This window comes from Mesocricetus auratus, unplaced genomic scaffold (assembly GCF_017639785.1).
Source record: "Mesocricetus auratus isolate SY011 unplaced genomic scaffold, BCM_Maur_2.0 Super-Scaffold_100676, whole genome shotgun sequence".
Lineage (NCBI taxonomy): Eukaryota > Metazoa > Chordata > Mammalia > Rodentia > Cricetidae > Mesocricetus > Mesocricetus auratus.
In genome coordinates this window covers 24,841,405-24,947,616 of record NW_024429266.1, presented here as the reverse complement: position 1 = coordinate 24,947,616, position 106,212 = coordinate 24,841,405, and the positions used below count along the sequence as shown (strand labels likewise).

The 106,212-nt window shown below is 43.2% G+C and overlaps 2 protein-coding genes and 1 long non-coding RNA gene across 5 annotated transcripts; 2 read left to right on the top strand and 1 right to left on the bottom strand.

The window, feature by feature from the left end:
- Window positions 1-18,569: 18,569 nt before the first annotated feature.
- On the top strand, window positions 18,570-43,931 carry Aldh9a1 (aldehyde dehydrogenase 9 family member A1). 3 transcript variants are annotated; one of them, XR_005873881.1, is made up of 11 exons: window positions 18,570-18,829; window positions 19,878-20,023; window positions 21,967-22,096; window positions 23,164-23,298; window positions 24,008-24,204; window positions 24,842-24,982; window positions 37,451-37,639; window positions 37,852-37,939; window positions 40,495-40,636; window positions 40,765-41,003; window positions 42,635-42,747. XR_005873881.1 is itself a non-coding variant. In XM_005071412.4 (11 exons), exons 1-11 carry the CDS (start codon window positions 18,649-18,651, stop codon window positions 43,351-43,353), a joined length of 1,566 nt encoding a protein of 521 aa, XP_005071469.1. In that variant the 5' UTR covers window positions 18,576-18,648; the 3' UTR covers window positions 43,354-43,931. The 3 variants fall into 3 exon arrangements, 2 of the variants coding, with proteins under 2 accessions (XP_040593828.1, XP_005071469.1); XM_005071412.4 differs by lacking the exon at window positions 40,765-41,003 and adding an exon at window positions 43,250-43,931 and having other exon boundaries at window positions 18,576-18,829; XM_040737894.1 differs by lacking the exons at window positions 40,495-40,636; window positions 40,765-41,003 and adding an exon at window positions 43,250-43,931 and having other exon boundaries at window positions 18,572-18,829.
- An 11,532-nt stretch (window positions 43,932-55,463) lies between these two features.
- Mgst3 (microsomal glutathione S-transferase 3) lies at window positions 55,464-74,382 on the bottom strand. The gene is made up of 6 exons (XM_005071413.4): window positions 74,240-74,382; window positions 60,654-60,777; window positions 59,592-59,665; window positions 58,232-58,289; window positions 56,651-56,723; window positions 55,464-55,712 (listed from the first exon to the last, which is right to left on the bottom strand). The coding sequence occupies exons 2-6, from the start codon at window positions 60,768-60,770 to the stop codon at window positions 55,576-55,578; spliced, it is 459 nt and encodes a 152-aa protein (XP_005071470.1). The 5' UTR covers window positions 60,771-60,777; window positions 74,240-74,382; the 3' UTR covers window positions 55,464-55,575.
- Window positions 74,383-74,627: 245 nt separating this feature from the next.
- LOC121136867 lies at window positions 74,628-86,365 on the top strand. Its single transcript, XR_005874042.1, has 3 exons — window positions 74,628-74,922; window positions 86,090-86,178; window positions 86,288-86,365. It is a non-coding gene; the product is annotated as an uncharacterized LOC121136867 (long non-coding RNA).
- Window positions 86,366-106,212: the final 19,847 nt, after the last annotated feature.

Here is a 106,212-nt window from a genome sequence, read left to right as displayed (position 1 = left end):
CATTGTCTGTGTCTATTCTGCTAAAATATCTCCCTGTTCCTGTATCACTATTTGAATAGTTCATATTAAGAAGCCCTCTTTAATCATAAATTAAAGCTTTCTTTAGCTTGTTACCACATGGGTGAGGAGAGGATAAGTGGAAGGCTAGTAAGAGTTGATATTCAAATGGCTGGCTTTTGCAGGTGGGAGCGAAATACATTTTTAAATGCAGAAATATTTGACTCGGGTTCATTTGCTGCTGAAGAAATTATTCAATATAATCAAAGGCCTTTTGTCCCCCTTCAGCACAAAAGCAATTTTCAGGTTTATAATTATTCTAACCATTCTGAATATTCTGAATAGCCAAATTGATCTTCACAGATTTCTTTTTTTTTTTTTTTTTTTTTTTTTTTGGTTTTTTGAGACAGGGTTTCTTGGTATTGTCTTGGAAGCTGTCCTGGAACTCACTTTGTAGACCAGGCTGGCCTGGAACTCATAGAGATCCACCCATCTCTGCCTCCCGAGTGCTGGGATTAAAGGCGTGCGCCACCAACGCCCGGCCTTCACAGATTTCTTATGAAGTTAGAAACTCTGAAACTGCTTGACCTGGTAGTAGAGAGTATTCCATGCAAGAAAAATAAACATTTTTAAGCAAGACTGTGCAATAAATGCTTCAATGCAGTGGTTTTCTGTTTTTTTTTTTTAATTTTTTTATTAAAAACTACAACCCAGGGCAAAGGAATTTATTTACTATCACAATCTAAATACAGAAGTTTTGTGAAATAATATTTCCATCTTTTATGCATTCTGAATAGTTTCATTTTTCAAAAATGCAGTCATAACCCACAAATTTTAGCATATAAGTTCTGACTGCACTAGACAAGAAAAAGAAAACCCCATTCTAAACCAAGGAATTAAGAGTTTGCTTTCTCTGTGGACTTGAAGTATTATTAGAAGAACTGGGAAAAGAATGTGGTGAGTTATCCATTCCTGTAGTCCTGGCTTCTGAGACTGAAAGGGGAGGGTCACACGAATTCATGAGTCAGACACACCCCATCAATTTGTTGTCTTGTTGTTAAGTCTTGGGGCACTGGAGAACATGGCTCACCTCAGTTGGGGTAGTGCTATTTAATTAATGCTTTGAATGTGTTAATGGATAACTAGGTGAAAAGGGTCAAGCCAAAACAACCAGTTTCCTAGAAAGGCATTATCCAGGAGTCTGTCTTCTTTCCTTGAAGATGCAGTGTCTGCTTTCTGGCAGCCTCTGCCGCTGGTCGGCATCAAGGGATGATTGCATGTATTCGTTCTTTGAATGCATGGGCATCTGACACATCTGTGCAAGTGAACTGTGTAGGAATCTGCTTTGAAATTTCACAACTAGTTGCTGCTGTGAGAAGAGGACAAGGGTTCAAAGTGATCAGAATACTCAGACAAAAAACGAGTTGTGTGTCGTCTCTGCTGTCATAGTGGGTATCATTGACTCAGTACTTCGTGGCTTTTCATAAGACTTTTGAATCACAGAGTCAATCACACCTTTCCTGGAAGGGTTTAGGTGAAATTAGTAATAAAAGCAGACATATCTCCAAGAAGAGGCTCTACAGGAGAACCAAGTTGGTTCTCTGGGAATTGTACATGACATAACAAAGTATCACATAACAATGTGTCTATGCTAAGTTACTGTATCAAGCTGCATATCTGCACTCCCTGGAGGTGGACATATTTAATATGTTCTTTCTTTCCTTTCTTTAATCTGCACTAGTGGCTTGGTCCAATGATAAATATGTGCAACATTTTGGAGGAAACAAAAACAACCCAAGTTAGATATGGATTATAGTCAATTGTTCTACCATAGAGCCAACTCCCAGAGATATAGTTTGTTCAGTCTCTTTGTTTAAAAGCCTTACTCAGTAAATCTTTTTGATGAAGTGCTAGGCTTGTAAGTGTACACATTTCATTTCTTTCTGGCTTAGCTGCACTCCATGTTCACTAGATAATTTAAGACACACCATTTAATTAAAAATCTTATCTTCTTCTCCAACGATAAATAAGACCAATCCCTTATTTATCTCAGTAGAGAAGATTTACTGATGCACAATAAAGATTAAAACACCTAGAAGACTCAAAATAACAACTACTGCATCTTCTCTAGAAAAAGTTCATGGCTGCAGATCATCTCCATGACTCTTTCCTCAGCTACAACTCAGTCCTCACGTGTACTTGCATGCGAATATCACTTCTCTATGGTGATATTTCACCCTTGTCAGAGCAACTCAGCAACCATTAATAACATGCAGTGTACTGACGGGAGGGAGAGAAGGAGTAATGCTGGCAAACGTTCTGCCATGGAGGTAAGTCCATAGAGAAGGAAGCCACTGGCTCTCCTCAGGAAGTCTGTGCCAGTGCAAGTCAGTAGAAGCGTACCTTTAATCCCAGCACTCAGGAGACAGAGGCAGGCAGATCTCTTTAGAGGCTAGCCTGGTCTACAAAGTGAATTTCAGGACAGCCAGGGCTACACAGGGAAACCCTATTTCAAAAAAAAAAAACAATAAACAAAACAAAAGCTGCCTAGGAGGAGGAAAGGGATCTGTGAGGGGAGGAAGAGGGACAGGAGTAGACAAAGCAGATGGGAATGATCAATGTACGGCGACACATGTGTATGAAATGCTGTAACAAAACGCTTTATTTGTATGCTTACTAAAATGGTACAACATAACATTACAGCCAGTCTTGTGGCACAGACCTGTACTTTCAGCTCCTCAAAAGGCTAAGACAAGAAGTAAAAGATGGAAGAGTGTTTGCCTATTCCTGCTGTCCTTGGCTGTCCATCAGTTTCCTTTAGGGAACTATTGGACTTCTACATTGCCATGGCCAAAACCTGGGAGAACTTGAAAGAAGGAGAGACTCATTTGGTCTCATTTTCAGGGCACAGACACTTGGCCTCTTCTGCCTCAGCCTTGATGAGGGTTACATCATGGTAGAAGAATATGGAAGAGCAGAGGTATTCACATCATAGTGGCCAGGAAGAGAGAAGGGCAAGATGCCTCCTCAGGACACGCCCCTGGTGACTTCTCTTTCTGCTTTCACCACCTCCCAATGATGTCACCATATTATGAATCTATCAGGGAATCAATCTATTGATAACGTAGGAGCTACCCACGAGCCATTTGCTGCCCAAAGGCTTGTGTTGTGTACCATGAGTTCTCTTTAGTCTTAATAAAAACACAGAGTCAGATATTGGGGGAGGGGTAGGGAGTGGAAAGATCAGAGAAGCAAAGCAGTCAGCCACTAGCTCTTTTTTTTCCTTTTCAAAAATTTAAATCAGAAACAAGCTTGCTTCACATGTCAATCCCATCTCCCTCTCCCTCCCCTCCTCACGCCCCCCCCAGGCCCCCCAGCCCCCCAACCAGTCCCCACTCAGGGAGGGTGAGGCCCTCCATGGGGAATCTCCAGAGTCTGTCATTTCATTCAGGGCACGGCCTAGGCCCTCCCCCCAAGAGTCCAGGCTGGGAGAGCATCCCTCACTGTGGGATGCAGCCACTAGCTCAAACCTCTACCTCAGACTGAAGGGGCAACCCTGTCTTCAGACTGCATCCTCAGACTGACCACTGTTCCCGCCTTATATTCCTCCCTCTGCCTAGCCATATCCCTTTCTGTCTCTACCTCTTTAGTGCTGGGATCACCTTTGTGTGAACTTTGTTTTTCTTTAGACTGGATCAATTTTGTGTAGCCCAGGGTGGCCTTAAACTAACAGAGATCCATCTGCCTCTTGCCTCCCAAGTGCTGGGATTAAAGGTGTGTACCACCACTACCTGGCCTCTATGTCTAACTAGTGAGGCTAACTTTGCACTCTGATCTTCAGGCAAGCTTTATTTGTTAGATCATAAACAAAATATTAGCACACTGTTGCCAACACTTGACCCTGTGAGGACATTTGACATTCAAACTATGGCAGGAACCTTAACCTCCCCTACTTCATATGACCCTGGAGGGCTGTGACAGTTAATATTGTCTATCAATTTGACAGGATCTAGAATCATGTATAAGACAAGCCTCCAGGCATGTTTTTGAGAGATGTCTAGTCTAGTTTAGTTAAATGAGGTGGGAGGACTCACTGTTATCACTGAACTCAACACAAAGGCGAAGGGGAAATAATTGGGTTTTGGCTTTCACAGTTCTCTGCTTCCCGGATGCAAGGGCAATGAGACCAGGGTCTTCAAGATCCTGCTGCATCATTGATGGGGAAGTCCTGTGTATATGTCAATAAAGAACTGTTGGCCAATAGGGAAGCAAGTTAGGTGGGACTAGCAGTCCAGGAGGACTCTGGGTAGGAGAAACACAGGGAGTCACGGTGTAGGCCGCCAGAGAAGTAAGATGTCTGGAACTTTTCTCTGGTAAGAGAAATACTTAGATTAACAATTATGGGATAAATACTTAAGTCAGAGCTAGCCAGTAAGAAACAAGCAAGGCCAATAATTAATACAGCATCCTGTGTGTTATTTGGGGGCTGCAACGTGGCAGAGCCCAGGTGACTGGTGGGGAAAAACCAAAGCGGCTGGCAAGGAAATGGCTTCACTCTACACATCACTCCTCTGCCGTAACAGCCAACACCCTTGGACGTTAAACAAAACAAACCCTACCTTCATTAAGTTGCTTTTGCCAGTGTTTTACTGAAGCAACAGTTGGGTAACCAATACAAAGGCCATCTAAGTTCCTTTGTCCAGAAAGGTGGCTATGTAATCAGGGTACCAATCTTGTTCCCAGTGGCTGGGTTCTAGGATGGAAGGAAAAAGAATGAAGGTCCTTGATGTTTTATCTGGGTGTGTGTATATGTTACTAGGGGTTGAACCTCTTAAACACATTAGGCAGGTGTTGTGTCATTGATCTATATTCCCAGATCTTTGATTTTATGAGTTTAAATTTTCTTTTCCTAGAAGATGCTCAATCTTTACTACTCCTTGGCTGTTTACTAGGAGAGGTTAAATGTTATATACACACAAACACACACACACACACACACACACACACACACACACACACACACACACCTCACTCCAAATGCTGTCAGAGGTGATGGATATTTCTTAGCTTGGCTGTGGTGATTCCATCACTATCTCTGTGCATTCTACTTTACACCTTACACAAAACCAATTTAAACAAAAAGATGTATGTTGTGTGTATTTTGCCTGCATGTATGTCTGTGTATTGCCAAAAGAGACTGTTGGATCCCCTGTAACTGGAGTTATAGACAACCGTGAGCCACCATGCAGGTGATGGGAATTGAACCTGGAGTAACCAGTGCTTTTTAACAGCTGGGCCGTCTCTCCAGAGGCCCAAAACAATTTAAAGCTACAGGTGTAAAAGTGGAGGAAATTCTACAACTCTCCCAAACTCTCTTTATAAAGCTCTCTCCTTTCTGATACTGACTCACAAAGACCACCAACCCTTACCTTCCTGACCTCTGAGCTAAGTCTCCCTAATTCAGGAAAACAGCCAGGCTCTGTAGGCATTTATCCTTTTTTTTATTTCTTTTTTTCAGACTGATCACTTTATTTTCTCCCTCTATAGAGCTATCTGCAAATACTTTTTTCCTGTTTTTTTTTTCCCCCCGACTCTCCCAGCCTGTAAAATGGAACAATAAACCGGCCTTAGCTTTCTACAGTAGCTGGAACCTGAAGTCTGCTGCTGCTGAGGGCAGGTGAGGACATGGAGCACAGTCGATCAGAGAGCTCCACCCAGTGGCTGGGGCGGGAACTTTGCATTGCCTGGGTTCTCAAAGATCTTCACACACTCCTCTAGCAACCTTCCAGTCAGCCTGGAGGCCTAATCACATGGAGAATTTTTTTCTTTGCCATTCTTTTTTTTGCCATCATTTCTTTCTTTTTGGGGGAGGGGGGCTTCGTCTGCCACCATTTCTGGTCCCTATAATATCCATACACTTGGTCAGTCTATCAGGAATACTTGCCACTTATCAAGGCCACAATGCTAGATAGTTTATGCATTCAATTATCTTACATTGCTCCTTACAAATGATTACCATTTCCTCTTAATACAGGAGTGAAAACAGAGAGTGAAGGAATTAAGCATGAAATTAAAATTAAATTGTTGAGACAGACCAAGATTTTCTCTTTTCATTACATCATCCAAGTAGTCCTTATTGAAGCAATGTTCCCTCTCAATTCACTCCAGCAATTAGTTCTCATGAACTGACCTAACCACCATCTAAAACTCGGCATTACAGAATACAGAATCTCCGTGCACTGATGCCCTCCTCCTGCAATCTGGCTTCTCTACCACCTGGGAGTCTTCACAACAATCCTATTTTCTCTTTTTCCGTTTTCTGCTAACCATAGTAAAGTTAATCATTTGTAACACATTGAAAAAGGCCTCAGCTGTAGCCAGTGTACCTCGGGTGTTTGTTTGTTTTTTCGAGACAGCGTTTCTCTGTATTGTTTTGGAGGCTGTCCTGGAACTCACTCTGTAGACCAGGCTGGCCTTGAACTCACAGAGATCCGCCTGCCTCTGCCTCCCAAGTGCTGGGATTAAAGGCGTGCACTACCAACCCCCAGTGCTTTAGTTGTTTTTATGTTACAGTCACTTTGCATGCTTATTACCACATAGGAAGTCATAGACGAGGACGTTGCACAGCGGTAGAGAGAGCACTTACCTGGTGTTGACAGGGCATTGGATTGAATCCTAGTATGTCACATAAGGAAAAAAAAAGTTGTTGTAGATGCTGATTCAAAAAGACTTTTCAATTCCATCATTACAAACTAGAATATAGGGACTGGAGGTCAGTGATTAAAAGCACTGGCTGTTCTTTCAGAGGATTTAGGTTAAATTCCACTTAACAACCGTCTAACTCAGGGATCCAATGCCCTCTTCTGGCCTCTATGGGCACTGCATGCATGTGGTACACAGACATACAAGTCAGCAAAATACCAAAGCACATTATCTTAGTCACTGTTCTATTGCTGTGAAAAGACACCATCCCTGGGCAACTCCTAAAGAAAAGTATTTGACGAGGTGCTCGCCGCTTACAGATTCAGAGGCTTCGTCAATTATCATGGCAGGGTGCATGGCACCAGGCAGGTGTGCTGGAGAAGTAGCTAAAAGCTATATCCTGATGAGAGGCAGAGAGAAATACAAAGAGAGAGAGACAGAGAGACAGAGACAGAAAGAGAGGGAGGGAGGGAGTTGGGCTTGGTATGGACTTTTGAACCCTCAATGCCCCACCTCCAGGTGTTTTAGACAGGCAAAGTAACACAGATTCACAGAGTTAAAACAAATGCAACATAAAAGAATGCAATACATCTTTGCATCATGAAACAAATATTCCATAGCATAAACAAATGTAACACATCTTAAGATAATATTCCACAATAGCCTATATGTTAATATGATGTCTCTTTCTCTACCCCTAACCTCCAGCTACATGGCTTGATAATACAAAAAAAACTTAGTACAATAGTCACAATTACAATTGAAAGCAATTTTAAGTATACCTTTAATCCTCACACTTAGGATGCAGAGGCAGGAGGATTTCTTCTGAGTTCAAGGCCAGCCTGATCTACAGAGTAAGTGATGGGAGATGTCATTCTGAAATCTGTATCTTATTGGTTGTTGAATAAAGCATTGTTGGCCAATAGGGAAGCAAGATAGGTGGGACTAGAAGTCGAGGAGGATTCTGGGAAAGAGAAACACAGGGAGTCACGATGTAGTTGCCATAGGAATAAGAGGTCCAGACCCTTTCTCTGGTAAGAGAAATACTTAGATTAACAATTATGGGGTAAATACTTAAGTCAGAGATAGCCAGTAAGAAACCAAGCAAATGGCTAACAGCTTCATAATTAATATAGCGTCCTGTGTGTTCATTTGGGACTGATGCGGTTCTGGAACCAGGCTGGCGGGGAGACTTCACTCTACAAGTAAGTTCCAGCATAGCCAGGGCTACACAGAGAAACCCTGCCTCAAAAAACAAACAAAAACAATTATGAACTCCAGGAGAAACAATGTGTGTAAGAAAAGGAAATGTAGTCAAAATAGATTGGTTGATGAAGGTCAAGAGGTCAGAGCTATTTAACAAGGCCTGTTCAGAATTCTCTTGGACTCAACTTCTTCAGAAGGACATGTGCCATATTGAATCTTAGCCCCTGCTTTTTTTGTTGTTCTTTTTTTCTGGTTTTCAAGACAGGGTTTCTTTGTAGCCTTGGCTGTCCTGGTACTAGATCTGTAGACCAGGCTGGCCTTGCCTCTGTCTCCTGAGTGCTGGGATTAAAAAAAGGTGTGCACCAACACTGCCTGACTACACTCCTGCTTTTAAGCAATAGCACGAGGGTCAGAGTGATCTTTTTACACCTTCCATTTTCATCTGCTGTTATCAGTCAATGTGCCTCAGTGACATTCTCAGCTCCTTCTAGCTCTAGGAAATCTCACTTTCCTCATCTATAAAATGGCAACAACACTTCCTACCTCCCTTTCTTAGTTTCATACAGCTTTGACAAATTTCTTTAAGACTGGGCAATCTATAAAGACCAGAAATCAGCCAGAGGTAGTATACACATATGTTTCCCCCCAAAAGAAGCTGAGGCAGTAAGATCTTGAGTATGAGGCTAGCCTGGGAAAGACCCTGTCTTAAAGACAACAGCAAAATCCCAATACAGAGGTGTCCCGCGCTACCGTCTCGCCAGCAAGAACGACGCAGGACACTCGGATCCTTCTGCAGTAAAGCTTTAATACATCTTGAGAGATAGATGATCAGCTTCTGAAAGGGAGACCCCAAGCTAAGAAACCCAGCCCCTTATATAAGCCTAGGAGCTCCGAGTGAGACGTGTAGAGCCGGGATTGGTGGTTTGCTCATCACCCCAGATGACGGGTGAGGCACAGCTTAAACGGTAAACTCCAACTGACAGCGGATGTCAGCGCCATCTTCTAATGGCGATAGCGATAGCGAGGGTGGCTCCTCACACAGAGGAACCCTGTCTCAGAAAAAAAAGAGCAAAATCCAAACCCCAGAAATGTACTTTCACTCAGTTTCAGAGGCAGGGGAGTTAACATGCTAGTATCCTACTGCATCCTATCTCCAGAAGTCAGGAAGAAAAGAAACTAAAGAACTTCTCCTTCCAAGCTCTTTTAAGAAGTTATTTATCAGCTCATGAGGATGGAGACCTCAAATCACTCCCCAAGGCCTCCCCTCTTAATACAGTCCCATTTAGAATCAAGCTTCCAGCACATGGTTTTTGGAAAGGGAGTGTTAAAAGTGATGTACTCTTGGTATCACTTTGAGCCATGAGATTGTAAATGAAAAACTTAATATAGTTAATGCAGTGTGCTGGTATTAATGGGTGGGGGCCATTAGAAGATGGGTTCATCAAGAGTGTGGCTAACTCATGGTTGGGACTTGTGACTTCCTAAGAGAGTAAAGTAAGGTAAGAGCCAGGTTATAGAGCCAGCCTAGAGGCCCACCAACAGATGGAACAGTACATGCAATGGATACATAGTGGAGTAATAAAGAGCAACATTATTGCCATTTACAAAGACAAGTGGAAAAAAACAAAGATAAGTGAATGAAGAGATCATGTTAAGCAAAATAAGCCAAATTGAGACACGTGTCACATGTTTTTGCTCATATATGTAGTTGGCTGTTTTGTTGCCATCCAGCTCCCAAACAAATACATGGAGGCTTACTCTTTCTTATGAATGACTGACTTTTGCTTGGCTTTTGTCTAGCCAGCTTTTCTTAATTATCCCATCTACCTTTTGCCTCTGGGCTTTTATCTTTTTCTATTCTATAGACCTTTCTTTACTTCTTACTCTGTGGCTTGCTGTGTAGCCGAGTGACTGGTCCCTGATGTCCTCTCTCTTCCTTATCCTTCTCCTCCTTCTCTTGTTCCTCCACCTTCTCTTCCCATATTTCTCCTTCTATTTATTCTTTCTGCCTGCCAGCCCCACCTGTTTCTCTATCCTGCCTAGCTAGCTATTGGTTGTTTAGCTCTTTATTAGATCAACCAGGTGTTTTAGACAGGCAAGGTAACACAACTTCCCAGTTAAACAAATGCAACATAAAAGAATACAACACTTCGTGTATCATTAAACAAATGTTTCATGGCATAAAAAAATGCAACACATCTTCAACTAATATTCTATAACACATATATCCAATCTAGAGTTTAAAATTATATATAATATATATGCATATATCTATATATGTGTATATATATGTGTGTGTATATATATATATATATAGTTAAAATATATAACACACATCTCAATCATGAAACTATAAGTGGGACTACTTAGGGGGAAGAAGAGAACCAAAGAACAGGGACATCAACAATAGTGAAGAGTTTGGCAAAGTAGACGCTATACATCAATTACAATACCATAACAAAGCCTATTACTTTGCACAATGTATATACACAATTTTTTTCTCATGCAAAAAATTGATGCATGAGAAAATCCCCTAGCTCCTCCCTTATGCAATAAAAGAACTTGGCAAGAAGGCAGCACCTTTAGAATAGAGCAGGTACACAGCCAACACTGAATCTGTGGCTGACCTGTGTCTAGAACTGTAAGAAATCAATTTCTGTTTTTTTTTTACTTACAGGGCTGAAGGCATTTCCTTAAAGCAGCTAAACAGACTATGACAGTATGTCTAGTAAGTTTTAGCTATTAAAAACATTTATAGTCAATGAAGTAATTTAAATTTTTCTTAAAAGCATATTTTGATTACATTTTATTTAAATTAGAAACAATCTTGCTTTACATATCAATCCCAGTTCCCTCTACCTCTCATCCTCTCATGCCCCCCACTAACATCCCCATCCCATGCCCCACCCACTCACCAGAGAGGGTGAGGCTTTCCATGAGGGATCCTCAAAATCTGTCAAGTCACTTGGGGCAGGGCCTACGCCTTCCCTGTGTAACTAGGCTAAGAGTATCCCCCCATGGGAAATGGGCTCCCAAAGTCTGTTCATGCACTAGGGATACATCCTGGTTCCACTGTCAGAGACCTCATAGACTGTCCAGTGCTCCTAGCTGACACCCACATTCAGGGGACCTGACTTGGTCCTATGTTGGTTCCCCAGCTGTCAGACTGGGATCCTTGAGTTCCCACTTGCTCAGAACAGCTGTTTCTGAGGGTTTTCCCAGTGTGGTCTTGATCCCTTTGTTGATCACTCCTCCCTCTCTATAACTGGATTCCAAGAGTTTGGTTCAGTGCTTAGCTGTGGATCTCTGTTTCTGTTTCCATCAGCTAATGGATGAAGGCTCTAGGATGGCATTTAAGGTAGTCATCAATTTCATTATAGGGGAAGGGTATTTAAGGTAGCCTCTCCACTACTGCTTAGGTTCCTAGTTGGGGTCATCCTTGTGGATCACTGCACAATTCCTTAGTGCCAGATTTTTCTTTAAACCTAGAGTGGCTCCCTCTAGTGATATGTCTCTTTCTTGCTCTCCTTTATTCCTCTCCCCACTCAATCTTCCTGATCCCTCATGTTCTCCTCCCCCCCCCTCTTTCTTCTCTGTCCCTCAACCCATGCTTCCAATTTGTTCAGGGGCTCTTGTCTTTTCTGCTTCACTGAGAGACCGTGCATATCTCTCTTATGGTCCTCTTTGTTAACTATCTTCTCTGGAGGTGTGGATTGTAGGCTGGTAATCCTTTGCTCTATGTCTAAAATCCATACATGAGTGAGTATATACCATATTTTTCTTGGGTGACTGGGTTACCTCTCTTAGGATGGTTTCTTCTAGTTCCATCCATTTTTTCCTGAAAATTTCAAGATTCCATTGTTTTTTATTCCACTGAGTAGTACTCCAATGTGTAAATGTATCACATTTTCTGTATCCATTTTTCAGTTGAGGGGCATCTAGGTTGCTTCCAGGTTCTGGCTATTACAAATAATGCTGCTATAACCTTGGTTGAACAGATATCCGTGCTGTATGAATATGCATCCTTTGGGTATATGCCTAAGAGTAGAATTGCTGGATCTTGAGGTAGACTGGTTTCTATTTTCCAGAGAAACCACTATACTGATTTTCAAAGTGGCTGTACAAGTTTGCACTCCCACTAGCAATGAAGAAGCATTCCCCTTTCTCCATATCCTCTCCACCATAAACTATCATTGGAGTTTTTTATTTTAGCCATTCTAATGGTATGGTATCTCAGAGTTGTTTTGATTTGTATTTCCCTGATGTTGAGAATGTTGAGCACTTTCTTATGTATCTTTCAGCCATTTTAGATTCCTCTATTGAGGATTCTCTGTTTAGTTCGGTACACCACTTTTAAATTGAATTATTTGATGTTTTGGTGACTAGCTTCTTGAGTTCTTTGTAAGTTTTGGAGATCAGCCCTCTGTTAGATGTGGGGTTGGTAAAGATCTTTTCCCATTCTGTGGGCTACTGTTTTGTCTTATTGACTGTGTCTTTTGCATTACAGAGACTTCTCAGTTTCAGGAGGTCCCATTTGTTAATTGTTGATCTCAGTGTCTGTGCTACTGGTGTTATGTTCAGGAAGCGGTCTCCTGTACCAATTCGTTCAAGGGTACCTCCCTTTTTCTCTTCTAAAAGGTTCAGTGTGGCTGGATTTATGTTGAGGTTTTTGATCCATCTGGACTTAAATTTTGTGCATGACGATAGATAAGGATCTATCTGCAGTCTTCTACATTCCAGCATCCAGTTATGCCAGCACCATTTGTTGAAGACACTTTCTTTTTCCCATTGTATAATTTTAGCTTCTTTGTCAAAAAACAGGTGTTCGTAGGTGTGTGGGTCCATATCAGGGTTTTCAATTTGATTGCATTGGTCTGCCTGTCTTTTTTGTGCCAATACTAAGCTGTTTTCAGGAATATAGCTCTGTAGGAGAGCTTGAGATCAGGGATGGTGATGCCTCCTGAAGTTCCTTTATTGTACAGGGTTTTTTGGCTATCCTGGGTCTTTTGTTTTTCCATATAAATTTGAGAATTGTTCCTTTAAGGTCTGTGAAGAATTGTCCTGGAATTTTGATGGGGATTGCATTGAATCTGTAGATTGCTTTTGGCAAGATTGTCATTTTAGCTACATTGATCCTACCTATCCAAGAGCATGGGAAATCTCTCCCTTTTCTGGTATCTTCTTTAATTTCTTTCTTTAAAGACTCAAAGTTCTTGCTATACAGGTCTTTCACTTGTCTGGTTAGCATTACCCCCAAGGTACTCTATGTTATTTGTGGCTATTGTAAAGGGTGATGTTTCTCAGATTTCTTTCTCATCCCATTTATCTTCTGCATATAGTAGGGCTACTGATTTTTTTTAGTTAATCTTGTATCCTGCCACTTTGCTGAAGGTGTTTATCAAGACACAATATACACAAACAATGGGACACTTTGAAAGCAATGCTAGAGGAAAGTTCATAGCACTAAGTGCCCACATGAAGAAACTGAAGAATAGTACACTAGAGGATTAACAGCACAACTGAAAGCTCTAGAACAAAAAGAAGCAAATTCACCCCAGAGAAGTAGACACCAGGAAATAATCAAATTGAGGGATGAAATAAATGAAGTAGAAACTAGGAAAACAATACAAAGAATCAATGTAACGAAGAGTTGGTTCTTCGAGAAAATCAACAACATAGACAAAACTTTGTCCAAACTTACCATATGCAGAGAGTGAGCATGAAAATTAACAAAATCAGAAATTATAAGGGGGACATAACAACTGACACTGAGGAAATCCAAAGAATCATCAGGTCATACTTTGAAAACCTGAAACCTGTACTTCTCAAAATTCAAAAATCCAAAGGAAATGGACAATTGTCTGGGTAGATATCACTTACTAAAATTAAATCAACAGATACAGAATTTAAATAGACCTATGACCCCTAATGAAATAGAAGCAGTCATCAAAAGTCTCCAAACCAAAAAACACCCAGGGTCAGATGGCTTCAGAGCAGAATTCTACCAGAAATTCAAAGAAGATCTAATACCAATTCCCTTCAAATTATTCCATACAATAGAAGCAGAAGGGTCATTGCCAAACTCTTTTTACGAAGCTTCAATAACCTTTTTACCCAAGCCACACAAAGACACAACTAAAATAGAGAACTACAGACCAATATCCCTCATGAACATTTATGCAAAAATACTCAATAAAATACTGGCAAATGGAATCCAAGAACACATCAGAAAAACCATCCACCATGATCAAGTAGGCTCCATCCCAGGGATGCAGGGATAGTTCAACATACAAAATTCATCAATGTAAGTCACCATATAAACTAACTGAGAAAGAAAAAGCACATGATCATCTCACTAGATGTTGAAAAAAACCTTTGACAAAATTCAACATCCCCTCATGATAAAGGTCTTGGAGAGAACATGAAAATACCTAAACATAATAAAAGCAGTATAAAGCAAATGGACAGCCAATATCAAACTAAATGGAGAGAAACTCAATGTGATTCCTCTAAAATCACTCCACATCTTTTCAATATTGTAATTGAAGTTCTTGCTAGAGCAATAAGACAACAAAAAGGGATCAGGGGATACAAATTGGAAAGGAAGAAGCCAAACTGTCACTATTTGCAGATGATATGATACTTTACATAAGTGGCCCAAAGGATTCTACCAGGGAACTCCTACAGCTGGTAAACACTTTCAGCAAAGTGATAGGATATAAGATTGACTAAAAAAAATCAGTAGCCCTACTATATATAGACAATAAATGGGCTGAGAATGAAATCAGAGAAACATCACCATTTACAATAGCCACAAACAACATAAAATACCTTAGGGTAACTCTGACCAAACAGGTGAAAGATCTGTATGAAAGAACTTTGAGTCATTAAAAAAAGAAATTAAGCTGGGTGTTGGTGTTGTACACCTTTAATCCCAGCACTCAGGAGACAGAAGCAGGCAGATCTCTGTTAGTTCGAGACCAGCCTGGTTTACAAGAGCTAGTACCAGGGCAGCCTTCAAAGTCACAGAAAAACCCTGCCTCGGAAAAAAAAATTAAAGAAGATACCAGAAAATGGAAAGCTCTCCCATGGTCTTGGATAGGCATGATCAACATAGTAAAAATGCCAATCTTACCAAAAGCAATCTACAGATTCAATGTAATCCCTATCAAAATCCCAGCATAATTTTTCACCGACCTTGAAAAAATAGTTTTACATTATGGCATAAGCCTGTAATTTGGGAGGTTGAGGCCCATGAAAATCATGAATTGGGAGGTCAGCTTGAGCTAGAGAGAGAGCAAGAAACTTTGATAGTGAGATCCTGTTTCTGAAAAACCAAAATCATACGATTTAATTAACAACAAAATAAAAATCCACATGTATGGTTAAGGGCTGGGAACCTGCCTTTGACAGAGCATCTGCCTAAGGTGTAGAAGGTCATATCTTGGTTGTTGAACATGTGGGTTTAATTAGCAGCACCAACAAATCATACTTTAATTTTTTTACTACAGTGAGTATGAAGTTTATTTTTTAAGTGACTTATTTTGAAATGCTATAGACTTAGAAAGTTACACCAAGTATTTGCTTAACTTCTGAAATTTCTGACTATATACAAACACACACAAATTTAGATAAAATTCTTCCTGGTTCTAGAATAAATGCTGAGATGTCCAGTTATGGATATCTAACACAGATAAAAGGAATTGAAATGATGCCGGCTTGCTCAGTTAACATAGGTATTCTAAATATTTCTGGGAGCTGCCTGTGTTTCTAGGTTACTATCAGCTCTATGATCTAATTCCAAAGTGCAGGACTCTGAATTGTTTGGAAACAAACAGACAAACCACGATAGCCTGATAAACCATGGAAATTGCTTTTGTTTAAATTGTTTTGGTTTTTTGATTTTTTTTTTTTGGTTTTATGAGACAGGGTTTCTCTGTATTGTTCTGGAGGCTGTCGGTCCAGCCCAGCCTCGAACTCACAGAGATCCGCCTGCCTCTGCCTCCCTAGTGCTGGGATTAAAGGTGTGTGCTACCACCGCCCGGTTTTTTGATGCATTTTTGAGGCAGGCTCTTACTTGTAGACCCAGTTGTCCTGGAACTCAGTATGTAAAACAGGCTGTCCTCCAAATCCCAGAGGTCCATTTGCCTGTCTCCCAAGTCTGTGTGTTGCTGTTATAATAACAGTTATACAGTATTTTCCAATGTTTGGATCAGTACCAAAATCCCATCTAGTACCATGCAGTCATTAGGTATTAAACCTATCATTCAAAACTACTGAAAATAAAGATGATCTTCTCAAGTTAGAACAGCCTAACCAATGTCAGGGGACATCGTCACTAGAGTGGTGGCTTCAGTGAGTCTTAACAGACATTTCAGGTCTGTAACAACTTCTGTCTTAGCTCCTGTTCATTTGCCTATTCAACAAATATTCATGAGGGACCCGGTCCTAGTGTTCGACTTTGTGGAAACCTACTAGGCCCCAAGTAAGAAAATTATATTCTATATATGAAGAATGTGAGGACACTCACACTTAACATGGAATTTAGTATGTAAGCTGCTTTAAGAAAAAAGCCAGTGAAAATGGTCAGGAAGAGGATTTTGGTTAATCTTTTTCTTCTTGCTCTCTTTCTTTGTGAAGAATTTTCTGGCTTATTGAAGGAATAGTAAGAGTGACAGTCATTAAAATTTAGGGAATAAAGGTGTGTGTGTGTGTGTGTGTGTGTGTGTGTGTGTCCAGGTGTTGGTGGCACACACCTTTAATCCCTGAGCTTGGATGTAGAGACAGGTGGATCTCTGTGAGTTTGAGGCCAACTTGGTTTACAAAGTGAGTTCCAGGACAGTTAGGACTGTTACACAGAGAAACACTGTCTGGAAAAACCAAAACAAAAAAGAAAAAAAAAGTTGTGTGTGTTAATGTGAAACCCAACCCTCACAATAAATAGCCTGACACCAGGATGCTTGGGGATTGGGGGGAAGAATGGCCTTAGATGACAAGATGGATTCTTAAGGACCTTCTTGGGAGGCCTGGAGATGGGAAGGTGATCAAGCTATGTTTCTTCTTTATCTCTAGTTATCCAGGGAGAAAACACACAAGGGAGGGGACCCAAAGCTTGGCTTTAAGTAATCTTCTGGGTAGACCAACTCTGGAGCGCCTCTTGCCCATTCCCCATCAAATCTTTCTACCCAAACGCCTGCCTGACAACAAATACCTGCCTAAGGATGTTTCTCTTCTGTTGCTCTGAGCTCCTTTGGTCTTCCTTGTGAATTCTCAGGATGAACCTCTCTGGCTTTCCAGATGCGTTGCAGGTATTGCTAACAAGGTCAACTGCAGTAGTTACTTTTCAACTTAGGGATTTATATTGGCTTGCATTTTGAGGATACAGTCCATCATGGTGGTAAGGCCTGGCAGGGAAGTGAGGTTGGTCACAGTGAGCAGAGAGAGAAATGAATACTGATATTCGGCTTCCTATCTCCTTTTTCTTCAGCATGGGGCCCAGCCTATGGAAGGGTCTTCACATCTCATTTAACCTGGTTTAGAATCCTCTCACAGAAATGCCCAGGAGTTTGTCCTCTAGATGAGTCTAGATTGCATCAAGTTGACAATATCAATCATTATTCCTAGGAAATTTATACACTCTAAATTTCAGGGGCCCTCTTAGGAGGTTTCAAAATGCTCTCCTTTTCTTGACTTAAAAAGCAGGTTCCAAATAGGAGTGAGTTTTTATACCAACAACACTCTGGACCTGGTAAAGCAAAAGCAAATTTTGCAGGGGACTTTCATAAGGTTGGGCCACACTCTATTTTTACTGTTGTGTTTCTGAAGCAGACATCATAATATGTGTGACAAATCAACACGGGATTCTGGACAGAATACTTTAAAGTAGAACTGGCTATAAAAGGAGATGCCCGGTCCCCGTACCAGTCAATGGCCATCCTTGCTGCAGTTCTCCGAGATCTCAAGTCTTGTGTTAACCACCAAGGCCAGATATTTCCAATCTGTTTCCGATGCACACGAACATAGGCAGCCCGCTGTTTCATTTGAAGACCCAAACCCACACATTTCAGTAGCACTGAAAAGGCTAATTAGTACCGAGAGCTGGAAAAATTGACTAAAAAGTTCACTAAATTTGAAGAATACATTCCCTAGTACTGTGCTGGTGCTGTGTTGGTGAGAGAAATTAAGAACTTTTACAAAAACCTGTAGGCTCAATCGGAGGACGTCTCATTCCCCTCCCTGGAGCTTCTTGGGACTCTGGAGTGGAGGACTTGGATGGTGTGGTGCTCGGTGCTCTCAGCTAGGTCAGAAGTCTCCCCGACCCAACCCCAGAAGCCCTCACCCCGCCTGGAGCCTGGACTTTCCTTAACTATGCAGACTGGGCGCAGGATACTCACCATAGGCCCATCGCCCGCTCTCCCGCGCCCCTCGTTCCGCGCCACGCTCCCTCATGGCCCACTCTTGCCCCCCTTCCATGGCCCGCCTCCACGCGCGCGGTCCCGCCCCTCCTTACTGCCCCTTCTTCCCAGCGACCTCTACTGGGCCTTCCGTGCTCGCCCCACGCCCTCGCCTCCACGAGCCACACTTCCCCGAGGCTCCGCCCTCTCGTGGTCCAAACTCGCCCAGGGTCACCTCCTTCCACCGGCCCCGCCCCTCGGCCCCGCCTCTCGCCGGTCCCGCCCTTCCGCCCCACCCTCCCCGCGCGTGACTTTTTGGGGTTTCCCGGGGGCGCCGCGCACTCAACAGATGTTTCTCTGTGCAGTCGGGGCTGGGGTGACGTCGCTCTTCCGCACTCCCTGGATTGCAGCGGTCGCCGCCATGAGCACCGGCACCTTCGTCCAGTTGGAGCCGCTCAACTACCGCGACGGGGCCCGTGTGGAGCCGGCGGACAGCTGCGGCACGGAGAAGGCGTTCGAGCCGGCCACCGGTAACCGCGCGGGGCTGGACGCGGGTGGAGGGGGCCCTCCGGGTGGACTCTCCTTGGCCCAGTGCACCGAGTCTGCTGCCCCGTGTCCTCCTCCTCCCTCCACAAAGGGTTGCTGCAACGTGGAGCAGAGTGCTGCAGAGGCTCGTGGAAAAGCCAGGGGAGCTGGTGGATACGCGGGAGGTGGGGTGGGGGTCGGGGGGTAACTGCATGACTGGAGCACAGGAGTCGGGTGCAGGAGCTCTGGGTTTCTTGAGTTTTGAGAACTGGGCCTGCAGGAGCGTCTGTGTAAGTGAGTTTGAGGTCAGCCTGAGGTAAATGAAACATCTCAAATATTTACAGTTCATATTGAATGGTTGATAGACCCTGCCTGACCCACATGGGGTAAGTGAGCAGTCTAGGGTTCCAGGGTCTTCAGACTTCCTCTTCTGCTGAGTTATCCCCTCAGTTCCATATTATTTTGTCTAAGTTACCCAATAGCACTTAGATTTCATTTTGTTTCTTTTTAAATGTTATTTATTTTTGAAACGGGGTCTTGTTATGTGGCCTTGGCTTGCTTGCGTGGTGTTTTCTATATAGACCAGGCTGGCCATGAACTCACAGAGACCTACCAGTCTCTTGTTTTTTCCAGTGCTGGGATTAAAGGCATACACTACCATCCTTGGCTTATTTTTATTTTATTATTTATTTTTTTGGTTTTTCGAGACAGGGTTTCTTTGTATTGTTTTGGAGGCTCTCCTGGAACTCGCTCTGTAGACCAGGCTGGCCTTGAACTCAGAGATCCACCTACCTCTGCCTCCTGAGTGCTGGGATTAAAGGTGTGGACCACTAACACCCAGTTTATTTTTAAAATTATATGTGTCTGAATGTTTTGACTGCATGTGTGTTATGTACCATTTGCAACCTTATTGGATTCCAAAAGGATTCCTGATCACACAAAAGTTAAGAGCTAAATGAGTCATGGTCAAAAGGGATTCCTCAGAGAATGATAGAAACAATTGAAATGTATTGCAGCTGCTTGAGATAAAACTGACTTTCTGCTTCTTTATAGGCCGAGTGATAGCTACTTTACAGTGTTCAGGAGAAAAGGAAGTAAGTTTGGCTGTTAAAAATGCAAAGGCTGCCTTTAAAGTCTGGAGTAAGAAATCTGGCATGGAGCGCTGCGAAGTCCTTTTAGAGGCTGCCCGGATGATAAAGGTGTGTATCAATGCATTCCTTTTGAGAAAAGGAGGGTGGTTGCAGTTAGCCATGAATGCACCTTAAGGCTGTGATATTTCTGTGACATGGAGACACTCTCCCATATGCTCACCTTGGCCTGTGAAACAAGTATCCACTGAGTGCTCCATGGGACCTTGGCTCCTGGACAGCACCCTGGGCATGCTTTTTATTTCTTCTGAATTTGTTTTGAATTGTAATGTGCCCTTGATAGCTTACTTGCTTAATTTGTCATTTTTAAAGATGTGTTTATTTGGGCAGTATGTGTACATGATTGTGTGGGTGTATGCAGGTATATGTACAATGGTGTGAAGAGGTTGAGAAATAGGTGTCTTCCTTGATTTTTGTCCACCTTATTTTTGAGATAGTGTCTGCCAATGAACCTAGAGCTCATCAATTTGGCTAGACTGGCTCGTCAGTGAGCTCCAGGGGTCTGTCTGCTCTGCTTCCCTAGTGCTGGGGATACGGCTCTGGTGCTGGAATGTCTGGCTTTTTTTTTTTTTTTTTTTGGTTTTTCGAGACAGGGTTTCTCTGTATTGTTTTGGAGGCTGTCCTGGAACTTGCTCTGTAGACCAGGCTGGCCTCGAACTCACAGAGATCCGCCTGTCTCTGCCTCCCGAGTGCTGGGATTAAAGGCGTGCGCCACCAACGCCCGGCTGGAATGTCTGGCTTTTATATGGGAGCTGGGGATTGGAACTCAGGTCCTCATGTTGCACAGCGGGCACTTTACTGACTGGACCATCTCACCAGCCATGGATGTTGCTTGTTTGTTATTTTTCCTTCTGATATTTAAGCCTATCTTTCAGGTTTGTTTTCTACCTTAATTGCCTGGGAAGGTTTCAAATTCATAGGTATCCTTCTTTTAGAGAAAAGGTTATTAGAAACTTAGAAAATTCAGAGTGATATACATCAAAACATGAATTGTATCTTTGGTGGGAATGTAGGGTTTCTTTTTCTTATCAGAAACATTCTGTGAGAAACCTCAAAGAGTCTGAGAATTAACCTGCTTGCAAGTGTGTGTGTATCCAAATACCTGTATACACACATATCAGTGTTTCAGTGCACACATGTGTTCTCATCGTGGAGACTAGAAAGAAAAAGGCTCATTACAGCAAAATGTGGCAGGCAGCCTGAAGGTGCAGGGGTTGGCACCACGGGATTTGTGTATCTGAATGCTTTTCTGTGTCTCCCCATCCCCTTCTGGGGAGGTATTGAGATTAATTGCTCATCAAGCAAGTCTCTGGGACTCAGAGGGAAGAGTCACTACGGTTATTACCCTGGAGGAGAAACAGATGACTTTAGGAGCAAGAACTCATAGCTCCAAAGGTCTCTCTCTAGGGGCAGTACAGTCTCTGTCTTCCATGGCCTTTGCTCTTCATTTAGCCTGCCTGTGTTCTTTGCTCAAATACTTGGACCATGCAGAAAAGTCAGAGTATATGCTCAGATGTGTTAATTATCCATACTTGCATAATAGTTCTTAAAACTTACATTTTCTGCTGGGCACTGGTGGCGCACGCCTTTAATCCTAGCACTCGGGGAGACAGAGGCAGGCAGATCTGTGAGTTCCAGGACAGCCAGGACTGTTACACAGAGAAGCCCTGTCTTAAAAATACAAAACAAACACAAAATAAAGAAAAAAAAGAGAGCACTTTCATTTTCTAAGTTATACCTAAATGAGGTTGTGGTCTTAATCGTTGTCACCTAATGAACTTGGTGGAGAGTCACTGATGAACTTGAAAGGAAGACGAGAGTCACTCTGTGACAGCAGGTTTATCTCCCAGGGCAACACCATTATTCTGTCGAGTTTCCTTGCAAGTGCCAGCCTTTTCTAGGCGTAGAACTTAAGTGACACATTCTTTTTAAGCACTGACTGTGTTGAGACATCCTAATAATGTATTAAATCTCTTCTTCTCTTTTACCCAAAGGAACAGAAGGATGCAATTGCCACCATGGAGACAATCAACAATGGAAAGTCCATATTTGAGGCCCGCCTGGATGTTGACACTTCCTGGCAGTGCCTGGAATACTATGCAGGACTGGCTGCATCCATGGCAGGTGAGGCTCAGGTGACCATCTGATTAGAGGGTAGAAGAGTAGAACCTGGTGGTGAAGGTCAAAGTCTTAAGTTCATTGTTACCTACTTGGGTGGCTTGCTACTTTATCATTCCATAGCTAAGGTAGAGATGATAATACCCAATTTCTTGGGCTGTTTTAAGGACTCAGTGAGATAGTACATAAAAAGGCCACCCAACCCTGAACCTGAGCTTTAGACAAGTTTGTGGAGTGCTTGCCTAGTGTTCATGGAGTCTTGGGTCCAATTCCAAATATTGTATACTCTTGAGTGTGGTGACACCCACTTGAAATCTCAGCACTGAGGAGGTAGCCGCAGGAGGATCAAAAGGTTAGCTACGTAGTGAGTTTGAGGCCAGCCTGAGGTAAATGAAACATATCTCAAACATGTTTACAGCAGCAGTTCATGTTGAATGGTTGATAGAACCCACCTGAGCTACCTGGGGTAAGTGAGCAGTTCAAGGTTCCAGGGTTTTCAGACTTTATTGTTGAGTTGTCCCCTCATTTCCATGTTAATTTGTCTAAGTTACCCAGTAGCACTTAAAAGATTTCATTTTGTTTGCTTTTAAATGTTATTTATTTTTAGATGGGGTTTTGTTACATAGCCTTGGCTTGCTTGCATGGAGTTTGCTGTATAGACCAGGCTGGCCTTGAACTCACAGAGACCCGCCTGTTTCTGCTTCTCCAGAGCTGGGATTAAAGGCGTACAATAAATACCATCCTTGGCTTGTTTTTGTTTTTAAAATTATATGTGTGTGGGTGTTTTGCCTGCATGTGCATCATGTACTACTTGCATGTCTGGTATCTGCAGAGGCCAAATGAGTGTGTAGATTCCTTGGAACTGAAATTAACAAATGGTTGTCAGCCACCATGTGGGTATTAGGAACTGAACCTGGGTCCTTTGGCAGAGCAGCCAGTGCTCTTCGCTGCTGAGCTATTTCTCCAGCCCCTGCAGGAGATTCTGTGAGAATTAAATTAACTGGGATGAATTTGTGCCAGTGAAATGGTGGGAAACATAGACTTGCATCATTTCTTATCTGTTCTACCCCTAGGAGAGCATGTCCAACTCCCAGGAGGGTCCTTTGGCTATACCAGAAGAGAGCCACTTGGGGTGTGTGTGGGGATAGGAGCATGGAACTACCCCTTCCAGATTGCCTGTTGGAAGTCTGCTCCTGCTTTAGCATGTGGTAAGCTTACGTCACTCCTCCACAGCGAACCTTCCTCCTCCACTCACTTCTGTGCAAACAGAAAGACCTGCTTTGGGGCAATCAAATCTCAGAGGATGTGGGTGTCTGTTCCTGCTTCACCTTGCCCTGCAGGAATTTAAGGTTGCATACACAGGTCATGCCTTGGTGTTTCTATTTTGCTTCTCTCCAGTTTGTTTCTGTTGTAGGAACTGGCTGTGTTGTCTAGACTACCTTTCTGATTCAGCCCTCCTAGTGTTGGAATTAAAGGAACTTTTATAAAATGAGACTGATTATCCCTACTTCACCCTGAAGTTGCAAACTTTAAATGGGATAGTCCATGTGTAAAGACCGTGATACAGAGAACCCAAAGTGGGAAAACAAGATATGTCCTTTTTAAAAAAGCTAGTTTTATGTATGAGTGTTTTGTCTGCATGTATATAGTGTGCCATGTGCACCACTAGTACCTGCAGAGGCCAGGAGAGGGTGCTAGGTTCCCTGAATCTGGAGTTACAACTGGTTCTAAGTCATCCTTTACGAAAGTACTGGAAGCCGATCCCAGATCCTCTGCCTGACCAGAAAGTGCTCTTAACCACCGAGCCATTGCTTCAGTTCCAGACATTTCTATATTTAATAACATCTTTGGTGAATTTGGAAGAACAGGAACCAGGTGGGATTGTCTAGTCTAAGGAGAGCATTTGCTTTTCTACAGGTAATGCCATGATCTTTAAGCCTTCTCCCTTCACACCTGTGTCTGCTTTGCTCCTGGCTGAGATCTACACCAAAGCTGGAGTGCCTCCTGGGCTCTTTAACGTGGTGCAAGGTGGGGCTGCTACGGGCCAGTTTCTGTGTCAGCATCCCGATGTGGCCAAAGTCTCCTTCACTGGAAGTGTGCCTACTGGCGTGAAGGTACAGATGAAACTAGTTTTGTTCAATACAAATGGCTAAGTCTGGCAAAGACGATCCTGTCCACTGTGCATTTTGCTGAGTTTGAATTTCCTAGTTTATGTTGAAATAGGCCAGGAAATTCTACTTTTCCTGTGCATGTGAGAGGGGAAAGAGCATGTATCTCTGTGTGTGTGTGTGCGTGGTCTGTGGTAGGACAGGTGGGGTAGGAATTCTCTTTGCCTGCCTCAGGATAGGATGTGTGTGAGGGACTGGGGCCTGAGCTGTGCTGTGCTGTTGTTTGGTGAGTTAATTATGTTGTATAGAAGAAGACGTATTCTCTCAGGTTGCTTCAGATTTGCTACTTTAGCCTGTATTCATGTTCTAAACTCTAAAGAGCCCTAAGCATAAAAAAGCAGAATTCCTGGCTGTGAGAATCCTGGGAACTGTCAGTATGTCTTAAATGAATTCCTGTTTCATGGTTTTAAGTGAAGTTCTGTAAATTCTCAGGAGCTTTTGCAAAGAATATTCTAAGTGGATGAAGGGCCCATAGTACATGAGGACAGTCTCTGGGTGCTGTCAGACCAAGATGACCTGGTAGGTTCAGGTTGAGTTGACCTAACTTATGTTAAACTTTCGGGTGCCTTGTTTGGGTCTGTAGATCATGGAGATGTCAGCTAAAGGAATCAAACCCGTCACTTTGGAACTTGGAGGCAAATCTCCTCTTATCATCTTCTCAGACTGTGACCTGGAGAACGCTGTGAAGGGAGCGTTGCTGGCCAACTTCCTCTCACAAGGCCAGGTAAGAGCTATTCCTGGGAGGCTGGGGAAGGAAGTCCCTCTCCTCCTAACAGCATGCTGACACACTAGACACACTGAGAATTACAGGGTAGTTTCTAACAAACAGTACGAAGAGTTCCTGTGGATCTTTGAGCTAGGTCCCTCTAAAGCAGTGGTCCTCAACCTTCCTTTAATGCAGTTCCTCCTGTTGTGGTGACCCCCAACCATAAGATTATTTTTGTTGTTAGTCCACAACTGTAGTTTTTTGCTACTATTGTGAATCATAATGTAAATATTTTTGGAGATAGAGGTTTGCCAAAGGGGTCGTGACCCAGAGGTTGAGAACCACTACAGAAACTAACCTGTTACCGGGCGGTGGTGGTGCACGCCTTTAATCCTATCACTTGGGAGGCAGAGGCAGGCGGATCTCTGTGAGTTGGAGACCAGTCTGGTCTACAAGAGCTAGTTCCAGGACAGCCTCCAAAGCTACACAGAGAAACCCTGTCTCAAAAAAAAAAAAAAAAAAAAAAAAAAAGAAACTAACCTGTTCACTCTAGTATTCTCTCACTCTGTTTACATATACAACGCAAAAGTAATAAGTTTTCCTGAACTATCTGAGAGAAAGTTGTAGACACAAGGTCCCTAACTATCAAGTACTGCAGTGTAGCCAAAAACCACAATTTTTTACATAAGCACAGCGTGATGAGTAAGAGGAAACAATTTTCTCTTCTGGGACAAGATCTAGCTGAAGGGACTAAGGCTGTAGTATAGTGGTAGAGCACTTGCCTACCATAGGGTCTGAGGTAAGATCCATAATACCCCAAAAACAAAAGAATACAATGAATCCATTGAGATGACAAAGCATTGGGTTTAGTACTTTGTTTAGTCTTTTCCTCCACTGCTACTTCTTTAAAAAATTCTTTAGACTTATTTTACGAATATGAATCTTGTGCCTGAGTATGTGAATGTTCACTCCAGTTGTTCTTGGTGATCCAGGAGGCCAGAAGAGGGTGTGTGGTCCCCTGGAACTGGAGTTGTGGATGGTTGTGAGCCATTATGTGAGTACTGGGAACTGAACCTGGGTGTCTCCAAAAGCAACAAGTGAAGCCAGGTGGTGACACAGTACCAACAGCACTTGGGAGGCAGAGGCAGGCAGATATCTGAGTTCAAGGCCAGTCTGCTCTACAGAGGAAGTTCCAGGATAGCCAGAGCTACACAGAGAAACCCTGTCTCCAAAAACCAAAACCAAAAAAGGACAAAAGGGAGCCATCTCTCCAGCCTTAGTTATTATTTCTCTAAACTATACATATTTATGTGGTACAGTGTGATAATCTGATATGTGTATCATGCTAAACAATGGGTTCAATCTGAAATAATTGGAGTAATTAGCATTGTTTACATTATGAGTTTATGAGATAAGGTCTCCATATAGCCCAGGCTGCCCTTGAATTCCGAGCTTCCCAAGTCTGGGGTCACAGGCATGTGTTATTACACCTGGTTTTAATTCTTTGACCTCAGTAACTTTGATTTCTGGCACAATGAGGTATTCTATTCTAGACCCATCTCATTCTTTTTCCACCTGAACTCTGGAATTGACCATTTGTCTAGGCAGCCCTGGCTCCAGTGAGTGCTAAGTGAGACCTAGAAACTAAGCTCTAAGGATATAGTTGAATGGTAGACCGCTTTCCTGGCATTTTTGAGATCCTGAGTTTAACCCCCAGTTACTGCCAAGGGGAAAAAAAAAACCCACCAAGACCTCAGTGCCAGACTCTTGACTGCTACTCTGTGGTAGCCTTGTTGCTTGTAATTCTGAGGCCAGGGCTAGGGAATGCATATCTTGTGTGTGTGTGTGTGTGTGTGTGTGTGTGTGTGTGTGTGTGTGTGTGTGTGTGTGTGTGTGTGTGTGAGACACAGCTGCACACACTTTGTTTTGTGCTTTTCTTGTTTTGTTATTTTTTGAGGCAGGGTTTCTCTGTAGCCATGGCTGTCCTCAAACTCACTCTATAAACCATCTGGCCTTAAGTCAGAGATACCTCTATGCTGCGCCTGCTGCGCAGCCTGTATCCGAGAATGTGGTGAGGGTGTCGGGATTGACGACACAGAGACCCGTCAGTGGCTTCCAGAAGGCTCCTCAGGAAGGCTCTCTTTTATTCCTACCCTGGCTGGTTATTACATACCCTGACACCAGAGGTGGCGGTGGGTGGGTCAGGAAGAGGCAGTTAGTCTTGGAAAAGGTCAAGATTAGGGCGTTTCTGTGGGCCAACCCTTATCAGGAACTTATTGCCCCGGGGAACTGTATTTGTTTTTAGTAAACATGTTTTTAGTAAATATTGTCTTAAAGCTGCCTGCTCCCAGGCTGATGAGGAAGTGGGCCTCCAGCCAAGGTCTGTTGTTCCCACAATTCCCCCTTTTTTATTTTCTAATGAGGCATTCCTGACTTAGGTCAAGTAGGGTCACCCTCCCTTACTTGTCTTTGGGGAACCTGGCGACCCCTGTCTTAGGCAGGAGGTCTCTTCCCCACAGGTTGTCCATCATCAGAGAACCTCATCTTTCATGGCTACTGGGATTGCCATGGGCTAAGCTGAGCAATACTTGGTGATGGATCTGTTACCTATGGAACAAGGCACGTTTAAACTCGGCATAAAGCCAGAATGCCTACCGCCACTGCCACCATTTCCAGGACCCCCATTGATGTAGTGTCTCTCCATCACCATACCCATCCCCCGATCTGGGCTGTAACATTCTACCAGCCTTCCTCTGTTACATGTGATTTACAGTTACAATTTGATGATCAAAACAGTGATAAAGTTTACAATAGTTCCAAGATCCACTCAGGAAAGCATTTAGAAAGTGCACTTGCACAGATATATTAGGTACACTCATTGATGTTACACATGTAGCATGATAAAAATATGAACAAGAGGCTTGTTGCACTATCCACAGAGCACCAGTTTGTTCCTGTGATGATGCAGTTTGTTGATTTAACGTCAGCAGCCTCAGCTGAATATGCAACATGAGCCAAAGTCTCCTTTTTGTAGCATTAGGACAAGTTGCATTTCTCCAGAAAAATACACTGGCATAGGCATGATTCCAGAAACAGGATAACCCAAGGCTGATATTTTAAGTGGCAGAGTCCTGTTCAAATACTGAAAAGGGGCTTTTGTCACCATGGTTCATACCAGTGTCCAAATGTTTTAAATGGGTCCTTTTTTACCCAAAGGGAAAAACTGGCAAAATGAATTTCGTTGTTCCAAGGTGTGTCAAGGGCAAATTGCTAATCTTCCAGTTCTCTGTTGGCTTCGGGATGAAAACTCACAGGTCCAGGAGGTTGATGCAGCAGGCTTGTTGAGAAACTGGAAATCTCTGAACCAACTGTTTTCTTTCTTGGGCTGTAGATTCGATGACATCAAGGGTCAGGAACACTGATTTAGGAGATCTCTCTCAAACTGGCTTAGGTAGGCTCCCATGGTCTCAGGTCCAGTTTTTTCTCTGCTCCATGCATCTCACCAAATGTTCTGACAGCTGCCGAAGTTTTATTCTTTTCCTGCAAGAAAACAAACATGCCCTCGACCCCAAGTTAGGGTCTTCTCCACTGTCTAGTGCATGGATGTCTCCATTTGACCTGAGCAATAGTTGCTCAAGTTCCATCATACCAGAATCTATCTGAAGCAGATTGCTCACTGGCATTCATATTTAAAAAAAATTTTAAATGAGGAGTATATTATTTGATGAGTCATGTGGGGACTGGGGACATTACTTCCCTTTTTTTATTTTCTAAACATTTTGTTTGAACTGTTTGTTTGTTAACATCTGTTGATGCTGGATCATAACAGTAGAAGGATTTGTCTACCCTCCTTAGTTAACTATCTAGGTGAATTGGGATCACTATCTAAATTATTAGTAGATGTCCTTTTAAAAGGACATATCCATTAAGTATTTCCCCAAAACTTCTGAAAATCACTCAAAGATTGTAATTTTTACTGTGTCCCAAATAACTTTTGAAAATTATTTGAAATCTGTGAGCAGTCTTTCCCTATCTAACTGGTAGAGCTCTCACTAGCTGACAAGGCCTCATTTGCATCTTAACTTTTCTGTTAAGACATTAACCGACTAGCTGGATGTTCCTTTGGCTATATCTACAGCAATTCAGGTATCTTTTAAAAATAGTTTTGAAGGGATTTAAGTATCCTTTTAATCATATAAGCAGTTCACACTCACTCATTCACAATCACATTTCATATATACCCGTGTGGCCACACCATTCATTCAGAACATACATACATCTTTCGGTCATCCTTTTTCCCTAGGTCATGGTTAGTCTGTTGAAATGAAACTTCCTTAATTGAAATCTATGTAAAAGAACAACTCCAGCCAATCCTTGAACTAAAAAGGTTAAAAAAGGTCCTGTATGCCCCTCATCATTCCTCCATTTGAGCTACAGTCAGGGGCTACAGCCGTACCTACTCCTTGTAACTCTGTAGATGCAAGGTGGAGAGGCCAGGCTTTTGGCCAAAAGTTTTAGAGATTGTTAAGAGAAGCTTTTTCTTTTGCTAGCCGCTTTGGTTTATCCCCCCGCCAGTCGCCTGGGCTCTGCCGCGCCAGCCTGGTTCTAGATCCGCATGAGTCCCAAATAAACACACAGGAGGCTATATTAATTATGAAGCTGTTGGCCTTGCTTGTCCCTTACTGGCTAGCTCTGCCTTAAGTAATTACCCCATAATTGTGAATCTAAGTATTTCTCTTACCGGAGAATAGTTCCCGGCGTCCTACCCCCATGGCGTCACATGTTGACTCTCTTGTGTTTCCCCTTCCCAGAATCCTCCTCGACTCCTAGTCCCTCCTATCTAGGTTTTCTATTGGCCAGACAGTACTTTATTGACAAATGCACAGGCAAATAACAGGACTTCCCCAACAAGAGATGACTCACAAAATTGACCTTAGATGCAAACAAACTTTTTCCATTCCATATACCTTTGTCTTTTCCTTTTTCTTTACTTAATACCAGTACCTCGTTTACTGTTACCAATTTTTTTTTGATTCACCCATTTTTTTTTTTCTAGACAGGGTTTCTCTGTATTGTTTTGGACTGTCCTGGAACTTACTCTGTAGACCAGGCTGGCCTTGAACTCACAGAGATCTGCCTGCTTCTGCCTCCCGAGTGCTGGGATTGAAGGTGTGCTGGGATTAAAGGTGTGGTCCACCAACGCCTCAATTTTCACCCATTTTCAATCCATCCTCCAACTGAGGATGTTCCCTCAGGCAAAATAAGATTTACTCAGTCCACTCTCCAACTGAGGGTGATCGCTCAGGTTCCCCTTTCTTTCCTGACCTTGGTGTCAGGCGAAGGCCTGGAGATTTAATCCAATCCATCCTCCAACTGGGGGCAACCTCTTAGGTTCCCCTTTCTTCCCCGATCTTTGTGTCAGGCCTGGAGATTTAATCCAGGAGATATTAAATATTTTTAATAAAACAGAGATTCCCCTTTAGGAGGCAGAAACTCAGAATGTTTAGTTTCTGACTTTTTAATCTCTCATTGGCAGCAGCCGCTCCCAATGTATTATTGTTGCTATAAAAATCAATGAACAGGGAGCTGGAATGACTAACTGGCATCAAAATGGGGGGGTTCCTCACCAGCACCCATACTTCCCTTACCTGAATGTTCAGTGATGGTTGGACCATCTTTATCATAGTGAGCACTCCCTAGTATCGGGAGTAGTATCGGGGTCGACATGCCTGATGCACCATTTGGGGACCCAAATGGGCTTCTCACTTTCTGGAGGGAAAACACAAACAGCCCCTCGGACCCTAGCTAGTAGGGGAGTGGGTGGCTGCCATTTTCCTGTAATCAAGTCCTTCCATCTGACCCATCCCAAGGACTGGGAGGGTTTGTTCCAATGTCTCCCCATAGCAGACAAATTATTACTGTCTATGATCAAAAATTTTTAAATGTAAAGTATGGTGGATAACTGAATATTGGGGGAGGTAACATACTCCCCCTTTTTTGTTCTCTTAAAATATTGTTTGAGAACGGCATGGGTGCGCTCCACAAGGGCCTGTCCCATGGGGTTGTGAGGAATACCAAAAGAATGGACAATGTGATATTCCCTGCAAAAGGCAGCAAAGCGATTGCTGGCATAGGCAGGGCCATTGTCCGTTTTTAGGACATCGGAAATGCCCATGTAGGCAAAGGCCTGCAGGCAATGAGAAATAACATCTTTAATCTTCTCTCCTGAGTGAAGAGAGGCAAAAATCAGTTTAGAATACGTATCCACTGAGACATACATTTATTTTAATTTCCCTGCCTGCGGCAGGTGAGTGACATCCATTTGCCAGAGATGGTTGGCCCTAAGGCCCCAGGGATTTACCCCTTCATTGGGAGAATTATGATAAGGGGCACAATCAGGGCACTGAGAGGTAATCTGTGTAGCTATGGATAAGGGGCACCCAGTGTGAAATTTAATGGAGCAGGCATTTAGATGATACTGCTCATGGAGCTGGTGGGCAAGCTGCTCCTAGGGTGGTCAAGGAGCCAGCAAATTGATTGCCCTGGGCAAGGGGTCCTGGAAGGTTATTATGTGCAAGAACAAATCCCACATAAGCAGGATAGATGTGCTGCCAAATACGATGTTGGAGCTGAACTAATAAGGAACGAATATGAGAGGTTGGAAGAACATATGGAGAAGTTTCTAAAGGTCTAACAATGTTGGCAACATAAACACTATCAGTATATAAGTTAAAGGGCTCCCCCTCAAACATTTGGAGGGCCATCAAGCAGGCAAACAACTTGGCGGCTTGTGCTGACATCTGCCCTATGGGTACCCTCTTCTGCACCTGAGAAGAAACCACCACCGTGAAACCCTTGGAGGAGCTGTCTGTAAAGACTGAGTGAACTCCAAATAGAGGGTTCTCCTTTAAAATCTTGGGAAAAATCATAGGGTCTTTAAAAAAAGACATCAAGGGGCTATTGGATAATGGTTATCAAATTTGGCACTTGTAGATGTAATAAACAGGGTCCACCCATCATGGAAGATCTGTAGATGTTCTACCTCCTCCTTCTCATAAGGAAGGATAATTTTATCAGGACTCTTTCCAAAGGTTTGGATGCTAAACTTGTGTGGCTTCCACAACAATTGCAAAATCAGATCATAGTAAGGAGCCACTACCTTCTTAGGGGAGGCTGACAAATGTATCCAATAAATAGGACCAGTCTGCCAAACACTGCAGTGGGTGAAAAGCTAGATGAAAGTACAACCAGAACAAGGGGCTGCCCATAATCTATGTGCTGAAGGTGGGCTTGCTCTATACCTTTTAACAACAATTGTAGGGCATCCCTGGCCTCTGGGGTAATCTGTCTAGGGGAAGTTGGAGCAGGATCCCCAGGGAGAATATCATAAAGGGGTTTATGAGCCCCTGTTTTAATAGAAAGAGAAGGGCGAATCCACTGCACCTCTCCCAAAAATCTCTGCCAATCATGAAGCGTTTTTAAATTTGAATAATCAGTTTGGAGTCTTTGTGGCCGAAGGCCAGTTTGTTGAATTTGATGACCCAAATAAGTACAAGGGGGTCTCTTGAATCTTTTCAGGAGCCAAAATAAATCCACAGGCCTCCAGGAGGTCCTGTAGCTCTGCAAAGGCTATGTAACATTGTCTTTCTTCAGCTGCGGCCAAAAGAATATCATCCATGTAGTGTGTAAAGGGAAGCCTTCCCACCAGCCTGGTTCCAGAGCCGCATCAGTCCCGAATAAACACACAGGAGGCTATATTAATTATGAAGCTGTTGTCCTTGCTTGTTTCTTACTGGCTAGCTCTGACTTAAGTAATTATCCCATAATTGCTAATCTATAAATATTTCTCTTACCGGAGAGGTTTCCGGGCTTCCTACCCCATGGCGTTACATCTTGACTTCCTGTGTTTCTCCTACCCAGAGTCTTCCTGGATACTCCCACCTATCTTGGTTCCCTGTTGGCCAACAGTGCTTTATTGACATATACACAGGACTTCCCCCATCAGTAGTGGATAATGTAAAGATCAGGGAACTTATGTCTGAGGGGATCTAAATAGGCAGCTACATAAATCTGGCATATAGTTGGACTGTTAGCCATCCCTTGGGGGAGCACCACCCATTGGAAGCAGGCTCCCTAAAGTTAATCGCAGGAAGGCTAAACGTAGACTGAGGACTATCTTAAGAATGCAAGGGAATAGAAAAGAAGCAATCCTTCAAATCAATAACAATCAAATGCCAGTCTCTAGGAATGGCCACAGACGAGGGCAAGCCAGGCTGGAGTGCCCCCATAGGCTGCATGGTCGAATTCACAGCCCTCAGGTCTTGTAGTAACCTCCATTACCCTGAAGATTTTTTTAATTACAAATATTGGGGGGTATTCCAGGGTGATGTGGAGGTGACCAAATGGCCTGCCTCCAGCTGTTCTTGAACTAGCTGGTGAGCTGTCCGAAGTTTCTCCTCTGGTAAAGGCCACTGTTCCACCCATACTGGATCATCCAATAGCCATGTGATGGGTATGGGAGCTGGTGGCACAACAGTGACCCTCATCAAAAATGACCAAAACCCTTCCTATCCCCGGAGCCCTGGTATCCAAAGGGAGGGATGCCACCGGGCAAACCTCTCCCTGTTCTAGTTTTTCTAGTTCCCTCCCCAGACTCCAGCCCATCCCTTGCATCATCTGGGGGCCCTGCTTTTGGACTTGGGTGCCTGGGTGGTGAGGACCACTCCCATTTCTTGCAGGAGATCCCGTCCCCAGAGGTTAGTAAGGAGGCCAGACAAAATGTTTGGAAAATCCCTGTGCGGCCCTCAGATTCTTGCCACTTTAGAATTCTGAGGCTTTTTTGTGGCACAGCCTGTCCTATTCCCTGGAGGGTCACTGTCCCTTCCTGTTTAGGCCAGGCAGGGGGCCAGAATTTGTCTGAGAGGACAGAAACATCTGATCCAGAATCTAAAATGCCCTTGAAGGACTTGCCTTCTATCCTTAATGTAAGTTGAGGGCGATTCTCCATGGTGGCTACCCAAAATACTGCTGGGCCAGTACTTCCAAAACCTTGGTTGCCCCTTTTCTCTTTAATTTTTTGTGCCTCACAAGGAGCTGTAGGGAGGAGGAGTAACTGTGCAATCCGTTCTCCTGCTGGGATGGCAACAACCCCACTGGCCACTGATGTCATTATTTTAATCTCTCGCTGGCTATCCTGGTCTGCAACACTGGGGTGTACCTGGATGCCTCGAAGAATAGTACTGGACCGTCCCAAGAGTACTCCGACCGTGCCTGGGACAATGGTCCATGCACCCCAGTAGGGAGGGCCTGGATTCCCATTTCGGGTGTTACGATTGCCTAGGCGGAGGGACCGAGGTCCAATCCTGCACTCCCTGAGGTGGCTTTATGGAGGTCTTGAGATATGAAGAGGTTGCTCTGGGGGAGAAAATGAATCCTGCCACTGCCCGGAGCAGGGGTCATTGCCCCGTACACATTGGTTTTGGGGCCCTCTTCCAGTTTCCCTGATTATTTTTAGCAGGAAGGAAATTACCCTCCAGGTCAGTTTTAGAGTGGCAGTCATTGGCCCAATGATATCCCCTTCGGCAATGGGGGCATAAACCAGGTCTCTTGGAACTGGTAGTACTATTTTGAGGGCACTCTCTATGGAAGTGTCCCTCCCTACCGCAGCTGAAACATGTTTTTCTCCCTCCTTGATTAGGTCTTACTTTCCCCACTTGGGGTCAAATAGCAGCAGCTAACACTTGGCCCTGGATGAAGTTACCATCAATGTCCCTACAGATCCGGATGTAGTCATTTAGACTTTTGTTGCAATAGGGGCAAAGGGCTTCCTTACAGTCCTTATTTGCATTTTTGAAAGCCATCTGCTTGATGACTGGCATTGCAGGCCCAATGCCCCCAAATATTCTTTCTGCTCCCTGACTGAGGCGGTCTACGAAGTCTTGAAAAGGTTCGGAGGGTCCTTGAAGGACTTTGGACAGGTGATCCCCTCCTTCCTTGGAAGGCAATGCTTTGCAAGCACCTTGGGCCGCTGCTGCCACTTGGGTATAGACTGTGATGTCATACTGCATTTGTTGTTGAATGGTGGCATATTGACCACTCCCAGTAAGCATCTCCACATTTCTCTGGGGCTGTCCAGCTTGTGTATTTCTTTGGGCTGTCTGGCTGCATTTTTCTTGAAACTCACCCCTCCAAATCAAATAATCTCCCCCAGAGAGAGCTGCTCAGCAAAGCTGCTGCCAATCACTAGGTGTCAAGTTAAGAGACGCAAAAGATTCCATTAAGGAAAGTGTAAAGGGAGCCTGCACTCCATAATTTAGAGTTGCCTCTTTAAGTTGTTTTATGTCTTTGAAACTTAAAAGGTCATGACGCTGAATGACCTGCCCGGAATTGTTCAGGTCTGGAGCTTCCATTACTGGGGCTATCACTGGGCTGTATCAGACCCCTCCTCTGGGTCTTTCCTCAAGGTCCAAGAAGGATTGGGTTATATCGTAGGCAGGGTGTCTTCAGATGATTCATCCTCATTCTCTGCCCCTGAACTCAAGGAGGCTTGAGTCTCAGTCTCTTGTAACTCTAAAAAAGCCTCTTTTGTGACATGAACTACCGGTGGTGACGAACCTTATCTGTCAAAAGTGCACCCCTCACTAATCTCCATAAGGAGAATGTGGTAGGGGGCAAGGACTCTGATCCCTCTTTTCATAAAAGTCAATGAAGATCACGGCGAACCTCCTCCCAATCTGGGATATTTAAGCTTCCTCCAGAATGAACCATGGACTCGTTCGTTTGATTGATTTTAGAAAGCCTTCTAGGGTTTTAGCCTTGACTGTAGTCCCCTGTCCTTTAAGTAACTTTTTTACTTGATACTGTTATAATTCAAGATTCCCAGAACTATTCCCCATCGTTTCTTGACCCCGTCCACTTACCTCGCTTTCACAATCTTGGTGGAACCTCCAATTGCCGGTCCCGCTGCGCAGCCTGTATCCAAGAATGTGGCGAGGGTGTCGGGATTGACGATACAGAGACCCGTCAGTGGCTTCCAGAAGGCTCCTCAAGAAGGCTCTCTTTTATTCCTATCCTGGCTGGTTATTATATACCCTGACATCAGAGGCAGCGGTGGGTGGGTCAGAAAGAGGCAGTTAATCTTTGGAAAAGGTTGAGATTAGGGCATTTCTGTGGGCCAGCCCTTATCAGGAACTTATTGCCCCGGGCACTATATTGTTTTTAGTAAACATGTTTTTAGTACATATTGTCTTAAAGCTGCCTGCTCCTAGGCTGATGGGGAAGTGGGCTTCCAGCCAAGGTCTGTTGTTCCCACACCTCTGCCTCTCAAGTGCTGGGATTAAGGCCACTACTACCCAGTCCCCCCCCTTTTTTTTTTGGTACAGGCTGAATGCTATGCTCAGATGTTACTTAGATCTGTTGTTGTCCCCTGCTTTCACTATGGTTACTATGTTCAGTTAGAATAGCAGGTCCTTTGGATTCTGTTTGTTTCACTTGAGGTATCTTTTCCTCTGTCCTTTAAAGATTTTTAAAATCTGTTTTGATCAGGCAAAAGATGAACATAGTTCTGAATGTCAGACTTTTTCTTTAAGAGCCTCACTCAGAACTGTAACACCCCCTCATTCCTTCTACCTGTTACCATTTTCCCCCATTCTGCTCCTTGAACAAAATGACCAGATATTTGTATATTTCTATTTCCTCTACTTTCTGTCACAAATGGTATCAAGTTAGAAGTATCATTTTTCACTTAATATATCCTAGAAATCATGCCATTTAACTTCCTGGGGATCATATGTTCCTGGGACTTTGCTCTCTATTCTCCTGTGGTATTTGAACAGTATTCATGTTTATTTGTGTGAGAATGAGTAAGTAGTGATTATTTATAGTTTCATTGATAACACTAAAATGTCCAGTTTTAAAATTAGCCTCAAGAATACGCTCTTAACTACACTTTATTTTAGGTTCACTCTTACCTCCCACTCTTGAGAAGCCACCAGAGTGAGCTGCTGGTACTGTGTGTGTGTGGTTAAGAGGGGGTTCTGATCCTGAGGCAGAGAAGTAAGACTTATTCATCTTTCTGCCAAAGGGCAGATCATGCCTGCCGGATGTGTGTGATCCTTCTTAATCACTATGGACAGTTTTTAGAAATGAAAATATTTTTCAAAAAATGTGTTGTGGGGCTAGGGAGATGATTCAGCAGTCAAGAGCATTGGCTATTCTTGCAGAGCACTTGGGTTCGACTCCTGGGTTCGATTCCTAGCACCCACATGGTGGCCTACAGTCATCTGTGATTCCAGGTTCAGAAAATCCAGGGCCCTCTTCTGGCTTCCACAGGCACACACATGGCACACAGATGGACGTGTGGGTAAAACATCAGTATACATAAAATGAAACACTAAAAAAAATGGGTTGTGACTCATTTAAAGTTATTTTTAGATTTTTTCTCTTTTTTTTTTGAATCCTACACACGAATTCATGTCTTTCCTTTAGGTTTGCTGTAATGGCACCAGAGTGTTTGTGCAACAGGAAATTGTTGATAAATTTACAGAAGAAGTTGTGAAGCAGACTAAAAAGATAAAAATTGGAGACCCCCTTCTAGAAGATACGAGGATGGGGCCGCTCATCAATGGTCCACATCTGGAACGGGTCTGTGGGTTTATAAAGTTAGCAAAGGAGCAGGTGAGGAAAGAACGGAAGCTGGGGTGGGTTATGTCATGGCTCCTTTCCCCGTGTCCTTTTGTGCATTTACATTGGCGGTTACCATCCATGAGTGCTTTGCTTTGGGGGAGGGTAAATGTTGTGTGCCTTTGCTTGGGCAACCTTTTGCCTTGTGGGAGCACATGGGTTATATGTTCAATACAGAAGATGCCTGTTTTTTGTTTTTCACTTAGGGTGCTACTGTACTATATGGTGGAGAGCAGTATGTTCCAACGGATCCTAAATTAAAATTTGGATATTACATGACACCTTGCATTTTAAGTATGTCTTCTTGTTTGCTTTTAAATGACTTGAATTAAATAATAGATAGGTAAAAATGAATATTTATGAACTATGTAATGCCATGGAGTAAGGGTTGGCAAGTTGAATGGTTTTACTACCCACGTTTCAGAAGTGGAAAAATACTTTGTAGCTTTTGAAACCCTCTAGGTACTCCTATGCTGGAGCAACCATATGTATTGGTTTATGTACTGGAAAGGTACAACCATGAATACTGGAGACACTTAGAACAAGCTGAAAAAAAAACCAAATATGTTTGATTTAAAAAAATAATGAACTCCTTAGTAATGTAAAATGTAAAGTATACTTTTCTTTTGAACTACAGCGTATCAGTATAACAAAATCAATTTGTCATATACAATTTTATTAAGTTTTAGTACATTTTTCCACTCTTAAAACTCTACTTTGGACAGTCAAGTATACATGGGCATCATACTAAAACCCATTTGCCTCCTTCCTGCCTCAGAGGTACCCATTATTGTAAGCATTACTTTTCCCTCTCCCTTCCTTCCTTCCTTTTTTTTTTTGAGACAGGGTCTCACTGTGTAAGTTTGTCTGGCCTAGAACTCTATGTAGACTAGGCTGGCTTTTAACTTAACAGAGATCTGACTGTCTCTGCCTCCTGAGTGCTGGGATTAAAGCCGTGCGCCACCACTGCCTGGCTTTTAACTGGTTTAAGATTGAAGGATTGGTCTGTGTTTAAACAGGCACACTGCTACCTTTTATACCCATCCCTTTAGCTCTCCAGGGTAAAACTCATGGCCCACAGAGCCATTTGTGTAACCAGCCTTTGTAAGCGGATAAAATATTTTCAGAGAGGATTGGGTAATTCATTGCTTTGAGTAATTAAATAAAACTTACATGTGGATTATTAGTTTTCAAAGACTTAGCACACAGCCAACTATCCTTGAATACAATCTAACATATCTTTTAAGTACAGGTATCTTTGTGCACTGATGTAATGTGCTATGTATAGAGCAGTACCTAACCTGCCTCTGAAAAGTTGTTTTCCTCTTCTTAAATTTATTCTTCTTTCATATAATATATCCCAACTGCAGCCTCCTCTTCCTACACTCCCCCAATTCTGAAGAGATTTTAGAACTGTTATCTTTGTAAATACCTGAATTTTTGTAGACTAAGGTGTTTTTTAGACTCTGACTATAGTGTGCCATAGTGTCTAACAGTACTCCAAAGCACATTATTTGTCCGTGCAACTACCTCAAAACTGAGCATTGCCAAAACAGTGCAGGCTCATGTTCCTTTTTTTTTTTTTTTTTTTTTTTTTTTTTGGTTTTTCGAGACAGTAGACCAGGCTGGTCTCGAACTCACAGAGATCCACCTGCCTCTACCTTCCGAGTGCTGGGAACATGTTCCCTCCTTCTGAAGCTCATTGGGGATCAGTACAGGTACTTCCCTGAGTTCTAAGTACAGAGTTTAAATGTCAGGTGTGAAGTAAATGTTTTAGGGAGTTAGTCATTTATAGGAATATTTAAATGCATTTTTAACAAGGCAAATATACCTTCAATTATTTTTAAAATTTGTTTTTATATTGCATATTTAAAATTATTTCTTGTGTGCGTGCAGTATATGCATGTATGCATGCATTGCTGTATGCATGGCTGTGTGGTGCCTGTGGAGGCTGGAGGGCAGGGTATTGGATTCCCCTGGAACTGGAGGTACAGGTGGTTGTGAACTGCCTGATGTGGGTGCTAGGAAACAAACTTGGACCACCAAACCATCCACGGAGCCATCTCTCCAGCCTTTTCATTTTCTTTTCTTATAGCATTGCTTCTACTTGTTAATTGCGTAGAATTATTTAAGAAAATGTGACTATAACACACACACACATTTTGTCATAGTATACACACATGCTACATATGTAACTTTGTTTTTTGGTTTTTCGAGACAGGGTTTCTCTGTATTGTTTTGGAGGCTGTCCTGGAACTCACTCTGTAGACCAGGCTGGTCTCGAACTCACAGAGATCCGCCTGCCTCTGCCTCCTGAATGCTGGGATTAAAGGCATGCACTACCAATGCCCAGCTATATGCAACATTTGAACAGAAATGTGGTTGATGTATTTTTGGGTCATTTTCAGTGAGCATTTTATGAACATCTATTTGTTTTCTTTAAAAACATTGCTTTAAGAAAAAGCCTTATAAAAGTTGATCATTAGGGTGTGTCTAGTTTATGCGATTATTTCCTCCTCTTTGGGTGTTTAGTTTGTTGCTCTCTCTTTCATCATTCTAACTGATGATGTGGTGAAGATCTTTGTCAGTAAATCTGTTTACCTCACTGGATACTTCCATAGGAACTCTAAAAAAGTGGTTTTAGAATTACACAGAGGATGACACTCTAATATGTATTACCAAATTGCCATGCAAAAGGAAGGTCTAATTGATATTCATGGTAACTGTATCCTCTTGTAATTTTTTTCCTCTAAAGCTACATGTTTCATTGTTGACTACAGACAGTGTGTTTTGGGCATGTGAGATTATGCTTCCCTCACTGTCATTGGTTTGATTATGAATGTTGGTAGCTAATTGCAGCGATGGCATGACCTGTGTGAGAGAAGAGATCTTTGGACCAGTTATGTCCATTTTATCATTTGAAACTGAAGCCGAGGTTCTGGAGCGGGCCAATGATACCACTTTTGGGCTAGCAGCTGGCATCTTTACCAGGTATGTGGATCAGGATCCCCACAAGCATCTTTCTTGGAAGGGCAGGGTTATGGTGGTATCTTGGGTATGTAATCATTCTTACTGGGATATGTAATCATTCTTATTCCTCCTTACTTTGCTGTCATTAGAGCCATCAGCATCTGTTTTTGTTTCATGATGCTGAAGATCTGACTGAGCTACACCCCAGCCCTGTTTGGTGCTTCTTAGTTCAGAAGATGCCAAAGCTGCATTTTACAGCTTTTCATTAATGGCCAGAGGACTCTACACTGCTATGGAGTTTAAAATGAACTCTAAACTTTATTAATGAAAGTTCTGGCTTCATTCTTTCATTGAATATTTAAGATTCTGATCTATGTAAAGCTTTGGGGTAGGTATTGAAAACATTCACATCAAGGAATTTGGAAACTTTTAATGATGAATACTGGACATTGTTCTTCAAATACATCATTTTTAGTGCAGTGTAATAGTTCCTAGCTGGTGTGCATTCTAACTTACATAGACTTTGTGTGTCGCATATTTATGATGTTTCTCCAATTTTAAATATTGTGATACCATTATTAATAATCTTTATACATAAATGTTAACTACTAGATTAGAGATAAAAATGATTTTGATGCAAAACTTCTTGCTAAATAATCTGAATATGGTGGTACATGCCTATAACCCCAGCAATCTGGATGTGGTAGTACATGATTATAACTCCAGCAAACAGAGGGCTGGAGCAGGTGGACCATAAGTTTGAGTCCACCCTGAGCTACATAGTAAGACTACAGTATAAGAAAACAACACAAAAAGAAAAAAGGTCTGCAAGTCTCCATATGCAAACTTTGATTGGTTACTGTCCTTAGGAAAGTGGTTTTCTAAGGTTTCACCAAGAGTGCAGAGCATTTGGTAATAACCAAGGTCAAATGCTGTGCCTTGTGGTCAGACACCTGGGAAGGAAGCCTGAGTTTTCTTTCCATGGAGGTGCTCTGAAGCTGGCCCTCATGTGATTGCTTCCCTTTGGGCCCTGAAAAAAAGATTGGAACTCTGCTTTTATTTGGAGACTGAATGGGCTAAGTGCTCTTTGTGTGGGTGTGTTGGGGTACTAAGGATTAAACCTAGGGCCTTGCAATATTAAACAAGCATCCTACACTGAGGTGTATATCTCTAGCATCACCTGCCTTTTTTTTTCACTTTTTATTCTGAGTTATGTGCTCTACATTGCCACATATGGTCATGACATAGTTCTGTAGCCCAAGTAGGCCTTGAAAGGATTCAAAGTTGTCCTCTGGCCTCCACACATGTACTTTGGCACACACATGCCCACAGACATATACACAAAATAAAGGCTCTAATTCTTCCATACCTGCATCAGCTTTTGTTAGCATGTTTGTTTCAGCCATCTTCCTGGGTCATATTCCATAGTGGTTTTGGTTCTCATTTCTGTGGATTTTCCTTTTGCTTTTGTCTGTTACTTTTGAGTGTTATACTTAAGGAGGCTTTGTTTAATCTGGTATCAGGAAGATAAATTTCCATATTTCCGATAGTTTTACAGTTTTCAGGCCTGTGTTCTATGTGAGTACATGGTTGTGTATGCTGTAAGTGGCCCCGCCTCTATCGCCTTGTGTGAGGTGGTGTAGGTATTCCCACACCATTGAATAGTGGCACCCTATTGTTGCTTATTTGTAGATTTTTTTTTTTGACACAGGGTTTCTCTGTGTAACAGCCGTGGCTGTCCTGGAACTCGCTCTGTAGACCAGGTAGGCCTGGAACTCAAAGATTTTACCTGCCTTTGTCTCCCCGTTGCTGGGAATAAAGATTTGTGCCACCACTGCTCGGCACCATTTTATAGATTTTTAAAATCTGGGTCTTTTTTGCCTGGGTGATGAAAGGGTTTTAAACAGTTTGAAGAAACAACAGTTTGGCAGGATTTCAGGTCCTTTGAGTTTACACTCTGATGCTTCCTGTGAGGTTAGCTTGAACTGTGAATAACCAGTACTGTCTTTTCCCTCCCAGGGACATCCAGCGGGCTCACAGGGTGGCAGCTGAGCTTCAGGCAGGAACGTGCTACATTAACAACTACAATGTCAGTCCGGTGGAGTTGCCCTTTGGTGGATATAAGAAGTCAGGTAAGAGCCGGGCGGTGGTGGCGCACGCCTTTAATCCCAGCACTCGGGAGGCAGAGGCAGGCGGATCTCTGTGAGTTCGAGGCCAGGCTGGACCGACAGCCTCCAAAACAGAGAAACCCTGTCTCGTAAAACCAAAAAAAAAAAAAAAAGTCAGGTAAGGAGGTGGGAAATGCACAAACCAACCATGCAGTAGCCAGTACTGCTACAGCAGCGTTTCTCAGCCTGTGACTAGCATAGCCTCAGCAAACACAGACTCAGTCATCCCCAGCCTACTGGAGTAGGCCAGGCATCTCCAGGAAGTTCTGTTGTGTGACATGGCTTGAAAGTGTGTCTTGTGGGTTGCATTACTTTTTCTTTAGTGTTGGATTGATTGCTCTGTACGTCCCTGTCCTAATACTTGTGGCCCCAGCTCCACAGAAGGAGCAGAGCCTGCCTTCGAGCTATGTGTGACTTCAGACCCCTGTAGTAACCAGCTTACCCTGACGCCATCTCTTCTTTTCAGGATTTGGCAGAGAGAATGGCCGAGTGACCCTTGAGTATTACTCACAGCTAAAGACGGTGTATGTGGAGATGGGTAACGTGGAGTCACCTTTTGAAAGCCAGTGAATCCTGTTCACGTGGCCAGGTTGTGGAATGAACTGGCTGCCTTGATGTCAGTATAACTGAATAGCTGCTTACATTCAGGTTTTGGGTCACTCAGGATGAAAGAATGGGCCAGTATTGTCTTCCATCTTGCAGTCCCTTTCCCAGTTGAAAATGTGCACAAGTGCCTTTCAGACACTAGCCAAGGAACTTGTTCTTCCCACAAGTCCCCGTGATCAGTAAACCCCAGCAACACACTATTCAGAACAGCCAGGCCACAGCTCTGCTGGAACACATCTGTCCCACCAACCATGGCAACTTTCTAGGTTGCTCTAAAGATGCCTTCCTTCTTGGGTTCCTGATGAATCAGTAGACATATTTTCTTTATTGACTGTTAAAAAAATCTTGAAGTTTTTTTTTTCCTGAGACAGAAAAGTTTCAATGCTTGTGTTCTTTTTGGCTGGCAAGATAGCTTAGTGGGTAAAATCCTACCACAAAAGTCCAGTGACCTTACTTCTGTCTCCAGATCCCACATAAGAGGGGGCATGCCCTTCCCCTGTATCTCATACATGCATAATAATAAAATCTTTTACAAAAGCTGAGTTCTTTTGTTATTTCATTGAGAAACCTGACAACCTGGCCAGAGAAGACAGTTGATGCCTCAACAAACACTCATCCCGTTATATCATAGCAGACACTTAGCACTGGTTCTTGCACTGCAGCCTGTTGTCCTGTGTTAGAATATATGAATTACTTACATGCTACTGTGACAGTGAACTGAAACCAATCACACTGTTAGTCGTTTTGCTGTCTTAATTTGAATCTAATCACATCTCAAAGGCTGGATAGGGTAGTGGAGAAAGCACAGGACAGGCACAGGGAAGTTGAAGCATGCAATTTTTGTGACTCATCCTTCCCTGTTGTGGCCTACCCTACAGAGCTACAAGCTCTTGCAGTTGCAGACTACTGAAGTTTAAGCCTTGCCCATCCTCCTTTCTGGGGACTAGTTAAGTAATAGTGAAGGTGGCATTGAGATATAAGGAATGATTGTCATTGCTGGACCTTGATCTCTTGTCCCTGCAGGGTGAGTTAGGGTGGTTAGCACTGGAATGATTAAATCAGCCCTTCTTGGTGTTATTTGCCCTGAAATATTTATGAATCCATCCTTATTTTTCTCTTACACAAAGACCTATTTGTCTTCCTTTTCAAAGTTGCTGGGGGGGCTGACAAAAAAGCAATTACACAATGCTGTGAAGAATGATCCTGTGGCTTTTCGTGGTCACTAAGACTACAACGTGCTCTTCCTTAGGCCCAATGCAGTTTCCAGCTGCAGTTAAGATAAAGCCTATGCTTTCCAGGCCCCAACCTCTGGCGATCCCAGCTTCAGATGAGCTTGGGTCTCCGGGAGGACACTCCCCATCCCCCGCCCAATACCCACACCTCAATCTTCCAGGGGGTCTGCTCCTGGCATCCAGAAGAACCACCCACACAGGAAAGGCATCAGCCCTTCCAGGCCCCGACCTCCGGTGACCCCAGCTTCAGGTGAATCTGGGTCTCTGGGGGGCCATACCCCATCCTCCGCCCAATACCCATCCCCTCAATCTTCCGGGGGGTCTGCTCCTGGCATCCAGAAGACCCTCCCACATATGAAAAGCATCAGCCCTTCCAAGCCCCAACCTCTGGTGATCCCAGCTTCAGGTAAACTTGGGTCTCCGGGGGGTCACTCCCCATCCCCTGCCCAACACCCATTCCCTCAATCTTCCAGGGGCCTGCTCCTGGCATCCAGAAGACCTGCCCACACAGGAAAGGCATTGGCCCTTCCAGGCCCCAACCGCCGGCGACCCCAGCTTCAGCTTCAGTGTCAGCGTCCCCAGCTTCAGCTTCAGGAAGGAAGGGGACCAGTGGAGATGGAAAGACCCCACCTGCACCCACTAGAAGAAGAGATGGGAAGAAGACAGAATAAGAGCACACTCAGCAATAGAAAGACCAACATGACTCCACCAGAATCTAGAGAACCAAAAACGCCAGCAAGACCTGAAAAGCACTACATGGACGAAGCAGAGGAGACAGACCTTAAAAATTATTTTATGAAGATGATAGAGACCCTCAAAGAGGAAATGAGGAAATGCCTTAAATAGAAGAAAAAAATCCATGAAATGGGGGAAAAATTCAAGAAATAAACAAATCTCTCAAAGAATCTAAAGAGTACCAAGAAAAAACAACCAAACAAATGAAGGAAACAACTCAAACAGTTGAAGGATTGAAAGCTGAAATAGAAACAATAAAGGAAACACAGAACAAGGGGATGCTGGAAATAGAAAAGCTGGGTAAATGATCAGGAACTACAGATGCAAGTATCACCAATAGAATACCAGAGATAGAAGAGAGAATCTCAGGTGTTGAAGACTCATTAGAGAATATAGAGTCGTCAACCAAAGAAAATCTCAAAACCAACACATCCCTAACACAAAATATCTAGGAAATATGGGACACCGTGAAGAAGCCAAACCTGAGAATAATAGGTATAGAAGAAGGCGAAGAAACACAGCTCAAAGGCACAGAAAACATATTCAACAAAATCATAGAAGAAAACTTCCCTATCCTAAAGAAGGCTATGCCTATGAAAATACAAGAATCTTACAGAACACCAAATAGGCTGGACCAGAAAAAGAAATCACCTCGCCATATAATAATCAAAACATCAAACCTACAGGATAAAGAGAAAATATTAAGAGCAGCTAAAGAAAAAGGCCAAGTAACATATAAAGGCAGACCTATCTGAATTACACCTGACTTCTCAATGGAAACTATGAAAGCCAGAAGATCCTGGACAGATGTCCTACAAACACTAAGGGAACAAGGATGCCAGCCCAGACTACTATATCCAGCAAAGCTTTCAACTACCATAGATGGAGAAAACAAAATATTCCATGACAAAGCCAGATTTAAACAATATGTACCCATAATTCAGCTCTACAGAAAGTGCTAGAAGGAAAACCTAGACCCAACAAAGATGACTACACCCACAAAAACACAGGAAATAGATAATCCCACTTTACCAAACACCAAAAGAAAAAAGGGAGGAGAACCTACAAACAATGACTCCACTACCAATAAATCAAGCACAAACAAGAATCATCAATCAATGGTCATTAATATCCCTCAATGTCAGCGGTCTCAACTTGCCTATAAAAAGACGCAGACTAGCAGAATGGATACGAAGTCAGAACCCATCCTTCTGTTGCATACAAGAAACACATCTCAACATCAAAGACAGACGTTACCTCAGAGTAAAAAGGGTTGGGAAAAGATTTTCCAATCAAATGGACCCAAGAAACAAGCGGGTGTAGCAATCCTAATATCTAACAAACTAGACTTCAAATTAAAATTAATCAAAAGAGATGAAGGACATTTCATATTCAAAGGAAAAGTCCATCAAGATGAACTCTCAATTTTGAACATCTATTCCCCAAATACAAAGGCACCTACATTCATGAAAGAAACATTACTAAAGCTCAAATTGCACATAAAATCTCACACACTAATAGTAGGAGACTTCAACACTCCTCCAGGATCTCCAGACAGAAACTTAAGAAACAAAAGAACTAATAGAAGTTATGACCCAACTGGGTTTAACAGACATCTATAAAACATTCCACCCAAACACAAAGGGATATACCTTCTTCTCAGCACCACATGGAACCTTCTCTAAAATTGACCACATAATAGGAAACATAGCAAATCTCCACAGATATAAAAAAAATTGGAATAACCCCCTGTATCTTATCAGACCACCATGCATTAAAATTAGAATTCAACAATAACACAAATCACAGAAACCCTACAAACTCATGGAAATTGAGCAAGGCACAATTGCACCATCTCTGGGTAAAGGAAGAAATAAAAAAAGAAAGACTTCCTGGAATTCAATGAGAATGAAGACACAACATACCCAAACTTATGGGACACTCTGAAAGCAGTGCTGAGAGGAAAGTTCATAGCACTAAGTGCCCACATGAAGAAACTGGAGAACAGTCACACTAGAGAATGAATAGCACAGCTGAATTTTCTAGAACAAAAAGAAGCAAACTCATGCAGGAGGAGCAGACGCCAGGAAATAATCAAATTGAGGGCTGAAATAAATCAAGTAGAAACCAGGAAAACATTGAGAAGAATCAATGAAACAAAGAGTTGGTTCTTTGAGAAAATCAACAAAATAGACAAACTTCTGTCCAAACTAACCAAACGACAGAGAGAGAGCATGCTAATTAACAAAATCTGAAATGAAAAAGGGGACATAACGGGCACTGAGGAAATCCAGAGAATCATTAGGGTATACTTTGAAAATCTGTACTCCACAAAATTAGAAAATTTAAAGGAAATGGACAATTTCCTGGATAGATATCACTTGCCAAAACTAAATCAAGAACAGATAAACAATCTAAACAGACCTACAACCCTTAATGAAATAGAAGCAGTCATCAAAAGTCTTCCAACCATAAAAAGCCCAGGTCCAGATGGCTTCAGTGCAGAATTCTACCAGAAATTCAAAGAAGAGCTAATTTCAATACTTCTCAAAGTATTCCACACAATAGAAGCAGGAGGCTCACTGCCAAACTCTTTTTATGAGGCTATAATTACCTTGATACCCAAGCCACACAAAGACACAGCTAAGAAAGAGAACTATAGACCAATTTCCCTCATGAACATCGATGCAAAAATACTCAAGAAAATACTAGCAAACCAGATTCAAGAACATATCAGAAAAATCATCCACCATGATCAAGTAGACTTCATCCCAGGAATGCAGGGATGGTTCAACATCAGAAAATCTATCAATGTAATCTACCATATAAACAAACTGCGAAAGAAAAACCACATGATCATCTCACTAGATGCTGAAAAAGCTTTGACAAAATCTAGCACCCCTTCATGATAAAGGTCCTAGAGAGATCAGGGATAACAGGAACATTCCTGAACATAATAAAAGCAATATACAGTAAACCAACAGCTAACATTAAACTAAATGGAGAGAAACTCAATGTAGTTCCTCTAAAATCAGGAACAAGACAAGGCTGTCCACTCTCTCCATATCTCTTCAATATTGTACTTGAAGTTCTAGCTACAGCAATAAGACAACAAAAGGAGATCAAGGGGATACAAATAGGAAAAGAAGAAGTCAAGCTTTCACTATTTGCAGATGATATGATAGTTTACATAATTGACCTGAAAAATGCCACAAGTGAACTCCTAGAGCTGATAAACACCTTCAGCAAGTGGCAGGATACAAGGTTAACTAAAAAAAAAAATCAGTGGCCCTATTATATAGAGATGATGAAGTGGCTGAGAAAGAAATCAGAGAAACATCACACTTTACAATAGCCATAAACAGCATCAAATATCTGGGGATAATGTTAACCAAGGAAGTGAAAGACCTGTATATCAAGAACTTTGAGTCTTTAAAGAAAGAAATCAAAGAGCATACCAGAAAATGGAAAGATCTCCTATGCTCTTGGATTTGTAGGATCAACATAATAACAATGGCAATCTTGCCAAAAGCAGTCTACAGATTCAATGCAATCCCTATCAAAATTCTGGCACAATTCTTCACAGACCTTGAAAGAACAATAATCAACTTTATATGGAAAAACAAAAGGCCCAGGATAGCCAAAACAACCCTATACAATAAAGGAACTTCAAGAGGCATCACCATACCTGACTTCAAGCTCTATTATAGAGCTATAGTCCTGAATACAGCTTGGTATTGGCACAAAAATAGACAGGTAGACCAATGGAACCGAACTGAAAACCCTGATTTTAACTCACACACCTATGAACACTTGATTTTTGACAAAGAAGCTAAAACTATACAATGGAAAAGGGGAAAGCATCTTCAACAAATGGTGCTGGCATAACTGGGTATTGGTATACAGAAGACTGCAGATAGATCCATGTCTATTGCCTTGTAAAAACTTAAGTCCAAATGGATTAAAGATCTCAACATAAATCCAACCACACTGAAACTCTTAGAAGAGAAAGTGGGAGATACTCTTCAATGAGTTGGTACAGGAGACCATTTCCTGAACATAATAACACCAGTGGCACAGACACTGAGATCGACAATTAACAAATGGGACCTCCTGAAACTAAGAAGCTTCTAGGCAAAGGACACAGTCAACAACACAAAAAGGCAGCCCACAGAATGGGAAAAGATATTCACTAACCCCACATCTGACAGAGGGCTAATCTCCAAAATTTACAAAGAACTCAAGAAGCAAATCTCCAAAACACCAAAGGATCCAATTAAAAGGTGGGGTACAGAACTAAATAGAGAATTCTCAATAGAGGAGGCTAAAATGGCCAAGAGACACTTAAGAAAGTGCTCAACATCCTTAACCATCAGGGAAATGCAAATCAAAACAACTTTGAGATACCATCTTATTCCTGTCAGAATGGCTAAAATCAAAAACACTGAAGACAATTTATGCTGGAGAGGATGTGGAGAGAGGGGAACACTCCTCCACTGCTGGTGGAAATGACAACTCGTACAGCCACTTTGGAAATCAGTATGGAGATTCCTCAGGAAAATGGGAATCAATCTACCACAAGACCCAGCAATTCCACTCTTAGGCATATATCCAAAAGAGGCAAATTCATACAACAAGGACATCTGTTCCACTATGTTCATAGCAACATTATTTGTAATAGCCAGAACCTGGAAGCAACCTAGATGCCCCTCAACTGAAGAGTGGATAGAGAAAATGTGGTACATTTACACAATGAAGTATTACTCAGCAGAAAAAAAAAACAATGGAATCTTGAAATTCTCAGGTAAATGGATGGCACTAGAAGAAACCATCCTGAGTGAAGTAACCCAGTCACAAAAAGACAAACATGGCATGTACTCACTCATATATGGATTTTAGACATGGATCAGGATAGTGCCAGTCTGCACTTCTACTGACAGTGAGTCTGGGAAACAGGAGAGAGCCTAAGAGAGATGTGCATGGTACCCCAGAGAAGAGGAATGAGGCAAGATTTTCTGAACAGAATGGGAACACGGCGAGGGTGGGGTGGAGTGGGAGCTGTGAAGAAGAGAGAGGGATAGAGGAAGAGAGAGTAGGTCATGGGGAAACAGGAAGGTTGAAATGGGGGGTAGAATAGGGGGAAGAGGGAATCATAGGTTAGAAGACAGATCAGGCAACAGTGTGATCTCTAGTGATCTAAAGGGATGACACCAACTGGCAAGCTAAGCAATAGTGGAGAGACCATCTCAAATGCCCATTCCTGATAATGAACTTCATGTTTATAGCCATCCTAGAACCTTCATCCAGTGACTGATGGAAGCAGAGGTAAACACCCTCAGTTAAACACTGAACTGAACCCAAGGAACCCAGTGACAGAGAGAGAGGAGAGATGAGCAAATTGGCAAAGAATGGGCTGGAAAACCAGCACAGACAGCTGATCTGAACAGGGGGAGAGCTCTTGGACCCCAGACCATAGCTGGGAGGCCAGCATGGGACTGATCCAGACCCCCTGAATGTGAGAGTTAGTGAGGAGGCTGGGCAACCTATGGGGCCCTGGGCAGTGGATCAGTGTCTATCTCTGGCATACAAACAGACTTCGTGTGTCCATAACACAAAGAGGGATGCTCTCTCAGCGTGGACTCTTAGGGGAGTGCCTGGACCCTGCCCTGAGTGAAATGATACACTCTAGATATCCCCTATGTGGAAGGAAGTGGCGATAGGGTGGGAGGCTGGGGGGATGGTGAGGGGTACAGGAGGAGGGGAGGGAGAGGGAACTAGGATTGACATGTGAAACAAGCTATTTAAAATTAAAAAAAAAGATAAAGCCTACAGGCCTTGTCACCACCGTCCACACTGTCCGGATGGCATCTTCCCTACTTTCCCCTTTCTCTTATTTCTCTGCCAGGCTGCTCCCTCTTAACTTTAGACCATGTTTTTCAGAAATTCACCTTACAGGCTCCTTACACCACAAACAAGTCAGGCGGTGGTAACACACTTTTAATCCCAGCACTCGGGAGGCAGAGGCAGGCAGGTGGCTCTTTTGAGTTCGAGGCCAGACTGCTCTACAGAGTAAGTTCCAGGATGACCAGGACTACAGAAGCCCTGTCTCAGCAACAAACCAAAAACAAATCTGCAAATTAAAAATGTGTTCCAAGGTAATGCAACTGGCACACACTTTCTCTTTATATCCCTGCTTTACTCCATTGTTACTGGAAACTGTTTATCTGCTAGCTATCCTTTCTTAACTAGAATGCAAACTGAGAGCAAGAACTATTCTGTCATCAGGCTCGAAGTGTTGCCTCGAGCAGGTGCTGCTTAGTGTGGCCCAGGGAGCTGCAGCACCTGCTTGTTAAGAGTTGCAGACTCTCAACCCACCCCAGACCTGTCAATCAGACCTGTATTTTAGTAAGATTCTCAGCTGAGTCATGGGCATTGTAGGTTGCCAGAAAGTGCTTTGAGAGACTGGCTCTCAAGTTTGGCTCTTCATTAGCACTGCCTATGGAGCATTTAAAATCCTGAGGTGCTAATGTAATTGACCTGGGCATCTGGAATCTGAAAAGGTTCCCAGGTGGATTCGGTAGGCAGCTGGAGTTGAGACCTGCTCTGAGTTCTAAGCTAAGCACAGTAGCTGCTAGCCACCTAAGCTTAATGAAAATGAAATAAAAAGTGTGTGAGTTGCTCTAGCCACATTTTAAGTCCTCAGTAGCCAAACACAGGTGATAGTTAATTGGACAGTTGAGAATATGTTTGTCATGTCAGAAAACCCCTGGAAAGTGTTGCTGAAGAGGGATGAAGCGGAGAGACTGCTTATGTATTTGTGTAAGTAGATGTGGGTGGAGGTCAGGAGACCTACCCCGCAGGGGTTTTCACCTTCTACCATGTGGATTAAAGGAATTGAACTCAGGTGGTCAGGGTTGGTGGTAAACGCTTCTACCCACTGAGTTGTCTCTCTTTCCCAGGACCGGTCACTGTGATTAAGGTGGGAGAGCATCGTAGGGATGTAAAGGGGAAGTTAGGCACACTTTGGCAGAACATAGATAACTTGGTTACTGACTTTTGCTAGGTTACACCAGCAGGTAACACCCAAGCTTTCTATCATACCTTGTGGGAGCCTGAGCCCAGCCTCTGGTCTTGAGTGTCTTCTACTGTGCATGCATGATCATTGGATCCTCAGTAATTGTGTACAGAGGTTTCTAATATCCTAACTACTAGGGTTTGGATGTAAAGTGTACCAGGCTTGTGTGCATGAAACTTGGTTCCCAGCTGGTGATGATGTTTTAGGAGGCTGTGGAATCTTTGGGACATAACTACCCAGCACAGGTTAGGCGGGGAAACACTCTGCTGCCTCTCCTGGGTCACGTCATTATACCCAATCAAAGCTGTCTGTCCCCTGGTCTGGCTTACTTTTGGTAATGTGAGTACAGCTGGTAGCATGAAGAAAGCAGCAGAATCAGGCTTCTAAGGTCAGGCTTCTAAGGGGGTAAGGTGGCTGCCTGCTTGACACTGAAGTAGCAGCTGCTGCAGCCTGAGGAAGGCCAGGGCAGGAAGGTGGTCACAGCAGAGACAGCCAAGAGGCAGAGGGCAGAACTGAGACAGAAAGACAATGCCTATTAGGATTCAGAGATGAGAAACAGCAGTCTCTGACTGCTAAAAGTTTGAGAGAGCTGCCTTCTTTAAGGCCATGGGTCTTAACCTTGGGCCAAGGACTATAACTGGCTCTGCTCACAAGAGCAGAGGAATCCCAACATCTGGAACAGTGGTTCTCAGCCTGTGGGTCACTCACGATCCCTTTTGGGGGGTGTTGAATAACCAACCTTTTCACAGGGGTCACCTAATATCATCAGAAAATAGATACTTATATTACAATTCGTAACAGTAGCAAAATTACAGTTATCAAGTAGCAACACAAATAATCTTATGGTTGGGGTCACCACAACATGAGTTGCTGTAGTAAAGGGTCTCAACATTAGGAAGGTTGAGAACCACTGACCGAGAGGCATGCCTAGAAACTACAATGCCTGTGGCCTACATAAGGACTATGACAATAGAAGGTACCCCAGGCTGATGTTTCTACCTGCTTACTACCAGTGCTCCACAGAGGGAAGCCAGTATTCCAAAACCCAGCATGGATCATCTTGCCTTGCTGAGCGGGCAGTGAGAGGACATTAGCAAGATCTCCAGGCCCACTGGATGTGTTGTGAATATTATTTTAACTATGTAAAGATGTGTTACATTTGTTATGCTGCAGAACATTATTTTATCTATGTAAAGGTGTGTACAGAGAAGCCTTTTCCTTGCCAGCTGCTTTGGTTTTTCCCCACAAGTCGCCTGGGCTCTGCTGTGTTGTAGTCCCCAAATAACACACAAGACGCTGTATTAATTATGAAACTGTTGGCCTTGTTTGTTTTATACTGGCTAGCTCTGACTTAAGTATTACCCCAAAATTGTTAATCTAAGTATTTCTCTTACCGGAGAAAAGGGTCCGAGCTTCTTACCCCTAAGGCAGCTACATGATGACTCTCTGTGTTTCTCTTTCCCAGAGTCCTCCTGGAGTCCTAGTCCCACCTATCTTGCTTCTCTATTGGCCAACAGTGCTTTATTGACATATACACAGGACTTCCCCATCAAAGGTGTGATTGCATTTGTTTATGTAAAGGTATGTTAAATTTGTTTCCGCCTTGCCTGCCTAAGGCATCTGATTGGTCTAATAAAAAGCTGAATGGCCAATAGCTAGGCAATAGAGTGATAGGCAAGGCTGGCAGAATAAGTAGTAGGAGGAATCTAGGTTCTTGAGAACAAGGGAGAAAGGGAGGGAGATGCCTGGGGCCAGCCAGCCAGATACAGAGGAAGCAAGAAAGTAGGAATTAAAGTATAAAAGGTAAAAGGCTCCAAGGCAAAATGTAGATGAAGAGAAGCAGGTTAAAGTAACTTATAAGAGCTAGTGGGATAAGCCCAAACTAAGGCCAAGAATTCTTAGTTTAAAATAAGTCTCTGCATCATGATTTGGGGGCTGGTGGTCCAAGAAAGTCTGTTAAATGGTTGCATTTCTTATCTAACATGAAAAAAACTCGACTATTACAGAGGCTTACTAATGTCACCTTTTGTAGTCCAAATCTAAACTTTCCATCCCATCACTATCATTTCATAAACACTCCATGCTAAAATAAAGGCAAATTTAAAGCTTCATGTAGGGGGAGAGGCCCATTTTCTTTTTTTTTTTTCCAGGATACTGGTGACAAATTCTCATGACCTGAGCTGCGAGTGTCTTCTGATGTAATCCCCAAGTATGTCACAGCCATCTAGGCAAAACTAAGCCGCTCTTCAGTGTTTCCATCTCTGAAGTTGCACAGTTCAGTAGGGTGCAAAATGCAAGGATTTTAGAGGTATGTTTATTTGTGTGAATGTGTACATACATGTGCAACAGTGCACATGCAGAGGTCAGAGGACAACTTGTAGGAGTCATGTAACATGTGGTTCTCAGGGCTTGAACTCAGGCCACTAGGCTTCGTGGCAAGCCATCTGACTGGATCCCTATTACTTAACCTTTTAAACAAAAATAAGCAATCTTTAATAGATTTTTCAAGTCCATACTGTTAATTATTAGCATCAGGCAATACTATAGTTGTGTGGTGATATCTTGGTTGTACTCTAACAAATAAAGCTTGCCTGAAGATCAAAGGGTGGAGCTAGCCACTATTTAACCATAGAGGTCTGGAGGTCTGGACAGGCCGACAGGAAGTGATATGACTGGGCAGAGAGAGGACTATAAGGTGGGAGGAGACAGGGGCTCTGTCTCTTTTCAGTCTGAGGGTTTCACAGAGGTATGAGCTCTAGTAGCTGACTGCTCTGCTCTGCTCTTTCAGCTTTTACCCCCTCAAATATCTGACTCCAGGTTTTTATTATCAAGATTAATTAGAACTCATGGCACACATTTGAACTAGAGCTAAGACTTCATTTTTCATTATGAACACATCACCATAACCACACTTTTTCTCAGCTTCACAGGTGATGTGAGGAGGGAGAGGTACTCACAGCTTTACTCTCATTTAGTAGAAATGGCTTAACTATTTAAGGAAGAGATTCAAAAGGAACTGTAGAGTCAGGATGTTTAGTTATGAGGCTGATGCCAGGTAAGTTTTTATTATATTAAAAAAAAACAACAGTGGAACTGGAAATAAAGTCATTCAAAGTGAATGAGACTTGAAAGGCCTACCATTCCTCAGTGGCAGGATTTGGGCCCCTTGCCCAAGCCAGGCCTAACCCAGCCGAGATGCTGGAAAGCAGAGCACACAGTTGTGCCCATCAAGGCAAGGAGGGCAATAGACCCCACGGATCCTCGAGACCGCTTGCTAGGATCTGAAAAACAAGAGAGCAGAAGTAACCAGAAGCCATTCTGTAAGCTCAACCACCTGTTCTTGGGAGGTTGACTAACTCTAGGGCCATCAGTATGCTAGAAACTATGTGCAAAGTAATTCTACAATAGCATTGCCTAGACCTTGGAGAACTCTGTAAGTAAAGAAGTTTTGTCTTAGGACCATGAGGAGTGTTTCCTTCCAGAACAAAGCACAGCCTTTTCCAGACTACTCACTTATTCCAGCGGTGGTCAGGTTCTGCCGTTAAACCCCCTAGGGGTTATGGTTCGCAGCTCAGTATCTCTGTGCCTGTTTCCTCATCTATGAGACAGGCTGTTGGCTGTACACAGAGCTGCTGCAAGGCTGCACAGCATGCATAAAGCTCTCAGAAGAGCAACTGGCACACAGAAAATTCTCAGGGGTTTGTTATTATTCTAAGGGCAGGAAGGGCAAAGAGAACAGCCCTTTCATCTTAATTATTAAGCCACTTCCTCATTTAACATTTTATCATATTTGATACACACGGGTATTTTGTCTGCATGTGTGTCTGTGTGCCACTTGCACGGATTCCCTGGAACTGGTGTTGCAGACTGTTGTCAGCCACCATGTGGGTGCTGGGAATCAAACCTGGGTCCTGAAAACAAGCAGTTAGTCCTCTTTACAGTTGAGTCACCTCTCCAGCCTTATCCCCATCCCTTTTAATGCTCTGCTAAGAGTAACAGTAACTTCAAATTTAAAATTGGTTTGGATTAGGAGCACTTGCTGCTCTTGCTGAGGACCTGTCATTAGCACCCATGGCAGGTGGCTCACAACCACCTGTGACTCCAGCTCCAGGGGCTCTAACGTGCTCTCTGCCCTCTGTGGGCACGTGCATGTGGGTACATAATCCATAAAAGATAAATGTAAAATGTGCTTTCTTGGTAGATGTCAACATGTACTTACCTCCTGTGTAGTAGCCATAAGCGTAGAGAACTCGCCCAACAATCCAGGCCAGGCCCAGGCCAGAAGCTATGCGCTAAGATAAAATAACAGTTCAGTGTTTGCACTGAGGCAATAGAGCTTGATTAATGCCTAGAGCTGACTACGTTTGTGTTGGCCAACAGTAATTTCATGCATTTGGTAATGTATTTCCCACTAAGAAAAGAATGGGGTTACTTGTTTAGATCAGGAAAAGTCAAGACCGGTGGTTGTCTATAATTGCATGCTCAACTGAGTGGTGAGAACTAGCTTTCCTGATGGGTGGACGTTCTTGCTCTGGGCAACTGGGGGAACTGGTGCTGGAGCTCAGGTCAAGGGCAGGCAGACCTCAGGGTTCCAGGGTGAGTCAGGAGAGGAAACACTGATGTCTGAAATGGGATGCTGGGGCTGCACTGAATCCAGTGACAACACCTGCTGGAAGCGGCTCAATGCCTTAGGGGTGGGGCTCAACAAGAAGAGGTGAGAGAATGTGTAGTGAACCCCGAGTATGTGTACTCTGCGAGGAAAAAGCCTCCCCATTGCCAACACCCTTGACAGGAGAGAGTAAACCTGTGTATGATGAGAAAAACCTTTCCTTTGTTTCATGACCAGGAACCCATCTGGTCAGAAAGAGGAAGAGGGAAGAGGTTGGGGTAGGGTGAGCAGGTGACCCTCCCGCGTCCCTTTCCACTTTGGTGGTGCTGTCAGTGGTGTTGATTGCTATGGCAGGATTTGGTTTGTTTGAGTTGATTTTGGATAAGAAGTATCAGCAGGATGAAGAACTGTAGACAAAGCCCCAGTTGCTCTCTGTGTAAGCTTGGTCTCTGGAAGGCCATTCTTCACTACAGTGCTGAGCAATTACTGGCAAGTTTGGAACAATGGTTTGGTGCTGTCTTCTGTTGTACAGATGCTAGACAGTCCCGTTCACTGCCGTGACCTCAGGTAATGAGCAAACGTCTCTTGTAGCTGTCATGACTCCAGGGCCTTCTCAGTGCCAGCTGCTGCAGACAACCACAGCTCTCCTTCCTCACCTCTTGTGAGCTTTGCTTAACTATCGCCTTCTTAGTAAGAGCCCTGACCACACTATTCAAAACCCTCTCACCTCCCTTTGTTTGCTACTGAGACCTTAACACCTGTTAACATACCAAATAATTGACTTAGGATGTTCTCTATGACACCAATTAAAGGGAGGGTCTATGAATCTAGGTGTCTGCCTATCTTGTTCACTGCTATAATCTTGGGTGTGGGTAGATGTTTGTTTTTGTACAGATGAATGAATGAGGAGAGTAAAAACAGTCCCTGTGGACATGAACCTTTTAGAATTAGATAGACCTAGCATCAAAGTTCCATTCTTCTATGGCTTAACGGATCCCATGAAAGTTAAACAGTATCTATGAGGCTTTCCCCCACTCTGCAAAGATTAAGCGGAATGCTGCCTACTTTCACACATTTTGTAGCAAAATCATTAAAGAAATACATGGTGCCTTGACAGAGGCTCCTATCAATGTTCATTTGTAGCTCAGTGAACTGTATCTAAATGGACAAACAGCCCCAGGAGAAACTTACCGGGTGGTAGACACCTCCCACGGTTAGGAAAAATAGGAAGGGAGGATACATTTCCAACCTGGAATGCACAGAAAGTAACTTTTAAAAAAGTGTCTGTTGGATGGATGTCTATACAGAACTGAGGGACTTTGTATTCATGCTGGCAGGTTGGAAAGCTTGAGAGTACAAACACACTGGAGAAGACTGGCTGCCAGTACCCACCCACTTTTGCTCTGGATAGGAGTGAGTCAAAGAACTTCACATCCTACAAACTCACAGGAAGGCCTTGAATTGGCGTAGGTCTCCTAATGGAAGCATACTCTGAAACGTCCTACAAGCTCATGTGTTTCAACACCTTATCCCATGAGGTGGTACCACTTCTAGAGGCTGTGGGACATTTCTAGACAGAGGTCTGACTGGCAGGTGTAGGCCACTGAGGGTGGGCTTTGAGGGTTATAGCCCAGTGGAGGACTCTCCGTCCTGTGTGCCTTTGTGACCAGTGCAAGTCTACTCCATCACCAATAACAGTCTTGCCATTAAACCTTCCATCATGGACTATGTTTTTCTTTTTTAAATTATGAACCTACTCAGTTCTCTGGTGTGTGTGTGTGTGTGTGTGTGTGTTTGCTCACAATGAAAAGTAACGACTATAATCAGTTAGATGGGACCTGCAGACACTGCAGAGGGTCACATTAAAGACATTGTGATGTCTGCTGTTAATTGTCAACAGAATCTAGAATCACCCGGGAGATGGCCCATGGAAGATTATTGTGTTAACTGAGCTGGGAAGAATTGCTCACTGTGGGCAGCACCATTCTCTGGCTGGAACCAGAACTGTGTAAGCAGAGAAAGGAGCTAAGCAACAGCAGGGCCTTCATCACTCTCTGCTTATTTTTATTTTTCCCAAGACAGGGTTTCTCTTGTAGCGTGGCTGACCTGAAACTTACTCTGTAGACCAGGCTGGCCTCAAACTCAGAGGTCTGCCTGACTCTGCCTCCCAAGTGCTGGTGTTAAAGGGTCAGGAGTTTTTCCATTCTAAACAACCTTAGTTGGTCTTAGTATTCAATCTGCTCACACAGTAATTTTTAAAAAAGTGTTTATTTGTGCGTGAGAATGTGTATGTACCAAAGCCATGGCTCACATATGTAAGCTAGGTTTGGTTCTCTCCTTCCACCATGTGGGGACATTCTGGTGAGCAAATTTAGATGATCAGGTTTGGCAAAGAAGTGCCTTACTTTTCTGAGCTTCTGCACCCGCCCCAATAATGTTTCAATCATACTTTTAATGAGGTACCCATGATTGCCATGCTATCCCTCAGCAAATTCAGAGACTCGGGGCTGAAGCGATGGACATCTTTGCCGCCTGGCAGTGTGACACTCACGTGTTCTGGTGGGCTCGCTGGATGCAGTTGAAGATATGCCCGTTCTCAGGATCTGTGCTGTACATGGCCGGGTACTGTTAAAGCAAAGGCCAAGCAGAGTGTAAGTGTTGAGAAGCAACTAGCACTGAAACTGAGACATTGCAGAGCATCTTCCACTGTACTTGTGATGCACGAGCACTTGGCATCTGCTTCAGTCTCTTCGTAGTGACAAGGTTTTCAGTTCTCAGAAGCAGGTTTGGCGTTTTCAGCCGTCAGAGCTAGTAAGAACCTGTGACTATATACTGTGGTCGCAAAAGAGATGGGAGTGGCTTCTGCCTAGTCAGTGTTTCTCATTGATGCCATGAAGCAGTGGTGGACTGCAGATGCAATACTGAGACACCACAGAGAAATGGCTGGTTCCCAAGAGTCATCACACACCACATCCCTTTAAGGTTCCCCTTAATAGGGAACAGATAATTGAGTGTGTGAGACTGCTATTGCAAGTGCCCATTAGAATAAAAAGAGAGGCAGCCAGATATGAATCCTCGGAAAGAACCTCCACAAGGGAGTCTAATAACAAGATGCTAAATGCAAACAGACATCTAATTGCTCACCAGGGATGGCTTTAGAACCTCCCCTTCTAGTTCAGCCAGAACTAAAGGAAGTATTTAACAGACTTCCTTTCTACAACTACCAGCTAAATCCAGGCTAAGCCTAGCATCTCTTCGTGACTTGGGAAACAGGAAAATCAACTTAGGATATTGCTTGTGAAGTGGCAAACTAGGAAACAATACTGCTAACTTCATCCTTTTTAGAAAATAACACTGCCACTAGCAATTAACTCCAGGTAAAAATGGACTTTTGATCCCATTAGGCCTGGTCTTTCTACAGAGGGGCCAAAGTCCAGCAAGATGTAAACTATATTCCAGCAGTCCTAGTGTTTCCTGCTTCTCACGAACAGAATTCTGACGGGCACTATCCAGAAACAACTCAGCTCTCCTTCCAGGACTGGAAACTGGCCTTTGGATAAGCCTGTGCCTCAGGAAGTCCACACATGCACCGGGGCCTGCAACCCCCGCTTACCTCCACCTTGTACTTCTTGCGGGCTTTGTTCACGTTGAGGGCTAGGTGGAGCACCATGACAAAGCTGGCAGCGCCAGTGAGTAGCACGAACCCGTATTCCTTAGAGAGGACAGTCATCGTGGCTCTGCAGAAGAAAGGACACCACAGTGGGAAACTAACCCAACACCATGGGCATCGTGTGGTACAAGGCCTTATCACCAGCAGATGCATACAGACCAAAAAGAGGACCTGAGTGTGGACCCTTGCATCCCCTAACCCTGTGCTGGGGCGTGTCCCTGGAGCTCAGTGTGAGTGACAGAACATGCCTGAAAAATAAGGCACCGCGTGAGAGAGGACGAATACCCTAAATCAACCCCTGGTCTCTATCTGAGCACGTGTGGGTGAGAACATCTGTACACACACGTGCACACGCGTATATATCACACGGACGCCACAAATGTATACACCATACATGCCTATGACACATACGTGCTCTACCTAATTAAAAAAAAAAGGTGTTTGTAAGAGGCCATCAGAAATGCCACTGTGCATTAGATGACAGAATTAAAGATTACTCCAGTAGAGAGAATAGCCTCAGAAAAGTACAAAATCATACAGGTCCTTTCTTTCTCCCTTCTCTCGCCTTCCTTTCCCCCTCTCTATCTTCTCCTTTCAGTCCTCACAACAGATTCTACTCCACCTTTACTATTTACTTTCCTGTGTATACACACAGTGAGAACATGGCGGCTAGAGAATGCCTTGCGGGAGTCTGTCCTCTCCTACCACCATGTGGGCCCTGGGGGTTCAACTCCAGGCATCAGCTGGCACCTTTACCTGCTGAGCCAGCTCATGGGCTCCTTAATTTCAGGTTTTTTTCAAGACAGGGTTTCTCTGTATTGTTTTGCAGGCTGTCCTGGAACTAGCTCTGTAGACCAGGCTGGCCTCAAACTCACAGAGATCCGCCTGCCTCTGGGTCCCGAGTGCTGGCATTAAAGGTTAATTTCAGTTGTTGGGTCTGTGTAGCTCAAGTTGGCCTGGTACTCAAGATATAACCCACAGTGGCCTCAAACTCACAGCAATCCTCCTGCTTCAGCCTCCTAAGTATTGAGATTACAGGTGTGTGCTACTATAACTAGCTATATATTCTCTTGGACTCAACAGCCATTTACAAATTTTACCTGTAGTATTGGAGTCATTGTAGTATGCCACTAAAATTTGCATTTGAGAGTATTTAACATGACATCCTTTAACAAAGTGCTGTCTACAACAATGGCTTCTGGAGAGCACTACTGTGAGGTCAGGACCTTGTGACCACTCTTCCACCTTGATCCTGGCCGCATGCTGGCACAATTTTAGAAGCCAGAATGGAGAAACTATAGGGAAAAGGGACCAGTCAAAGAAACACACCCTGAGCAGAGCCAAAGAAACACACTTTGGCCTTGCAACCAGAACCAAAGAAATGTACCCTGACCCTGAAACTAGTGCCAAACAAATACTCTTTGTCCCTGGAATCAGAGTCAGTGAAAGAAATGCACCCTGGCCCTAAAATTGGAGCCAAAAGGCTAAAAAAGACCAGAGAAAGAAACACACTTTGGCCCTGAAACCAGAGCCAAATCTGACCCTAATCCTGTACAGAAAACTAACCAATCCTTGAACAGGAGCTCTAGCCAATTTGAGCTCAGCATTGAAATCAGACCAATCCCTACCCTGGAAAAACTTCTCCTGCCCCCAAGAATCCCTATATAAACCCTGTGTATGTTCAGCTTGGCTGATCCAGCTGCTTCCTTCCAATGAATCCTTCTCCCAGCTTTGGGTGATGATCTTCTTTTGTGGCAGTGGAGCAGAGACGACCCTGGGCAGAGCAGAGCAAGCAGGGCTGTAACACTTTTGCCTGGGAAACCTTCCCCTGGCAGAGCGGAGTTGTTGCACTCCACTTTCCACTCCTGGGAGCAGAGCTGAAGTGTAGCAACTTTGCCAGGGAAACCTCCTCCTGCCTGAGCAAAACTGGGCAAACATCCCCAGCTAGAAGACCCTCTCCTGCTGGCAGATACACTGGGGAAGCCTTTCCCCGAGGCAGGGCTGTAAGCTGCTGCGCTTACTGAGGCCTGTGGTAGTCCTTGGCTCCTGAGCTCCAGGATACATTTCCATCTGAGCTGTGTAACACTCAGTATTCTGTGACTCCCAAGTGCCAGAATACCTGTCCCATTTGGTCCATCCAAAATGCTTGCAGAAACCCTACTTGGTATTTTGGCATCAAAGCATGGCTCCTGAGTTAATGGTGTGGACAAGACAGTCTGGCAGGTTCCTGAGAACCCAGGCTGCCCATAAAATCACCACTTCAACACAAGCCCCTCAAGAGTTGTGATGTCTGAAACTTATTTTGAAATGCATAAGAAGCTGGCAACACAAGATGAACAAATGTTATCTATAGAGGGGGTGGTAGCTATGTGGTTTCAAGATACAAGTCTGAATTTTTCTGACCACGCAGGAGCTGTTATTATAAACTGCTTTGAGAAAAAGCTAATCCTGGCTCTTCTTCCAGGGTTCAGCATTAAAACTCTTGTTTCAAAGGACAGACTTAGTCTGGGCATCAGAGAGAACAATGCTTAGCAGGTGGAAGATGCCATAAGTATCTCATGGCCCACTGGGCTGCCCGTTAACCTCTGTTAGCTTTGAACATTAGATGGAAGGGGTCAGAGCATGTAGGCAGAAAGGGCAAATGCAACATTAGAATATGTTGAAGTAACTCATTAGCACATGCAAGGCTGCCCAAGCCAGGAGCTCCTGTGTGATCTCTTCAGCTTAAAAATGACCATCTCACTGGGTTGTGGTGGCACATGCCTGTAATCCCAACACTCAGGAAACAAAGGCAGGTGGATCTCTATGAGTTCAAGGTTAGCCTGGTCTACAAAGCAAGTTCTAGGACAGCCAGGGCTGTTACACAGAGAAATCCTGTTTTGAGAAAAAAAAAAAAAACAAAGTGCCCATCTCTTGCTCATTGTGAAAGCACACAGTGGTAAGCAAATGCTTAAAAGGATGAGGCAGGAGGATCGTAAGTTCAAGGCTAATCTGTGCTATACCTTTAAGGGCCGGGGAGAAGTTTTAGTTGGTAAGATGCTTGCTGAGCAACCATGGGGACCTGAGTCCAATTCCTAGCATCCATGTAAAAAGGCAAAGTGGCACAGTCTTGGGATCCTACTGCTGTGGAGACATGGAGATTCCTGGAGCATGTTAGACAGCCAGTGTAGCCTGACTGCTGAGCGCTGGGTGTCAGTGAGAGACCCTGTCTCAAAAATCAAGATGGCTTCCTCCTGAGGAACAAGAGCCACCCAAGTCGTCTTATGGCTTCCACATGCATGTGTATGCAAACACACCCACCCTGCACATCTACACACCCACCAAAATAAGCAAAGCCTGTCTCTGATGAATGTTTAGCTTTTATCTCCCCAGCAGGCAGCTCAGGGTGTTGCCCTGTTGCAGAATGTTTCTAGTCATCTTTAAAAAGTACATGATTCCAGTACCCCTACCATCAGAGGAACACCTGGAACTTAAGTGCTGCACCAGACTGCAAAGCAGCAAGGATTATGGGTGGAATTCAAATCAGATTCATCTGGCTCCAATGGCCTCTTTCAGTCCTGCTTGCAAATTGAGAGCTGAACAATGTCTTTTCATTGGTCAGTGGAGCCACAATGTCCTTTTCAATATGGAACTTGGGGGTGAGCAAGTTGTTTGTATCTTTAAAAAGTAAGTTTCTCTGGACTAGAGAGGTGGCTCAGCAGTTGACAGCATTGGATGTTATTCCAGGTTTGATTCCCAGTATCCACAGGGTGGTTCATAACCGTATATAACTCCAGTCCCAGGAAATCCAATGGCTACTTCTGTCTAGCATCCAAGGGCACTGCATTCATGCACCTCACAGACATACATGCAGACAAAACACTCATGCACATAAAAATAAATTTAAGGTTCTCCTATCTTAGAAAGGAAACATTTGAGCTTCAAGCCCCTCAGACCAGTCTCCTCCCCTGTCACAGCACACAGAAATTTTCACTAGCTTCCCCTCCTATGATCTTTACCCTGTCCTGCCCATTTGTCCTTCATAGGGGTCAGACTGTCTCCATGACTCAGTATAAGGTGCCTCTGGGTCAGCAGCCCCAGCTACCCAGCTTCAGAGAATGAGGGGGCCTGGAATACTCTCCAAGCTTCTCCTTCCTTCTCAAGTTTTAAAAGTTAACACAAGTTAGAAGCTATGATAATAATTGTATAGCAAAAATACAGTGTGAATTCTGAACAACTTCTTGAAAAATAAAAGCGACTGAGTCTACTTGACATGCTTGGAGTTAAACCACTGGGCCAAACAGGCACTGAGAATGAAGTTGCCTCTAAGGCTGGCAGCGCTGCCTTTGTAGCACCGTGAAAGAAGCATAGCCACTTTAGCTCGGTTTGCAAGTCCAGCAGCTCAAGCGTACAAGGGCAGATCTAGGACCAGGTCAGGTTTTAGACTTCAGATTTCAAATTATCAGAATGGGCTTAGTCACTGATCCCTGTTTGCCTGATTTATCTAAGAGCAGCCAGGTGGCAAGACAGTGCCTTTTGGGCAGATGTCTACCACAGGTAAGGACCATTCCCAACACAACTGTTCTGTAATCTATAACTAGAAATTGACATGGCCACTAGGCTCCTCCTTCAGAACAGAAACGTAGTCTTCTTGCAGGCACACTTGGTGAGAGTCACTCTCTTCACTTCATGAACCTGGGTATGAACCAAGTATGAACCAAGCAAGAGCCAGGGGTCAAGAGGTGCTGGTGACACCTAGGACACAGGACTTGGATGATTCAAGGTTGGATCTGACCTCAAAGCCTCTTTCCTGAACTCTAGTTTTCATGGTTCCAGAAAATACTATCTAAGTTGCCAAGGGCAGGAAGTAATTAAACAGTCCTATCCTTTGAACCACAACAATCAGCATGGTGAGATATACATAAAGGTGTAGTCAGTGTCACTCCCAGCGTGGTGGCAAACTGGACTTAAGGCCCATTCAATAGGAGGAAATTATGCCTGGTACTGGAAACCTAGCCAACTATCCAGGCTAATGAGATCATCTTGGAAAATAATCCACTACTGACATTTTGCTAGACCAACATAATTCTTACTACATTCTAAGTCTTATACTCTTATGCCCACATTGAAGTATGGACACTCTTTACAGAAAATGGAGACCACCATAGAAAACCACAGCTGGACACGGTGCAGAGACTATGGGGGAGTCCAGCCTCAACTGATATTTATATAGAAGCTCCTGCATCTATGGCTCTAGGAACATCATGGAAACAGGGGGTAGAAAGATGGTAAAGCCAGATTACCAGGAAGTCTGCTATGGAAAAGTCTCTCCTAGAAATGGCTGAGTGACAATATCAATGGATATGTTTTCATGGAAGGGAGAAACTTTCACAGGGCCCCACCTCTAGGCAAAGAACTTCAGGCCACTAATGGCTGCTGCAAGATGGAGCATTAGTCTTTCCTTGGGATGAGCCCCTTCCTGGTTGCTGAATGCAAAGTGGTCAGCTCTGAAACCATATACACACAATAAATACAGCAGATTATATATATGTATATATGAATGTATGTATGTGTATGCATACATTCACACACATGTATATTACAGTAATAAAGCCAAAGAGGCTACCAACTGGAGGAAGAGTAGCTAGGAGGGGCTAGAGGGAGGAAAGGGCAAGAAATGATATAATTCTGCTTTGATTTAAAACATACGAAAAAGAAAAAAGAAAGATGCTGGTGAAATGACTCAATGGAAAAGGCAGAGAATTCACCCGAAGTTTGGGGAGGGGGTGTTTGATACTAGAGTGGCAGGTTTGCAGAGACCAGGTGATCTACGGTGGTGCGCCCTCTTAGGGGCTCTTCTGCAGGGGCTTTTGACACTTGTGGACAGATGCAGGAACAAAGGCCTGCATGCTGCCTTCCCGCCGGCGGAAGAGCCCTTCCAACACTTCCCCACACTCCCGCCACGTGTGGAGTCCTACTGTGCATGCCAGATCTGCACTCAGAGAAGACAACGAGAGTAGCCCTGGGGTCCGTGTGAGGGGCCATGTGGTTTGGCACTCCTCACAGCAAGGACAGCTCATGGTGTGTGCGAGTGCTTACAGAGCAAATGGCACAAGTGACTTCAGGTGGCTCTCAGGAAAGCCCCCACCCCAATACAAAGAGACATTGCTCATCATCTTAGACGGTACTGGTAATAAAAGTATTCACCTAAACTATTTGCTTCTTCTTCTCTTCCTTCCAAAGCATCTCCTGAAACCATGGAAGAAACTGGATTACGAATTACATAGAAGGAAGAATCTAAAACATAGAAGTTAGCACCATAGCTCCTAAATACTCGGATCTAAGGAGTAAACATGGATAGGCTTTCAGGAAAGGATCAGCCTAATTCAGTCAAGGTGCAAAGTCACTTTATCATCAGCTAAATTCTTATTTTCTGAGACTCTAGGGAAAAGGGATGGATGGATGTTCTCAGTCCTTAGAGGGTGGCCACTTAGAGGGTAGCACTGGTGATCTAAGCCTGCACATGCCTGGCACTGATGTCAGGGTGCATCAAGAAGGGGAAGGCGGTTCAGAGTCCACACCCAGGCAGCCACAGCCACACCCTGGGTTGTTAGGAATCCAGAGCCAGCAGAAGGCTTACAAAGTCTGGCCGGGGGAGCAGATAACTGATACACAAGCCCCCTCTGGTGTGAACACTCACGTGGGCCACACATATCTAGCTGATCGCATACTTGCAGCTCTTTTATGGACCCACCAAGATAAGGTTTTTACATTTGAGAACTTTGTCCTGGACCTGATCTTCATGGTTGGACACAGAAGCTCTGCAATGAATGCTTGCTTGTCCCTGTGTTTCCCACAGACTAACTGGGCACCGTAACACATACCTGAACACAGAGAATACAAGACACAAGCCTCCTATTTGTGTTTTTAATATCCACTTGCACGAATCTGGAAACTCGTTTGAGTGCAGCTGCGGTTCTCACTCTTCACCTGGAGGGTGTGTTAAGACATGACCCTCCCAGAGTTCCTGACTCAATAGGCTCCAGTGGGGCCTGTGAATACAATTTCCAAAAGTTCCCAAGTGTGTTGATCACATTTAAAAAACTGTTGCTTAGGGGGGATGGAGAGACAGCTTGGTGATTAAGACCACTGGCCGCTTTTCTAAAGTACCTGAGTTTAATTCCCAGCACACACATGGCAGTTGTGCAACTGTCTGTAATTCCAGTTCCAGGGGATTCAACACCTTCTTCTGGCTTCCACAGGCTCCAAGCACCAACATCATGTACAGGCATAATGCAGGTGAAATACCCACAAACATGAGAATAAACAAATGAAAGTTTAAAATACTGTTTTAAGGGTAAAACGAAGTTGTAGGACATGATGACTGTGCCTGAGCCACACTCTGAAGCATAGTCCAGTCTTGGTGATCTATACAAAGCTTTCTACTGGACCCTCCTGGAACCCCCTTTTCCTGCAGCATCTCTGGACCATGAGCTTGCACATACCACAGGACTAGTGTGTCTTTTCATGTTTAACATTTGGCTCAACACTACCTAAACAAGTGCGCAAGAGGGTTCTTTTTTCTTTTTTCCTAGGACTTTACCTAGCGCGCCTGACCTGTGACAGCCTCTGCCTTCCTGGATCTCTCTACACAGTCACAATCACCAGATGCCAACAGAGCTGGCATTTAAGGCTTTGTACACTGCAAGAGTGATGGTCACTGTGCTACAGGAGGACCTTTGGGAAACTGCTGCTGCTCACACTAGGAATCGCTGTTCCTCCAATTCTAAATACCATAAGCTAAGTGAAAGACATATTTAAGGGCTTAGTAGGATCTCCAATAAACTTCTCATGGAATTTTACATTCTTTCTGGCAAAAATAGTAAAATGGGAAATTATTTCACCAATATACATTGAATATCTATCTAACTACAGGACCGAGAGCATGTCAGGTAGAGACTTTATATAAATTAACCCTCTTCACCCTCACAATCATCCTATGTGGCAGTGGCAATCGTCACCATTTTCATTGTACACAGGAGGAAACTGAGGCAAAGAGGATCTTCATTGTTTGCCTAACCCTCCAGCACTGGTGAATGCAAGTCTGGAGTCTGGCAGACTGACACCAGTGTCCAAGTTATTTGCTACGAAGTCACCCTGCATAGATTATGCCTTAAAAGTCAGAAGCAGCATTAAAGAGCACTCATTGTCCTGGGCAGTACAGTGCACCCTGCTTCTGTTCCAGGAGCAAAGGGAAAGGAGTCAAGCAGAGACTCTTCTGGTCTTACCTACGTTTTCATAGAACTGGTGATCTAAGCCTGCACATGCCTGGCACTGAGTATATACAAAGTCCCAGCCTTCGGAGTCTTCAGGATATTTTACACCAGGGTTGGGCCTGCTATGGAGAAAGAGAGAGCTACTGCTTCCTTCCCAATGAGGATGGATTTTTATAGCTGCTGTTATTCTCTTCTTGAGATGACCGGCTCTTGCTAGAACCAATACAATGTTTCATAGAAGAGGCAAAAGTGGTCACATTGTCCTGTTCCGCATGTAGGGAGGAAGCATTCAGTTCTTCACCATGACACATTGTGTTACAGGTGGTTTCCATCCATGCTTCTATTGAGAATGTGTTAGAAATCTATTTGTTTTGCTATATTTGAAACATAGTGACATTTCTATCTATAACTTTAAAATTTCAATAAAGTATCTTGTTTCCAAAAAAACAAAAAAACCCCAGGTCATGGTGGGTTTCCAGGAGAGTGAGGGTGCTCTGGCAACCAGTCATTGACATCTTAGAGGGATGGTGCAGAACAGCACTCAAAGCAATAGCTGTGCAGCGTAGCTAGTTAGCAGATGCCAGGGGACAGTAGGTATGCCACAGACACCATGCACTCCATTTCAGGATGTCAGGCAGACACATGGGGGCTTATGGGCTCTTTGGCTCGGGTGTTCTGTTATAGGAATTCTGCTGATTCTCCTGGGAACATCCTTACTCTAGTACTCCGGTTTTGATCAACCCTGTCTCTAATTCCTGCTTCTGTCATTGCTGGCCTTATCTCACTGGGGCATAGTTTGTTCATACAGAAAGGGATCTGGGCAAGCCTACATTCAATTAAACACTTCTGGTGCAACATTCTCTTTCACCTGTGTACCCAAGTCCTCTTGGCTGCCCAGTGAAATTCCCCAGGGCACAATCAGCATTGCATAAGTAGAGCAAAAGACAGGATTTATGGATGTAGGCACTTGCCCCAAATAATTTATCATTCCTGAGTCACTAAGTTATATAGTACCTGTTTTTAACTGACAGATTCATTGGAGATATAAACATCTGCCTTCTCTTTGACCTTAAGTAAATAAAACCTAGATTGGACAATAGCAACTTTTACTTCAGTTTGAGATACTGTTCTCTTGCAAAATTTTGGCTGCCTTTTCACATTAACACAACCAGGAAGTTGACCATGACAAAGTATTCTTAGCTCAACTTGAAGCCATCATTCCCTCAAAGTCTCACAGCAGCTTTTACTTGGTCTATTATTATTATTATTATTATTGAGATAGGGTCTCTCTGTGGCTTTGGAGACTGTCCTGGAACTAGCTCTTGTAGACCAGGCTGGTCTCGGACTCACAGAGATCCACCTGCCTCTGCCTCCCGAGTGCCAGGATTAAAGGTGTGTGCCACCACCGCCCGGCTGAGAAGTCTTTTATTTATAACACTTATTTAGTATGAATTAAACCCTGTTCTAAGCAGTTCAATATTAACTCATTTAACTCCTCACAGCTTGTCTACTGTGTATTACTGACTACCTCCACTCTGCAGGTGAGGGAATTAAGCATTGGAGAGATTAAATAATGTCCTTCAAACCATACAGCTACCCCAGAGCAACACCAGGATTCTCACATACCCAGGCAGTGTGCCTCTAGATCCTACACTTTCAGCCTTGGTCACAATGTCTCTGAACCAAGCTGAAGAGCAAGTTTGACAACATTTGGCCCTCTCCTGTTAATAAAACATATTAACAAGAAGGTAGAGCTAATAATTAGCTCCAAGTTCATGCCTGATTATAGACTGTGATGTTTCTAATTGGAAAAGGGGGGGATCTTGAGAAAGATCCAGAAGAGAGCATTTTCATTTTAGTGCACACAGTATGCCGAGAGGAGTCCAGTGAAGAACACTTGCTTTGGTCTCCTGGCATACAGCTTGGCAGGCAGTGCAGAAGCTGGCTGGCTTTTCATCACTGTATCATGAGCTCCACAAACCTGCCCATTAACTGACATTACACAGGAGTGTAAAGTCACAGGGCAACAAAGCTATAACTTCCAGAAGAGGAAAAAGTCTTGAATGAGTCACACCGATACTACTTAGATTTTCCATTACAAAAAATAAAGATAGCTTAGAGTTATTATAATTCTTAGCAGATGCTAAATCCCTGGGAAGATACCAGCCATTAAGTGAAGGAACTACCTAGAATTCATCTGGTTTGACACTCTCATGTCTCTTGGAACTTAAAGCATGCTTTGGCATAATTACTTGCAATTTTTTCTATGTTTAAAAAAGCCCTGTCATTCTTTATTTTGTTTTTATTATTTAATGTGTGTGCTTGTGTCTGAAAAGGCTAGAAATGTATGAGTGTATACCACATTCATGTGTGTCTGCAAAAGCCAACAGGGTGTCAGATCTCCTGGAGCTAGAGTTACAGGTGGTTGTAAGCCTCTGGCGCAGACACTGGTACAGAACTCAGGTCCCCTGGAAGAGCAGCATGTGCTCTTAACTGCTGAGCCATAGCCCCAGCCTCTATTTGCATTTCTGAAGCTGGAGAAGTATAAAACATCATTTTCTTAAAAAGAGAAAAACGCTGAGTGTTGGTGGCGCACACCTTTAATCCCAGAACTCAGGAGGCAGAGGCAGGCGGATCTCTGTGAGTTCGAGGCTGGGCTGGCTGACAGCCTCCAAAACAATACAGAGAAACCCTGTCTCATAAAACCAAAAAAAAAAAAAAAGAGAGAGAGAGAAACACAGGTATCATGGAACATGCTTATAATCTCAGCATGTAGGGCACTGAGGCAGGTGGATTGAGAATCTGAAGCAGGCCTGGGCCTATGAAGGACACTCTGTTTTAAAACAAAAGGGTGGGCAATGGCACCAGAGTATTAGAATTCATATTCCAGTTGATGAGTAGACCATGTCTAGAAGGAACTCAAAAGGCAGCAAGAGGACCTATGAATTTCTCAATGCATTTGGAAAACAATGTGATTTTCCTGCTCTAGCTGTTACATTTCTCTCCACAGGCAGGCAAATGGACTCTGAGAACTTATCTTACATAGTGATATCTGACAATGACAGCTAAGTTCTTATTCCAGAGGACAGGATATTCACAAGCAAGATCAATAAATTCAGTTGCAAGGGCTGAGGCCATGGCTCAGTCAGTTCAAGTGCTTGCCATGTAAGCAACTGAATTCAGGTCCCTGCACCGATGTAAAAAGCCTGCTGGGGCCATCCCATTGCTCAGGGAGCAAAGACAGGAGGATCCCTGGTGCTTTCTGGCCAGTCAGGCTAGCTGAATAAGTGAGATTCAGTGAGAGCACCTGTATCAAAAATTAGGTGAAGAGTGATTAAGGAAGACTCCCAAGGATGACCTCAGGTCTTCATATGTATGTATGTACATGCACATGTGTGTAAGTTCGAACACACACACACACTTCAGTTGCAGAAATAACAACTGCATACTCTAAAGAGATATTGATTTATAATTCTAAGTGGTACTTAGTCAACTGTGGCCAGCAATAGTGCTCTGAATATAAATTCAGAATATTTAAGTATAAACATAGGGAATGATAGGTTTAAAATCAGCTAAATAAATAAAAAATCACCTAAATCAGTAGGTGTTAAACTACTTTTGACATTGTTCATCTGCTATCCACTCATTCCATGGGCTTTTCAGCATCTCTTTGGATAAACATATCTTTCTTGTGTTTTTTCCCCCCTCTGTGGGACTTCACTTTCAGATTGTTTCCTTTAGAACTCTACACCAGGAGGAGGGAATCTAAGTAAGAGGAAGGCAGCCCTTGTCCTTTAACAAGATCTCAATGGCGCAGGCTGGCCTTGGATTACCTGTCTCAGTCTCCCCAGTGCTAAGATTCCAGGTGCAGGCTTCTGCACCCAGAAAGATTTTGTTAGTCTAAGGAAACCCCAGGAGTGCAGTTTCTATGGTTGGCCACAGTACCACTGTCATTTATATATAGTAACACTGGTTAAAGAAAATCACTTGACAAATTTTCTATTTTTGTAACATTGTGTCAGGGAGAAGCTTAGCAGAATGTACTTCCCAGGGAGAAAGCACTTGTTTGGATTTCAGAGGTAAGTTTTATTTAACTCCTTAGATAAATTTAGCTCCTGTGAGAATAAACACTCTGGATCCCCTGACTCAGACAATATACTCTCCTTACTGACACAGGGAAATAAAACACGACCAATAAAACCAAATAAATCCCAACCAATAACCTTGGGTGCTTCCCCGAAACTGCAGGCTGCAGGTGCCTTACAGATTTTCCCCCAGAGAAGCCCTGACTCCAGTTCCTACTGTAAAATCTGCAGCAGACTCTGCAAGACCACACCTAAGCCTGCAGCATAGTCTCTCTGGGGTAACCTCCTTTCCCGACTCAAGTCCCAACCCGCAGCGTTCCTTTCCTACCCATCCAACATCTGTCTCTGCTTTTCCTCTACTTCCTTTTCCACACTCAAGTGTACCCCAGGCTACTTGAATATTGGTGCCTCCCAAGCAAAGAATTAGCAGAAGACAAGACCTATAATGACTCACAGTTTTTACTCCCTGCCACCACCCTGCAGTTGCCCCACCCCTGTGGTTCTGGGTCTCCCCGTAGGGATACAAGATTAAGAACAGAAAGTTGCAGACACGCAAGGAAGAGATGAATGAAGATTCCCCCCCCCCCTCCGGAGAAGTCTCTTGCTGTTAGGATAGAGGTAGGAAAATGACCCACATTCAGGTTTCAAATGCAAATATTTCTGCGAGGCGAAAGGAAAACAAACATAATTCCCTCTGAGACCCTCCGGAAGGATCCTAGCAACAACACATCCACGGCAAGTTCGGCGCTTGCACGACACTTATGAAATCTGTGCCAGATCCGCATGGCCAGTTCCCACTGCAGAGCTCGGACCTCCAGTCTCAGTACTACAGCTGCAGTGGCAAAGGTCAGGAGGGTTACGGAAGGCCGAAAGAGTGAGCCCCGGATCTTTTTTTACACAGCTGGAGTAAATGAAGAGAGGAAAATAAGGAACTGAGGATGAGCTGACCTTGAGAATCTCCCTGAGTTATAGATAGAGGGGTAGGGGGTCTCACCTAGAAGCTCCAAAGCCACTCCATTAGGGAGAGGATGGAGGGCGGAAGGAGGGCTTAGAATGTAGAGCCCAAATTGACAGATAAGAAAGGGAGGTTGGGGACTCTATTCCATTCCAAGTGGCTGAGATACAGGAGGTGCGCTTGTCGGCGTTAGGTGCCCCAGCACAACTAAAGCTCCTGCAGCTGACAACTTACCTGGATCACCTTCACGCTCCTGGTGCAAACTGGAGCTGCGCAGCACTGCCAGGGTGCGGCTCCAGCAGTCTCGCAGGACCCGCCCCACTGCACCGGGGGCAGCGCGTGGCCACGCCCCTGGGCGGAGCTGCAAGGACCGCCTCTGGCTTTGGCAGTTCTGGCTGTGTCTGAAGAGAGACTGCATTTTTCTCCCTGTTCCTGATGGTCCTCATGTGTACCTTTCTGGCTCCGCAGCCTACATATTTGCTCTCCTCCCCAAGTATCTTTTCCTGACCACAGTCCCAAATTCATTCTACTTGGCTGCAGCTGGAGGAACAGTAGCGCGTTAGTAATTCGTCCCCAGCAGAGCCACCGTAGCTCTCGCTGCACATGCGTAGGCATAGAGGGTTTTAGAAGTGTTGCGTGTGTCCTGTCTTTGAACTCTCCTGGTGAGAGGCGTTTAGAGTCTGGGAGTTCCCTTCGCCAACGTTGTTGGCACGTACCTCAGCCCTGCCCACATGGTGGGCCGCACCCCTTCTCGTCCGCCCCCTCGCAGGCCGGCTCCCGAGGTTTGCTCGCCCAGGTGAGCCCCGCAGACTTAACAAAGAGCACAGGCGCACCCTCGTGTGCCACCTCGCGGCGGCCTCCAGGAGAGCCTTGGATAGGACCTTCTGGGCTGAAGTAGACCTTGGCTGCTAATTTCTGTAAGTTCTGCTTTAAACCGTCACAGAAGGCACCAACATTAGCATTTATTTATTTATTTTTGCGTCTCTTAAGTGCCCCGCTCAACATCCCTACTTACTACCTCAATACCTGGGTCAGACATTGCGTACCTCAGTCCTTCATAAACACACGGAAGTAAGTTTATTCTGTAGCTAAATATGAGTAACCACGGCCCGCGGGACACAGATCCAGGTTGCCCAAATACCACGTTCCAACTGGTATCTCATGAACTTATAGTGACAGAAAGGGAGAAAGTTATGAATCAAGTCCTCTTTCAAATACGTTTGGAGAACATCAAGCACGCAGATTATAGCAAAGCCTGGGGTAACCCTCGGATACTATCTGACTCCTAGAGGCCAGTGGCCAGTTTGTACTGTCTGAAAGGATTTGAGTCAGATGTACAAGGATAAGCTGTTCAAATACACTAGTGTATTTGAGCTTAGACAATTAAGGGTGTTAAAGATATCTCAATGATTTGTTCAGAACCTCAAGTTCCCACCCTTCCACAGTCACTGAAATCTAATCAGTCAGCATCGTGGAATCCTTAACACGGGTAGGAGCCGCCCCTCAACTTCAGCTCGCATTTCCTTCCTTTTCTCCTGTTCCTTTCTGACAGCCCAGGCTGGTCTCAAACTCAACTCTTGCCACACAGCCCAGGCTGGTCTTGAACTCCTAAGCATCCTGACTCCACCTTCCAAGTGTTGGCATTTCAGGTGTGTGCCAGCTTGCCCACCCTCCTCTATTGTCTCTTCTTTGGGGGCTTTACACTTCTAAGAAAGAGTGTTTGGGAAAGACTAGAGTCTAAAAGGGGCGGAGGCTGGATTTCTGTTCGTTTTTACTGGTTTGTCATGCCCACGAATCTGTAAGTACTTTGAGGGCTCATAAAATGTTTACTATTGCTGTTTCAGCACTTTTCAATTGTTCTCATGCTTTCTCCTTAAGTAAGGGTTCCTGGTATGTTGGGTTTAAAGGACTTGTTTTACCTGAACATTGAGAAAGCGAACAGGAAAAAAAAATTCTGCATTATTGGGGGGGTGTTCTCTTGCTTTATATATATATAAGAGAAGGCAATCTAGGCAGTAGAAGGGATGAGCAGAATGTCAGGATAAGTCTGGCTGCTATTTCCCAGATACTCCTGCTTGATCCTAAACAAGAATTGATTATATAGGAACTTCTTTTTAAAAACCTTACAAGGCCAGGGGTGGTGGTGTGTGCCTTTTTATCCCAGTGCTTGGGAGACAGAGGCAGGGGGATCTCTGTGAATTTAAGGCCAGCCTGGTCTACACAGGGAGTTTTAGTACAACTATATATATATACATATATGTATATGTATATATATATGCAACTGTCTCAAACACACACACACATACACAAAACTAACTAACTAAACAGAAACCAAAACCAACCACAAATCAACCAAAACTTTATAAAAGCATTGTTTGTCTTTTGTTTATTTTGTCCATTTAATAAATCATAGTCCATTTCCCCTTCATTGACTGTAGTTCATCTTCAACATTATTTGGTGGTTATGGTATGCCACTTTATGCCATAATCTTTTGTTGGAGTTACCTTGTTTTGAGCTTTCCTATCACAATGTACAACTTTGTGTCTTAGGGTTTTTTATTGCTGTGAAGAGACACCATGATCACAGCAACTCTTACAAAGAAAACATTTAATTGAGGGGGTGGCTTACAGTTTCAGAGGTTCAGTCCTTTATCATCATGACAGGGGGCATGGCAGAGTGCAGGCAGGTGCAGTGCTGGCTACCTCTTGACCAGAAAGCACCAAGACGTCAGCTGAGTGAAACTTGAGAAAAGAGATCTCACAACCCATCCCCACAGTAATACACTTCCTCCAACAATAGCACACTTCCTTTGACAAGGCCACACCTCCTAATAGTACCACTCTCTTGGGGGTCATTTTCTTTCAGATCACCACAGTTGGTAAATCTGTATGTGTGCTTATGATGATTTGACTAAATTCCTTTAAGGAGGTATTTTCTAGGCTGGGCAGTGGTGCCACACACCTTTAATCACAGCTCGTGGGAGGCAGAGGCAGGCGTATCTCTGTGAATTCAAGGCCAGCCTGGTCTACAGAGGGAGTTCCAAGACAGCCAGAGGTACACAGATAAACCCTGTTTAGATAAAACAAAGCAAGACAACAACAATAAGAAACAATACAAAAAAGAGGGACTTTTGGGTTAGAGAATACATATTTCTTTACATCTCCTGGTATCTATAACCACCGGCACACCTGGGAAAGAGTGAGATTTTCCTCCGGTACTGGACATTGGGTATACTTGCTTCTGTTTCTAAGTTGAAATAAGACTTTTATCCCGAGGCTGCTGTGAAGGGCAAAGGGAGCACCGCACAAGAGCCCCATGTGCCTTCCCCCAGGTTAATGTATTTGTAGGTCCCAGTAAAACAACAGGGATTTGATGTGCAGCCCTTGGCTCAGAAGTTACTGTGCCCCTGCTTCACTCACGATTAATTCCTTCTCTACTTACAATTTGCCTTCTGCTTCCAAACCTCCTTTCTGAAAGGTCACCATTGGCCTTGTAAACTCTCCATAGCATCTCAAGCATAGCTTTTTCCTGAGTCTTGCTGGCTGCTCTTCATCTCTCTTGATACTTAGCATGTGTTCCAGATTCTCTGGGGCACTGTTCCCTCTCTCTCTTCTTTGCATTCCTCTCTTCCCTGAGTCCCTTCACTGACTCTCCCTTAATGACTCATCTGCACTGTTGACTGTTTTGGTTGTAGAGAATCCACATTTCCTTTTGTTATATCCGGTGGAGGTAGAACCTAGTATTAAAGTGACAGGGCCAGTCTTGCCTCTTCCTGAGGTTGATGGGAGTGTAAGCATGTACCTTTGGCTCTGCCAGCCAAGTCCTTGCTCCCAGGATTCTGACCCCTAAGAAAATGAAGTGACCTCATTAGTTTTTATTATTGGTTTGACACAACCTAGAGTTACCTGGGAAGAGGGAACCTCTGCTGAAGAATTGCCCTGATTAAATTTATCTGAACCATGTCTGTGAGAGACAGTCTTGTTTGATGATTGATGTGGGAGGGCCCAGCCCACTGTGGGCAACACCATTCCTAGGCAGGAGGGCCTAGCCTGTCTACACAAGGTAGATGAACACCAGTGAGTTCCTCTGTGGTGTCTGCTTCACTCCTGGCCCTGATCCTTCAATGGTGGACTATGATATGAAAGTGTAAGCTCTGGTCATGGTGTTTCACAGCAACAGAAAACACAGCCAGCACAAGCAGCAATGTGAAGACATTTGGAGGGTTCATTCACTGTGGTGGCAGCTGTGGGGGAACCAGATGTCTTTACTCTTTTGTGACCACTCTTTATTCCTTCTTTTACTTCTGTATTAAAAATCAATATTTTTACAAATTAAAATTTGTAAAATTTGAAAAAAATTAAAAAATTTACAAAGGGTCTCATTGTAGCCAATTTGGCCTTAAACTTACTATGTAGCTCAGGCTAACTTTGAATTCTCATCTTCCTTCTTTTGCCTCCTAAGCATTAGGTTGGGGTGCCATCGTACTTGGTGCTATCATATATATCACAAAGTTCCTCTGCAATGTTGGGGCATCCATCTTCAGCCTACAGGCTTACAATATTTGGCATACTTTTCAGTGAGGCAGGAATCTCAAAGGACTGTCTTGCCTTGTTTTGGCAAAGTTCAGCAGTTAGTTTTCTCCTTCTATTTATTCTCTTCTGTGAGTCCTGCATGTCCGGTTTATAAGGCATACTGTCAGCTGTCAAAGCAAAGCAGTTCTTTGTCCAAATGGCTAGCCTTGCCACATTGAAAGCAAACTTGATATGGAATTTCTTTGATGCCTATCCTCCTTTTATGAAGTAAATTGGTGCTTCCAGGAGCAGATGTGTCAGTGTCATGAAAAACCTTAGGTTATTAAACATCTTAAATGCCATATTCTGTAGTTCTTTGAAGTGTTTGAAAACCATCAATCTGTCTAAAGTACACCTATTTAAACTTGAAAACATACCTAATGTGACTACAAGTTTGATTATTATAGATTAACAACTAACATCATTTCTTAATTATTCATTGAATTTTAAATGAGTTGAATAAGCACAATATCCCAAACAAGAGTAAAAACATATATAGCATAATAAAAATAATTTTAAATTTGTATCAGTGTACTAAAACCCATGCCAAAGCAAAATATTTGGGGTCAGTAGTTATCTTCTTATCCTATATTCCCCTAAATGATAATGAACATCCATAATCTACCAAATAACCAAATCCACCCACCCCATCTCTTGAGAATGTGGGCATTGTGTTCTCCACTCCTGTTGTCTGTGGGCGAAAGCATTTTTAGGGGTCCCTGAGAAAATTTGAGATAATGGTCAAGCCCTGGAAAGACCAACTCTAATCTTTGTTGATAGCTATCACCTGTGAAGATTCAGAAGCTCTTCCCTGATCAAGCCTGATCCATACCAATCCTGAAGGAATTCCCAACCTCTCGTCTCCTGTGGGAACAAAAGCAAAACCTTTTCTCCAAAGCAGTGTTATCTTTTAAATTCCATTTTGCAAATACATTTTTTGACTTCCATTTTACAGTTAAGGCATTCCTAAAGTATACAGACTGGTTTATTTCAATAGCCCCTCTTTCAGTTTAGCAGCTGTCCTTTGCTTACCAGCAGTGAAAAAATTCAAGGTCAATGCAGCAACATACAGGATCCAGACTCCCTGTGTATTTTTCATCTTAAGCACCACCTAGCTCCCAAATAAATACACAGAGGCTTATTCTTATTTATGAATGCCCGGCCTTGGCGTGGTTTGTTTCTAACCAGCTTTTCTTCACTTAAATTATCCAGTCTATCTTTTGCCTCTGGGTTTTTTCTTTCTCTAGTCTATATGCCTTTCTTTACTTACTATTCCATGGCTTGCTACGTAGCTGGGTGGCTGGCCCCTGATGTCTTCTCTTTTTCTCCCTTTTCATTCCTTAATCTCCTCTTCCCAGATTTCCCTTCCTATTTATTCTCTCTGCCTGTCAGTCCCACATCTTCTTTCTCCTGTCTAGCGATTGGCTGTTCAGCTTTTCTAGACCAATCAGGTGTTTTAGACAGGCAATGTAACAAATGCAACACATTTTTGCATCATTAAACAAATATATGTTCCACAGCATAAACAAATGTAACTGATATTACACAACACATATTAGTACCAAATATTTAAATATTTCCATGCCTCAAGAGAACATTACTTGTGGGATTAGATCAAAATTGGAGTTACCAGAGAATACACCTAGGAGGACCCAGGTCTCTATTTTTCAGATACCATTCCCACTTAAAAGACTCAGAGCTTCTTGAGAAAATGCTAATACCCAGGGCAACTATGGGAAATCTTCTATTGAAAGTAAAGACAGGACTGGAGATGCACCTCTGTTGATAGAGTATCTGCCAAGCATGCCCAAAGTCTTGGGTGTGACCCCCAGCACCACAGAAAGTCAGGAGTGGTGCTGCATCCATGAACTTAAGAGGCAGAAGAAGGAAGGTCAAGCTTGCCTTTAGCTATATAGTGAGGTTAGGGCCAGCTTGGATTACTTGAATTAAAAAAATTAGCAAAGATACATAAACCAAGCATGGTGATACATGCATGTAATTTTAGTACCTGAGTAGCTGAGGTAGAAGAATCAAGGCCACCTTAAGCTGTGTTGTGTGATTCTTTGTAAACAAAATAAAATAAAATTAAGATGTACTATGAACTTGATCCTCAATAGAAATAATAAGGCTGTTGAAACAGCTCAGCCTGTGCTTATCGTGTGTAAGGCCTTTAGCTCAGCCCTTCAACACTCACACACAAGACTGATAGAGTACTAAATAAAATAAGAATCTGTGAGCCCATACTGCTAACTAATACAGATATACATAAGTGCATACACACATGTGTATGCATAGAGGATATATAGTTATTTATAGTTTTATAACTTTTCCATATATTTAAAATTATTTCAAAATAAAGTATTACAAACTTCTATCCTTAACTTGTTTCTTATTACTCCAGTGCTTATAAATTCAACTATACTATGCATTTATAGATGCATTACGTTCCTTCATGCTTGTGCCCCTGCATAGTTCTTTGAAGAGCACACATTCCACAGTTGACCACCAGCCAGAACAGGGTCTGGCACTGACTACATACTCAGTAATGCTCAATATTGAATGCTTGATGTGTGCTACAGACGAATTTGTTTTTTAGATTGCAGAATTATGTGTATGACATCATGAATTTAAATACCAGAGAGCAGTGAGTCCAGTGGAAGATATGATCTGCTTTTTAGTAGAAAAAGATCAGAGAGTTCAAAATCAGGGACATAAGTAGATTACGTTTCAAACCAAAAGAGATAAAATTTCTTTTTTTTCAGATTCTTTAATTTAAATTAGAAACAAGCTAATTTGTTTTACATATCAATCCCAGTTTCTTCTCCCTCTCCTCCTCCCCTGCCCCCAACTAACTCCCTATCGCATCCCCTTTCTGCTCCCTAGGGAAGGCGAGGCCTTCCATGGGGGATCTTCAAAGTCTGTCATAACATTTGGAGCAGGACCTAGGCCCTCCCCTGTGTGTCTAGGCTGAAAGAGAGAGTATCCCTCTATGTGGCATGGACTTCCAAGTCCATTCATATACTAGGGATAAATACTGATCCATTGCCAAAGGCCCTATAGATTTCCCAGGCCTCCTAATTGACACCCACTATCAGAGGGTCTTGGTCAGTCCTATGCTGGTTTCCTAGCTATCAGTCTGGGGTCCATGAGCTCCCCCTAGTTCAGGTCAGCTGTTTCTGTGGATTTCACCAGCCAGGTCATGACCCCTTTGCTCATCACTCCTCCCTCTCTGCAACTGGATTCCAGGAGCTACTGGATGAAGGCTCTGCTTCCATAAGCTACTGGATGAAGGCTCTAGGATGGTATATAAGGTAGTCATCAGTCTCATTATCAGGGAAGGGCATTTAAGGTAGCCTCTCCACTATTGCTTATATTGTTAATTGGTGTCATCTTTGTAGATCTCTGGACTTTTCTCTAGTGCCAGATTTCTCTTTAAACCTATAATGGTTCCCTCTATTATGGTATCTCTTTTCTTGCTCTCCTCTATTTTTCCCCTGACTCAATCTTCCTGCTCCTTCATGTCCTCCTCTCCCCTCCTCTTTTCCTCTTTTCTTTCTCCCAACTCCCTCTCCCCTCTCCCCATGCTTCCAATTTGCTCAGGAGATCTTGTCCCTTTCCCCTTCTCCTGGGTGACCATGTATGTCTCTCTTAGGGTCCTCCTTGTTTCCTAGCTTCTCTGGTGTTATGGATTGTAGGCTGGTAATCCTTTGCTCTGTGTCTAAAATCCATATATGAGATATGAGTGAGTACATACTATGTTTGTCTTTTTGTGAGTGGGTTACCTCACTCAGGATGGTTTCTTTTAGTTCCATTCATTTGCCTGTGAATTTCAAGATTCCATTGTTGTGTCGTCCCCCCCCCCCCTTGCTGAGTAGTATTCCATTGTGTAAATGTACCACATTTTCTGTATCCATTCTTCAGTTGAGGGGCATCTAGGTTGCTTCCAGGTTCTGGCTATTACAAATAATGCTGCTATGAACTTGGTTGAACAGATGACCTTGCTGTATGAATGTGCATCTTTTGGGTATATGCCTAAGAGTGGAATTGCTGGTTCTTATTTTCCTGAGGAATTTCCATACTGATTTCCAAAGTGACTCTACTAGTTGGTACTCTGTCTAGCAGTGGAAGAGTGTTCCCCTTTTTCTACATCCTCTCCAGCATAAATTGTCATTGGTGTTTTTTATTTTAGCCATTCTGACAGGAATAAGATGATATGTCAGAGTTGTTTTGAGTTGCATTTCCCTGATGGCTAAGGATGTTTAGCATTTTCTTAAGTGTCTCTCAGCCATTTTAGACTCCTCTATTGAGAATTCTCTATTTAGTTCTGTAGACCACTTTTTAATTGGATTATCTGGTGTTTTGGTGACTTGCTTTTTGAGTTCTTTGTAAATTTTGGAAATCAGCCCTCTGTCAGATATGGGATTGATGAATATCTTTTCCCATTCTGTGGGCTACCATTTTGTCTTGTTGACTGTGTCCTTTGCCTTACAGAAGCTTCTCAGTTTCAGGAGGTCCCATTTATTAATTGTTGATCTCAGTGTCTGTGCTACTGGTGTTATGTTCAGGAAGTGGTCTCCTGTACCAATTCATTCAAGGGTACTTCCTACTTTCTCTTTTAAGAGGTTCAGTGTGGCTGGATTTATGGTGAGGCCTTTGACCCACTTGGACTTAAGTTTTGTGCATGGTGATAGATATGGATCTATCTTCAGTCTTCTACATGCCAGCATCCAGTTATGCCAGCACCATTTGTTGAAAATGCTTTCTTTTTCCCATTGTATAATTTCAGCTTCTTTGTCAAAAATCTGGTGTTCGCAGGTGTGTGGGTCCTTATCAGAGTTTTCAATTAGATTGCATTGGTCTACCTGTCTATTTTTGTGCCCATACCAAGCTGTTTTCAGGACTATGGCTTTATAATAGAACTTGAAGTCAGGGGTGGTGATGTCTCCAGAAGTTCCTTTATTGTACAGGGTTGTTTTGGCTGAGATAAAACTTTCTTTGCTTAAAGACCCTCCCATCAAGAATTCTTAGACAAAGAGAAACCAGTTCTATGGAAAAATAAGTATGTCTTCTTTCTCTACTTGTCATTAAAAATCTTTGAAGTAATGTCTCTAAGTTGGGAAAAATCTGTTGATTTTTATTTAGGGAGATGGAGAAATGGATCAGTTGTTAAGAGCAGTTGTTATTCTGTTCCCAGCACCCATGCCATGGCTTACAACCATCTACAACTCCAAGTGCACACACTACAGACAGACAGACACACACATACACACACTGAATGAATGGGTGGATGAATGTATGAATAAATAATTATAGATATATGTCTATAGTCAAACCCAAGTAAACTTTTCTATACACAGAAACTTCTTTGAGGCTGAACAGATGGCTCAATGGTTAAGAGTACTGACTGATCATCTAGAGGTCCTGGGTTCAATTTCCAGCACCCACATGACAGTTCACAATCATAGGTAATTCTACTTCTAGGCGATCTGACCTCATCTTCTTGTCTCTGTGAACAATAAATCTCAAAAATGAAGTAAAAATGTTGTTGTATTATAGATCTTTTTTTACTCTTTATACATAGACATCTGAGACATCCTTTCAAGTCAGCATTCAGGCCCATACCATTTTCTTTAAGGGTGCATTCCAATTCAGTGTGTAAATGTATTTAAATTTTGTTTAAACAGTTTGTGAACAATTTAGTTGGTTCCATTTCCCCCTCTTATTATGATAAAGGTAGGGTGAGCATCCTTGAAACTGACATATCCTGGTACATTTTGTTCTTTTTTTATTTTTAATTTCATTTTGCATTCCAACCAAGGTTCTCCCTCCCACCCCTCCTCCAGTCCCCCTCACCTTACTCCTATCCCACCCTCTTTCCTGTCTTTCCAGCAGGTAAGGGCTCCCATGGGGAGTCAAAGAAGTCTGGCACATTAAGTTGGGGCAGGACCAAGCCTCTCCCCACTGTGTTAAGGTTGAGCATCGTGCCCCCTCATAGGGAATGGGCTCCAGCAAGCTAACTCATATCAGGGATAGATCCTGGTCCTAGTGCCAGGTGCCCCTCAGATAGCCCAAGCTTCACAGCTGTCTGCCACATAAGGAGGGCCTAGTTCAGTTCTATGGAGGATCCATAGTTGTCAGTATAGAGTTCATGAGTTTCCACAAGCTTGGTTCAGCTGTCTCTGTAGATTTTTCCATCATGATCCTGACCTCCATTGCTCATTTATTCCATCCTCTCTCTTTGACTGGATTCCTGGAGCTTGGCCTGGTGCTTGGTTTGGATCTCTGCATCTTGTTCCTTCAATTACTGGGTGAAGTCTCTATGATGATAGTTGGGGTATTCACCAATCTGATTACAGGGGAAGACTAGTTCAGGCATCCTCTCTACTATTGCTAGGATCCTAGTCTTACTTGTGTCATCTTTGTGGATTCTTGGGAATTTCCCTAGCACCTGGTTTGTCCCTAATATTTTGCTAGTTCATACTCAGGGCAAATTCCTAGCAACAGGGTTGCTGTATTGGAAGCAATTGCTAGTTTTTTTCTCCTAAAAGAGATCATAATTAGCACTCCTACAATATTATCTGATGGCTTACAAGTGTGACTGTTCCTGGATGGGCCTCACAGACTTGGGACTGCTGAGCTCTATAGTTCCAGAGAAGCTGTGTACCTCCAGAGAAGCTGCGTACCTCCAGAGAAGCTGCGTACCTCCAGAGAAGCTGCGTACCTTCGAGGGCTTGGTGGCTCCTGACTTCTGCCCCGCCTGCCACTCTCACAGAAGAAACACATCTTCCATCATTTTGGTGCTCATTTCTTAGTGCCACAGGGAGTAGTTTTTTATGTTTATTTGAGACAGGATTTCTCTGTGTAACAGCTGTAGCTTTCCTGGAACTCGTTTTGTAGAACAGGCTGGTCTTGAACTCACAGAAATCCTCCTGCCTCTGCCTCCTAAGTGCTGGGATTAAAGGCGTGTGCCCCCATATTCAGTGGAGTATTACTTTTAATACACGTATTTTGTTTTAACTGCTTGTGTATTCTTTGATTTTTATATTTTGCTTTTTCCTTACTATATAAAACTGTAAATTGTGGATCTTACCTGTTTGCTTTTCTGTACCGCAAATATATTTCCTTGGTTTGTCAAAGAGTTTAAGGCTTTATTTACTTATTTTTGCTCAAAGAGAAACATATATATATATGTATGTATGTGTGTGTACATATACACATATATATATATTTAATGTAGTTAAATTTATCACACATCTGCCAAACAACTTACTGGCTTGGTACCCCCTGAAAATGCCCTTTCTATCCCTGGATCATTTGTGCATGTTTTTCCCCTAACATCCTGTGTGTGGGGCTGTGTTTTCCTTCCTTGTTGAAAATATCATGTTTTCCATAAATTACAATGCTGTACACATTTGGTTTATTTCTTGATTATCCATATTCTTTTACTGATGTCTATTTTCAAAGACTGTTTTACACTTTTCACTCTACATCCTTTACAAAAACAACTGCTAGGCATGGGTGGCATCTAAGGACAGAACACTTATCCAGTGAACGTTTGGATTGGACAGCAGCAAACAAAGAGCCCAGGCACCAGTACTCAGGTAATTTTATTTAGTTTTGCTGCTGCTGTTTGAGACAGTCTTTCTATATAGCCCAGGATAGCTTCAAACTTTTTATCCTTCTGTCTCCTTCATACCTCCGGAATGACAGGCATGTGCCAGCCATATCGTTTTGATTCTGATTGTCCTTCTGCCTCACCATAACTTCTTCAATGAAGCGTCCCAGGTAAGGAGATGTCCTTGGTTGGAGACATTAGGAAGGGCAGAATTATGGGTTTTTTGGTTTTGGTAATTTTCCCTGTTTTAATTTTCTGGAACCACCTAGAATAAGTGGCATAAACAATAGAAATTAATTTGTCCTAGTACCTACCAGATGCTAGAAGACAGAGGTCAATGTGTTGGCAGGGTTGGTTCCTTCTAAGACCCCTCTCCTTGACTTGTAGATGACCATTTTCTTCCAGTGTCTGTTCATGCCTAATCTCTTCTTACAAGACATCAGTCATATAGGATTAGGGCCTGCCCATATGACATCCTGTTTTCAAATGTAGCCACACTTTAAGATAGTGGAGGTTAGAATATCAATTCATGAATTGTGGGGAGACACAAGTCAGCCCATAATACTCCCCAACATGGGGAACTTATTCCTCAATAAATTCTGCAAGCATCAACTCAAATATCAACTCCAAGTTTCTAGGCCTTGGGGTCATGACCGTGAGTGACATGCTTTATACTTAGAACTTCACTGGGTTTAAGGTCGGCATAGAGGACTCATAGGCCAAACTGAGAAAGTAATTCTGTTCCTTTGTCCTGCCGCTGTACAGCGGGTCTGACTCTGTCTAGGAAGTGTCTAAGATTGAGGAAGTTCACTGAGACCCACACTGGGAGAATGAAGTTCAGTCATCCTTTAGAGCCATTATTGCAACATCTCTCTCAAGTTGGAGCTTTGGGCTCACCCAGGGGCTCTGTAGAAGAGTTGACTCATGTAGTCAGTATTTTATCCAGAGCATTCTGGGTACTAGCATTTGCAATATCCTAGGGGTCCTGAGAGGGATCACAGGGGCACTGACAAAACCCACAAGTGGGAAAAGCATCGCAGTGTGAGCATCTGGGTGCTCTTCCTGGGGAGGTCACTGTGCCTCCTCACTCCAAAGGATCATGTCCAAGATGGGGACCCTCCTTATATGCAGCCTTTGGTAGAGGACACGAACCTTTTCTGCTTCTTCAAGAGGTTAGGAGAGAGAATGCTTCTAGAACTATAAATCAACCCAATTTCACATTGTAATGACTCCTGTTATAAATTCAAATTAGGAGGTACCTCATTATTGGAGGTACCATTTATGTATAGTAGTTAATGAGATGTAGAACAGAATAATCCTAAAACAGAGACCTAGAATATTTAAAATAGGAAGGTAGTCTCTTCTTCATTTTGCAAATTAGGGGAAAAGGAAGAACTGATATTTATTGAGTTAGATACGTTACATGTTATTAATCGTACAAGGTAGATATTATCATTTACTTTATAGCTAATGAGATGCCATGCCAAAGTATCTAGTCTAAAGACACAAACCAGAGCTGGGACTAGAACCCAGGTCTCATAACTACTAAGTCATTTAAAATACTTATTTATAATATGTGTATGAGTGTTTTGCTTGAGTGTATGTATGTATACTGTGTACATGCCTGGTTCCCACCAAAGTCAGAAAAAGGCACTGGGTCCCCCAGGACTGGAGTTACAGACAGCTGTGAGCCATCATGTAGGTGCTGGAAATTTAATCCTAGTCTTCTGGAAAAACAGCTAATGCTTTAAAAATTATTTATTTTTGCCTCACATGCATAGGTATCAGATCCCCTGGAACTGGAGTGAGCTGTCATGTGGGTGCTGGGAATTGAACCCAGGTCTTCTGGAAGAGCAATCAGTGCTCTTCACTGATGAGCCATTTCTCCAGCCCCCATAACTAGTGCTCTTAACCATGGAGCCATTTCTCTAGCCCCAGAGCTACTTGCATTTGGGTTATAATTCTATGCAAAGTCCAATGAGGCACGTCTCTCTCAATTTTAGTACCTCAACCTCTTTCTCTGTAGGAGATCATGCAGTCTAGGAAAAAATTCTTGGCATAGCTCATAAGTAATAGAATTGTTCAGTGCTGTTGGGCTTCAACTTGGTGAAATGCCCAAGTCGCTGGAACCTTGCCACAAGCCTCACTCAGGTCCCACAGAAAGTATGTGGCTTTGAGATGTATTTTTCAGAAGGGTGATGAGCACTGGATGAGCAATGAGGGTTAGAAGAAGGAAGACAAGAGGATCCGTAATTGTACAAATGCAAAGGGATACCTGCTGAAAGGGAAAAGAGGGGAGGGGACCTCAGAAAGGAATAAACCATAGACTATGGGCTGTGGGGGAAGAGACACAAACAGCCAAAATGACTTTAGACACCGTCAAGATGGAAGAGTGAGGGCTGAAGAAATGAGCCCGAGTACAAAGTGGAGTTACTGGAGAGAGAGAGGAAGCACCCTGTGGTTGTCATCCTGTGCCACTCTGTGGCTGTCTGGTCACCCTCCATCAAATGTCAGACCTTCTCATATTCCCCATGTGTTTGTGTTTTTATTGCCCATACATCTTTGAGAATCAGTGTCACTTGAGTTGTGCCCACAAACCATGCTTAATTTTGTGATGGCTCTCAAGGAGTCACTGATATCTTTGGTCTCTCTCTGGTGGCATCAATATATTTTATTGTGGGCACTGTCACCTATAGATGCAGAACCTTCCATCATCAGCAGATGATTCACACCCACCCCTACTTTGCAAAAGAAATAAATCTATATTCTGATGCTTTTTACATAGAATCCTGCTTGGACAATATCCTGAACACAAGTTTAGCCTTTAGCAAGAAAGGAGTATTTAAGAATGTAAGAGGATGCCTTGCACCTCCTACACATGGAAGAGTGCCACTCACAAGATGGCACTATCATCAGGGCCTATTTAGCAATTCCCAAAAGCTAGGTCCTAATCTAAGGACTTTATATTATTAACTCACTTAATTTTCACAGTAAGTATGAATTTGGTACCATTATTTTCTCCCCTTTATGGACAGGGAAACCAAGTTGAGTAGCTTTCCTGGATTTGCCTAGATTGTAGGTGCTAGAGTTTGAATCTAAGTCGAGAGCTTTTGCTTAAGACCTTCTGTCTTCCTCTCACAGCTATTCTACTTACTATGTAGTTCAGATTTGCCCAGGAGCCTCACTTCTTCCTCTATATCATACTATTTCTAGAACCATCTGCTCTGCCAACTCCTTCTTGTCAGTGCGTTTGAGAAACAGCCTTCACGTATAGACTCTCTCACTCATCTTTCCCTTCCTCCCACTGCCTGTTTGCCACCCAGAGTATAAAGATTCTAGAATCTTAAGGAGAGTGGTCAGAGTATGGTGGTATTTGAAAAAATGGTCTCTGCATCAGCTCCTGCCTCCAGGTCCTGCCCTATTCAAGTTGCTATAAAGTGATGAGGAAGTATAAGGGTAAGTGAACCCTTTCCCCCGTGAGTGCTTTGGTCTTGGCATTTCATCCCAGACTGATGACCTTCATTAAGACAGATGTGAGCTGTGGGAAGTTACTTTGGGAAAATGGGACATAGCCACTGTGAAAACAGGATCCATCTAGGCACTTATCAGAAGGGGAGTGGGTAGAGTACAATGATTTGAAAGGGCCAAACATACCACACACATAGGGACTTCATAAAAAGCAAAGAACTCACAGATGTTTCTTCCAGAATAAGAACAAACTTAGAAGTAAGTACAATTTTGTGTTTTATGTTCACTTAATGAAAATCCAACCAATGAACCAACCTGAAACAAATACAAAGTCATCCCAACAAAAGAACTGGTTATCTTTCCCCTTGCCCTGAAGGTTCCCGAGGAAAGCACCCTGGGTGCTGAGGGAGTCCTTGTGTCCTCATCCATTCATCCCTGGATCTGGGAGTTGAGGAGGTTGTAAGACTGATAGTATATTAGCCTTGTCTTTTCAGAAGCAGCCTCAGTTTAAGTCTATCATGACTTTCCCCACAAGGGCACTCACCTCTTTCCTCACCATCCTGATAGTGGGCCAGAAAACACCATCATGGCACCCACTATGTTCTCTACTCATAGACAACCTTCATTCTCTCCAACCCCCTACCCCAACCTCAGTTTTCCTCTTTCAAGCATTGCAGATACATCTCTCTTCACCCATTTGCTATCTTTCACCCTTTCTCTTTCTTGCCAAACTCTAGTTTCCATGTCACTGTCTACCAGAGTGAGGCCAGAGGACTACTAACCATTCCTCTATGGTTTTCTTCTTCCCCGACAGCGTTCCCTTCCCCTGATGCCTCATTTTTTCTTTCCTCCCAGAATCTTACTTCTTTGAGCCTGCACAATCACCATTTCTTATATGACTTGGTTTTTAATTGATGCTGATGAACAAACCCTGTAGTTGTTGTGTCCCAGATAGAACATCTTGGTAGGTTTGACTCGGGGTCTCCACTTTGCCATATCCCAGCAGCCGCTCAGTGGACTCTTCCTATATCCCACAGGCAGTCAACTGAGTCTCACCTCTCTGCGTTCCTTAGAAAGTGTCTATGGGAAGCCTTGGTTCATAGCTGTGGCTTCTCAGGGATATCTACCGAGTCTCTGCACACACAAGGTAGCTGACCACCGAAGTTCAGGTTTCATGTGGTAGCCAAGGATTGGTGCATCACCAAGAGCGGCTGTGGAGACTGGCTTGGCTCCTGGGGTGGATACCCTGCACTTCGGTGCTTTGGTCTGGTCTTCAGTTGCAAAACCAATTCCAGTGCTGCGAGAGCGCTCCTGCTGGGAGCTCCAGTGGTTGGCTGGATGGCAGCTTGCTGAGCCCAACCAGAGACACAAGCCCCGGCTCGTTCAGATCTACAGAGAGATAGGAAGGCCCCAATGGCTTAGTCACTGTCAGCAAGGGAACCTCACTTTTATTCCCTATCCCTCTCTTAGTGTCTTTATTCTTCATCTTTAAAGTAAAATTGCACTTGGCCTTGGACATGGACGTGAGCAATATTTATTTAAAATAAATCAATGTTTATATAAAATAACCTGAAAATCTTTTCTTTATTCTCTACCCTTGGTCTTTTCCACAGAAACATCTTCCTTGCTTTCTAAAATACCCATTAGACATTTACAATTTGTTACTTGTGTGCCACAGTCATTTTCTCCCCTCAGGTAGAGATTCCATCCTAAATGCCTGCCATGGTCCAGAAAGTAGGTGCAGATCACCTACTTTGTGTTTTGGGGTAGGTTAAGACCAGTGCAGACTGCAGAGACATAAACTGAAGTTGTTCCTTCCCAGTGGGATTGGAGTTGTCCACCCTGATGGGTAGTTCACGGTCTCATTCCTCATCACCTTGGTCATCACCAGATCAGGTGAGGGTGCTGAGGGGGAAATGGCCGAGGAGCAGACAGAAAGCACAAGGGAAGACTGTACCAGGCATGTGTGATACCCCCAGTATAGCCATGGTTCCCTTTCCAAAGTTTCTAATTCAATGTATGTATTTCAACCAGTAATGGAAAAAGCATCTGGAATGCACTTTGGGAGAATAAGTACATCAAAAAGCTGGCCAATGCCATTTGGAACTTAGAAATAAAGTAAAAATGACTGCGAATAAATGTTCTGTTTTTCTTGTTTATCTTTGAAGATGGTTCCAACAATACATTCCACAGGTATTCTGATTACTGTGGCAGTGTCACTCGGAATTAGATTTGTAGATTTTGAAACACAGTCTTTATTTGGATTGGGTGTAAGTTGGGTGAAGGGTGCTCTCTGAGACAGAGCTTTCTCTGTAGCCCAGCTGGCCTCCAGTGTGCACTACTACTTCTGGCCATGTCTTTCTTATGGCCCCAAGTCTACAACTCAGGTCCTCATGCTTGTACAAAAGCATCTGGTTGACTGAGCTATTTCTCTAGCCCCTTGGAAAATTTAGTTTCATTCTTTTGAGACAGAGTGTCTGTGTGTAGCTCTGGCTGTCCTGAAACTCAGACGCCCCTGCCTCTGCTGGAGTTAAAGGCAAGCGTCACCTCTGCCCAGCCATTTGTTTTGTTCTTTAAATCTTTATTTCTGGAGACTGGAGAGATGACTTATCAGTTAAGAGCATTCGCTGCTCTTCCAAAAGATCAGAGTTTGATCCCCAGGACCCACATCATGGTTCACAAGTACCTGTAACTGTAGTTTCAGAGATCAGTCACACTCTCCTGGTTTCCTTGGGCACCAGACATGTGGTACATATACATATATGTGGACAAAATAGGCATATACATGAAAAATCTTTGGTACTTATATAATATAATAAAATATATAGGTTGAATCATATAGAATTACCAGAATGTGTTTTATTTTGTTTTTGTTAAAATCAAATATTGGCATTTTCACATAACTTAACCTAATATGTGAGTAGGAAAATTTGCACTAAACTATTTTTAAAGTCAATTCCTTTTTAATATTAATGATTGCCTTCTAATGTACTGATTTTATGAGTTGAGATTTTATATATTGGGCCCATTTAAATTTTACCAGACTTTCTGTTTTGCACATGTGTGGTATGATGTCCTGACTCGAAATTCAGGAATTTAAGGGCAACTAGCAATCTTTCAGCACACATCTTTCCCAGCATTAACCACAATCCTCCCTGACAACTTGGAGGTTACTGACTCTGAAACGTGGCCAGTTGCTGGGAATCCAGCATGTATTCCTTCCATGACCTTTGGAAACTGGCCTGTTTCCTATTAATGAATTTTTTTCTGTTTTGTTTGAGGCATGCTATAGTCTAGTTTTTCTGATTAATTCCCAGATCTTCTGCCATTCTTCTTGTACAACTCATTTTCTTTGTGGTGGGTCTTACCAGAAGACACCGTGTGCAGAAAAAATAGCTTCTGGAAGTTTTCATGTTTCAGCAGTGAATTGTTTAAACATCTGACAGTCATTTGCAACCAAGCATCTCTGGTCTTATCCGTGGAAAGTATCACACATAGCAAAGAAAATTGAAAAGAGCTGGCAGAAGCTATCTGTTGAGTTTGCACTGTGCAGTGTTCAGGTGAGTTCCTAGGGTACCTCAGACACGTTCCTAGGGTACCTCTTTCACTTTGGTTTAATGAGTTGGGAATGCTCCTTTTTGCATAGAGTGGGGAATTGGAGACTGGTTTTGAAGGTGTACTTGAGAAAACAGTTTTCCTATTTCAAAAGGCAGTGTCATGATGGATAGGGATTCAGGGATTCAGCTTAATTGTTTTATTTTATTTGGACACTTTGAAATATAAAACATATAAGTGTGGAACATATACTATTATGTTAGTAGACTGTAAGGGGAAAAAGGAACAACTTTAGAATTCTAAGGCAGACAGGGTCCAGTCCTACTGGCACTGGGTGTCAGGTCACCATTGTTCCAAGGGCTCCTCAAAGAAGTGATAGTGTAGTGTATAGTGTGAACTAATGGGTTAGTAAGTTTATCAGCCTTGGGACTTGCCAGCTGCACCTGCCCTTTTAACCCCTAGTTAGGAATTTTGAATTTGCATTCTATTTAGGAATCCAACAGTTTTCCAAGGTTGTTTATGGTGAGCCAAGAAACTTAGTTAGCCTGGAAAACGAGCCTTTAGACTGAACTGGTTTAACCTAGGATGTACTCAGTCTTTAATTCACAATGGCATTCTGTCTCATTTAAAGGCATCTGACCAGACAAGGGTAAGCGCATTCTATAGCCATTCTTTGGAACACACTTCTGAATGGAATGGTAATAGTTCCATTAAGAAAATCTCTGTTTCCTTGTGTGGTGAAATATGTCTTATCCTTTGTGTGTGTGTGTGTGTGTGTGTGTGTGTGTGTGTGTGTGTGTGTGTGTGTGTGTGTAGAGGCCTGGGGTTGATGTTGGAAATCATCCTCCAATAATTTTTCACCTAATTTATTAAGGCAGGGCCTCTCAATCAAACTCAGAGCTTGCAGATTGGGCTACCCTTGCTGGACTTACACAGGTGGGCCACCAGGTCCCGTAGGCATTTGTGTGGGTTCTGGGATCTGAACGCTGGTCCTCACTCTTACACTGCAAACTCTTTTACTACTAAGTCATCTCTCCAGTCCCTCCATTTTCCTTAGTGTAAGAAATGCAATGCTTTTTATTGCTCCTGTTCTAGCACATAAATTACACCGTTGTTAATGGAATCTGTAGGATGGGAACTGTGGAATAATTAGCAGACCAGTCAGCCACCACAAGAGACACAACTAGAGAAAGTCAGGCTTCATTAGTTTCCAACATGACATGAGAATCCTGGCTAATAATTATAGTTTTCTTAATTGAGCCTCAGGTGGCAGCGTTTTGTCCATCAGCTGAGTAGGAAATAGATTTCTGTTTTATGCCTGGGATCTTGTACTAATTATATAGGAAGTGCCTTTGCTTACAGAAGTATGTGTGTATATCTCTGGCCCAATAGAAATACAACAGTACTCATCCATGCAGTAGAAAACTTTCTCATTACAAAGTAAAAAGGTGTCAGTGAAGTTGATTTTGACAATATTCTTAACCTAATACATCCTAAATTAATGTGATGTTAATGTACTGCCAATATAGAAATCATTAGAGAAACAGTTTATATTTTGGTTTGTGCATAAAGTCTTAGACGGTGTGTATCAATTTGGACTGGGCACATTTCAAGTGCCCATAACTACTAGGAAGTAGTGGCTGTCAGATGGGATGGTACAGCTTTCAACTGTTCCTGAATCTGCTGCCAGGCAGAGGGTTTTAGGTAGGAAGTGAAATGGGTCAAAGAATCCAAAAGAATTAAGAGAATCTGGGGCACCTAATTTTCCAGGATAGCTGTCCTCCACCACTTAGAATATAAGCCTAATGCATTGTTTTAAAGCTTTTCCTAAGACTCCAGCGGGAAACTGGTAAGGACAAGCTCAGGTACTCAGAAGCGAGAACAACACAGGTGGTTTGTGACACTAGTAGACAGGGAACAGGGCGGATAGGCCCGAGTTCAAAGAAGCTGGACTGTGTCTCTGGGAGTAAGCGCTCTTCTCACGAGGTACCTGCTGAGTATGTATGTAGTATATGAGAGGCTTGCAGCCTACTGGTACTGTCTTCTTTTTTCACTTATCTCTCCCCACCCCAGGGCAATTTGCCTATTTTTCTCTCCCTGTATTCGTTTTTTTTTTTTTTCGGGGGCTGGAACTGATTTATTGTTCTGCATTCCCAGAACCTCATTTATGCAGCAGCCCAAACTCATAGGCCTGATTTGTAATTGTGTTGCAAATATCAAAAGCTTATTGTTGAAGCACCAGTAAAAGGGCTGTAACAATTCAGTTACAATTTCAGTAACCACTCCAAGTCCTTGGGAAATGTTCCATTAAGTCACTCTTAATTAGGGGCGATGACCAAAGGCAATTTCAGTTTTGACCTATGGGTGGCAGCATTGTCTAAGCCATGAATCTCTGAGCTGCTGTGTGATATCAGCCTGGAAGAGTCTGAATCAGGAAGAGACCTTTTCATGAACAACTCTTTAAACTCCACAGTATAAACTCAGCTGCCAACATCCTTTGTGAAACCCTGAAAACAGAGCTGCCACTGTATAGGGAAAGAATGCCAGGCCCAGAGTCAAAGAACCAATTAAGAAATCATAGGGACCATGGAAGGCCATGGCAGGAGATTCTCAAAGATCAGGATGCAAGGAGGCTTTTCTTTAAATTTGCTGGCTTTCATCGGGTAGGCCCAACTGATTGATTTAGTATGATCAAGTGACCAACAGAGACCATTTGGAAAACGTGTAAGATTACTCACAAGGAAAAAATATACGTATATATTCTACAGGAGTGCTCTTGCAGGTGACAGCTGATACAACGGACGTAGAGGTTAGACTTGCATGCACAGGCTGAGGTTGGGAGAAGTTGAGGACTGAGGCTGAAGCTCTGGGGTTGTAGCCATTTGTAGAAACAGGAGAAGAGGACTGCATGGAGATTAGGAACGAGTTACCACAGAGCAAGGGCGGAAAGGATGCGCTCCAGAAATCCAAGCGGAGAATGCCAGGAGGGAGGGGCCAACAGAGAGGTAAGACAGAGAAGGGACATTGTGTGGGTCTGTACACTCATGTTTTCTCTGGATCTAGCTTCATACTTCCAGCCGATGGTAAATATCACACATCTTTTCCTCTAAGGCCCTTTTTTGCTGATAGTGTGGTATAGGAGAGTAGGGACAAAAAGAGCTGTGAAGATTACATGTGAAAGAAGACAGTTGCACAGCATTCCTTACTGCGCCATCTAACAACCCGGCAAGCTCCACAGAAAGCCACAGAAACATAGAGGGTGGTGTCGAGGGAGGCCAATGTAATATGGAAAATAATATATTTATTTACCAGAGAAAGAATTTACACCCAAGCTGGAAGATCAGAAGCGTGGCCGGCTTCCAAGAGAGAGTGCTTTTGCTTTCTTTTATCCTTACCTGTGCCTGTACTCCAAAAGGGGCGTGGACAGTATTGTGGGCTCACCCCTACAAGGTGGGCTGCTGGGTTGTTCTGTGTGGCCAGATGCTTTCTGGGCCCTTTCTCAGCTTACTAGCCCACTTCCACTCTTGAGAATGCCTTTTCATTTCTAAATAACCTGTCTGTTTCTATTCCGTGTCTAACTTAGGAGGCATGGCCTTTTCTCCATCTCCCTTCTTTGGTGACTGCCAGGATGGTCACATAGCCTGTAGTATACATTTTTTCTTAAATGCTAATACTTTTTTGTTTGTTAGTTTTTTGTTTTTTTAAAACAGGGTTTCTCTGTGTAGCTTTGGAGCCTATCCTGGCACTTGCTCTGTAGAACAGGCTGGCCTCGAACTCACAGAGATCCAACTGCCTCTGCCTTCTGAGTGCTGGGATTAAAGGTGTGTGCCACCACTGCCCCGTGCTAATAAAATTGATTTGAGTCTGTTTCTAAATTATTTTATTAATAGGTCTAAGAGCCCCAAGAGAGAACCAGAAGACCACTTCAGGGTAATCTTTTACATCAGTGTTGCACTGGATCACCAGTGACCAAGTCCTGTGGTCTTGCCAGCATTCCTCTCATCTACCCCATTCTTTTCATGCCTTCTCTGATACCCAGAGTCCTCTCTGTCTCTGTCTCTGTCTGTCCCCCCACTTGTATTTCTCTCTTGTCTTTCCACTTGTATTTCTGCTCTGATTTGTATTCACGCCTCTGGTTGCATTCTGTTCTAACCTGCCTTGCCCACCACACCACCCACTAGCTCACAAACTTCCAATAGTCCACACTGTGTAGCATACAAATCCAAGTTCTTTTGGAAGCTGAAGCTAATCTTCAGCTAGATGGAAGCCAATGCCTTGCGCCCTGTGTGTCCTGTCCTTCCCCTTCAGTGCACTTCCCTTTTGTCGTTCACTTCCAAACTCTACCCATCTCTCAAAGGTCATTTTAAATGCTATGTTTTTCTGTGAAGTTTTTCTTGATCCCTTCCACCACCAATAATTCCAATCATCTCCAAGCTCTCCTGAGTATGGTGCTTTATTTGTATCAATCATCAATAAATTAATGATTTCTATCTTATTATTATAAGATACATATTATCTTAGCTTTAGAAGACAAGGACTGGGGACATAGCTCAGTTGATAAAATGCTTGCTTAGAATGGATGAAGTCCTGGGTTTGATCATCAGCACCACATAAAACCAGATATGGTGGTGTATGCTATAATTTCAACATTCAGGAAGTGGAGGCAGAAGCATCAGAAGTTCAAGGCTATCTTTGGACACACAGTGAGTTTAAGGCTATCCTGAAATATATGAGACTTTGCTGAGAGAGAGATTAGATAATTAGGTATGTTATGGTTATTTCCTCTCCCCTGCTTTTTTGGTATTGCTGGAAATTAAATTCAAGGATTTACTTATTCTTGGAATATATTTAATCATTGAACTGTATCTTTGGGCCCAGGATGTATGAACTGATTTTTTTGAACATTAATTTTATTATGATTTGTTTGAGAATTTCACACATTACACATTTGGTTTTTCAAGACAGGGTTTCTCTGTGTAGTTTAAATTACATGTCCGTCTACATGTATGTATGTGCATATGAGTATAAGTGTCTGCAGAGGCCGGAAGGGAGCATCAAGTTACAGATGGTTGTAAGCCATCTGATGTGGGCACTGGGAGCCAAGCTCAGGTCTTCAGTAATAGTATTATGCTCTCTTAACTGCCAAGTAATTGCTCCAGCCCTAAGAATATTTATTGAAGGAGTGACTGAACAACCAATGTCACTGTCAGGATATGTCATCCCTTCTTAATTTTCTCTTCAGCCCAAGCCTCCCTAGTATTTCAACCTCTCAGCTAGGTGGTGAAGTCCTGTAGCTAAGATGTAAGAACAGTTAGTTTTGAGGAGTGTCAGTGGCTTCGACAGAAGGGTTCAGTAGGTGTTTGGTTCCTCAGATACACTCTAGAGAAGTACATTCTTATCTGAGGACATATCTTCAGTTCTCTGCAGCATCTCCACATCCAGCCTGGTTGTCCTTATGGTGTTCAGTGAGTTCATCTTCCTCAGGGATGTTCTAACGCACTTCCAAGGGAGGGGAAAGGGAAGGTGCTGTCTTGAGGCTGGAATCCTCGATCCCATGAGAATATCTTCATGTCTGCTGGCCGTATAGCCCTTTTAGGTTTCTGACTCATAGATGGAACACGATTAGGGAATTAGAAGTCATATCCAGGTTGCTGAACCCGGTTTGATGGTGCCTGACTGTCCGCTTGTGAAATTCAATATTGAGTGTGGAGTTTCCATGGCTACTCGTTGGCCTCCTTTGGCCTTAGAGAGTATTTTCCTCACTGGCCACACATAGATGAGCTGTTTGTAAAACAAGATGTAGTGGAACTCCAAGGAGAGGTCACTAGACAGTGTTTTATGGAATTATCTTTATGTATGTTTCAGTGTCAAATTTAAATCTTCTAATTTGAGCACACAGCAGTTGGAGTTCTTAATTTCTTGCCAGCTTTAATGGAGTTAAATTCCTCTGGAATTAAAAAGAGAAAGATTCAGTTGCTTTCTTTGTCAGATCCTATACCAGACAAAGTCAGAAACAAATGTAATTTCCCTTGGTCTTCTAGAATGGAGCTAGCATACCCTTCCGCCTGCTTCTTCTCATGCTTCTCACGAGCCACTTCATTACATGCTAGGCACTGCCACTCACGGGGAGGGGTGGGTTAGGTTAACAGGATATTCAGTGCTGCCCAGGTGGGTGCTGCAAGGATTCATTCTTTCTCCAGCTGGCCAAATTCTAGAAGTGAAGCCTGAAGATCAAGAAGGTCCTAGATGTGGGTGCCACGATCCTGGTATCTTGTTTCCACAGTGTTGAAGGACTCTAGCAGGTCTGGGCATGGCAAACAAGGCACCACCAGGTCTTTCTCCCCCCTCCCCTCTCCCTTGTAAACCATAGATTATTATCCCCAAAGCTAGCCATCAAGGTCTGTTCCTTTATTTGGATACTTTCTTATTCCAGACTTGTTCCTAAGACTGATTACCAAGGTCCAGCCATCAAAGTATTGAAGTGAAGTAAATAAAAGCCCCCTTTTGCTACCCTGATTAACATGTCCAATCAAAACAAGCCATCATATCCTTTCTCATTCTAATACAGACACCCCTTATCCCTCTTAAAAATCATACTCCCAAGTCATTTGCTGATGCTTTCTGCCTGAGTTAGAAATTAGCCACTTTACTTTTCTTCCCCACTTAATAAAGGATCTGTCTGTGAAAATAGATGTTTGGGTGTGGTTTGTGCCTAATCCCGGGTACAGGAGGGGAGCAGCCTGCTGTGTGCAGGTCCTTTCAAGTGTGTTCTTTATTTTTTTTATTATTTATTTATTTTTCTTTTGGTACTCCATGTGGGACTTGAATCACAATTGCTGGCTTAGGGTGACTACCTTATCCATCAGGTGACTAGGGCATTCTTTATTTTTTAAATCATTGTATGTGTACATATGTACCAAGACATATGTGGAGGTCAGAGTATAATCTTGGATGCTGGTTATTGCTTTCTACCTTAATATCAGTTCTGTTGTTCACAACCAGGCTAACTGGCCCATGAGCTTCTGGGCAATCTCCTGCCCCTGTCTCCCAATTCACCGTGGGAACTCTAGGATTACAGATACACATGGCCACATCTGACTTTATCTGGATTCTGGGGATCCAATCTCAGGTCCCCACACTTGCATAGGAAGTGCTTTACCCACAGCCCATTTCCCCAGTCCCCATTCTGTTTTCATCACTCTCTTTTTATATCCCCTTAACACAGTCTCTGACATAGACATATTGATACCTTACTACGTAGAAACGAGGGTGCTAATTTGGAACGATTTTGCTGCAAATCAGTAGATCCCTGTGTGCTCACAAACTTTTCACCTGCTTTCTTATTTTTTAGTTAAAACTTAGTTTTATGTTTGTGTGTGTAGGTGTGTGGCATATGTGCTCATGTGCTTATATTGTGGTCAGCGTAGGATATCAGTTGTCCTGTTCTGTCACTTTCCATCTCATTCAGTTGAAACAGGCTCTTTCATTGAACCTGAACTGGGCTGGTGACTAGCAAGTTCCAGCAATCCTCCTGTCTCCATCCCTTACAAATGCTTTGGACCATGGCCAGCTTCTGTTTTTTAATGTGGGTTCTAAGGATGTGAACTCAGGCCCTTATGCTTGTGCAGTAAGCACTCTTACTCACTGAGCCGTATACCTAGCCCTGCAACCTGCTAGTTAAACGCTTTATTTATTTCTATTTTATGTGTATGAGTATTTGCTTGCCTGTGTGTACCTGCGACATATGTGTGCCTAGTTTCTGGGAGGCCAGAAGAGGCTGTTGGCTCCTCTAGAACTTGAGTTCCAGATAGTTGTAAACTGCCACGTGGATGCTGGGAACCAAACCTGTGTCTTCCGTAAGTGCGGAATACTCGGCTAGCCAGCCACTTCTTCAACCCCTCTCCAGCTATTACAGAAGGAAAGATTTTGGTATTTTTGTGTGAATACTCCAGTAACTGACTTTGATTCCTTGTTCCTCTAGTCTTATGTCCTATACACGTTCCCTTTCTAATTGGCCCATTTTATTTCTTGTCCTCCTTTAAATTTTGTGAATTTATTGTGAACATGTGTGCATAAGTACATGCATGCATTTGTGCATACATGAGTGTGTGTGTGTGTGTGTGTGTGTGTGTGTGTGTGTGTGTGTGTGTATTTTGGCATGCAATTTGCAGGAGTCAGTTACAGTGATATTAGATCATATGTTAGATCCTAGCCAATATAGAGAATTAAGGTGGTCAGGATTGGGGACTCATGTTCCTTGAATGCATTGTAGTTTGCTAATATTTATGATAAGACATGTTTTTCTATTTAATAATCATAACACTCTCATGATGAAGGTATTACTGTTAATGTGCTTTATGGTAAAGGAACCAACAGGAGAAAATTTAGGTTGATTGCATCAAAGTCACATAGAGTGACAGATAATCTAGGTTAGCTGACTTGAGATCTTAGACTCCTATATATCTGAGTCTGTATTTCAGTGAGTCAGTGTGACAAAGGAAAGAAGTGAACAACACATGCACATTCAAACCCTCTTCTCTTCAACTTTGTAAAAAGATCCGGTTCTTGTATGCATGGCAACTTTTAGGGATAACTGGATGTCTTGGTCGTTGGTGAGGATAGAGCAGCAGCAGAGGGGAAGGAGAGTTATCTCAGGAAAAACATCAGGGATGATCACAGCAAAGCAGGCTGAGATTTGAGAGACAGTTTTGGGGTATCAGGCATGAACTTGATAGTGTGTTTATGCCTGTGACAGTAGGAAGAGGATGGTGAGAGGCTTTATTTTTATTATGAATGAATGTCCCCCCCCCCGCAGTGCCTCTAAAGGACATCACCATCTCTGTAAAGCTTTCTGTTGCTTTCCTGATTTCACCAATGGCTAACTTGTTCTTTGAATTTGGTTCCTCTGCAGTTGGCCAGGCTGTGTGTTACCAGAACTTATCCCATGAGCTTTTAATCTCATCTCACTCTCTCATGTGCAGTTATGTCAGGACAGGGTGTCAGGTCAACCTTCTCTGGAGTCCAAGATCAGCAGTGCTGAAGAGGACTCTTGAATAGGCAAAATGGATGGCGTCTCCCTCATCTGCTTGGCTGTGTTGATGCAGGCCCATCTCAGATTGGCATTCAGATGGTCTTCACTAGGAAATCCTAAACTCTGGTATTCTTGGTGCTAACCTTCTTGTCCTTCCATAACTGCCCAAAGACCACAGATAATCTTTCATTCAGTGAGAGAAATGGCACAGCTCCAAAGGGAGATTTGCATTTTTTCAACAAGCTTGCTGTTAAGTGAGGTCTTGTGACCTGATTCCACTGGTGTAACAGTCTGGGCAGCTATGCCAGCCATGGCTCATGAACTGGGGATAGAAATATGCTGCCTTAGCTGAACCACTGACCTTGTCCCAGGAAAGAAACTGCAGTCTCTACAGAGTCAGGGCTGCTTAGAGGAGACTCAGGCCAAAGGTCGAGGCTGTCCTTTAACTTGTCTGAACATCTGAGGACTCTAGGACTGATTTTCGAGGGGACTGAGCAATCTGTCAGTTCATGGGTAGGAGGTTGATTACTGACATACTGATGTCCAGGAAGGACTTCTCTGAGCTAATGGACAGAGCAAGACACTGTAGTTTGAATAAGAGCAGAAGCAAATGCTTTTCTTTTTCTTAAAAATATTTTTTTGCCCAGACCGACAGCGGGGAGGCCAGCATGGGACTGATCTGGACCCCCCAAATGTGAGTGTCAGCAAGAAGGCCTGGGCAACCTATGGGGCCCTGAGCTGTGGATCAGTGTCTATCCCTGGAATACAAACAGTCATCGTGTGCCCATAGCACAAAGAGGGATGCTCTCTCAGCCTGGACTCTTAGGGGAGTGCCTGGACCTTACCCAGAGTAAAATGACAGACTCTAGATATCCCCTATGTGGAAGGAATTGGCAATAGGGTGGGAGGCTGTGTGGGAGAAGGGGAGTGCGGGAGGAGGGGAGGGAGAGGGAACTGGGATTGACATGTAAAACAAGCTATTTAAAATTAAAATAAAAATGATAAAAGAAAAAATATTTTTGTATATGTGTTTGTGTATGTGCATGTCTGTGTGTGAGTGAGGGCACATATGTGCCACAGCATGTGTGTGGAGGTCACAGGACAACCATGAATTGGTCCTCACTTTGCAGTTTGTAGCATCTCTGTTGTGTGTGCACCAGTGTAGGTTTTGGGTGACATAATATTCATGTTGTCATAAAATTTACTTCAGTGGTTCATGTGACTGAAAAGATGATTGGTACTCTTTTAGCAAGGCTTGGCTGTCTTGAAGGTTCATCTTTCTCTGCCTCACATCTTTGCCTTCCTTCAGGTTAGCCACAGTTCTGTCAGTATTGGTACTCTGACTGTCAGTCCAGAGCTACAAAGCTATGAGTTACTGTGAGGGTTTAAGTACCTGAAATCAATTAGAAATCTGAGTCCATATGTAATCCATAGTTATTTTGTATATGTACATGTGTGCATATGTACATATTTGTTTGCATGTATCTGAACACATTTGTGCATGTGTGCATGAAGGCCAGAGGTTGATACTGGATGTCTTCCTTAGTCAATCTCTACCTTGTTTTAAGACAGGGTTTGTCACTGAATCTGGAGCTCACCAAGAGGCTAACTTGATTGGCCAGGAAGCCACATTAATCCTCCTATCTCCAACTTTCTAGTGTTGAGATTATAGGTAAGTGTCTCTGTGCTTAGCTTCTATATTGGTTGTAGGAATCCAGACTCGGGTCCTCAGCCTTACTCAGACTGAGCCATCTTCTCAATCCATAATGGAGTTACTATATCATTATTTAATGAGCATGTTCTTCTTTAAAGGCATGTTCTTCCTAGGTTAAAAACTGTGTGGTGGAAACAGACCTAGTTCTATCACTTTTTAAGTGTATAGAATGTGTATAGAATGTTTATAATACTTGATCATCAAATGTCTGAGATTGAAGATGTTCTGGTGTACATAAAATATCTAATAGCTCGTCTGCCTTGTAGAACCACTCAACAGATGATAGACACTAGTTTAATAGGAATTTGAGGCATCCACCAGGCATGGTGGTACATACCTGTAATCTCAGGGTTAAACGAAAAGGTAAATTAAGACATGGGAAATGGCGAGAAAAGAGAATGGGCAGGGACTCAAAAAGGGAAAACTTGGGCTGCATGTTTATGTGGAATGTATCTCTTACCCCTATATCAGAACTGTGATTATAAATGTAAGACCCAAGACATGGTCTGTAGACTGTCAAACCAAGCAGGAACTATTATAAATGGGGAGAGATCTGGCAGTCTCAGAGATGCCATGTTCTGAATGTACTCTTGTAGAAATGCTTTGTTTTTATTAGTATGTGTTGCACTGACTCACACTGCCTCTAAAGTCAGAGACAGTCTTATTGGTGCCCTCAGCAAATATTTCTTCTATGAGGTGAATTCAACAATTCAGAGTTAAGTTAATGGGCAAAATGGGGGATTAAGATGAATAATTCTGATTCATATTAAAAAGGAAAACTAAACTAGTGTGATTATTTTTCCTCTGATTTAAACTGGCTTTTGAGAAGAACAGTAATAAGACTTTAAAATCAACTTTGTACTTTTCACATTTTACATATGGAATGTATTAACGCAACCAATTACATAATACTCGCCAGGCCCCAGGCATGCTGCTAAATGCGGGGCTTACAAAGATGATTAGTCACTGCTCTGTGGGAACCTGAGTTTGGTTATCACAGTGCAGTGAGATCTGAATGGGAAGTTTGCTCAGGTTTGATGGGCCATCGTCGACAGTGGTGTGGGTGAGCTGGTCTGTAGCTGTAGAGTCTGGGGAAGTTTTAAAGTAGCGATAAATTTGCCCGAGAAGTTGAAGGAAGATTATCGATTTGCAAGAATATGAAAGGTATAGGTGTGTGTGTGTGTTTCAGAAAAAAGTCTGAAAAGTCTTGGGGACCATGGATGTCAGCACAATAATTCCTGGTGAATGAAAAGATGAGACACTTAAGGGCACTACCTAAGTGTTCACTGGGACTGTTCCAAGAGGTGTGCAATTTCTTAAACTCACTGGAGTTAGTATTTTAGGATCTCACCTAAGATGCCTAGTTTTAAAATTCATCAGGGGGAAAAGATATGTATGGCCCCTGCATGGTTACCCTTCCCAGCCCTCCTTGAGGCCTTTATGGATGAGAAACTTACTGCTCAGAGGTTTAATTAATTTCCCAAACTCTATAGGGAAGAAGCTCAATTGAGATTTGGATTGGCATCTGCCTCACCCTCAAACCCACGTTACATTGTACTTATCATTTCCTTTTTCTCTGATGACTCAAGACTTCAGCTTACCTCATGAGTACCATTCTGGGTGTGAGGTTATCCTGTAGCTGCAGGTACAGAGCTCTGAGAACACAGTTAGGCCACAGACAGTGCCAGGACTCATGGTTCTTTTTAGGGTTTCATGACAATCCTGAGCCCAGGTTTCATGGCTGAGAGTTTGCTTTGTTTTGGAGCATACCGGGTACCTCTGATGTAAATGTGTCCTGTTTTATATTTGAATTACATTACCCTGCATTGAATCCTTATGTGGATATGGGAACTTTCCTTCCACCTCTGGAAGGCAAAGGGGAATATCAATAGCTGACATGTTTTGGGAGTCTCTTGGACAATTAGCAACAACTCAAAAGAAGGCTTCTGATGCCAGGTGTTTTGTTTTGTTTTGTTTGTTTGTTTTTAGGTGCTCTTTGATTCTTGGAGAGAGCATTGTCAATCCAGGTGACACTTTTCCAGCTTTTATTTTAAACTTATGTGGGTGCTGGTGTTCAGGCCCTCATGCTTGTACAGCAAGAATTTCACCTATTGAGCCATTACTCCAGCTGTTGCCTTCCTTTTCGTGTTGTCTTGGTGAATTCTGTGAACTTCATCTGGAGTCTCTGCTTTTCTAGCTCATCTGCCCTTCCTAGCATCGTGGAGGGTCCTGATGGGCAGAGCAAAGACACT

Excerpts from the sequence above, each read along its gene's own strand:
- Aldh9a1 (XM_005071412.4), top strand. The coding sequence starts at position 18,649 with ATGTTTCTCTGTGCAGTCGGGGCTGGGGTGACGTCGCTCTTCCGCACT. Across the intron at positions 23,299-24,007 it reads TGCTCCTGCTTTAGCATGTG|GTAATGCCATGATCTTTAAG; the intron begins GTAAGCTTACGT and ends GCTTTTCTACAG. Across the intron at positions 37,940-40,494 it reads CATGACACCTTGCATTTTAA|CTAATTGCAGCGATGGCATG; the intron begins GTATGTCTTCTT and ends GAATGTTGGTAG.
- Mgst3 (XM_005071413.4), bottom strand. The coding sequence starts at position 60,770 with ATGACTGTCCTCTCTAAGGAATACGGGTTCGTGCTACTCACTGGCGCT. Across the intron at positions 59,666-60,653 it reads GCAAGAAGTACAAGGTGGAG|TACCCGGCCATGTACAGCAC; the intron begins GTAAGCGGGGGT and ends TTGCTTTAACAG. Across the intron at positions 55,713-56,650 it reads TTATGGCTACTACACAGGAG|ATCCTAGCAAGCGGTCTCGA; the intron begins GTAAGTACATGT and ends CTTGTTTTTCAG.